Source organism: Rhipicephalus sanguineus, chromosome 2 (assembly GCF_013339695.2).
Source record: "Rhipicephalus sanguineus isolate Rsan-2018 chromosome 2, BIME_Rsan_1.4, whole genome shotgun sequence".
Classification (NCBI taxonomy): domain Eukaryota; kingdom Metazoa; phylum Arthropoda; class Arachnida; order Ixodida; family Ixodidae; genus Rhipicephalus; species Rhipicephalus sanguineus.
Window position 1 is genome coordinate 219,263,449 of NC_051177.1, and position 144,179 is coordinate 219,407,627.

Here is a 144,179-nt window from a genome sequence, read left to right on the forward strand (position 1 = left end):
CCGCCGTGAAGCCGCCGGCGGCCATATTGCTAGAGGAAAAACGGGGCGGGACCGCCATAGACTGCAATGGAGTACGCGCGGCGCGCGTTGGTTTGCAGTCCCACAATAAAAAAAATGAGCTGGAAACCGCTTTAAAGTTACACTCACGAACTGTTACTACTTCTCGTTTATGAAACAAATTATGTCATACACGCATTGTCACCTGCAGAGTCAGAATAATCTGTTGTTGAAGGGGGTGCTTCGTATATCGAGCGCGCTGTAATTACGTATGTGTTACTAGGAACTGGGTTTTTGTGATGTAACGGCGTCAGCGTTCAAGGGGTAACCGCAAGCTAAGGTGAAACGCACTTATTCTCTTTATATAACCACACATCCATCACGCGAATATGTGGCCAGAAGGAGGATGCAAATTTGGGCGAGTTGGTCATCACGTCATTTTTGTCAAGCACAGCGCGAATTTTTAAACGAGGAGAAAACGAAGCGGGAAAACACAAGAGAGCGCTCATCTTGTGTTTTTCCTCTCATTTTTCTCCTCGTTAAAAATGCGTTAGGTGCTTGACAAAATGACATTTGACCAGCACCGCGCGAGCTTTAGTCGTCGTTGACGGGTTTGCGGTATTCAGCCCCGCCCACCCTTCTTCAAGAATTTTTCACTTGTGCATGTGTCGATATATATATATATAAGAGTGGTTGACCACATTTGTCTTCGATGTTTACGTATGTTCGTTCAGATTGGTTATTCTTATACTTTTGATGCGCCGTTTCCAGGGCTACCACAATGCTGTTCATGCTCAGAAAATTCAGGCATTTGGAGATTTCAAAATATTGTACAAAGCTTTATTTATAGTACTCAATTGCGATGTTGTTTACGTGTGCAAAACAATACAAAAATCATACACGACTTAGCATGGTGATCGTCTTTTATTGTTATATCCGGAGGATATGCATGAGGATACGATAAGGTGATACGGCAAGGTTCTGTTAAAGAGGCGTCATACATTTTCTTTGCGGCAAACATTTATAGCACATTTAACTGATATTGCGCGTGCATAGCTGTGCATTTGCGCAAGTAAGCACAACAAGAAACAGATAAACAAAACATATGTTACACACATGAGGCACTGCATTATGCGATACGTACAAACGGCAAGCGTCAGAAATGTGTTGCAACACGACACTTTGAGTTGCTGAGATGTAATGGCCCATTCATTGTTCATTGATTGCTGAAAAGTACAATCCTTGAGAGTTCCTTGGTGATGTGATGTATGCGGATTTTGGTGTAGTATTCGGCAGTCTTTTTTGACAGCTTATATATATGGCTGTCTAGAGGGTCGCAGTCAAGTAGGTGATGGGCAAGCTCTGCAAACCACGACCTATCGAGAACCATAGTTACGATTTCCATAATCAGTGGTGCGTACCTTTTGTGCATTGCCCATACGTCAATGTGCTGTGTCTGCAGTACTCGGAGACCTTCCTCAGCAACCTCGCAAATGTACAGCACATCCTTAGATGGTGCCACCAGTCCACCACGACTTTTCGCTTGAGTAAGTGCTGGGAGTTCCTTTGACTGCAGCGCAGCACTCTTCACAAGTCGTGCTGTCTCCATCTTTGCGCGCCACAAATCCTGCAACATACGGCACAACAGCTTCAATAAATGACGGCAGGCTCCGTGGCAGGTCTACGCGATAGGTGTGCTCGTGGTCATCATTAAACGGCTCAAGGAGAGAACATCTTCTCTGGTGGATGACTGTAGCTGATTCGACTTGACTGACTGCACTTGACACAGCCAGCACCGTTACAACATCCGCAGCACAGTTCCCAGCGTCAGATGACTTGACCTCTGTCTGTATGAGTAGACGCTTGTATGCTGCTGTGAATTGACAGGCAGTTGGATTGTTGTTGAAGCCCCCTTTGCCTCTGGTGCATCCAAAGAAAATTTCCAATTAGTCCTGCGCAACAATTACTTCAGTTTTCCTGTGGCTACACGACGTTCAAAGAGATCTGCAGTGCTGTGCATGCAAATGAGCAGGCCGACCAATCCGGTTTTCTTCAAGCTCGCAATTACAGGGCGCCCATTTGCGTCAGTTAGCTCAGTGCTGTAATTTTCAGCTTCCTGCAGAAAAGCCTTCCGTGAGGCAGCATTCTCATTGCGTAGTGCAGCTTTAAAAGACTTGACAAGAGGATTTCGTGAATTAAGCAAGTCTAAAAGCCTGTCGAAAATGCGTATAAACCTTGCTGTGGCATGTGCGCCTTGGGATTGTGGTAATCTCAAAGTAAATTCACAGAAGTCGAGGGCGTCTGCCACTGAGGAACTGAGTGTTTGCACAGCAAGTTTCACTTTCATTTTTTGTTTTTCCCATTCTACATAGACTTTTGTAAGTTTATTTCCAAGGTTCAACCTTCTTCTCGCTGCATTACTTCTAGTTCTTTGATGTAGGACCACTTGATGCGCGAGCCTTGATCATCAACCAGGTGGTCAACCGATCCGAGGCAGTTACGAACTAACTTGAGCATGTGACAAGGGTCTAGAGTTATCGAGACCTTCTTCGACGAGCTCGTTGGGCAGTCAAAACTTGTCGCGAAATCGGGTGACCGGTAGCTGAGGTCAGCACCAAGACAGCGGACCATTGTGAAGTTGGAAGCAGCCCCGTCAAACGTCAGCGACACAACATCCACTCCTGCTGCTGTTACCCTTGCAATGCACTCTTTCGTTAAGTTTCTCTTTCGGAGCCCGAAAAAGAATCTATCAGAAGCATCCAAGTGGTACTTTAGGCCTCATGTTAACGCTAAAAGCATGAACACACAGGCACTAGTTGCCTTTGGCAAGCTGTCTTCCGATATTTCTGTGCGCAGGTCAACATATCCAACAACTTTGTTTCCGACCAGTTGAACGTGTTCCCTTATGGACATGTCGTCTACTATTAGAGCCGCCACTAGCGGTTCCTCCTTGCTCTGCGCCACATTTTTAAGCAAATCGAATGACTCCGTCGTGAAGCCTGGTTCTCCATTCACGGCCTTCTACCACTCGCGCAGGGTGCCTGCTGATGGCAAAACATTATGAAACTTTGCGCGCACATACTTGTACCCGGCTGAAGAATAAAAATGCAAGGTCAAAGCAAAGCCACGCAACTCGCGAGGATGTCGCTTCCTTTCTTGGTTGCTCTGCTAAGCAGGTGCAAGATGTCCGAGAAGAAGGTGGCTTCCAGAGGCGTAGCCAGAAATTTTTTTCGGGGGGGGGGGGGGGGGGTTCAACCGTACCTTATGTATGTTCGTGCGTGCGTTTGTATGTGCGCAAGCAAAACTGAAAAATTTCGGGAGGGTGGGGGTTGAACCCCCCTCCCCCTGGCTACGCCCCGTTTCAACTCCTTCACAAGTTTCCTGGAGGCATCGAAGCGCTACGAAAGTCTACGCTTGCTTTGTTGCAAAGTCTTCATCTTCTTTTTAAGTTGCTCAATATCCTTTTCGGCATCTCTCACTTTCTGCTGATAGAAAGCTTTAGGAGGAGTCGTTGGCGTAGCATTGCCTTCAATCGACTGCTCTATGTCCATAACGGGCGACATGGGTGAGTCTCTATTCCCCTTTGACGACAGAGGGAAAAGAGAAATTGAATATTCCTATTAAATGCGAAGCATTTCTTAGCGAACCTCAGGCACTTTGGGCGTTTCTATCTACGTATCTATCTATCTATCTAGCCGCCTACGTCTGGGCGCTCTCCTGGCCGTCTCCATAACTTGTAGTATACCGAAGTTGGCACAGCAGGGGATCAGTGTATGACGAATACGTTTCGTGGTCATGACATGAATAACGCAAAATACCTGTCACGTACGTCATGAAACCCTTTCTCTCAGTCACGTGTGGCACATACCGGCATACCAGAGTTCATGTTATGCGGGTATGTGCCACAGGTGATACAAAGTCTCAACCAACACAGTAACCGCGAACAAACACATTCACACGCAAGGAAAGTGATAATAATAATAATTGTTGGGGTTCCCAAAACCACGATATGATTATGAGAGACGCCGTAGCGAGGGGCTGCGGAAGTTTTGACCATCTCGCATTCTTTAACATGCACCGAGATCGCACAGTACAAGGGCACCTAGCATTTTTCCTCCATCGAAATGCGACCGCCGCGACCGGGATAGAACTCGCGACCTTCGGGTTAGCAGCCGAGCACCGTAACCGCTACACCACCGCGGCGGACGCAAGGACAGTGAGGAAGCTGAAGACAGAAGACCCCTGGAAGACGCTCAATTGCCATCCACTCGTCCACGTGGTCCGCAACGTGGACCACGTCGTCTACGCAAAAACCAGGGTCATTGCTTCCTAGAATAAATCTTCCGAGAGAACCAGGCCTCTGAACATTACCGGTGACTTCAAAATTGATTTTTCGAGACCCAACAACGCCTGCTCTTTATACTGCGTGAAAGAAGGCTTGAATATGGACAGGGCATCAAGAAACCTCGCTGTCACGTCCAGGACATTAGGCATAATAGATCATTTCATCGTAAGAGCCCTCCAGGATTTCCACCAGTTGTGCTATACCTCGCACTTCACTACACTTAGACCCCTCGTAACCGCGATCACGAACGGATCCGATTAACAAGTCCGGTCCAGCCGCTGGTGCTCACTGATCACGGTGATGATGACCTCGTTCAAGAACTGTCAGGAACCCCTTCTACACGTACACACAGGTTCGTGAAACGTGCGTGTGTTCTCTGTCATAACGGACAAGTATAAGCATAACAACTGTAACGCAACTGCGACTGTAATGTACGTGCAGTGCGCCTGCGCGTGCCACTCGGCTGTGTGTATATCCATTGAAACTTTCCTGAATGAAGCTTAGTTGTGAGTAACGCCTGTCCTGTGCATATGTGTTTCTTCCTTCCCACGAAACACAAGAAAAGCTAGAAAACTTCTACTAAACATCTAGAAAGGAAACTCCAAAAGTATATTAGAAGTTTAGTTGAGATGTTATTTAGACGTAAGCAGCTTGAAAACTTCCGGTAGCTTTGCTAACGCCACGTTATTAGAAGTCTAGAAAACTGCTTGCAAGAATTCTAAAAAACTTCTTGCTAGATCTTTTTAAGAGCTTTTTTGGACATTTATTTTTCGTGCAAACGAGCTTGTTGAGGAGCTTGCCCTAGTCAAATCGTTCCATCATGCCAGCCTTTTGCAAACACGTTTTAGCTGTTCACTGTCAAGCGTAATAGGTAAAGGGATGCCTGCGTAATATGGCATTAGGTTTATTTCTGGAGCTTCCCTAGCAAGCAGAACTGATAATTCAAAAAAGGCAGAAGTTCAGGGGAAGATGGAAGCTTGAAGAGATAAGAAATTATTGCACACGGGATGTCGCTGGAGCCATTTCGACAAGCGGACTTGTCAATTCACAGCTTTGAAGAAGACAAGTTTGCTTGTCGAAGCGCTGACTCCAGCGACACCCCTTGTCAAAGAATTTCTCATCTCCTTAAGCTTCCACCTTCCCCTGAACTTCTGCCTTTTTTTAATTATCAATTCTGCTCGCTAGAGAAGCTCCAGAAATAAACCTGATGCCATATTACGCAGGCATCCCTTTACCTATTACGCTTGACAGAACAGCTAAAAGTTATTGCAAAACACTGGCATGATACAACGAATTGACTAGCGTGTTGCTGGAGCCAGCATTTTCACACACTAACTCGTCTTCAAGTTCCAGCCTTGAAGAAAAGTCCACTTGTCGAAACGGCTCCAGCGACACCCTGTGTTCAAGAATCTTTTATCTCAGCAAATTTGGTGTTCTTCTGGCCAAAGAATTAGTCCTGTTTATTCAGACATGACATTGCCTTGATTCATTGTGCTCAACACATCTAAGCATTTTGATGTCGGCCAATCTTCATTACTTTTGTTTTATGGAGTGCGTTATACCGCGCTTCCAAAAGTAAATGCGAAATTCCAACAAATGTTGTTGGTCATGCATAACCTTTATTGTAGCAACTCCAAACAATATGTTGGTCACTTGACGTAGGCTGGAGCAATGGAATTGATGACTTTGTTCAAGAACCTGCAGGCAAAAGGCACAGTAAAGTACAACGTGTCCCAATCAATCAGACATGTATCAGCACAACAAAAATCGGAAGGCTGTCTTGGCAAACACACGAGCACAGCAGCAATACTTTGCTAAATCATCGAACATTTGTAAATGCCAGTAGGAGCAGTTCAATGGCTTATTTTGTCTCAATGAAGTAAATTTAGATATGTTAAAGAATCTTGGGTAGGCAATATTTAGAGTTCCTCCACAGTGGTGTGTGTCAATATGATCGTGGTTTTGGGAATACCTGGAATTCTAATTTCATCCTGCACACAAAAGGCACGATGAACCAAGAAAATGTTTCTGTCAAGCATGCACCTACACCAGCATAACAAAGAAACAAATAAACCGGAACGAGGCTAGTTTATTTAAACGACAACGAACGCCGTAGCACAGGGCGACATTGGTTTAGGGAAAAATTTCCCCTAGTTGGTAGCACATGCTAAGAATCTTTTCGCATAACCAACACAAGAACAAAAATGGAGAGACACAACACGTGCACTAACTTTCAGAAGAATGGTTTATTGCACACGAGGCAAACAGTCGCACAATGCCGGTGCACTCACACTGCACCACGAAGCGATGCACCGAGATTTGTCTTTTTCCATTTCATTTTTAGATATACATAACACTCATAAGCTCACAGACTACTGCACATTCCAGAGTCTATTCTTTATCTGACAAGGACAGGGACAAAGTACTAATACGAGTGGTACGGATCTTTGCGATTTTGGCAGCTTATAGTATTATCAGTCTCGTTAGTTAAGCTCTGTTGGTTGATAAAACCTTTGAGTTCTGCAAGAAAGGTTCACACCCACACGCTCTACAGGACAATGCAAGCCACCCATCATTGGCTTTATTTACAAGATTACAATGCTCCCTTAACCTATCATTCATGCAGCTGCTTCTTTACACGACATACTGCTTACTGCAGGAAAGAGGTATCTGATAAGCGACAGTTTCTCCACATTGCACAAACCGCATTCTATGTCGTTTCTGGAAAGCAGTTGTCTTCTTCGGTGCTTGGCTGCTAATTCTGCAAATCGATTTCAGCTTTCGTGGAGCGGAAAAAACTATTTGTACATTAGCAAGTGACATCAACCTTATCATGTTGTGCGAAATTTCGTGCAAGTGTGGCACAACAGCTATTCCTTTTTGAGCAACATCACTGTTGAAACGGCAGACTAGAGCAATGGAGTGGTAGTTCCGAATCAGGCCCTCTGCGACTAACACATTTGTTTGAGTGACGTGTTGTGTATGAATTTTTCCAATGTGCTATGTGTCCCGTTGAGTTGTTGCGCTATTCAACTACAGAATAAAAAGGTTGGCATCACGTGCTAATGTGCAAGTAGTTTTTTTTCAGCTCCATACAAGCTGAAATCGATTTGCAGAATCAGCACTCAAGCACCAAAGACGACAACTGCCTGCAAGAAACAACATAGCACACAGTTTGTGGAATGCAGAGAAGCTGTCATTTATCAGATACCTTTTTCATGCGGTAAGCAGTATGTCGGGAAATGGGGCACTGCAGGAATGATAGGTTAAGAGAGCATTTTTAAAAGAGGCGAGCGAATGTAGGGTGGAGTTAGTGTCTCGACATAGTAAATACCATCGTAAGTAGCGCAACTAGACAGGACAACAGTGTTCGTCTGTTCCTTTTTGTTGTCCTGTCTAGTTGCGCTACATACAATGGCATTTATAAGAGAGCATTGTAATCTTGTAAACAAACGCAACGATGGATGACAGGCGTTACAGTGTAGAGCATGTGAGTGGGAACCTTTCTTTCAGAACACAGAGGTTTTATCAGCTAATAGAGTTGAACTAATGAAGTTGATAATAGAAGCTGCAAAAATTGTAATAGGGGGTACCAATTTTGTTAGCAGTACTCCTCGACTGTCCTTCTCGAATACAGCATTGACTTTCTTGAACATGGAGTAGTTCGCGAGGTGATCAGTGTGCCGTATATTTTGCTAAAATAAAGCGGAAGAAGACATATCTCTCTGCATGGCACCTTCGTTAAGCTTGAGGGCACCACCCCATTGTCTATAAGTGCCTCGTGTACAATAAACCATTTTTTTGAAAGTTAGTGCACACATTGTCCCTCTTTTTTCGGCTTTGTGCTGCTTATGTGCTAAAAATTTTTACCAAGTAGGTTGAGGTCACTTATGAGTACAGAAAATATGATACTTTGGAAAGTTCAACCACAAATAGACACAAGCACAACAGCAAAACCTAGTTAACAGTAGAAAACTTGTAACAGCCAAAGGAAAGTGCAGCTCCACAGTGCGCTTAAATTCAGGCATGTTTCAGAATCCCGGGTAAGCAAAATCAACGAGTTTCTCCACAACGGTGTGCATCACAATCGTGTCGTGGTTTTGGCAATACTTTGAATTTTATTTTCATCCTGCACGCAAATGGCACAGTGAAGTCAGCCAAGCATGTGCGTGCAACAGCTTACCCTGTGTCTTTAAGAAATTGTGACAAATCGGAACATTTTCGAAGCATATGTTTTGACGCCTTCTGCACATCCTTCTACAAGCCTCACAGCAAAGTTACTTGAACACGGGCATGAGCTAGCGCTCTCATGTATAATTCGTTCAGGTGACCTCCCATGTAACACAAAACCTCTAAAAGACGTCACCAAACGGCTACGGACGGCTATAAACGTCGTGGTTTACAAGAAGATCAAGAATAGACATTTTTGCAAAATAAAGCACTTGCCTCTCAAATATGCCTGCGTACTGTTTATTACCGTTTTCAACAGCTACGACATAGCCAGAGTGTATTCTGCCAAAGAAGTCCACAACGTCTACTTTGAGACATTTTTAGACATTCTGCCCATGAAACACAAAACCTCTATAAAACGTCTTTAAAACGTTTAAAACCTCTATAAACCTCTATAAAACGTTTTATGGAGGTTTCGTGTTTCGTGGGTGGGGGAAGCGCGCGCGCAACGACTATCTAAATGATTCTTCAATTGTTTTGTCCACGAGCGCAAAGACGCCAAAACGGCATGTCTAAAGAGCGGTGACTGTCGCTTTAGTGAAAGAAGAGACGCAGAAAACAAAGCCCTCAAAATCATTGGTTTCGCTCCGCAACGCGGGTTTCTATCGGCAGTTTGGTAAGTATATTCTTTTCAAGCCATGGCGGCTAAGGCCGCGCAACGCTCGCGCAACAGCGAACGACAACAGAAGCAAACGCAGGCAAGCAGGGGCGTAGCCAGAAATTTTTTTCCGGGGGGGGGGGGGGGGGTTCAACCTTACTTTATGCGTGCGTTTGTATGTGTGCGTGTATATATACGCAAGCAAAACTGAAAAATTTGGGGGGGGGGGTTGAACCCCCCCAACCCCCCCCCCCCTTGGCTACGCCCCTGCAGGCAAGCCAGGCAAGCATGCTACTGATGCAACGCAGTCGTAGGCTCGAAGCGGGTGTTGTCGAAGCGCGCATGTTTACCCCTGCATTCAAGAACATCTTTTCACTCGGGGCTCCACCTTCACTCAATGTCCATGGCAGATACGCCTATTGGCAGGAATGCTCACTAAATATTGAGCAACAGGCGGGATCATTTTGTGAGAACCGTTGTGTCTTTTCTGTTGAATGGTGACGCTGTGCTCAGCTCGGTCAAGTGAAGGGTGAGGCTTGTTTCAGAATACTTGTTCCTTCCTCCCCCTTTCCCCTCTTCCTCCACTAGTTCGCGCCAGCCGCCAGTTCGCGGCGGCTCGATCGGCAGCAGAGCTAGGCGACGGCCGGCGGTCATTTGCGTTTTGTGTAGCGTTGTCAGCTTTTGCTTGTGAACGGATGAATGGATTACGGGCTTTTTGGCATCGAGTAACGGTGATCATACTGTCTGTCGCATATTTTCCATCAGTGTTTGGTGAAACAAGTTTTACTGTGCTTTTTGCGACAGTACGTTCGTCGGTACGTTCGTTTCAAGAAACGATTGTTCTGTTCACCACCTTCGTTGCAGCCAGACAAACAGCTAAGAACTTGTGCACGTTCGGATAGAGTGCTTTTTTCGGTAAGTGCACCTGACTTTTCGTCGTTTTTACTGAAAGGTTTTAGAATTGTGATTAAAATGTGAACAGTTCTTTGCTAGGTTGAACCGCGTGGTCGAATGCGAAACTATAGTATACGCGCTGTTGCTAATCGTAAGCCAGACTGACTCGCCATATTTTGAGTAATTATGTTTTGCGCGTTACAGCTCGTGGCTCCACGCACGCACGCTAGTGACAGGCCGACATAGTTTAAACAAGCATGCTTACAACTACGCCGGCCTGTCGCTGACAAAGTGCAAAGCTTCTACCGTAGGCGCCTCGCCTGTAGGTGCGGTTATGATTGATTGTCGTTTCTTAATACATGACAGCATTTTATCATATCTGTAATTGTAAATGTTTCTTTAGAGTGACTTGATGATCTGTTATTTGTTGTAAATCCTGCGTAGCTTACTTGCTTTCTCTGTATGCAGCTTTTCTTCACTGCTGTTTGTGCAAGATATTGGGCCTGAGACCACGCCAGCTAATGCGGAAGCCAGTGCAGTTTCTTTGACGAGACTTGGAGTGCATTCATGCAGAATTTTATTTACGTTGCTGCCGTGCCACTCAGCTTCACCTTGTGCGGTCACCTTCCGACGTGTTTTGTGCCACATTTGGTTGTGCTTTATTCAAACCCTGTAATTCCCACTGTATCATATTTGATACAATAAATATAATGCCTCAAAAGAGGTAAAAAACCCGTCAAAGCTTCATAGAAAAGCCGTTATTGGGTGTTTAATGTGTTATAATTAAAGTACACTGAGTTACTCATTTATTCAAATTAATTAATTCATTTTAATTCAGTGTAATTAAGTTATGTACGAAATAAAATTTCATCCTTTTTTTCTTAAAATGAACTCTACACGAAGAGTATATATGGTGAGTGTTTTCTCACAATTTTTCTCAAGGCAGAACGCCTTTTGGGCATTTTAATAAAGCCAATTTGACAACATCATGGGATAATTTATTGTTGCTGAGAAGCGCGATTATTTATTTGCGCGCCATCCGCTAAACGTCATTTATGTAATACAGTATACGTGTTGATCCCCTGCGTACGTGTTCAAATTTATTACAAACCGATGTCTTTTTTATGAAAATTGGATATCTATGGTGTGCTGAAGTAGCCAGTAATTCACGCGGCATATATGAGCGACCGCAACAACTTGATTCGGTCCGCAATAAACGCGAGTAAACTCAGCGTCGAAAATTTATATATGCAACAGTGAGGACGTGCGTGGGTGAACAGGTATGTACGTATGTTAGTGATCTTGCTTGATTGTTTGGTCACTTGCTCGACGACTGACATAGGAAGTGGGAGAAAAACAGGAAAGTGCTCTTGCGGGAGCTCTTTCGGTCCCTTCAATCTCTATCTTCCTATGGTAGCCGTCAGGCTGCCGACCAAATATGCTGCAAAGACAGTTCTATTAGTTTATTTTATATTTCGAAAGTCCAAAATTTCGAAAACGGCGAAAAAACAAGAACGTCTATAAAACGCCCTATCTTGGTCTTTTCATTACGTCTTTTAAAGATGTCAACTAGCGGGACATTAGCACAGCTATCAGACGTCGAAAAGGCGTCTACGGCTACGGGAATGTCTAGACCAAGACGTCTATTAGCCCTTTTTGTAGCCGTTCAAGACGTCTTTTAGACGGCAAATAGCTTCTTTTGTGTTACGTGGGCTGTCGGCGGGTTCAGGTGATGCGCTTTCACATTCATTACTCTCAACACAGATTGTAGCCAGGCAGGCATTATCTACGCTTTCAGTAGTTGAGCTTTGTGTGAAAGGTTACTTTCATTATTTTGCACCGAGGCGGTCTAGCGAAAAAGCGGCTCAACTGCAGCATCAAGTCGGCGATTGCCGACGCGATAGGGAGCCGATAGTTTTTTTTTCTTTCCATGGCAGACCCTTTCGCGCGGAAAGCTAAAAATGACACGTCTGTTGGGTGTCTGGAAGACAATGAGGTCCTGGAGTTTTGACACGAAAAAATAGCAGGACGAACAAGAAGCACATTCCGAAAAGACCGAGAAAGGATGTTCAACTGCGCAGTTATCGTTCGCGGCTTCGTTGAAGAGGGAGCGAGGGCGCCAGAGCGGCGTCACGGGCGGCCAATGAGAGGGCACGACACGGTGACGTAAAATGACGAAGTGTGTGGCGACATGTCGTCTCGACTATAGCCTCCGAGACGGCGGGCGCTCCTGCCATCTCGGAGGCCATGTCTCGACTCTCGACGGCGGGAGTGGCGGGAGGAGGAGGCGAGATTGAGGAGAGGAAAAGACGCTTTTCTTCCGCCCTCGCTGAGCGCGGCTCAGCAAGCATGATCTGCGCGCGAAACAGGAGTGAACAAGGCCCGGCGCGGCTTTGCTCCTCTACCATGATGCCGCTTCGCGGCGGTTCCCGGCGGTTCGAGTCTAGCGGGACCAGCAGAACGAACTAGCTGGAGAAGACGCTCGAAGGGCCTGGGGGCACTCTCGGTCCCCATACATTGTACTGCATTTTATTTCATCAATTAAGCGATGGTCATCGATGTTCGGCGAATGATTTTGTGTCCTTCACGTGCATGGTGGGCTAAAAGATAGGAAAGTTTGGTTTACCGATCTTCACATGTTTAAATGGGGAGAAATATAAGCGCGCTACCCTTTCTTTTTATTGCGCATGCGGTTCAGGCGACCAATATTTGCGATTACGAACGTATACGAGCGACCGAAGTTCATATGTGCGCATTTTAATGGCAAAAGCTCTAAAAAAATGTTTACTAAACGTTTTAAAAAGACTTCTTGTAAGAAACGTTTTTTCAACGTCTTCTAAAAAACTTCTTGTGAAAAACGTTTATTCAACGTCGCATAATATACCTAGATGTCTGCGTACTTTTTTAGTCGTTTCAAGAAGTTTTTTAGAGGTTTTGTGTTTTGTGGGTTGTGCTGTTCGGATTCGCGCTATCCAGTATTGAAGAATATAAGCACTACATGTCAGCTTACCGCGTCTGGTGTTGGTAACACCCATGTTGCTGTTGGCATCGTTACGCAACTGTAAACGACTGGTTATATAATACATATGCGACTCTTCAACATATGAGTGTGCGTATGCCGCTTCCACATTTCTCTAGCGTGAGTCCGTAACGTTTCGCTCAATGTAAAAAATTACACCACAGTCACCATCTCGCGCATGCTTCGCATAACATCGATTCCCACGGTACGTGGGATCTGCCGAATTTTTCTTTGCCCTTTCTTTGGTAACTATTGCGGCACAAAGGCTTTAGTATATACCGGGTGTTTCAAGAAATGTGCCTGAAAATTCTCAATATAAAGGGGAGCGCGACATTTGCTCGCCTCCTTCATAGGTGCTTTTTTTTTCCTTCTGTGGGTCGGTAGATTACCAGAGGCACAAATAACAACATTAATAAAGAAGGATGAAATAATTAACGCTTAAGTTAGAGACGACAGGCAATTAAGTAAATTTAGAAGTCGCCAGTAATTCTCGCGGAGTGATGAAACTCCAACCATTTACGGGTGAAACCAAAAAGCGCCCAAGTCGCGTGCAACTGCCAAACTCCAGGAGACGTGCCCCGAATGAACCGTTTCCAAGAACGATTACAGTGGTGTTAATTCTGCATTCATTAACCTACGTGGGCGACATGTGCTATCACTGCAAGCGCGGCCCGCACAGCCTCGAAACGAGGTAGCTCGACCTCTCATACTGGACGTATAAAAAAGTAGAGCAGCCGCGTCCTTCGGTGTTTCGGTTTCGCCTGCAAGATTGGCCGGATTTCAAAAGAATTGCACCTTTTTGTCGCAATTTCTTCTTTTCGTAACTATTTGTGTTGAAGCTACGTCAAGGAGGTAGAAACTAACTTGCTTTTGTAGATACGCTGGGAAAGCAGGAAAAATTGTAGGTATACACACTGCCAGGCTGCAGTCTGGTCGTCTGCCCCGTTCTCTCGAAGCAGCATTCTTCGAAGAGAATGGAGCAGAGGTGGTCGCCGTCCTCAGCTCTCCAACCACTTCTTCGAACGGCACGTTCCCAGGCAGAACGCTGCGCGCAGTCTTTCGGAAACCTGTAACACGGATAATCACGTCATGGAATGTTGCGTTTGTCAATTCCTTAATAAACATGCATCCAATTCGATATCCCTGCACCAGGTAAATATTCATGCACGCCGTCAGTCTTGAGCTGCAAGAAAACACCACAAAGCTCCGAATTCTAAGGGCGTTCAGACTTACTACTCGTACCAATAATGCTCGATACGTCCAGATAGACTGCACGCGCATTAACAACTATACAGCCCATTAATTGGTACTTCGTGCATACACTTAAAACTCACGTACAACGTCGTGTCAGCGAGCATTTAAAGCGTAAAATTTTCGTCGATACAACTGTACACATGTATTACGTACATACATGCGCACCTTTCAAGTTGTGTCCAGTTTAACAGCGTGCACGGAAAAACAGACGATCGTCAGCGAACGAAGTGAGGACACTTACACATGAAAAGTGGTCCCAGGAGTCTTCATAATGCGATTTGTGCAGCCATAAGCGACGCACGAAGTCACTATGGCCTTGTAAAATGTTTAACTGCTTTACAAAAGCATGCCACCGTCCCCAAATACCACTGTGGCGGCGGGGCAACGAAGCGCACTCTGTCGTCTGCTTCAGAGTCTTTCCTTTAGCAATATGGCGGCGACCGGCGTCACTTACGGGGGCGCCACCTCCACTCCAGAAGAAATGGTTCTAGAACACTTAGTGCGCTCACTGAGCGGCAGAGCGCGATGCACTTCACGTCGCTGCCGAAAGGGGGCGCGGTTAGCAGCATCACCTGAAACTTCCCGGCGGTTGCAGTGCGCGGCTACCGCGCGTTGCTGTTTTGCGCCCATGAAAAGTCGAGTTATGGTGCGCAACACACGCAACTTCTTTTCATGCAACTTTTCTGTGAGTTGTGAAATAAACTGCTGTCGTTGTGACTGATTTTACGGGGGGTGGGCGATGTATTAAGCGGCTATGATGAATATGAATGCTTTTGCGATAGCAATTATATGGACACTCTCGGCTCATTTTTGCCGTCGCCGTCTGTCGACGCCGTCATGTCCCGGATATGAGAGAGAGAGAGACTCTTCACTAGAAAAACAAATTTTTGCCGGCGTCTGTATACCGCTGGCATGCTACTCTGTGTAGGGTAACGGGATTGACAGAATAAAGAAGCGAGGGAAGGAAATAATAATAATAAAAAGAAAGAATATAAAAAATGAAATGCGCAAGTGAACCTGATAGAAATATTTACAACGAGTGCGACAGGTAAGTGAAGCCTTTGCTGTATGAAATAATCATGCAATCATTAAAGCTTTCCGACTAGGCCAATTTTTGACAGGTAATTAAACAGGGACTGTAAAACCCGTCGCTGTTTAGAAGGGCCGGGCACTGGGCCTAATATGTTGAGTAACGTTAAGTGATCGTGACAAATTATGTCCACTTGTCTCTCAAACAATGCTCTCTCATCGTGGTATACGCGAAGCAGTCCAGTAATATGTGCTCCACAGTCTCTATGCTGCCGCAGCTATCACAGCAGGGACTAGTGGTGCACCCTATGCCGTACAAATAACTGTTCGTATATTCCACATTCAGTCGAAGACAATGGTACAGCGTCTCAAGTTGGCGAAGAGTGACGACTGTGACGGCTGGGATTTGGTTTCCGGGTCGTACCCGTACACCCAAGACTCGTCACCAGTGATTATGGTGTTCATGAAATCGGGGTCACTGTTAGTTGAATCCAGCATGTCGTGTGAGACTTCAACACGAAGTTGCTTTTGCTCCACCGTGAGCAGCTTCGGCACGAATTTCGCCGAAAGTCTCTTCATGGCGAAATCTTCGGCCATAATGGAATGTGCAGAAAAAGTGCTGATGCCCACCTCTTCCGCAATTTTTCGGATAGTCACACGATGGTCCCGCATCACCACAGCATTCACTTCGGCAATGATCTGATCATTTCGGCATGTTGATGGCCGACCCGAGCGTGGCTCGCTCTCCACCAATGTGCGGCCGTTTTTAAACCGGTTGTACCACTCCTTAATCTGCGTGCTGGGTGGGCGGCTTTCGTCACCGAAAGACAGCGGGTCTACTGTACACAATGCTGCTCCGTCTTCTTCTTGTTTTCATGCGTCTTCTTTCTAATGACGCTTCGCGAGTGCTCTTTGTATGCGCACTTCTGTATGAGCCTTCACGGCATATATTATAAATAAATAAATAAATATGTTATGCTTGCTCAAATATATTAAATACTGAATTTGTGTGTGTGCGTGTTATTATTGCCCCCTATAAATATCTAGTGTACAGGTCATTTATCTGTGCGCATTGATGATGTGCTGACAGAAGCAATTACACAAATAAAGTGCTCCATGGCAGAATTTGCTGAGGACTGCCACTAGTCGCTTCCCAGTGATCGTGAATGGTTAAAAAAACAAGAAGTGCGTAATGATTTAAGACAGGACAAAAAGGTAACCCGGAAACGCAGAAACAGTAAAGAATAAACAAGATTTAACTGCACACATACATGGGCATCAGACAGCACAGAAGGCGTACTTTAACCACGGAAAGGAATAGAGAAAACAAGAACCCGCAGTGGTTTTCTAGTGGTTATGGTGCTCGATTGATGACCCGAAGGTCACGGGATCGAATCCCGGCCGCAGCGGCCCCGTTTCCATGGAGGAAAAACGCCAGAGGCCCGTATACTTAGATTAAGGTGCACGGTAAAGAACAGATGGTCTAAATTTCCGGAGCCCTCCACTACGGCGTCTCTCATAATCATATCGTGGTTCTAGGACGTAAATCCCACAAATAATTATTATTAGAAAAAAAAAGAAGGATATCATCTACAAACAAACACGCCTAATATATTCCATGAATAAGTTCACATCACAAAAAATAGTGACAGCAAAAATCAAAGGCAGATACAGGATCAACCAAGTGCAGTAAGGAATGTTTACGAAGTAAATGGCAGGATTCATACACACGTGAACCAAAATCTTTTAAGCATACAGCTGATATCAGTGTGTCCATTTCGTACGCAAGGTTTCGCCGGCACAAGTTTTGCTTGCATGTCAGTTGGAAATACTAGCTAGAAGCTTACGCTGCAAATGGATGATGTTCGTCGAATGCCAATTGTCGCGTTTGATTTTTACTGTCCAAAGAAACCTTCTTTTCGGCTCTTTTGGAAAACGATACCGTTACCAGCGTTCCTGGAATGATTGGTGCACTGCGGTATACGCAACATCCGGCCATGGTGACGGTAGCGAGCGCATAAAACTGGAGGGAAACGAGCACCGACCTAACAACAGCACGCGCGCAACGCACAAGTGACCGGGCGGGGGATTCAAAATGGCGGCCACGCTGCCGCCAAGGCCGAGGCTATGTTACTGCAGGGGAAAAAAACGTATAAATTCTCAGCTTAGTTCTCTGCCCTTTACGTCAGAAGGTCCCTATTTTTTTTTCAATATTTATTTTTGTCCTTTCTCTCTAATTTTCTGCCACCAATACTCTAACCGTCTCTTACCTATTTCAATCGCGGGTGTGTTCAGCTTTCCATTGTCTTCTCTAAAACCCAAGGCTTCATGTAGGCTCGTGCCCAAACGTACACCTGGGTGGATAGCTCCATATTCAATCAGAACATGCTCCGCCGTTTCCCTATCTTCCCCGCAGCATGTGCATTGTTCTTCTTCTTCACTGAATCTCGCTTTATAACTCACATATATACCCCATAAAGTGTACGGGAGGATGACTGCCGCCGTAGCTCAGTGGTAGAGCATCAGACGCGTTATTCGAAGGTCGCAGGTTCGGTCCCTGCCGGCGGCAAGTTATCTTTTCTTCCACTTTACTTTCTTCACACTTTATCCTAATTACAACGAATATCCCCTATTCGCCCCGAGATCGGGCTACAGGTGGCAGCACTGTCGCCACGCTAGTGTGGATAGGCGGCCGGCGGCGTGTGTACAAATGTACAGCGGCGCTTCGTTGTGAGCGGCTTGAACTGATTGTCGGCGAATAAAACGCGTTGACTGCAGCCTTCTGGTAATATGCACGTTCTCCATTGCCGAATCGATGCACGAAGCCCACGGATCGTTACTATTACTTGTGAGAGAAGCGCAACCTGTCAATGAACGGGATGCTCCTCGGCGACAGCCTGCGGTTTTGCACTTTGTGAAATTTTTTGCTGTTTTATTTGAACATGTTTAGCTGGTGTCCCGCCTACTACGCAGGGCTGTTGCGCCACTGAACTAATTACGCATTTACTTCTTTCTTACCTGGCTATCCGAATGGCACTCTGCACTGTATGCACGAATACGCACGTACCCGTGTGTTGTTTTTTTTTTCTTATTAAGCTCTCCATGATATGTTGTACAATTGATAAAAAATTTAGTCAGAAAAGCTACGTGGCTGACAGCGCTTTAGCACTATGAAGACCTTTCACACGTAAGCGCTTGATTTTGTTCCAGTAACAGTGTAAAAAGGAAACAGTTCAGCACAGAGCTTTTTTCCGATTCATTACCTGCATGACAATGATGCAACAAAAGAGTGGTTAATTTATGGGACAAAAGTGAGTTGTTTCTTTTTTTTTTTTCTTCAAGCCAATGATGCTCACTGCCTTCATCAATCTATAGCAAGGCCGCACAAACGCTAAAGATGACGTAAAAACAACAGAGATAGGGTTTTGCGTGAAATTAAAACCACATGACTGTAAGGCACACCGTATATATGGATTAATTTTTGACCATCTGCGTTCTGTAACGAGAATCTAAATCAAAGTACTCCAGTGTTTTAGCGCACATTTCGCTCCAAGTTAAAACAGTGCCCGACAACTCAGTTTTATCACTTCGGTGTCGATCCATTTTTTGTTCTTTTTAGGGCATTATTTAGGTACCGAAGAGTTGGACTTCACTTGCGAAAAATATCACTCTGTAGTGGGACCAGGACCGCACATTAGAAGCACATCTTAAGCACAACTAAAGCTCGTCACGTAACTGATAAAAGACCAGTGGCGTAAATCCAATTAAATCATAAGGGGGGACATACATCTTGCCATGGCGGTCATGTTGTTTTTATTTTTATTGCTATAAAAATTAAAATCATATTTGAAATAAAATAAAAGAAACGAGCATGGGCTCCCAGCTCATGTAATTGCATTGTTCTATTGAGCCTTCTCTGAAAGCGGTCAAGCAGCAGTGCGATTTCAATAGTCTCACACAGCTGAAGTGTATTGAACACAGGACTACACACACTACAAAATAAATTCATTAACAAAAAAGTTTATTGCACTATACTTAACTCTCAAGCAATTCAAATATATGGCGTTTGAAAGATAAACCTCAAGGGGGGACAATGCAAGGGGTTTCCCCCCAGCCTGAACACAAGGGGGGTCGAGACCCCCCTGACCCCCCCCCCCCCCCCGTGATTTACCCCAGTGTAAAAGACAGTCACACAATTATACACCCAGCATCAAGTGTGACACGCAAGTGCATATGGCCCAGAGCCTTGTTTTTGTTTACCACCGATTCGCTAAAGCGCTGCATTCACACGATAGCCGATGCTCCTCGTGTTTATGACGACGCCAACTGCACTTTACGATGTGCTTGAAACACAAAGCGGCACCCACATTGAAATGATCCTGGTGAAGGCAGGGTACGGCGACCATAGAGTTTCCTAAAATTAACTAGAAGGGACTCTGGCGCTGCGATCGTTCAGCTACATAGTACACAAATTTGCCTAGTCTTCGTGCTTGCGGCTTCGAACGTACTTGTGGCTTTGTTTATTGCTATGTTTTGGTTTTCTTTCAGATAAAAGAATGGATCGTTGTGAACTTCTTAACCAGATTTGAATCGCTGAGCCTAAAGAAGTTAAAGTGGCGAAGTGAAACTGCTAACTATTGCGGAACTTCGTTTTGCGACAAAGCGGATGCAGGCGACGCGGAGCCAAACGGAGCCGAAAGTACAAAATTTAGACAAATTTGTGTACTACCCGTCATTCCCATGCTGGCTGAAGCGTCATGCGTTGCAGCTCCCATAGAAACTATCGCCAGAGTTCCCTCTAGTAAGTATTGTAGGAAACTCTATGACGGCGACAACGCAGAGCGCTCTCGACAACTGCACTCACTGATGTTTTTACAATGCATATACAGCCTAGAAAGGCCAAATGCTTTTTTACATCGTGGTAGGTACACGTACAAGCATTTAAGAGTGCGCTAACACAACAGACAAACTGCCCTTTGAAGACGTGCATGACGTACGTGCCTATGCAAACACGCCGCGGCTAGCAGACGACGCAGGAAGCCATCCGCACTAGGCGCGCTTCAGGCAGTGGCCGCCAGGCGGCGACTCCGCTCTATCTCGGGGCGAGTACTTATACTTTCTTTGGCATTATTGTCTGTTATTTCTCATTAATAACATAATGCAGCGCTAAAAACACACACACCACAAAGTAAGGAACACAAAGCGACTGTCCCGTCGCTTTGTGTTCCTTACTTTGTGGTGTGTGTGTTTTTAGCGATGCATTATGTCATTCAGCAAGCACCAACTCGCCCAACAACACGTTCTTCTGCAGTATATTTCTCATTAATATTGTGTCTAACTAAGAAACGAACCCTTAAAAGTAATCGTCTTTCCTGCTTTATAACTACGTGTTCTAAGGCAACTCTCGTTTATAACAGTAAAGCGCTTCCCCTTGAATTATCGTAAAATGCTTCCCTCCTCATTTCATTTTTGCCCTTTCGGTAGTCACTCAAAGCCGGTTTTTTCTCCATAGATGCCGTCCAGTAAATCCTCTCCGCCTCTCTGACTTTTCGCTTAACGCTCTTTGTTGAGATACATTGCTTACACTACCAGCCGTACTAGTGAGCCTCCTAGTTCTTCTTCTCCACTGTGTGTCCAGGCAACCATAGAGTTAATATTAACTCTATGCAGGCAACGGAACACCTTCTCTTGCCAAGGCCACCTACTCTCCTTTCTTAGCCTTCCTCCGAACCTTATTTTGCTCGCTTTGCTACGGTCCCTAGAAAAGTTTTGCTCTCCTCGCCTCAAATGGTCGTGCGTGCGAACGGTGCTGCCACCTCGCGCAAGAAAACGTGACACTTCAAAAGTGAGGAGGTCGTGGGCAAGGGAAAGATCAAAGCACCTTATTTCTTAGCTGAAAATTTTTTTGTACATTAAAAGTTTGTTTAAAATCCACATATTATTTTTGCGTTCTGTTTTTGTCATGTAAGCTTTGCGTACGAGAATTTGAAAAATCGAGTGCAAGTGCCGACTGCCTCCTAGCGCGAACCACGTGGGAAGCGTTATTGCAAATGGACGCTATGGCGGAACAAATGGACGTGAGTGGCTCTTTTGTCTCTCTTCGCGTAACTCGCAAGTTCGCTATTATCGCGTAGGAAACAGCGTTCGATGATAGCGCGGATAGCGGGGCACCGTCTTCTTATCCCTTGCCTAGTTTTTGCGGCTTCTAGTCGCGACGGACCGTCGTGAGAGGCTACCGGCGCGAATGAATGATCGCGAATTGTTTCAAAGCGGCATCCGGCCTGCGCTCGAAGGAAGCGTTTCCCCTCGACACAGTGTGTGTGTGCGCGCGCGCGTGTTCTTTGTTTGGCCGATGCCTTGTCGCCGCTTCGCTATGTGCTGTAGCGTCTTTCAATCGGTGTCCGCACCTCGTGGCATTAGGTGCGGTCATGCTGTAACAATAGCGACTGTCATGCATAGGAGGAAAGCGTAGTTGGCGCGCCATTTCTTCGCTCGCCCCGTTTCACAGCCGGCTAACTCGTCGCTAATGTTCTCCTTCCGTCGTGCTGTACAAAGCTAAAAAAAAGAAAGCAGGCGTTTTGGCATGTTGTGGTAGAGTGACGTAACAGGACTGGATAGGTGTAAACGAGCGCACAGCTCACATTCATGGAACTCTTTGCCCATAAACAGGAGATAAAGAAGAAAACTAAGGTGTTCATTAGAAATGCTGTTTTGTGAATTTCGGGACGAGAGGACTAGGAAAGAAAGTCTTAACCCTCATGCTTCAAAATTTCTTATGGTGGATCAGATCATATCAGGGCTACTGTGGCTTTGATCTAAGTCATAGCGTCACGAGCCAACTTTCCGTTGTTTTGTAGGAAACATCTTTTGAAAGCTGTCGGCAATGCGTAATTTGTTGCTTGCGCGCGGATATAATTCCACAAATTCCACAGTAGAGCAGGTGGATGTATGGCTTAAAATGTTTAACTAATTAAGACAGGGACAGAAGTTTAAAGGGGTTGAGACACCAAAATCTAGGGCTATAAAAGGCCTGCTGTAGGCTTCCACTGTACGCAAGGACGCTCAGCACAAAGGGCTGAACTCAGTAAACGTTTACAATATATTTTGTTTTGTTTCCAAAGAGTGCCTAAATGCTCATTCTTGTGATAGAGACCCATTGCTAGTGCAACTCATGTCACTGTTTAGAAAGGGCAACACTAGTTTTAGCGACGTCAAATGAGTGGTGACCCACAGCCCTGCCGCACTGCGCAAGCCAACCAGCCCCGGAAACGAACACTGGCGTCGCTGCAGTTGCAGCGGTATTGAAGCCCTCGAAAAATATCGAAGTAGCCTTTTGGCACGGCCTCCTCTCCTAGCAGCTGCAGCTGCACCTCTAGGGTGGCCACCAGGAAACTACGGATTTTTCTCACCGTAGTGGAAACTGCCTCTTTCTGCTGTCATCTGTTTTTGCTACCACTGGCACTGCATGGGCCTGATTGTTCGGCCCGAGCCCGGCCCGGGCCCGTGGTTCCACGCCCGGCCCGGGCGTACATGACAACCCAGCCCGGGCCTGTGGTTTCAAGCCCGGGCTCGGCCGTTCATTACCAACTTATCCAGGGCGCGCGTGTTTATGACCAGGCCCGGCCCGGGCCCGTAGAGGATATTGGTTGTTGATGATTGTTTATGATGCCTTGCACTTTGTAGCGGGCGATCGGACGGAAAATCCGATGTGTACATGAATCAAAATGTTGCTTTGCGCGCGGTGGTAGCTTAGTGGTTAAGCTGTTCCGCTGTTAAGTCCTAGGACTTAAGGGCGAGACAAACGGTACGATTTTTCATGCGATTCTACGTCCGACACGGCGGAGGGGAAACCGGAATGGTGACCTTTCATAGCATCGTACAGCCACCATTCCCTCTCCCCCACCGCGGCGTCGGCCGTCGGATCGCATGGAAAATCGGACCCGTCTGTCCCCCGCTTTAAAGGGCGAGACAGACGGTACGATTTTTCATGCGATTCGACGTCCGACACGGCGGAGGGGCAACCGGAATGGTGACCTTTCATAGCATCGTACAGCCACCATTCCCTCTCTCCCACCGCGGCGTCGGCCGTCGGATCGCATGGAAAATCGGACCCGTCTGTCCCCCGCCTTAACAGCGGATCTGCGGGAATCGTCCTAGCCGCAGCCACGGTGGCCGCATTTCGATGGGGGTGAAACGCAAGAACAGCCGCGTACTTATCTTTAGGTGCACATTAACTTCAAGTGGTCGGAATTCATCCGATCCCCACTACGGCGTGCCTCGTAATCATATCGTGGTTTCGGCACGTAATACCAGGGAATATAAATGAAGTGTACCGTATGTGTCAACCCCAAATAAAAGACCGAAAGCTTTATTCCTCCCATGGGAACAACCGTAATCTGGCCCATTGTTAGTGCTGTTATTTTTATGCTGGTGCACATGTATTTACTTTGATCGTACGATTTTGTCCTATCAGGTCATCGAGCATATGAATATATATATACACACACGCACGCACACACACACACAGGTGAATTCATGAGCATACAGCATAAAATAAACGAACCAGTCTATACTGGTGAAAAAAAATAGGACAACTGTTTTTCCATTTTATTTGCTAAGCTTTACTAAGAGCCAGCTCTTTGCAAGCGTCACTTCAGCTTGGCACAGAATGCCTTAGACCATGCAATGCATAACGTTCGCGTGTGCTCGAAGGCCCGACTTAGGCCTCTTAATGAGCGAGCCCAGCCCGGGCCTGCTCGAAAATGCTTCGGACGGCCAGGCCTGGGCTTTCGGGCCGGCCCGGGCCCGGGCAGTGCTCTAGGCCAGCATACCGAAGCATGCAGAGCCACCATACAGACAGACTCAAGCGCGGTCTACAACACACTGATCAAGTCAACAACCTAGAAGCGGACAAACAACATGACGCTTGCACAGCTGTCTGAAAAGCTAGTGCGTCACGCTTGAAAAACTAGCGATTTCTTAATGCTGCCAAGTTTGTAGTGGTGCTGCCTTCAGGAGGGAGAGCACTTACCGATTCCGTATATTTTTACACTTAAGGACGCCATGAAAATTGCTGTGTAGATTACATTGTCGTATTGTTATTTTTTTTTTTCACATTAATTTCCCACTGCACCGCTTAGAACCACAGCGCCATCGTGCAGAATTGTGCAAGCCTCGCTTTCCGGCCAAGAGCCACGTTCCGCGAGCTTTTCACCTCGACTAACTTCATTTGCAATCTGCAAAGCGCACGAGAGAGAAAGTGCCCGTACACTGACACGAATGATGCTACTAAGTTATTGTTCAGGGACTTGAGGCGATATGACGTCACTGCAAGGACTTCGACGCTGCGCTGTCGAGGCTTGCCTTTCCACCGTACGTGTTCCCGCTCTTTCGCGATGCAGTCTCGGAAGGTGGAAATTTTCATTACTACCAAAAGGTAACTCAGCCGTAGAAAGTTTGGATAATATAGCTTAGAATGGGCAAACTCCCATCTGAATGGAAGCTTCACTGTGATAAGGGTGATGCAGAACAGAAAGATTGTTTTCATGGTGTACTCCAAGAAACTGGTGCTAAGAAAATATTTATGTTAAATAGATCTAAATTTATTACAGCTTGGCTTAGACACAGCAGTTAGAACGCGTGTACCGAAGTATTACAAATGAAATGAGTATGTTTGCAATTCACTAACTCCTTTTCACTATATTGTGAAAGTTATGTCTGCCTCCACAAAGTAATCTAGGTGATTTCACAGAAATGTGCTTTGTGCTTCAGGTGAGCTTAGATGAATCTGTCTGTCATAAAACATGCTTGGCATATTCCAATAATAAAACAAAATAATAATGCTACTTGCAGTGATTTGGCAAATGTCCAGATGTTGGTATGCTTGGATCATATGTGCACATTTCTTGTAACCCTCCTTTGCGTGAACTGCTGGTCCGATCAACTGCCGCGTAGCGAACGGTAATGTTCACTTCATGCGGATCATTGCACTCATTTGCAAAACAAAAGCCAGAAAGTATGAATGAGCTTTCTGAACTGTTTCAAGCGACATGGTCTGCATAATAATTAAGCATCCTTCACCTCAATGAGGCAACAACTAATTTCACACATCATGTCCACATACAGGTTGATGCTGCTCAGGGGTAATGAACAGCAAGCTAAATTAATTTACAAGCTGGTTATCTAAACTGTTAGTTGTGATTCCGACAGCACCGCTTCTGCGATGCTACATGAAGACGCAGTGTGACAGCAGTAAGAAATTTCGGCAATGAACCTCAACTTGTTTTTGTAGCAAATCGAAGCGCTGAAATTATTGCAAGAGAAACATGGAACTAGACTACAGGGTGAGGGAGGAAAAGTTGAAAATACAGCTATGGCAGTATTCTTGGGCTTTCGGGATATTCTGCGAAACTCTGATGTTTGTGACTGGCTTGGCACACCACCAAGAATGCTGTCTGCAGATACGGGGATGCATCCAATGCAAAATAAAACTTGTGGAGGCCATAATTTCTTACAGAAATTGCCCAAGAACAATGCAACCTAATAATGTAATACAGTGTTTCACGTGGCAGAACGAGGATATGAATATCAGGCGTGCCGTAGATTAATTTCAGTGATGTGATAGCTGTGCCAGTTGCACCAAACTGCCAAGAGGTGAAGCCTGCTAGTTTTGGCAAAAATCTCATGATTGTTTTTATGCACAAAATTTTTCCAGCAGTCTACTTATACGTCTCTATATTTGGGTACAACTTGGGTAGACGGGAGAGGGGACTGAAGGGCGGCAGCCGAGGAAGTGCCATCCGGTTCGGAACGTAGGCGTGGCCATTGCCTTCTAAAGTTTGACAGGACTGTGGTATCATTTGAGCGGTCATTGCAGTGTTCCCTGCTGAAAAGGCTGACTGCACCGCTGTCAAGAAATGCCCGCCCCCGATTGCTACTATATCTCATTCTGTGGCATAGCATTGTGAAACCGAGTAAATATAGTTTCTAACTGTATCGTTAGAGAAAAGTGGTGCAGTTACAAGTTTTTGTAAAATGGCAGCCTTTTATACTAGAGGCAGTGCGCAGAACATTTATGTGCTTGAACAGACCGCTATGTGTGTGTGTGTGTTTTGTTTTTCATAAAAATTGGTAGTACTGTTCGTTCTAATTAACTTCAAGAAGTGGTCATACAGAGCTCTCGTTTTAACATGGCTTTGTGGTCGCGATTTATCAACAATTCCATGCGCGGCAGAGGCCTTTGAAATTTTGCTGAGAAGACACAGAGTTGCAGCATATATATTCTGGTGTCAGGAATATAGGGACGCAAGGGACATAGCATGCTTATTGGCCGATAGCCGACGTAAATAGAGAGCGGCGTTCGGATCAGATGCGCTTCTTGCTGCGGGGTGCCGCCACTTGCCGGCGCCACACTCCTCAGTACACGGTAGCTGCACTCGCGCACGCGAATCACAGCGGGAGAGCGATCACGTTTCATGACACGCGCTGACGTAATTTCGTTCCCCCGTGCCATTCCTCCCTGTCTAGCTTCCAGTACGCTCGTCGGCACGAGAAAAGAGAGAAAGCGCTGGGAGCGTGCGCCAAACCCCCGTAACTCCGCTGATTCTTGACGGATTCGAGAAATTTTTGCGGCAATCGATTCGGGAGGCAGTAAACTCCAATACTGAGGTCATTAGATCATTACTTGGAAAAGTGATTCATGATCCCTTTAAAGAACTTGTCAAACCAGATACAAAGCCTTTCATTACGACAAGTTTCATTGGAGAATATTTTAGGCATAAAGGGCCAGTTAACTATCAAATCCCATATTTTGTTAGCAGCCCACAAAACAGTAGTCCAACTATTCTCTCCATGAAGCATGGCATCCTTTACTTTACTATGTAAGATAGACCTAAGTTGCACTGAAAGCACGAACTTCATCAGAATATTTTTTTTCTGTAAGAAAAAAAAAGATGCGTGGAATATTTACGCAGCTTACACGTCCATGCCGTAACTAAAGCATCTGTCACAACCCCGTTATCGGGATGCAGTCGCCGGGTAGATTCCAAGGGCTCCTGCATCGGCCCCCCGAAAGCACTGACAATTTGAGATTAGGCCCGTTTAGCATGCCAGCAAACGCCGGCTGGGGTCCAGAGACCGAGTCAGAGCCAAGAGTTAACACAAACAAAAAGTATGTTCGCAGTTAAAGCAGTCCAAACATCTCAAGAACAAGCATGCATGGCTAGTTAATTCACTATATAACTCGGATGGTTTAACGGCCATGGGGGAAACAATCAATCAATTGCACTCAAATACAAGCACTCGAGAATATTCGAGAACAATTGAAGTCTTTTCATATTCACCGGCTTTGCAAGTCGTAGACTACAGCACTGACCAGTCGTTTCCTTTCGACATTCGATGGTCTCCTCTCGACAACACTTCAGTGCTAGCACGGCGTCATTTCTCACCACTTCCAAGACCGACTGACAACACTACGCCATAACACAACGCATCTTCTCTGGCTGACCGGACCACACTGCGCCAGTACATCATTTCTTCCTTCACTGACCGACTGACCTCCCGTCGCGGCGCGCTTATATTGGGTTGCACCTGGGTTAGCGATTCATCCACATGACTTATCCGCTCACAGCACAGCGAAGGCTTGGGGAAAGGGCAAGAAAGTTCCCGGGTGTTCGTCTCGTTGCGGCGGACGTATCTGTGAAATCATGCCTCGCTTCTCGATCTTTCCAGGCCTTGCGCGAGCACTTAGTTCAAGCGTGCTGGTGTCAACTGGGGCCTTCGCCGGATGGGGTGAGGGGGTTGCGCTTTGGAGAAGTGACCGTACTTGGCGCCGTGTTTTGGCATGCCTTTTAAGACAGTTCAAGCACTCGTTTGTGACAGCATCGGAGGAAACCTCATTTAATTACAAATATGCGCTGTATTGCGTGCAAATGTGAAGTGACCGATGGTCACTTTACTGAAGAAACTAAGGGTCAGGCACAAGCAAACGAAGAGCAGTAAGTTAGTTTCATCTTCTAGAATTTTATAAATGAACGTGTATTCACGTGTGCATACATCCATTTTATTAAACATGGTACTACTGCTTCATGTCAGAGTCAGATATTTGCATTCAAAATGTGGGACTGCTAACTGCTCCAAAAGCAGTGCCAAAATTGCCTCGATCAGTCGCATCACTGCAAGTTTGACTGCCTGGGGTTCTTTAATGTGCACCTGTATCTAAGCACACGCATATTCTGGCATTTCGCCTCCGTCGGAAGTCTGACCCCTCCTTGTGGTGCTGCTACAAATGGCATTCCATGTTTCCACCATGATCACCTGACACAATGGGCTGCTAGCTGTCCTCAATCTGGCATGTCGATTTCTTTGAAATGTTGTCATACTTGAAATACTGTCGAGTGAAATTTGTTCTGTCGCGCCCAATTTGAGCTAGCTGTAAACTTTGGCAACTAAGAGCTGTACTCACCGAAAACGAAACAATAAGCACTTGTATAGACGCGCAAGCACCTAGTGCAGGTTCTTTACGACAGAGATGAGACGGTAATCTGTGAGGTTTAGTTACATAAGGGCTGGTTCTTGACGTCACTGAAGAAATAAAGAAAAAAAAAAGGAAAATAGAGAGGGGAATAGCGAGAACAGAAGTCGCTGGAGGTGCTTGTCATCTGCAGAAGAAGCAAGGAGCAAGTGTGGTCATTTCACCCGCTGTTGCAAGAACAGTTTTAGATGTGTGTTTAAAAACAAAAAAAAAACAACTAACCCAATGTGAGTAGGAGCATGTAGAACCTGTACTTGGCTGAAGACAAATAAAAGAATGGAAGGCAAATGACTAGTGGTATAGAGTATTACAGGGTTCGTAGCAGTCCTTGAAACCCTTGAAAACCCTGGAATTCTGAAATGGCATTTTTAAGGCCTTGACAACCCTTAAATTTTTTTAGGTCCTTAAAGGGGCCCTGCACCCATATTTTACCCTCCGATTTTTACATCGGAACGCGTTCCTTGTATCGTCCTGAGATGAATGCAAAAAGAATTTTGGAGATAGACGCACGGAAACTGAAGTTATTGAACTTACAAATTCAAAATAAAAGCAGACGACAGAAATTGGCATACCCTTTCGTATTTCACTCGCACAGTGACGTGTCACTGGAGTTTTGTCTGCTTCCAATCAAAACGCGACTTACATTTTGCCGTACCGGAACCCCGCAGCACATGGTGGCCTTCCAGTCGCAAGCGGGCGCCGCTCCTATTGACGGCTTCTGTGCCGCACAAGTTAGCAGATGACTGTATCAATGTATGCTGACACGCAAACACACCTAGACACCTCGAGCATATGGAAAATCTGTGTAAGACAGAAATGCAAAGCACAGTGTATTGATGAAGGCTGCGCCATCTGTGTCGCAGTTTGATAAGTTACAATCGATGCACAAATTGGTGTCCTTTTCGCAGCTGTAACGAGCATTAAACACATTAAAATGAGTAAATTCCACATACTGAGTGTGTCGCAAGCGTGTACTATATATTATTTATTTCCCACCAATCAAAACAAACAGCATAAGTCACGCACGCTACCTCACTTCCTGTAACAGAAATTGTCGTTGTACGACGCTGCAATCGGCGCGGAAGCCCATTTCGGAAGAAAATTAAAATATAAAACGCTTCGTTCTCGCCGCTTTAGTTGGTGCCACAGCAGTCATCAAGACCCATAGAAAGCAAACGGCCGATCAAAACAACGTGCGTAATTGAGGGTGCAGGGCCCCTTTAAATGTCCTTGAATTTTGTCAGTACCGTTTCGTTCAACTTGTTTCTGGCAGTTGCCTTTTGATAGGCCTGTGCAAAATATGCAAGCGCATATTACGTTTGTTGAATTCGCTTTGACATTAACTTAAAATTTGGAAGTATTTGAAATGAACCAATAAATGTCTTGTGCCGCATGTAACCTGCCTAAACGATTGTTTCACTGCTGCATGGTGCTGTTGTGCCATAAAACCATCTTGTCAGGGGAAGTCTGCATTGCTGCGAAGCCACACTTATTCACTTTGGCAGCGATTCCACTCCTGTGCCAAAGTGCACCAAATAAGATCTACTGCGCCATCCTGATAATATCGACGGAAATTGTGCCAAATTGCGCCAGAGTCTCTGGTTTGGGGGCGTCTGTCACCGGCAATATCCACGCCAACGCATCAAAACATGTGCAGCTTGATCTTGGGACCGCGAAAGTCGCAACCACGAACCAAAAAATATTCCACTTAAAGGAGCCCTGACACAAAAATTTTCGCCCCGCGTTTTTTTGCTGCAATGTGTTGCTGGGGGCCTGTTAGTCGTAACACGGCACATCGTTTGCTGCAGCGCGTGACAGATAATTAATTACAAGCTCCTCATTACCGACACAGCCTCAGTTTCAGTTTGACAGAGCTCCAAAAACGACAAGCCGCCGGGTGCACCTATCACCACCTAGCGAGTGAAACACTCGGTCACGTGAGCACACAGAACAGTGACGCATTTCCGCGCGGTCTGTCGTCGTCGGGCTCATTGTCATCTGATGGCGACGATTTTCTTGTGGCGGGGATGGAAGGAATTTTCTATGTGGCGAATCACTTCAGGTTTGACCCGCTGGCGAGGAGCGATTCGTCGGGAAGCGCGTCAAAACAGAAATGGCGGCTACGACGTCATCATAACTTGTACCGGCTGAAAAGTTTATGTAGGGGAAGTAGGGGGGTCACCTCGGGTCACCTCCGAGGGTGTCAATGCACCAGACGCGGCCTATAATGCTGGATCGCGCTCGCGAACTTCAAAATTCATATAAAATACCATCCAAGCTTTATTCGCTGTCGATATTTTGCAGATGGTACACACACGTACACGGGAATCGATCCAGCAGGCTATCTCGGCCGCGAAATTTTGTGTCAGTACCCCTTTAATAGATAGCGCTCACGCGTGTGCCCCGAGTATGCCACCATCCCATGCTCGGTCCCGACGCAGCTTCTGTTGTGCAAGTCGGCTCCATGGCAAAGCACGCTCTCCACAGAGGCTCGTAACATCTAGGCCAATCGGTATAGCATGGAAGTGTGGTGGCGATTCATGGGCGGACGTCGTCTGTTCCAGAAATGCTGCCGATGCTCGTTTCAAACGCTACACAACACGTAATTAAAGCAGTTTTCACTAATTACTGCACGCACTCCACCAGAATATCTGTCACTTCTATTTTTTACATTGTGGAATCAAAATCTGGGAACGTCAAGAGTAATAGATATATGGAACATTATTGAATTTTCCGTGCTTCGCGTCCATGGAAGAGTACGTGAACGGTGGGAAAGCATTGACAGGTTTCCTGAAATATACTTTATCCATGGATCTTCATCCAGAAGAGCTTTTTGTAATTCCTTCCACCAGCACATCCGGGTTTGTAATCACTCTTGCGGTAAATACCCCCAAAAGACCCTGCCCTTTCGAGCTCATGAGTGCTAGGGTGCCAGTTCGAATTTTTCGCTTGCTTTTTTGAAAATGTCATCTCATTTATAATAAAGGCATGCTTCCTGGTTGGAGCATCTGCCATTTGGCTTTAATATGCGCAGCTGTCAGTCGCGGGCCCATCGCTGATGACCCTGGTGTAGGAAGGCCCACTGTGAAGTGGCTACGCCATATTACACGTCCGCCCCTCGCTTTCCAGGGTCAGTAGCAGACAACTTGAAACAAAATCATACTTTCACGTAAGGGCAAAGCAATGAATGCAATGTCAACAAACTGTATTCTTATACAAGGCTGGCAGCTAAGCCTTTTGGATCCAATCTCGTGTAACTCACTGAAATGTTGGTTTAAGGGAATACGGCCGCTCCGAAGACAGAAGCGGTTTTCATGCTGTCAGTTCTCTTAAACGCGAAGTAAGTGTTGAGAGCACAGCAACTTTACGAGCAGTCTCCTGATGCCTCGAGATAGCGCGCGCTCCCTCCCCTCCCCTGGCATCCCTTGATGCTTCTTGCGAAAGTCGGGCAGTGTGTCATCCTCTCCGTTCGATGAGCAATTGATGGCAGGCCTCGCACTGGAGACGACCAGCTCGTTTCATCTTCGCTTCAGCCGCATTTGTCACCAGAGCTCGCGAGCTTTTACTCACGGATAGAACATACGATTCGGGGGGGGGGGGTGTTATCAATATGGACTGTATATGAAAAATGACGGCAACAACAAAAACCCATCGAGAGTGTCCGTATAATTGCCATCGCAATAAAAAAATATTGAGGGGCCTTTCCACTTTGTGAGGTGGATGATCAGCGAAGCTGTCGGCACACGGCACAGAGGTGATATGGTTGAGGCCTGTTTGGTATGTTAGGCCAGGTTGTTAACGGCCAGGCAGTTAACGTTCAAAAGGCACTATTAATACAGAAGTCATTTAAATGCCTCATTGCACAAGAAAATCGGCGGCGTCATTGCGAGTGCCGCGAAAAATCGTCACGGGATGACATAATTGTGTTGTCATAGATCGCCAAAACTTGTGGCGTAATCATGACGTTATGCACCGTGACGTCATCACATGACATCATCGCTTTGCACTGCCTCCGTGATCATTGAGCCGATCAGGGAGGCAGTCAAAACCAGGGGAGGTGCAGAAAACTTGCAATGCCTCCGATCCTGGAGGTGGTGCAAAACCATGTTAGCTGCTTCCAGAGGGTTGCTGGGGAGGATCGATACATTGGTAGAGGATAAAAAGAGCATGGCTTTTGCCTTCGAGTCGTCTTAGGCAAATGCATAAGGGACCCTGTGAGGCGTTTTTTAACAACGAATAAGGCAGCCGTAATTAGTGTGGCCTGTAAGGTATGTGCCACAGAAATTGGTTAAATTGCGCGATGAATACAGGACGAAAACAGGAACACATATACACACACAAGCGCAAGTGTGTGTATATATGTGTTCCTGTTTTTGTCCCATATTCATCGTGCAGTTTAAAACCTCATGAAAACCATGCACCGACTAGCCCAACAACATGCCTTGCTTCACCACTGGTGCATTAAAAGGAAACACTAGGAAACAGGAAAGGCGACGGCGAGAAACTATCATCATCATAAACGGGCATATGCCACAGAAATTGGGTATGTCCCACTAGTCAGCACTGGTCCATTAAAAAGGAAGAAGGCAACAGTTAGTCCAACACTAGAGAATGAGAAAGGCAATGGCAGCTGCGAGAAGACCCCGAATCGACGGAAGGCCTAGGCCAGCGACGACATGTCCGTAGAACTATGAGAGGTGCAAATGCTTGGTTTCAGTGCGAGTTTCTGTCATTGGACATCCATGTCATGTCTGTGGCTGTGTGCGGTTTAACTCGAACCTCTCTGCGCTGTGAATCAACGTAGAAACAACCTAGCAACACCTAGCTAAAGCCTAGCAACAACCTAGAAACAACCCTCATCACCTATCTAAGGCCTAGAAACAACATAGACGCAACCAGATTAGTCTTCAGAATCGTCCAGTTTCGCTGTTTCAAGGCTTTTGCTCACTTAGTGCTTAGTGCAAGCTTCGCCAAATTTTTATCTATTTATTTTCTTTTTTCCACCGCTCTTTAGAAGGCACTTGGGGGTTTTTGGTGTATGCAATTGAATGTCCTAGCTATGTACAGCTTCGCTTAAAAGGAAGACGAAGTTTGTTATATCACGTTGATCGCGCTTTCACGGAAGCTCGATTGAAGCGAATCTCCATCTTTAAAGGGACACTGAAGAGAAACAATTAATTGGTTTAGATTGATAAATTGTACTCTGAGAACTCTAATGTTAATAATTTTGCCATCATAGGTTTATTAATAATGGAGAAAATCAAGTTCAAAGTATATTTTAAAATTTTGCGCCGAAATCTCCCCGCGTGACGTCACGGATTTCAAATTGTATTTATCGTATTTTGGCGCCATTGGCTCAACAAAATTACCCCAAACTTGGTAAAGTCTATGGCCCCCTCAGAGGACAATGTACTTCATTTTTACCGATTAGCAACTACGTAGTCCCTAGCAGGCGCCGTTAAAATATGTGACGTCACGACGAATGGTGCGGAAGCTTCAAGGTGGCGTCGCCACCCACATTTTGTTTTTGCGCATTTTCTCGCTTACTAAGCGTCTTCTCGCAGCAAGCGTGGACTTTTTGGTATCGTGAAAGCGTACTTTACTAATATGAGAAAAATCATTTTGTTCTTTAGTGTCCCTTTAAGACAACCCGGTGCATGCGCAAACGATAGTCTGGAAGCACTGTGAGAGAGGCCTCGGAAAGAGGTAAGAGAGAGGCGGAGGAGGTTGGCTTTGTGAGGCCAGCTAAGTCACGTCATGTTGTGCCCCGCAGTACAATCGATCGAGAAGAAAAAGAACCTTTCATCCGCCTTGGAGTGGCCTCAAGGGGATGTATTGGGGACAGTGTGACTCTTCAGCATTCACGTACTGCTCTACGTCGCGGCATTTGTTTACCACGTCTGCTGATAACCACATAGATGTATTTCGAATGTTCTTTCATAAAGTACAATTTTATTGGTCTAGTATTCTGTTTATTTGCTAATGTCGAAAATAATCGCCGTAGAGGTTATTCCAGAACACTCAACTGCATGACGCCCTTATTTTTGCATTATCGAGTGAAATATGAAGTTCTCCTCGGATGATTTTCTCCATGAGCTTTGCAATGAATCGAAGTATTTCTAGCTCTTCGTAAGAGCCCCGTAATAATTATTCAAGTGCTTGAATGTAACTGCAACTTGCTTCTCCTGTGTACTCCGTGATGTGAAGTTAGCTGCTCCAGAGTGCTCCCAGATGCAAAATTACCTGCTCAAAAGTTCTCCAAGGTGGAAATTTTTACTGCTCCAAAATGAAAATTTTGCAGCTCCAAAAATTGCTCCACATCAGAAGTCCTCGGTAGCATCACCATGTTTCTCTTTCACCAGTGCCAGCCCTTTGCCATGATAAAAAAAACAAACAGTGCCAGTGTTGCAAGTGTAAAACACAGAAGTGTGTACAAAATATGACTGTAGCAGAGGAGCCATAATTACAGCAGTCCATATGTGCTCCTCAGGTATGAAGAATCTAATCGGCAGGCTTGAGATGGCAGTGCCATGAGCACCAGTATTATTAGTGCAAGAGCGTTAAACAGCCAGTGTCACAAAAATTCCACTGTCGGCAGTGTTGGTTGTGAGCAAAAAATCACGATGGACGTAAGCATTAAAAATATCAGTCCGAGCTAGAAACTAACCCAGGTCTTCTACGCAGCTGTCAGGTGTTATACCACGGAGCCATGCCAGTGCTTGGAACCATAGGTCGTCAAAAAATGTGGAGCGCACTTGGACTCGACTATATGTTACCCTTATGACTCACTGGAAGGACTCAGACTTGCCAAAGCTTTCCTCAGCCGAAATACTACTCGCTCAGACTCAATCTCACGGCTTGATCCGAGCCTGAGTGAGTTTGCCAGCCTATGCTTGAAACTGCTTCAGAAAAAGACCCTATACAGACGTCATGTTGGGTGAGGAATCACCTTAACACATGCACTGTCGTGTGCCAGAATCTCACCAGGCATCACACAATGTGAATTGTACAATGAGTGGGTGGTTTAGAGGCCCACCCATCACAAAGGGCATCGTTATCACCATCAGAAACACCATCAACTAAGTATGCAGCTTTGTGGGCCTTACGGACATGTACTGGGTACTTGGCTAAATTCACAATGGTACTTGCCTTCTGGGACAGGGTGGGTGTCCACCAACGAGCAAAGACTGGCTATCGAATGAGAAGATGGTGCAAACTGGGCCTGGTCACACTATTGCATTCTACTTTTATTGCGATAGCAATTATATGGACAGTCTTGACAAGTTTTTGCTGTCATGCCCTTTCGGTATGAAGTCCAAATTGATAAGATCCCCCCCGTGCATTGTATGTTCTACCGCTGGTAAAAGCGCGCAAGCGGAGGCGACCAATGCGGCTGAAGCAGAGTTCAAACAATCGCTCGGAGGGTGCATACGATAACATCACCCTGCTCGGGGGGCCTGCCCTCGAAGCAGATAAGAAATGCCCTGCCCGTCTTTAACAGGCCTTAAAAGACTCAAGAGGGGGGGGAAGTGTCGCGCGAGAAGCAGCTTTGAATCTAAGGGCGCGGTGGCGATCGCCGGCATTCACGCTATCTCGAAAGCCATCACAGCGGGCGGCTGGTATACCCTTCTACGTGCTGCGCGAAGTGACTATGCGGAGAGCATCGTTCCCTGGAGCGGCCGTATTTTCTTACACCATCGTTTTGTAGTTGCGCGAGATCACGTACAAAACAGTTAGCTGCCAGCCTCACTTCGTGTAACACTACAATTTGTTGCTATCGCATTCGTTGCTTCGCCCTTGCGATGAAACTGTGACTTTTTAAAGGCCAAGCTCAGGTGGAAACATTTGAATATGTGGGACAGGGCTTTAGGATTTTGGAGCTCACTGATTCAACAATTGTTGCCAGTTCAAGGTACTTTTGTCAGGTATTTTCCAGTTCCTGAGAATCTCTTAGCAAGGTGTGCTGATTGTGACAAATGAGGAAGGCTTAACGAATCTCCGTGTCCAGTCACTGATGCAGAATAACCGGTAAACGCAAGTGTTTTGTATGGCATAGCTTCACTTTGGTATTGAAGGGGGGTTCCCCACTGCTTTGTTCATGCTTCACTAGCTGGGACGACGCACTTTGACAATATACTGCTTTGAAAGGCGAGGTCCACCTGTCAGTTGCACTAAGGAAACTTGGGCAGATTTCTCGTTATGAAAGCTTTGCTGCTGCTGTTCTAGTTCTTGGTGAATTGTTGCCAGCATCTTACCTCGTAAGCAAAGCATGTTTGTAGGGCTACCAGCTAGATGACGTTGATGTAGAAGGGTTTCTTTTATCAGCACATAATAACCAGTGGTCGACCAAAACGTCTTAAGCAGAGTCTGCTTACTGTCTGTTCCTGTCATCTTGTGTGCATTTTGCTACTGCAGTCATGATGAGGGTTGACCATAGCCTAGGCGCACTTTTTGCTTCCTCTTTCTAGGAGATGCGATTAGGCTCCAGCTCTGTGAACGGCCCCCAGGTGAGCACCTACTCTTGCGCAAACTACCGGTTCCATCACAAGTAAAAATGCCATCTATCAGGCAGCCCTGTTGCCTGATCTGAAGGCCCCATTGTCATGGCTGAAACGTTTTTTTGACCATGAGCTGACATGATATCTTTAACTGTTCAGTTACTGCACTGAATAAAGGTCTGAGAACCCATACAAGTATCATTGAGTCTCAGAGTGCCATACATAATTTTGTGTAACCAGTTTTGGTTTTGTTTCACAGAGGCTATCTATATGTCATGATGCACAAGGTGTTTCATGGCGCACTGTGACCTTTCGCTGATTGCAGTGTGTGGCACTCTGATGCTTGCAAGGACTTCTTCTATGGCTTTAAGGTCCTGCACCTTTATTTACCATAACAAAAGCGTTGCAGATGCTTTGTCTTTGCCAAGCAATAGTGTTGTGCAAAAGCACATTTGAGAGCCATGGGCAGCACCAAACACTGTGGGAATCTCCAGGAACATGCAGTAGATAATACAAACTGGTCTTAAATTTTTGGATATTCCAAAGCCGCTTTATTCAATATTCCCCATCTCACCAAATTTAGCTAATTCAAACTTTTTGCTTGTCCGTTCCTGGAAATACGTATTGCCTTTGTTGCTTCTTGTTCAAAATTCGCATTTTTAGGTAAGTAACAGTCGCAAATAAAGCCAATTGCCTGCCTAACAATGATAATTTCACGATGATAAAAATGGTTAGAAATTCCTAGAAGAAAGGCTTAAAGGGGTACTGATAGGAAAATTATCAGTTCCAATTTTTTTTTCATCAAATGACAGCCAAGCCCTCAAGAGCCTAGGAAATGTACTGCTAAGCATAAGTGCGCCCTGAAAAAATTGCAGTGCGTCTTTAAAAGCTAGTGTAAGTTCCTACTCTACCCTGACGTCACAACACGGTATGAGCTTCTCGTCACATGCTCGCACGACACCGTGACATTTCCATGGCCGCTCCATTCCTGGCTCTGTTGGTGACGTACAAGCAACCATTTTGAATGTTTTCGTGCTTGACGTTGCACTGGTGTCAATGTCTGTAGGTGTGCCATGTGAAAATAAATCATCAGCGTTTACTGAGCTTCAGTCTTGCACAGAGCCATCTCTAAAAAAAAAAAAAAGACTTGAATGGCAGAGTAAAGTCCCCTTAGAAAATGTGTGTCGGTAACCCTTTAAGTCTCACTAGTTTTCATTGTATATTCGTTGTATATTTTCTATTTCTCGGGGACCGGAAATTTGATGGAAGTATATGAAGTTTGAGATTGTCGAAGTTGGTGATCTGCCACGTTAAAATGCTGTGCCAGTGCTTTCGATGATTGCTTTGCCATGTACATGTGATGCCTGTTTAATGTAATAAGGAGCCAACACTTTTGAAGCACCTATTTTTTATTTGTTGGTTGTTTACACTGATGGCTGGGAATAATTTTAGCATAGGTCAATCCACTGATATCATTAAATTTAATATTTTAATCATGCAGTCAAGTCACTCCATTGCTGCTGACCGCAAAAATCCGTAGTGCCGCTCGCCATAACAGTTGCAGGCAGAAATGATGGAGGCGAGCGCAGGCCTCTGATTGCAGTGCCAAACTGCGCCAAGAGGTTAAACCTGCTAAATCCTGCTGCATTTCGGCAGGAATCGTGTAATTTGCGCTGAGCATGCACCAAGATGTCATTTTTGCAGTCTTTCAGAGACAAAAAGAAGATGTTAGGCAATCGAATTACATGCGTAAATTACCGTTGTACCATTTAGTGGTCATTGGAGCTGACTGGCGAGAGCTGTCCAATTTGTTCAGCTCGTGGCGGACGACCTCGCTCAGTAGGTTTGGAATCCTGTGAGGGAGACTTGGGGAGAAACGCATGGCATCAGGTTTCAGCTGGGTGATGTACTCGTCCTTGAGAGTAGCCTAACCCTAAAAGAGCTTGGCGTGTAACGTTGCTTTCGGAATTTGGAGTTCGTCAAGTAATCGAACTACTTGGGGGGCTCCTAGTGCTGGCAGTCGCAGAAGAGGCACGGTAATAGATTCGATCACGTACAGGCACTGAGAGCTTGTTCTCCCCCGCCACCAGAGTCGTGCCAAATGCGACCCTAGCACACGCAGTGGCTGTCCTCCAGCACCGGTGAGCAGCAACGTTGACTTCGTCGAGTGTGGCAGGAAACGCAGGAAAGTCTCTCAAAACGGCACACAGCTCGACAACAGAGTCAACGTTGAACTGTGCAGTGTAATTGCCAACGGTGACGTCAACGAACTTTGCTGTGGCGGGCGACCCAACGATTTCATTATAGCACCTTATGAGCATGCACTTGTCAAAAATTGGCTGACATCTGCAATTTTTACAATAACATACCAAATGGCCGGGTATTGAGCTAGTAAGCATAGTCCCACAGCCGATGATTTGTACATTGGCCCGTTTGGAAGCACCCACTTGTAAACGATATCTTATGCATATTAAAGGGACGCTGAAACGGTTTCGACGATTTTGTATCAATGCATTGAGCCGGTAAAGCAAGTCCTAAGAATCGTTTGAAGACTGCTTTAAAGGGACACTAAAGGCAAATATTAAGTCGACGTTGCTGGTTGAAATAAAAGTCCAGAAACCTCGTAGTGCTACTTTTGTGCCAAGGAAGTGCTGATTTTGAAATAAAATCACGTTTTAGTGGTCCGCATCGCGTTACCGCACTTCAAATCACCCGCCTGAAAGCAGTCTTTCTCACGTCACTGCTGCCGTGCCCAACGTTACCCGCCTTTACTGCGCGGCGGCGTGCGCCATTCGGGCATTCGGCAACATCACATGCATGCGGCATTTTGTCGAACTTTCTATCACAGTGACTTTCACGAGCGCGCAAAACACACACGGCAGTACGCGATTCCGAAACTACCACTGAGACACGACCGCATGAGTGAAGCAGGGTGCCGGGCGAAGCGCAGTTCGGCTAAAATGGAACCTTTGAACCACGCGCTCCGTTCCCCGTGGCAACGCCAAAGAGGTGCTTTTTTCTATGAATCAAACAGAAACGAACAGGCAGCATTTTATTACTTCTCTTGATGCACGGAAGGTTCTTTTTTTATTGCAGCTAGTTTGATTCCGAGTGATTAATTGTAGTCGAACTCTCTCACGTTATCGAGATCATTTCCAAAATGTGCCGCTTGTGGCGCTCATCGTTACATTTAGCTTAATTTCTCGGTAAGTAGAACACTGCTGTTGATAATATTGCCGTTTTAGACGTCATTGAGCTTTCACTCTGACATAAATTGTTATTTGCCTTTAGTGTCCCTTTAAGCTCTCAGGGTCAACTGCGTAATTTATTACAAGACTAAACATGTGAATCGCTACAGGCCGCAGCAGCTCAGCCGAACGAGTTTTCAACTTCTTGCGCCTTTTACACATAGACATGTTCCAATACACGTAGCACCCAGCGACGGATCTGATTGGATATGTCCAGTCCACATCACTGAACCTCCTATGGGGAACGAGCGTCGTCTGCCTGTCTTATGTGCTCCGTGTTAACATGAGCTGAGCGACAGTGTTGATCTCGAGGTTTCTTTTCTTGGACACAATGAATTGCTCTAGCTGTGCTGTGTACCACATATCTAGCAAATGGTGACTTATAAAGCTGCAACATCGTTTAATGTTTGTGAGGCATCTGGCGAGTGGAATTGCTTCAGCTCGTCACTTCAATGAGCGTTGCACTTTCGCTATCCGGTCAACGCCATGATCCACGTGTCTGCGGCTGTAACTTCACCCCTGAAGACACAACCGCATTGCCCGAGCTTACACTTATCGGTGATCATTCTTGAATTCTTTTTGTTTCTCCGCATGCTTTTGCAGGTTGTCGCCGTACAGGAGAATATAAAGTAAGATCGGCTGGTAGTGTGGTGGCACTTGTCGGAGAAGATATCAACCACTCTGCGAGCTTCGTCTGTTGCCGCGCTCTGGCGTGCTGCTGGCCGCACTGGGCCATGGCCTCCGAGATTGCGCGCAGCCTGTTGGCGCGCAGTATCGGAGGCCATGACTGGGCAAAGCTCAAACCGTCAAGTGCGCTCATGAGAGCGCTGCGATCGCCAGCATGTCTCATGAGTTGAGGAGGCAAGGCAGTGGTGAGAAGGAGGGTATAGTTTTACTTGGTCCGTAGCGGCCTTGATACACGGTGCGTCGCTTAATTTGTGGTGCGAATGATTTGATGATGCTCTAGCCTAAACGCTGACGAAACTTGAAAAAACCGTTTCAGGGTCCCGTTAAGTTCTTTGGCCTTCAACTCTGTCTACTTGTGCTCAGAATTTCCCTTGTGACTAGTGTTATGTATGGATCTAGTTCTTGGCATTGTTCTCTATCTGGTGTCCAATTGCTTGGCAGTCACACAGAGTCATTGTTTACGTCTTCTGTGTCTGCCTTATCAAAAAAGAATTCCTTGATGCATAAACGTCTTTGTCTAGCTTATACTCATTCACTGCATTGTTTGTGGGGCAGAATTCTTTGAGCAGACCTATTTTGGACTGGACTTAAACTGCCACCTCCGATACGGTAGATACACAATGAAAATCTCTGAGGCTTAAGCCTTTTTTCTAGGTATTTATACTGTTCTTATCACCATGAAATAATCAATGTTAGGTGGTGCTTACTTTTGACAAGCATTGCTATCTGATCTCGTGTAACCCTGCAAAATGCCTGGCATAAGGGGGTACGGACACTCCAGTGGACGAAGCGGTCTTCGCCTTAGCACAAAGTTAGCGGCGAGGGCACAGCAAGTACAAGAGTAGGAGCTATCTAGCGGGGACAGTTGGGAGAGTTGGTGCAAATTTGTATTTCTAGAAAGCGCGAAAAATCTCTTGATTAAACTTCAGTTGCTAGTAGCGCATCGTCCTGTTCCCTTCATATCTTTGTGTTGTGGTTTTTTTTTCACGCTTTTTACAAATAGGAGCTATCTACTAGTGTCTGTTGAGATGTGCGCATGACCACGCTCTTTTGATCAAAGTTGGCAGTTGCTGCCCAAGCATCGCAGCCCCCTTTCATGCTCCTTTGCCCGACAGAGCCAGCCGGTGCGTTTCATTTCTGCTTGAGCCGCTCCCATCTGCAGCCTTCGCATGTTTTTGCTTTCACAGAGAACATATGACGCGTGGGGCTATGTGATTGATTTGCACTTCATATAGAACGCGATGGCGAAAATGCATCTCGAGTGTCCGTATAATTGCTATCACAATAATAATCTGTGTATATTAATGGGAAATAAATGGTACGTAGTCTAACTAGTCCTCGGTACTCTTAGAACCATAATACTCTCGAATCATGGAAGCCAATTTAAAATAGCCCCCTGCCAGTGGCAGATCCACTGAGTGATAATACCACAGGGAGAAGGGGTCTGTCGGGGCTGTCAGCCTCTTCGCCTCTCAAAAACAAGGACGGAATAGCGTTTTGACATCTGTCACTCGGAAATCGTGGGCGTCATGGGCTCATTGTTACTAATTCTTCACTACCATGCACATCTTGTGTGTTGCAGTGACACGGGCCGTTTCGTGTAAACAGCCTCATTGATGCCTGCTCTCTGACTTTTGGTCTTCTTGTTTACATCTGAGCAACATTTCCTGGTTGCACGTTAATAAGAATATCCACTAAAAAGTGGCAGACTTACTGTTTGAGTAAAGCTTTCGTTTGGGCTAGTTGGTGCAGTCTTGAACACATAATTGGGTTGCGCGAAAAAACACAGACGAAGAGGAGTACACAGGACGGGCGCAAAACTTCAACTGTGAAAGGGAAGGCCAAAGCAGCACAATATGAATAGACATCAGCCTGACACGTGCTCATAAAGCACTACAAAAAATCAACAAAAAAGCAACAAAAGGATACCGTACGTAGAAAAACTACAGTGAATACGCCAAACATACAGTTGATAGTGAAAAGAAATCAAACAATGATCAGCAAAAGCATGCGCACAGACTGGCAGCTGGAATAACGCACTGTCCAACATAACGACTAGGTTGGATTACACAAAACCATCTAAAAATTGCAGCTCCTTAGGAAGTAAAGTCAGCGGAGGCATGCTTACGCATTTGTCACTTCTAGCAATGAAGAAGGCTTCCATTATTTCCCTTTCCATTTTGTCGTTAGACTTGTACAGGATTAGTGTGTCCCTTAAGTTCGGCGAACATCCGGACTGCCTACAGTGCAAATCCAGGTGGCTACCCGTGTGGGTGGGTGTGCAGAACGTTATTTGTTTTTGTTTTTTTACTGTAGTGCGACATCAATTGAAATTGACCCTGGTGCCCTGTCTCACCGGAGGTGTCTTCCCAATGCAGGTGACTCCACACAAGCTTGAGCAGAACCACGTGAATGAGGCACCTCCCGGTGGAGGGCGAGGCGAGGAGGCGGCGGCGGCGGGCCCCTCGGGCGCCATCTACTGTTGGCGATGCCAGAAGGAAATGACTGGCCTCACTACCTTCCTTCCCGAGGAGATGACCTCCAAGGACTACTACTTTGACTCGTACGCCCATTTTGGCATCCACGAGGAGATGCTCAAGGATGAGGTGCGCACAGCCACTTACCGCAACTCCATGTACCACAACAAACACCTCTTCAAGGGAAAGGTGGGTGGCCATACCACAGGCACGTTTTTCTCTGCTCTCCACACTCGTGACCGCAAAAACAGGCTCAACAGTCTGTACCACATTCACATACAGTGGAACCTCGTTAATGCGTACCTGCCGGGAACGCCTCATAACTACGCATTTAAGGGGGGACGCGGCTTTCGTATCGCGAAAAATGGCAAAAAAATCGATTTTTTGAAAATCATATTTTCAGTTTCTGTAGCCCTTTTTATATACGATTCCAAAATATCTTCACCGAAAACCGCGTAGAAGTGCTATAAAAAAATTGTTGCGCCTGCCGAGGTGGCGAAAATTATTGGGGAAATCGCAAAAAAACACTGATCTTCAAAAAATCATAGCTCCGCAACGACGCCACCGGGCGCCGATATCTTGGGCTCATCGGAAAGCGCATTTCTCCGTCTTCAAATTCCCCGCCGCAACTGGCTCCTCCCTTCGAAAACAAGCGCACAAAAAGCAAATGTTCGAAGGTCGTTTCGAGCCCTCCGATTGGCCGCGTCCGCCATGTTGCCCCAGCGCACCTCGCCATTGGTCCGATGCTCGCTCCGGAAGATCGTCGTCTGCAGCTCGTGCGTCTCGAGCTCACGGCTGTCGAAAGTCGCGCTACTTCGTTGCGTGTTCGCAATCGCTGTGTTCACGGCTCGATGATAACTTTGAACAAGAACTACGTTTTAGTTTGGAGCTACTAGCGGAAGCTCGGTGGGATTACAATGGCGCGCCGCACTCGTAGCGAACATCACAAACGCGCGTCTCGGACCGACTCTCTAGCGTTGACTCGTAGGATCCGTGGTTGGAGGTTCTGCTTACGCGCACTTCGGACGTCGTGACGAAGATGATCGCAGGACGACTCTTTGTACTCGCGACCACGCATTACGTACTTTGAAACATCGGGCACCGTGGCCGGCGCGTCTACTGCTCGGAGTCGTCACTAGGCCTAACTCCGCTCACGGCGTCGGCACGCGAGACGAACCTCGAACTTTGCGGGCAAGAGCAACGCATTAGCGGACTCGCGGCAGTGTGCTTCTTCGCGAGGAACGAAGCGCTTCCCCCGCCGGCTTCTCGGTACAGCGGATGGTCATTTTACGCATCGGCAGCGGACCCCACGGCCAAGCTCGTCACGCACGGGGCGCGCGTCGGCGTCCCGCAATGCGAGGCCAAACACGTTGTGCGCCTATTTTTCGTCGCCGCACCTAGGCATATTGCGCATCGTCACCGAATGCCGCCACCCAGTACATCGCGTGCCGACTTCCCGGACTATGCGGCCGAGCACTTAGAGGTGAAATAAAGCACTGATGATGCAATTTAGGCGCGCTTGGGGCCGTGCCTGGTATCGCCGTAAGCGCTCATGAATCATCTGAAAAAATAAAAGCCTCGCAGAAAACCGCGTCCGCGACCGGGTGAATGATGAGGCGCATTGCAGGCGAGGTTTACAGATTAGCTTGACGAGTGAAACAGGGAGATGAATTCATATCTACCCAGTTCGCGTCTTGAATAAACTGCTAAGGAATTCCTATTCCACCAATGTCTTGGCCATAACTGCCTGTTATTTAGGAGGAAGGGATAGGTTGCCATGATGAGAGCCGCTCTTAGTATCCTATGAAAATGATTCAATGATCAATTGCAATCAAGCCTGTTAATTATATTAATGAGAGCATGAATACAAGAAAGCTGGCAAATCATCATAGTACATGACCTACTTGAATTACAATATCATGTTTTTTGTCATGTCTATTACACCACTTCATAACTTCGTTTAAAATTCATGCTACATGTTCTTTGTATATCAGAAAAGGATTTTAAGAAAAAAGAAAGAAAACAAAGGCTCAACAAATGAAAGGCCACATGTGCAGGAGGTCCAACCTGATAAAACACCTTAAAGATCACAATCTTTTTGTGTTTTAGAGAAGCAAGGCACCTCAAACTAAAGACAGGGCAGTCTAGAAAGTGCACATTACGAAGGACTCAAAAGATTACGACCCCAGTGCCTTTTGATGAAGTAATATCGTTGGTACAACTTTAAAAGCCGTTTTCTCAAAACGACTTTTCTTGCTTCCTGCTTCGCTTGTTCCGCTGATTTCTCACTGACCGCTGGGTCTATTTGAGTTCCGTTTTTTGTTTCATATTCCTTGAAGCACAGTTCAGGGCGTGACATTCTTGCTTTTTCAGTATGGCGTTTTGATAATTAGCTATTTGACGAGTTGCACAAAGCCTCGATGCCTGTTGCACAGTCACCTCATGAAAAATGAAAACTAAAAAAAATTTTGTTGCAAATAAAAAAATCTAAGAATGTCATGCCCGCAATCAGACATCTTAGAATGCATAGCACTTTGAACGAGTTTCCTATCGCATTTTTTAAGCGAGTCAGACTCGGAACAAGAGCAGAAGGTGAAATATATTGTAAATCAAAAAGTTGTAAAGATACGTTCATGAAATTTCTACAGTAGCATTAAAAAAACATTTCAAATAAGTGTGCCAATTTTCATCAAAATCCATGAAGAAATAAGAAAGTTGGTACCGAAAGCCACGTCCCCCCTTAACGGTAGTACGCATTAACCACCAAGTAAAAATTTGCATCTCCTTATGTACGCCATCGCCGCCAGCAAAGAAATAAATACAGTGCCACAGCAGATATTGCCTAAAGTACCCACTGCAAAGCCTTTCTTTCTTTATGCCATAGTGGAGAAAAGATTCTGGCACTCTCGTGCGACCGTCCGATAGTGCCGACAGCGCGCCTTCAGGGTGGTGTTACTCTCTATACCTCCCATAGGATGCCTTAATTGATGACGTCAGTGCTGGCAGCGCCAAACGTCCCTTCAGTTATACCCTGGCGGCTGGAATTCAGAAACTCAAACAGCAGAAATGGCGGCACACACGGTATGCGTCGTCATGGCAACACTAACACCAGCCACGCCTCGCACCTCCTCTCCTAGCTCTCGCGCGTGCGCGTCGGTTTTTCTCTTTTTTTTTCTCACATCCTTTTCATAAATCTGGTGCCACCACGGCCTGCACCTGACAAGCGATCGCTTACGGTGATACCTTCGCGAGATTGTCGCTGGTTGCGTCAGTGTCGCCGAGCGATACCATTGTCATAGTGTTGGACTACCGTGGCTTGTAGTAAATGGTCGAACGCCTCGTGAAAGTAGAAGTACCCACGAAAGCGGCTCCACAAACTCCGAAATTTCGTCACTGGTGCACGCATCGGCGCACTCAGCCACGGTCTAGTCGACGGATAGAAACGCGGGGCTGGGGACGGCGTCATCCACAGAAATGTAATCAACATATGTGATTTTTTTTAGGACCAACAGCTGTAGGCATGAAAGAACTAAGCACGCGCAAGCACGACCAGCGTGGCGAGTCCAACAGCGAACCGCGCGCACGACCACGTGAACTCCAGCCAGCTCGAACTCCGACAAATAAACGCCAACGCGATGGCAGAAGTAAATGCCAATCTTGAAGGCCTTGCTTTCGCGAGCACTTACGTCATAAACGCTATCTTTGCAATACGGATCTCGAAGGCTATGCTTTTGTTTGTGTCAACCGAAAGTATCTGTCGCTTGCGCCTCTCATGCAGCTAATGTTACGGTCAAACCAGGCCAAGCTGCGTGAAAAGTCACCATGGCCGCTCTCTTAGGTACTTACTCAGTCGGCTCGGAGCGCACTTCGCGACGTACCGTATTTATTCGAATCTGGGCCGATAGTTTTTTCGGAATTTCTTTGTATCAAAGTCCAGGGTCGGCTTAGATTCGAGGATTTTGAAAAACGCGCCATTTTTCATAGAGAAAAGTGTTGCAAAACTAGCGCCACCTAGACAGTATTGTAGCCGTTTGTAGCCGAGCCAACACCTGGCTGAAGTACGCACGCGAGGCCGCCATTTTTATCTTTGTGGCGAGTGTTGAGGCGAGCCGTTCGTCAGTTCGAGTCTCGCTTCGAGTGGGTTGTGTGTGGCGTAGCTCAATGGCGCCAGACGAGCGTAGTCATTATAGTGCGGCGTATAAAAGGAAAGTTGTGCTAGCCGCGGAGTCGTCTCTTAGGTACTTACTCCAACGTTCAAGCCGGGCGGGACTTTGGAGTGGACGAAAAGAATGTTCGTCGCTGGAGGGGCCAACGGGAGAAGCTCTTTGCGTGCGCCGCAACGAGGTTAAGCACCGAGGACCACCAGCTGACACCGACGGGCCGCATCAAGCGGGCATCACTGTCTCAGTTGGCAGGCTGGGTGGCTGCAGCGTGGGACGACATCCCAGGAACTTTGATCGTGCGCTCTTTCAAGAAGTGCAGCATATCAAATGCGCTTGATGGCACCGAGGATTGCGCACTGTTTGAGGACAGCGACAAAGGGATCAGTGACAACGACTCGGAATGAGCGCAGCATCTTGATGATGAACCAACTGCTCCGTTTCACCTTCATACAGTAATACCTCGTTAACTCGAACTCGCATATCTCGAAAAATCGGCTAAGTCGAAGTTTTCCGCGGTACCGAACAATTTCCCATAGGTGCAATGTATTTATTGCCCTTTATCTCGAAGTATTTCCGTGCCCACTTTCGGTTATCTCGAAATCTCGACTGAGAATGGAACCAAAGCTTCGCCGCCGAACCGTTTCACAAAATACTAGTGGCAAAATGTCATACGTTTCACAAGGTTCGCGCGAGGCTGCCGCGTTTACGACGAAGTGGACACTGTTCCCGAAAGTAAAGTCGGAACCTAGCGGCATACCAACTTTGTCGAGCAACCCTGTGTCACGTCATGTGACGCTATAGACGTGCACATAAGCAGGCCCTGCAAAATAGCTCGGGTCATACACGTTTTGTTTACCGTCAGAGAAGCGATTTCAGCATTTTATTTACGCAAGGCATGTCGCGCGGATTTTTTCGTCGGCCGTGCGATGTGGTGAGGATAACGCCACCAAAGCAAAGCAAGTCACTGATGCTGCAAAGAAAGGTAGCCCTAATCAAAGAAACGGATTCGAGGCTCGAAGTTTCCGGACGTCAAAACGGCGCTGAATGTGTGGCATCGTGCGAGAGGAGCCCCTTCCAGTCACGTCGACAGATAAGGCCGATTCTCTGGACTTAGCGGTGGGCTAAACTGACCTAGCCTGCAACATCGGCTGGTTTGACCATTTTCTTAAGCCAAACAATGTGGCGTCACGCACAGTGATCGCGGCAGCGTCGACGCAGCTACTCGAGGGGTGACGACATCCGCCGAAACAAGAAACATGCTTCGCTTGGTGCGAAATAAATTTGAGTGCAGCGGCGCGGATGATCGGCACATGCGATGTGTTAAGCAACTCGAGAAAGATTTGCTAGGTGCAAGTGTTACTGAGAGGCAGACCAGCCTTAGTCGGTCTCTCTGCACTAAATAAAAAGGCAGTGCTGAAAAACACAGCTGGTTAATAGCGCTGGTATGTCATTATTTTTCTTCAAAACCTTTACAAAGAGCCAGTTTGGCGCTCCTGTTAAGAAACTGGTCAGTAGGGATAACGTTTCTAGAGAGAACTGAACTTCTCAATGGAATTTGCCCAACTTTGCTTATCTCGAAATTTTTTCTGGTTTTTACTACTTCAAGTTAACAAGGTATTACTGTATTTTCAATAAATGTTTTCTCTTTGTGAATTTTACCCGGCCTACATTCGAGGCAATTTTTTTTTTTTTTCTTTCTTTCTTTTTCGGGCTTCGTACTTTAGGGGGTCGGCTTAGAATCGGGGTCGGCCTAGATTCGAGTAATTACGGTATCATACGGGAACAGTCCCACAGTTGCGACGTAACGGCAGGGTTCCCAATACATTGTACCCTATGGGAGGGACCGGCGGAAAACGACGTAACAGCCGGGAAAACGCATCAGAAAGGAACGTAACAGCGGGGTTCTACTGTACGCAGTTTGCAATCATGCATTCTGCAAACACTGCAGTCGTGCAGCATGTGCCAGAAAGCAAAAGAATGAATTGCACTCACAACACAAAATATCTTTGGTCTCGTTTTATTGTCCTCGTTTCCGAAAATCAACATTTTCATCATATGTGCTGCGATACAGGCTCAGGAGGTTAAAAGAAGTGATTAAGCGATTAACAGGAGGTTAGCATACACGTGTTCATGATCACGAAACAATACGAAAGTTCCCAGAAAATAGTGCTACAGAAAATACTTTTTTTTTTCTTTTTTTTAAGCCGTTTGAAGATTTTGACTGCGAGCGTCGCCGCCTGCCTTTGGGTCGCTGTGTGGTTGACAGAGCGATCGAGCAATTCGGAGAAGACACTGAGGGGACGATCGAGCAATGCAGAAAAGACACGGAGGGGACAATTGAGCAAAGCATAAAAAGCGCGGAGGGGGCAGCAGCTGTCTGCCACTTCACTCTGCCCTTTTTGCACACCTGAATGGGAGTTTCTGAGTACAAAACGTATCATATGACCGCAGTTTTCCGCGGTGCTGAACGTTGCTGCCGAATAATCGTATTTTATGGGAATGTATTAACCGGAACGTATTACACACAGCCGTATTTGGTTATTTTTAATTTTCACGATTTCGAGCGTAGGAGCCGGGAAATCGTACCAAGCGGGAACATATCATCGAGGTTCTACTGTATTAAAAACACAATTTTTATACTGACAAAAGTGCAGAAGAGGTTCTGATATGTGCGCACAATATTGCACAAAAGTATCATAACTAACAAAATTGAACATTCACTGCAATGCAAAAACAATGAAAGCAGTTAAAATACCTAAAAATAGAATAATAATGCAAAGATCATTTTAAAAATCTCAAAATGAATTCCACATATAACGCAACTAATATTGGCCGCACTTTATTTACATTTCCAAAAACGTTGATTTTCGCATAACTAGTGATGATAAACACGGAAAAAAATGAACAGATGATATCAGAGAATTCATGGCATCTCTTCTTGAAATGCGCCGATTCTTCAATTCAGCTCTTCTCTGGGCGCACCGATCAGCTGTACGGCCTTCCGGAATACTTTAAAAACGCTTCCATCCTGAAGAAAAGTGACAAGTTCCAATCAGATAAAGAGCACCATCGACTCATGCAACAGTGAGCTTGTTTGTTCGTCTCAGAGCAGTACAAGTTTTCATACATCTACCTAGAGCCTCAGAAACGCGGTTATAGGCGATGGCGAGCAATCAACCGGAGACAAATGCAAAGCACACATTCAAACACACGGTTCTGTGAGAGTTGTAAACCTGTAACTACAGTTACGTCGCATGTGCTTCATGTCCGCTGCTTGTTCGTATAACGATGTAAACGCAGCATCGTGCCTTTTTCAAATCAGTCATTTTTGAAAACATTAACTGTAGCCCCACTGCAGAGAGCAGCTAATGCGTATGGATGTGAATTCAAATTGACACAATGAAAACCGCGACTCAAAGGGCACGCTCACCTGTCGTTCTTTTAGGGGCCGGCACCATATTCCAGGACATGTTCTGGAAGTATTCGAGCAACAGAGCATAATGCACGAACAACGCAAGTCGTAAAACATCGCGGCGCACAAGCACACAGCGAGCGAGCACCAAGAAACGGACAAACAACGACTGCTAACGCAGACCTTACCAAAGCCAGACACGAAACTTTCTAACGGATTTCAAAGTCTGCGGCGCCAGCAAGGCGGCGGAAAGTGCACCTCCCGGAGGAGAGGGAGTTGATACCGCCAGAGAGGGGGTTGAAGAGAGTTGGGAGAAAAGAGACGGAATGCAGATTTTAACTCTGATCCCAGTCCATGGATGGCACCTCAATTTGTCATACCGGTCACGCGGGTTTCTTTCACTGGCTTGATGCGGTGGCGATGCCAAGGAGCATGTCTGAACTATTACAGGGTCCGGTATGTGCAGTGACCGACATAGCAACAGAACGGACAGTGTCGGCTTTCCGCGATATATGCGTGGGCGTCTGTACCGCAATCTGCTACTAAACGAAAACTGACAGTTCCAGTGAAACGCGGTACGGCTGCGTGGATCTGATCGTCTCCTGGCTAGTTGCGTGCAGTGCGTCGCCTTCTTGCTGCAGCGCGGGCCGCGTGCTGTACCGCAAGCGCGCATTTGTCGTGGGAGTGTTCTTCGTACGCACTTCGTTCCAGACCGTGCACAGATGTGGCGAGTAGCTTGTTCGGTTAACGTGGCAATGACGAACTTCCTGCAAGCAATGCGCACTCTGCGACGCTCTAGCGGTCCTGGCAGCGGATGGAAGCACGTTTGGGTGGTTGCCCAATAAAAGCGTGCAGCATGGTTACAACAGCACTACGCTTGCTGTACCGTGTGCATGCGTTTAGCGCGATAGCGTCAATGCAAAGAGGTTTCTCGTCGTCCGTGACCAGCAACGCTCAACTCCGCAACAGCGAGCTGCTTTCGTTTCTACAATTCTGCGCGCGCTTGAACACGGCCCCGCACCACGAGGTGGCAGGGATCGGCGGCCCAGCGCGTACGGGTTGTCGCCTGTCAAAAGCGTGCAGTAGGCTTCAAGTAGTGCTGCACCGCACGCGTGCCCAAGCAGTTATCTGAAGATACTTATTGTGATAAGGTTGTCGGCGATAAGTCATGCTGGCGCGTTCTTCAGTGGCCGCTGCCTCACCTTCGTTCTTTCCCGATGCTTACCCGCAGAGGCGTCGCTGCAGTCGCGCGGAAGTCTGAATGGGTGATCGACCGATCTATGCACTTCTCGAAAAGACTGAGAATCTTTGGCGGCACATTGTGGCGTCGGGAAGTTCAGCGGCGCAGTAAAATTTTATGGCACATAAAGTTATCGCTGTATGCATGGTACGCACTAACCAGTAGGCGTAGGACGAAGCACTACGGCTTAAGCTATCAGCGAAGGCATTAGGCTTTATGCGACTCGGTAGGGGATTCGTCGCAACTACATTTTAACCGTTAGTATGCTTAAAGCGGGTACATATTAACGAGGTTCGACTGTACTACCACATGGCTACGAAACCGCCATGGTTGGTTGTCCCTGCTCCCAGAGGAACACCATGCCTGCTTTCATTATTTGATGGTTTATTATGCAACAGATGGAACTGATCGTTTCCTTGCAACTTTCTTGCTCTGCCTGCTAGCATCACTGTATTCATTCTGCCTGTCTTTGCATATCGGCAGCTTGCCATAGCTTCATGTGACTGTCTGTCTGCCTCGCCTCGACGTGGGAGGCTTCATGTCTAGGCTGGCCTCACTGATTTTTCATAGATGCAGGAGTGTGTTAGTGGCTAATGAAATGCTGTAGTAGCATTCATGTATCGCTGTGTTACAATTTTAGATTTGGACACCATTTTAGATTTAGGTGAGAGCTACTGCAGGAACTGCTGCGGTCGCTATCGTCGCAGTCATTGATAGCAACTAAGCTCAGAAGGTACATGGCCAACACAGTGCAAGAGCTAGTGTTAGCGTATTAGTGCAACTGTGCAGTTCGTGTAGCGCACCCGTGGCTCTGTTTCATTCGTTAGCGGAAGCCGTTGTTTCTGCGTTCTTTTCAACGTGGCGTCGCTATGTATATATGGGAATAGCATCGTGATGCTGCTGGGGACGCAAAGGAAGCAGCAGACACTTTTTGAATTTCGGAAATAAAAGTTTCTCTGTTCTACTAGCTCAGGTCAGCCATATTTTTTTCGATTTCACTACGACGAAATGTTCGCTTGAATGAACATTTTTCCAAGCGCCGTCAATTTCGTTGTAGTGGGGTTTGACTGTACTGTAACTGAAATCTGTTTTGAGCTATCTGTTGTAGTTTTTGAGTTACAACACTTGCCATCCAAAAATTAATGAATGAATTAGACGTAAGTTCATCAAAATTTTTGCATAAGGATATGAACTAGAGTCCACTCTGTGTCGTAAAGCTATTGGTTTATTTTTTAATATTCAAACAAGCGTGCAAAAAATTTTTTGAAATTGCTTGTACTTATTGTCTTACTAACAACTGTTACGAAAGGCCAATTTTAAAAATCTGTGTGATGTGCAGACAAATATGGACAGCTTTATGGCACTTATCAATGTTTCAAGGTCTAAGTGCAAAATACAGAATGGTTATATCTTTATTTGTTGTTAAATGGCACAAGGATGGCTGACCGCAACTGCACATATATTAAAGCAGAGAAAACGGAGCTCAAAGCTGAGAGAACGGAACTCGGAAGGGTGCTGGTTTTATTTTTCATTGGAGGAATGCAACATTATGGCTACCTCCACATCTGGTCTCTCCTCTTTACGATGATGCCAAGATGGCAGCACTGCGCCAGATTAAAGCTGCAGGACTTGCATTTTCTAAAGCCCAGTTTTTTCATAATTTTTGACAGTAGCACACTAGTAAAGTGCTTTTTTCTCAACTTCTACTTCTTTCAGGGTGCGCACAGGTCCTTGAAACCCTTGAATACCCTTGAAAATCGAAAGTGTGTTTTCAAGGCCCTTAAAAACCTTGAATTTCGGACCAGTCCTTGAAAAACCTTGAATTTGTTGAATGCTAAATTTGAATTGGTATTTGTCATCATGAAAATGGTTTTCGTTGCTCAACTTTTGTCTTTTGTTTGAGTTCTAAAATGCGGCAGCAAACCGTACCAATTTTTATACCTATTTAGCCGAATCTCGTTAGGCCGCTTGCAACATTGGACTTGGTGCGAGTTTCGGAGGCAGCGTTCAATGTAGACTTCGTGTCAGTGGCTTAAAACGTCACTATCGGCGCTAGCGGAAGTAGTAACGGCTGCGAGCGCAGTCGCCCCATCGCTATCGCATGTCCATTGTCTCCGTCCAACTAGTCCAACGCGGCGTCCGCGTTTGTGCGCGGGCTTTAACCTAGTCGTGTCCTTGTGCTACCAGCGCTTTTTGGAATGAGCGTGCCTTCTACGTGTTAGTACAAGGGGTGCAAGTGATGTGTTGATATGTTAAACAATGCCTGGAAAAAGCAAATTTCAGACTACGTGGCTCCACCATGACGACTACAAGCACTGGATTGCACCTGACACGACGAATCCGCATCGGGCTAAGTGCAAGCTTTGCGGCAAAACTTTTGATGTGACTGCCATGGGTGAATCCGCTTTAAAAAGTCACATGAAAAGTGCCAAGCATATTGGTGCAATCAAGATGGGGCAAGGGAGTGCGTTGAAAAGCTACCTGACGCCTGTTCCGACAGAGCAGTCCACTACAGCGTCTCCGTTGCAGTCGCCAAGCTTAAATGATGCTTCTAAAACGCACGAGCTTGTCACTGACGCAGAAATTCTTTGGACTTTGAAAGTCGTCACATCCCACTTCTCGTACCGGTCGTCATCCCAAGCAGGGGAGTTATTTCGACGCATGTTTCCGGACAGTGAAGTGGCGAAGGCGTTTTCTTGTGGTGAAAAGAAATGCGCATATGTGACATGTCATGGACTCAGGCCTTTCTTTCTTTCGGCCTTGCAGCGAGAGATAGAACAGTGTGAATTCTTCGTCGTACTTTTCGATGAGTCGGCAAATGACTGTCTGCACAGTAAGCAAATGGATGTGCACGTGACGTGTTGGGACTCCGCCCAGAAGGTGACGACAAGATATTATACCTCCGTTTTTCTGGGACATTCTACAGCGAATGACATTCAGGAAAAGTTGCTAAGCTCGCTTGAGCCATTGCCCCTGGCAAAGATTCTTCAGATATCCATGGACGGTCCCAATGTCAATCTGAAGTTCTTTAAGGGCCTCCAAGAGCACTTGCAAGAACATTACCAAGTTTAGTGTGTGGACTTAGGCACTTGTGGACTTCACACAGTGCACAACGCGTATAGAGCAGGAGTTTCAGCTACTAAATGGGGACTTGATTGCCTGCTGTCTAGTCTAAGCACACTTTTTGAAGATGCCCCAGCACGGAGAGAAGACTTTTCGTCAGTTACAGGCCAGTGCACTTTTCCTCTCAAGTTTGTTGCCCACAGGTGGTTGGAGAATGTCCCTATCATTGAGAGAGCATTGGTGGTGTGGTCTGACATCAAAAAGTACATTGAGGCTGCTAGAAAGAAAGAAGTTAATCTGCCGAAGTGTGCCTCATTCAACAACTTGTTTGAGTTCAGCTGTGATGCTTTGCTGCCAGAAAAGTTGAATTTTGCGTTGTGTGTGGCAATGGCACTCAAGCCTTTTCTGGTAGAGTACCAAACAGACAAGCCAATGGCTTTTTTTCTTGCAAAGGATTTAGAAACTGTTCTCAGGAAGCTGCTGATGAAGTTTTTGAAATGTTCGATCCTCTCTGCCAAAGGAATCGTTGGCCTGCTGAAGGTCGATGTTGATAATGTTGAGAATCATATTCCACTTGAAAAGGTGGATATAGGCTACAAAGCCGAGCAAATTATCAAGAATTCTCGGGTAAGCTCAAGGGATGTGTTTCAGTTCCGGATGGAATGTAAACAGTTTTTGATCAGTGCCACAAAGAAAGTCCTAGAGCGAAGCCCCTTGAAGTTTGTATTTGTTAGGGGCCTTTCTTCACTGGACCCGCGACAGATGTGTTCAAAGCCCGACGAATGCCTTACAGGTTTTAGAAAAGTGTTGGATACCCTCATCGCTGCGGGTAGAATAGCTGAACACTTTCGAGACACTGTGCTGGCCGAGTACACGGAGCTTCTGCACGAGCAGAAACATAAGCTTAGACAATATGACAAGAGTGTTGATAGGCTGGATGAGTTCTACCCTGACCTCTTGAAATTTAGTTCAAGCTACTCTGAGTTATGGACCATCGTAAAACTTTTGCTTGTCCTCAGTCACGGCCAGGCCACAGTTGAACGTGGATTCAGTGTGAACCGACAGGTGTGCGTGGAGAATCTCAAGGACCTTTCCTATGTTTCACAGCGGGTTGTGTGTGATGCGGTTGAGAAGGCAGGTGGTGTTCTGCAGGTTCCAATCACCAGCGAACTGAGGATGGCAGTGTCAGCTGCTAGACACAAGTATGGAGCATACTTAGAAGCCGAGAAGAAGCAAAACCTTGAAGCTTCAAAGCAGAGGAAAAAACAATGCATAGAGGAAGAGCTCGATGGAATGAAAAGAAAGAAAAAAAGGCTAGAATTGACAATTGATGACCTCATGGCTTCTGCAGATGCCTATGCGGAAAAAGCAGAGGCAGCAAACGATGTGGCACACATTGTCAAGTCAAATAGCTTGAGGAAGACGGCAAAGGAGAAGACTGGTGAGCTACACTCGCTCAACGTCCAAATTCAGCAAAAGCTTCTGGAGCTCGCCTGAAGTGGGCAGCCGCTAGGTGCTTTGTGCATTTGAAGCAATTCGCATTGTGATATTTGATGAAGCTATCTTTATTTATTTCTATTGCGTGCAATACAAGCAGAATTGCATTGTGATATGTATAAGTGGGCAGCTATAAGGAGCTGCTTCCTGAAGATTTTTGTGCATTTGAAGCAATTTATGTTGTGATATTTGGTAAACATATCTTTATTTTTTATTGTGTGCAATACAAGCAGATTTGTATTGTGACATGTATTTTTCTTTGTGCAATAAATGTCAGACATTTTGAGAGCACTGTTTCAAGATCTTCGACATGGGAAAAAAAATTACCTCTCGAAGAGGGCCTTGAAAATCCTCCTATAGGGCCTTGAAAGTCCTTGAATATCCTTGAATTTTCTCCTTTGAAACCTGTACGAACCCTGTTCTTTCATAATGGTGTTGAGCACCAACACAAGACAAAAGATGAGCGAGAGGACAAAGACCCAATGCATTCTTCCAACTAAAATTTATTTGAAAAGTGGGGAGAAGCAGATTTTGCAGTCTCTTCGCGTTGAGAGTGCAGCATGTATAGTACGAGCCGTCCGCTGATGCCTGCCAAGATGGCAACGATCTGTGCCAGTGATTGTGACTGTGCCTTTATAGTCAAAGTTGTCAGTTGCTGCTCAAGAGCCACACTTCTCTTTCATGCTCCTTCAAGATGGGCGGGGCGTTTCCTGTCTGCTTGAGTAGCATTCGACGGCAGGCTTTGCACGCGGGGGGATGTTATCGCGTGTACCCTCCGAGATGAGCCGGCTCTACTTTAGCCACATTTGTCGTCCCCGCTTGTGTGTTTTTACCCACTGGTAGAACATACGATGCATGGGAAGGCGTCATCGATGTGGGCTTTATACGGAACATGACACAGACTGCAAAAACCCGTCGAGTGTCCATATAATTGCTATCGCAATAAAAAGAGAGTGGGCCATTTCTTGGTGTACAAAGAACATTTGAGCAAACATACAAAATAGTTCCAGCCCCCAAGCGCATTTCGTCACTGTGCCAGGTTTTCCACCAGCAAAGAACTTGTGCGAGTCCTTGTAAACTTTTGCAACACAAAAACTAATTGAGATGTCTTCACGCAAACTTAAGTTTCTCATCACTTAAATATGATTTGTAATGTGTGTGTGCCAAGCTTCAGTACAGTCAACTGCCGATTTTTCGGACGCCCGATTTTCCGGACGTGCTCGAAAATTCGGACGCTTTTGCGGCACCGTCACCAGCCCCATAGACGCCAATGTATTAGAACGTCCAAAATTTCGGACACTGAAACTATTCCACGTCCGATTTTTCGGACTTTCTGCCGAAATTGCAAGTCCGAAAGGCATTATTTGAAGCCTCCACCTCTGCCGCGTCCACCATCTCGTAGGTTCGAACCAGCGCTTTCGCGAGTCTATCTGTTTGCGACAGTAGCAGAGTCCGAAAGTCAGTTTTGCCGCAATGCTGAAGCGTTATGGGGTGAAACAGACCAGAAATTCAAAGGGGCCGCTCTCGCGGCGCCGTGCGGCGATGTTATGGATAAGCAGCGGATTTCCGCTGGCAGCTGGTAAACGCACCAGTACGGCTTAATCGCTGACGACCCTTACGATAAGCATCTTCAGTTAACTGCTCGGTAGTTCATGTGGCCTAGCGCAGTTGCATGCGTACCGCATGCATTTAATAGGCGAGAACCCAAATGCGCCGCGCCGCCATTCCTGCTGCCTCTTTGCGCGAGACCGCTACTTGCGCCGCAACGGACGCGTTGCCTTCACGGACGAAACCAGCTTCGCCATTGCATAGCCCGTGTGCGGTCAGGAACAAATTGCGCATCACGAACCCTGCCTTTCGGTGACGGGCTCGCAGACGCACACGTGTAAGAGTCTTACCTTTCTGTCTAGCCTCGCACGTCACCGGAGGGCTCACATTGACGTGCAAATAAAAATTATTATAAATGCGTGCGTACGATACGGCAACAGTACAGTGACGGCGTCAGCTTAGTTGGCGATGTGCTGCACACAACTAGAAAAGATCGCCTTGACATGGCAGCAAATGCTGCGTATCGGCAGAGATTCGGCGATGTGTGTGCGCATCATTTACATGCGCACACGCATCGGGGAATGCCGGACGAGTCGTCCGCTCTTCTGCCACAGACTGTGTTCCGCGTCATCGTTTTCAAACGCTTCATGCGAGAGAGCCGTAATCTATTCCGCGCTTTGCTGTTAACCAAAATGCCTGATAATTGTACTGGGAGGCATTAAAGCTATTTCGGACGTGGCTGTTGCGATTTGACTGCTTGAGCGGAATAAAAAAGCATGAATTTGTTTTTTCGGACTGCCCGATTTTTCGGACGATTTCGCGGTCCCTAGGGAGTCCGAAAAATCGGTCGTTGACTGTACTGCGTGCCCAGAAACAAGAAAGATCTTAATGGATCCCCCTTTAAAATATGTCGGCTTGTGACGTGACAGCACTTGCAGAAACAGTGAAACGTCAAAGGGTGCCTGCGCAGCCTTTATTAAATGTGTCATGTTGATGTTGCAAGGTGCTATCGATTTGGATGAGTACTCGTGCTTGTTTTTAAAGGCTACGTACACGGGAGGTCCAACCACCCGAACCTGAACTCTACAGTATCTTTTTGTCCTTGATGCAGAATGTCGTATGTGTGCTGTAGCCACCTGCAAACTTTCCACAGGTGGTGCTGGACGTGGGCTGTGGCACAGGCATCCTCAGCATGTTTGCCGCCAAGGCAGGTGCCGCAAAGGTCATCGGGGTGAGTTTTGAGCAGTGGTGATGTGGCCACCCTAGACCTGCACTACAGTAGACTCCCACTAAAACCATTTCAAGGGTCATTTGTTTGCCTTATCAGGAGTTCTCTTTATCAGAGGTGACCCCATATGCCAAGTGAGAAATAATTTTATTTAACAACTACAACTGAAGCACTTTGGTTGGAGTTGTTAATTAAAATATTTCTCTGTTTACCTTCCCAACAGGACACTTCTGTCAAACTTCAGATTCAAATGCCAAGTGTAGTGAAGCACATTTAAAGGGACACTAAAGGCAAATATTAAGTCGACGTTGATTGTTGAAATAACGATCCAGAAACCTCGTAGTGCTACTTTTGTGCCAAGGAAGTGCTTATTTTGGAATAAAATCACGTTTTAGTGGTCCGCATCGCGTTAGTGCACTTCAAATCACACGCCTGAAAGCAGTGTTTCTCACGTCACTGTTGCCGTGCCCAATGTTGCCTGCCTTTACTGCACGGCAGCGCGCACCATTCGGGCATCCGGCAACATCACGTGCATGCGGCATTTTGTCGTACTTCCTTTCAGAGCGACTTTCATGGGTGCGCAAAACACACCCGGCATTACGCGATACCGAAACTACCACTGATACTCGACCGCATGAGCGAAGCAGGGCGCCAGGTGAAGTGCAGTTCGGCAAAAATGGAACTTTTGAACCACGCACGCCGTTCCCTATGGCAATGCAAAAGAGGTTCTTTTTTCCATGAATCAAACAGAAATGAACGAGCAGCATTTTATTACGTCTCTTGATGCACGGGAGGTTCTTTTTTTTTTGTTGTTGCAGCTAGTTTCATTACTAGTGATTAATTGTAGTCTGACTTTCTCAGGTCATCGGGATCACTTCCAAAATGTCCCACTTGTGGCGCTCATCGTGTGATACATTTAGCTTAATTTCTCTGTAAGTAGGGCACTGCTGTTGCTAATATTGTTGTTTAAACGTTGTCATACATTGAGCTCTTTGACTCTGACATAAATTGTTGTTTGCCTTTAGTGTCCCTTTAACAGTGCATGAAATATGACATGACAAATCATTTATTTAGCTCAACCTGATAGAAACTATGCCTTCTAGTAGCGTACTTACACGAAGCACACCTGATTTTGTGGGTTCATAACAAAAAATGCACTGGAATGTACCGTATAAACGCGTGTAAGGGCCGCACTTTTTTTTCAAGAAATGAGGGCCAATTTTCAGGGTGCGGCCCATACACGCGACATTTTTTTTTTTTTTTAAGTAAAAACGCACCAGTTAGCGAACGAAGAGCGTTTATTGCAGTATACGACATTTCTTGCAACATACGTGCTCAATCGTCGTCACTCGGCGAGTCCTCAGACTTGGAGTCCGAGATGAGATGGTGTGTTGCGAAGCGCCGTCACCCCACAAGCAGTCATCTTGCGTGCCATCAAAGCTGTTAGATATCCCGGCGACTTAAAACTTCGGGACAAAATGTCCTTCGACACCGAGCTTCACGCAGATAGGATCCACCCAAGTACAGTCGCCAAGGCCAGTCCCTTCACACGCAGCATGTCCGTTGTAAGTGCAAGACCATCATTCCGCACTTCAGTCACATAGCGGAGCAAGTCTTCTTCCAAATCGGGAAACTTGCACTGCTCTCCTCGGAAAGCGCGCTTAGTGCTGTTGGTGTTTCGCAAGGCTTCTTTTTGAGCACACCAACGTCGAATTTTCTGCCGGCGGCAGGTTTCCCATGCTCGAGAGCATACTCGATCACCTTCAACTTATAGCCAGCAGTGTACCTATTCAGGTACTTGCCCATCTTGCCAAAACGTGAACGCCGTGAAGAAAACAAGATAGCACGAAGGTCATCGAACAGTGCAGAAAACTATACAGCAAATGGCTGGCTGAACTGCACAAACCGAACAACGCGAACGCCATGCTATGGTGGCGCGCGCGCACCATAGCCATGCCAAAGTTGGTGATGCTAATGCCGATATGGATAGCGCCGATAGCGCGTTTGTATAGAGATGTGAGAAGCTAAAGATAAAATCCTGCTTTAACCTTTAGTTGGCTGGTCTATGAATACTAATACAAAAGTTAAATTTTTTAGCCCACTTCACGAACATCTTAACACGAATAAAGTCCAAAAATATATATATTACTCTGGTGACGATGATGATGGTTGCGTTTCCTTGCGCCATCTATCGACTACGCCTAGAAGCTTACGCGCGCGCGCATTTTGAATACGTATTGGTTGAGGAAAGTGTGGGTGCGGCCCTTACGCGGATTTTTTTTTTTTTTAGAATATGCACTTCAAAAAAACGGGGTGCGGCCCTTACACGGGTGCGGCCCTTACACGCGTTTATACGGTATTGCTGCCAGATTTTAACTGGTGCAGTACTGTGACATGATCCTATGTTAATGATTAGAAGAAAAAGGAAGACGCCTTCAGAGAGGGGAAAGTTTATCCTCCCGGCATTTAATTTTTCTTCTGTGGTCCTCTTTTCCTGGTTCTAAGAACACTTCTGGACACGCCTCTCTCACATGCTGTTACCTTGACATAGTCGGTATACACTGAATTGCTTAAGAAAGTCTGCAAGGTTGTCTGTGAGGTACAGATATTTTACCGTTTTTGGCCCGTTGTAACTTTTCCTGGTTGATGTCCAGCTGAAGATCTCCCTTCGCGCTACTCACAATTACGAGAAAGACACCATGCAGCTATGGTTCCGAAACGTCAGGTTCTTACGAGTTTACGCAACTTTGGTTGGAGGTGAAATAATAGTTTTCTCAGCTATATTTATTATGTAAGATAACTTGCCTTTGTCATGCGCTTTCAAAATGAAAGCAGAGCATCACAATTTGCACTCTACTGGGAATGGTTAGGGTTGTCCGTTCTGTCTCTTCCTTTTTTTTTTCTTTAATTTGGGGAGGGGGTGTACAAAATTGGGTGCCATTTTTTCAAGCTGGTAATCGGGAATAAATCTTTCTTTTTCTTTTTTCGTGTGTGTGTGTGTCTCCCTGATGCTACAGACATCACAGAGGCAGGCCGTGCAAAATAGCACGGTGCTTTTTTACTGTCGGAGGTGCGATTTCAGTATTGTTTATTTACGCAAGGCACATCGCACGGATTTTTTTGTCGGCCGTGCGATGTAGTGAGGATACCGCTGCCAAAGCAAAGCAAGTCACTGATGCTGCAAAGAAAGGTAGCCGTAATCAAAGAAGCGGATTCGAGGCTCGATGTTTCCGGATGTCAAAACGTCGCTGATTGGATGGCTGCATTGTGCGAGAGGAGCCAGCCTTCCAGTCACAACATTGACGGAGAAGGCTGATGCTCCTGACTTAAGCGGTGGGCTACACTGATCTCACCTGCAACATCGGCTGGTTTGACCATTTTCTTAAAGGGCCCCTCACCAGGTGACCTAACGAATTTTAGTTAGACATTGGAAGTTGTTGCGAGCCCAATAAGGAGCATTATGGCACAAGAATTTTTCTAATCGGTCCGTTAAAAGCCGAGAAAAAGAATAATTTATAGCGGCGCGAAACCATGATGAGAGGAGGCGAGCTGCAAACCCTTGCCGCTCGCCCCGTGTAGCCTTCGCAAGCCGAATCCCTTCCCTGCCCTCTTCGGCACGCGAGCAGGAGGATCACATAACACCTACGCATGAACACGTCATGCGCACACAATGTCACGAGCGCATGACGTGCCCGAACCAGCCCAAGCCCCCGAGATGCGAGCAGTGTTGTGGCGGTGTTCTTTGCGCTTCATCTCTGCAAGTTTGCCGAATACGCCCTCGCCGATCACTTGGCTTTCAACCTATTGCTGAGCACGAAAGCTGCGACATTTGTACGGACGCGAGACTAGCAGTGTGCCGCATGAACACATAGTTAGACGCGGGAGGATAAATGAGCCTAATGAGCGCTGGAATGCGGTAGAAAATTAGTTTCCTTGTAAAGGGTGGCGTCTGCACAATGCGCAAAGCGCGAGAACACGAACGTGTGCGAAACGGAGGTAGACTAGTCTTTAATCTCGCTGCGATTCGCAGTAAAAATTAAAAACGAAAACACACACATTCCATTTGTGTGTTTTATTATTACTCTCAAGTTTTATTCATCTATTCAAGCAACAAATTACACAAACTACACGTCGTGTCAAATATTTATCGCAGTGTCATGTGCTACTGTTGGCGACGTCAGAGCACAGTCGTCTACAAAGAGGACCGACGTCACGGCACTACCATCTACGTAGGGCCATTCTCTCATGTACGTCATCCCCTCATTCTCTGGGCGCGCGGCCGCGAGAAGAAGGGCAAGCAGCATTCAGCTTGAAATTTGACACATTTCTGGGGCGCGTAGCGTTGCAAATTTTGGCAGACGTGATCGTGAACGCCCAGTGTATACATTGCGCTCGTCAGCTCGAAATTGTCAAACCTGGTGAGGGGCCCTTTAAGCGAAACAACGTGGCGTCACACACGGTGATCGCGGCACTGTCGATGCAGCTACTCAAAGGGTGACAACATCAGCCAAAACAAGAAACATGCTTCGCTTGATGTGAAATAAAGCAGCGGGGACATTCGGCACTTGCAATGTGTTAAGCAACTCGAGAAAGCATTGCTAGGTGCAAGTGTTACTGAGAAGCAGACCAGCGTTACTCAGTCTTTCTGCACTAAATAAAAAGGCAGTGCCGGAAAACACAGCTCGTTGATAGCTCTGGTGTGTCATTATTTTTCTTTGAAACCTTTACAAAGAGCCAGTTAGGCACTCCTGTTAAGAAACTTTTCAGTAGAGATAACATTTTTAGGTAGAACTGCACGTCTCAATGGAACTTGCGCAAGTTTGCTTATCTCGGAATTTTTTCTGGTTTTTACTACTTCAAGTTAACGAGATATTACTGTATTATTAAAGTTAACTTCCTGGACATGCATTATTCTTTAATATTAAACATTACGAAAGCAAAAGCTGTCCAGCTTAGGCCTAGAAATCAGCCTTCCCTTTTGCACCTCGGAACTTCAGATAGTACCACATGTTAAATGTCTCGGGTGTAATTTTTGATGAACGTATGTCATTGAATGCACGCATAGAAGAGCTGTCTTTGAGTGTATCCAGTATAACCGGAATTTTGTCTAGGGTACATTTCTTGCTTTCTGAAAAAGTTAAACTTCTCATCTACAAATCCTTGTTTTTATCGTACATAAACTACAGTCGAACCTGTTTACAGTATAACCTCATTACAATAGACCTTCATAGTGAAGAGGATTTTGGTCTGTTGTAAAGGGAGTACGTAAAATCCCAGTACTGTTACAATTATGTAAACGCTGAAGAGGTCTGTTATAACCGGAGAGAATTACAAGTCACAAACGTGGTCGAATAACGGATTTATTCTTAATGGGGGGCGCAGCTTTCTTGCAGTGGAAACAAAAATCGATTTTCTGAAAGTCACATTTTCTGTTCCTGTAGCCCTTTTTCTATTTGATTGCAAAATATCTTCACTGAAAACTACACAGAAGTGTTGTAAAAAAATTGCTGCGCCTGCCGAGGTGGCAAAAGTTAATGTGGAAATCGAAAAAAAAAAAGTGTTTTAAAAAAAATTACCGTATAAACGCGTGTAAGGGCCGCACTTTTTTTTCAAGAAATGAGGGCCAATTTTCAGGGTGCGGCCCATACACGCGACATTATTTTTTTTTTAAGTAAAAACGCACCAGTTAGCGAACGAAGAGCGTTTTTGCAGTATACATTTCTTGCGACATACGTGCTCAATCGTCGTCACTCGGCGAGTCCTCAGGCTTGGAGTCCGAGATGAGATGGTGTGCTGCGAAGCGCCGTCACCCCACAAGCAGTCATCTTCCGTGCCATCCAAGCTGTTAGATATCCCGGCGACTTTAAAACTTCGGGACACAATGTCCGTCGACACCGAGCTCCACGCAGATAGATCCACCGAAGTACAGTCGCCAAGGCTAGTCCCTTCACACGCAGCACGTCCGTTGTGAGTGCAAGACCATCATTCCGCACTTCAGTCACATAGCGGAGCAAGTCTTCTTCCAAATTGGGAAACTTGCACTGCTCTGCTCGGAAAGCGCGCTTAGTGCTGTTGGTGTTTCGCAAGGCTTCTTTTTGAGCACACCAACGTTGAACACACTTCTCGTTAACGTCGAATTTTCTGCCGGCGGCACGTTTCCCATGCTCGAGAGCATACTCGATCACCTTCAACTTATAGCCAGCAGTGTAGCTATTCAGGTACTTGCCCATCTTGCCAAAACGTGAACGCCGTGTAGAAAACAAGCTAGCACGAAGGTCATCGGACAGTGCAGAAAACTACAGCAAATGGCTGGCTGAACTGCACAAACCGAACAACGCGAACGCCATGCCAAAGTTGGTGATGCTAATGCCGATATGGATAGCACCGATAACGCGTTTGTATAGAGATGTGAGAAGCTAAAGATAAAATCCTGCTTTAACCTTTAGTTGGCGGGTCTATGAATACTAATAAAAAAGTTAAAATTTTTAGCCCACTTCATGAACATCTTAACACGAATAAAATAAAAAAGTATGATGGTTGCGTTTCCTTGCGCCATCTATCGACTACGCCTAGAAGCTTACGCGCGCGCGCATTTTAAATACGTATTGGTTGAGGAAAGTGTGGGTGCGGCCCTTACGCGGATTTTTTTTTTTTTTTTTTTAGAATATGCACTTCAAAAAAACGGGGTGCGGCCCTTACACGCGTTTATACGGTATTGCTCTGCAAGGGCACAACCGGGCGCTGCTATTCTGGGCTCGTTGGAAAGAGCATTTCTCCTTATTCAAATTCCCCGCTTCAGCTAGCTCCTCCATTCAGAAACAAGCATGTTTCTTCTGTGCACCTTTCTAATGAAGTTACTCACCTGGACTGTTGTCAATATGCGTGACCGCGCAAAAGTGTGCTGCCTTGCCCCGAGCGCCCCGCTTCTACTCACTGGGCTGTGTGTTCCGGCGCTTAACTACCGAGTGGCATTCATAGCGACGTTGACTCTCAGCTTCTTTGTTGTGCGTAGCGTGTTCCTCCGGTCGCTGCAGTTTTCGTCTCAACGCTGCTGCGTGTGGTCACCTATGCGCGCGTTTGCCGTCGGTGAGCACCTTGTGGCGTCAACTATACTCGGCGACAACTTATCTTGGCATTGGAGCGAAGGCTACGGAGGCGGGGCATCCGCACATTTGTGTTACTACGCAAGTAGTTCAGCATCTTGCAGCCGATTTCAGTTCCAGTTTCGGTTTCGCTTGCTCGCATCGCTAGAGCGTTTAGCACCACGTCTACATGCAGAATGGGAACATCAGTGTGCGTAGATGCGTCTACCTACTGTACTGTTTATTGTCACATGGTTGTTACGTTGACGAAGGCAGCAGTGTGTCGAAGATGAAACTCTTTATTTGGCCAAACTTGTGGGCGGGAAACGAGTCAGAGCGTCGTCCGTCAATAATTCTGACAAGTCGTAAAGCGTGTCGGCTTTTATACATGTTCTATCGAATGTTCCAGTGTTATCGCTGGTGGCCACGTAATCTCTAAGACTATTCGCGTACCGCGCGCAATCTTAACAGAAAGATCTAAAACAATCGTGCCGCTTCTGGAACATCGCATCGCGGTCGGGCCCGCAGAGCTTCAGCCTTGATACGCTTAACTGTTCGCTCACTCACTCCGGTGAGCTCGGCGACTGTCCGGCACACTGCATTTGCAGACAAGTCACGCTGACGACGCCTCACTCCAGCGATGACAATGCAGAGAACTTGCGTGGTCTGGTTTAGCCACTTTCTGTCACATTTAGAGTACAGCTTCTTCGGAGAACGAAACGGCGAGTTTGCAGCCGCACACGGTTCAGGCCAACGAACAGGCGGTATCGCTGACGCCATGTTTACTGAGACTCTGAGAGAGCTGGCGTGAGGAAAATGTGGTGCAGGCGTGAAGAAAACGTGGTGCTGTCCAAGAAATAAAGACCGAAACAAACTTGAAGGTTACAATAACATTTTTTCACGAATGGCTTCCCATACGCGTTCTCTTTTTATAATGAAGAAATCTTTATTTATTCGAGCTAGGTAACTTTTCGAATTAGAAAATAAATATAGGTACTATTTCTTGGCGCGCGTGCATGCAGGCACTTTGGCTCTGTAGCTTCCACAGTGGTGCCAAGAAAAGTTGTCGCGGAGTATAGCTTCCTGCATGCGACGGACGCGTCTCTGCGATTCTCTAGCGCATGGGTCCTCAAACTGGGTTCCACGAGCGGCCAGAACGAATGCAACCCGCTCCCGTTTTATCCTCATTAGCAACTAATTTATTTATTCAGACAAGTAAATTTGCATTACAATTAAAGTTAATACATTGTTAGCCAGTTTCGCTCTGTTTCACTTGTATTGCTTTCTTTATGTGTGTACGTATGTGTATATGCATATATTTATGTATGCATATATGCAGTTTTGTTAGCTCTAATTTTTGAGATATTGTGTTCTGTCTGATCTGTGTTATATCGTTACTAATGTTTTTTTTTTTTTTTTAATTTATTGGGCTATATTACTGTTATGTTCGGTTCACTTTGAACTAGACTTGTTTTCCACTCTGTACATTGTTTTATTGCCCTGTACACATGCCTATCCCTGCCATTTTTGACGGGGTCGTGGTCCTGGGGAAGATTGTGAAGAGCCTTTCTGACCCTAGCCCTCAGCATCGCAAATGATAGAATGTTGGAATCAATAAAGTTTCAGAGTTTCTGCCGCAACTGCTGCAGACAGAACATTGGTAACCAGCACCTCCCATTATGAACCGTGGGGGCAAAAAATAAAATCTGCATATTGCCGTGAAGTATCCTTCCTTCATAATCATGAAGAGATACCATGAAGGCAACTTGCTTACTGAAATTTGGGCATAATCTGCGCTCGGACTTTAGCTTTGAATTTTCTATGTAATTTGTGCATGTTATAGGCAAGAAAATATGTTCACTCTGTGTGTGGCCAAGTATGTCCGAGTCGGTGAGAGTTCGATGCAAGAAAAAAATAATAATGCATACGCTTGCCAGGATGAGTCATGGTCGTCAGATCTTCCTTACATTTATGGTCTGTAAATGAAATTTTGCAACGCTACACAGACGTTGGTGCATCCCATCAATTCTGTACAGCGGGATTTGAATGTAGAGAAAACAATTCCTGTTTGAGATGCTTTTCTGCATCCTTGAAAAAACCATTGACAGGGGTTTGAAAGTTCCTCAAAACCCTTGAATGTGAAACCTTTATGAACCCTGTATAATTCATTTGAAAAAAAAGGACTCGCCCCACTTTTCTCTCAGTATTGAAAAAAAAAAAAATGTCCTTTGTAATGCTGTGCTTTGCAGATTGAGTGCTCGGGTGTGGTGGAGCATGCCGAGCGCATAGTGCACGAGAACGGCATGGCCAACGTGGTCACCATTGTCAAAGGCAAGGTGGAGGAGGTGACGTTGCCTGTTGACAAGGTGGACATCATCATCTCCGAGTGGATGGGCTACTGCCTCTTCTACGAGTCCATGCTGGACACCGTGCTCTACGCCCGTGACAAGTGGCTCGTAAGTATTTTCAATTACTGCTAGTGTCAGAATTGAAGCGCACTTTGACAGAGATAGCTGTTCCCACCATCCTAGAAAGGTAACAGTCTATGGGAAAACTGGTTCATTTGTACCTGAACGGTTAGCATGCATGAAATCGATAGTTGGTCGGAAACCCGTCTGGTCAGGAACAGACATGAAGACAATTAAAACAACACTCTGACCACAATTACAAGCAAATAAAAGCACGATGCAAATAAAGCTTGACGAAGCATGCATATTGAAAGGGTTTGCAGCGCAAGCACGGTAGTCCTGAAGGAAAGGTTTAAAAGCGAGGAGCAGAAAACAAAGAGGGACGACACGAGTGTTAGCATGCGCCCCAGTGGTCACCTTGTGTGCCGAGTTGGAGCTTAGGGTACACTAAATAAATCTGAGCATGGCAGAGACTGCCATTAGACAGTAGCTTGGTACGAGTGAATCATGGTCTTATTATTAACCCTTGCAGTGATGCACTCGAACTTTGGGATATCAAAGTTGATGGGACTTCACAAATTCGCAATGATAGGTCTAGAAACGGTAGTTGTTTTTCTTTTGCTATCTCATGTATGAATTTCACCTAACCACATGTGCTGGATGTACAGCCCTAGATCAGAAAAACCCTTACTCCTCTACAAGTCGGGGCATTCAAAAATCGTTAAAAACGGAATAGCAGTGTCGTGTCTTGAAGGGGCCATGTGAAGTCCTGCTTTCACTTAATAAAAGAAAGTTTTTCTGAACAAGTAAGTAGACTCTCAGTAAACGAAAATCTGTTAAACGGAACTGCTGCTTAAACGGAACTGCTGCTTAAACGGAACAACTGCATCTAATATAATTGGTTTCATACTTGGATTCTGCACTCCTGTTCATCTCTCAGTAAACAGAACCCCTGTTAAATGGAACAAATTTTCTTGGTCCCTTCAGGTTCCGTTTAACGAGAGTCTACTGTAGCTAGGTTAACTTCAGCAGGTTTCCCAGAACTGTTTATCACCAGAGCGGTTGATAAACTTATACGAATAGTAAAGGGTTTGCATTCATCTTCAAGGAACAGCCAAAAAGCGCTGTGCAGTTGTGCCTTATGTTCATCATTTTTCTAATGCTTTGAAGAATGTTGGCAGCAGGTATGACATTGATGTTGTTTTCAGCACTCTGATAAAAGTGCAACAGTTGTGCCAGGCTGTTGCCAAAAAGTTTAAAGGAGCACTGACATCAAATTTCAAGATCGAGATGTGCCCATCATTCGATCGCTTGGTATGCATAGGTCTTCTTGGCCAAATTTGAACAGCATCCGTCGCATGGAAGTTATTTTAATTCGATGTCAAACAGCGTAGGAGAAAAAACAAAAAATCGGCTGCCCTGCAACATCGACACTAGTGCTACGTGTTCGGTGTGATACATTGCACAAAAATCACCCTGAGTGACGATACGCTAGTAACAATGACGTCGACGATCTCTGAGTGTGTTTGGAGCCGACTGCCAGCCATGCTTTCACTCTCTTTGCTGTGTCGAAGCGTGCGGCGTGAAGCGTTGTCGGGCTGCTCTCGAGGTAGTTTTCGTGAGGGGTCACGCGCTTAACAGGTTTAACCCATACCGAGGCACCCACATACTTTCAATCTCTACCGCGCGCGGGGCCCCGATTTGAAAACCGCGCTTTCTACGTCACCACAGCTTGAGTGCAGGTGGTCTTTGACGCTCCCCGCATGGGTCGCTAGTTTCTTGTGGTTTTTAGGCGGGCGTTTTGAAGTGACGCTAAAATGGTCACAATTAACTACGCTAGAATTAGTTATACGATACGCTAGAGCATTTACGATTTAACTTAGGGATTACCAGACCCAAAGCTACAAATTACAATAAAAAAGTCACCAACAAAAATTTTGCTGTCAGGGGTCCTTTAACTTAAAGAGAGAGAAAATGTAGTTGTGGGCTGAAAGAAGGATCGAAGTTCATAAGGTGCAGAGAAGGGGGGTTGTTTATCGGATATTGCTAACTTGTGGAAATATGTATATTGGACAAACGGGTCACTGCATCAACACACGTCTAAGAGAACATAAGAAATTCTTTGGGGAAAGAAACCTTTTCGCACTTGTCCAATCATTGCAAATCATGTCAATGTAATCTTGTTTTCAGTGACACAAACATTTTGTTTGCTCACAGTGATAAACATACACGTGAACTCACGGAAGTGTTCCATATAAGTGGGTGCGGGAAAAAGTGTACCAGTCAACCATCGGTGGCGCTTACTCATAAAGAAATGTCCTTTTTGAATTGTGTTTCACTTGTTGTATTCTGCCCATATGCCTCTTGACTAGCTCCGTGCATGCTTTGTGATTTTTATTTGTGCCTATATGTTTAGTCCCTTTCAAAAATTAATCAGTTGTCAGTAAGCGCTCGTTTTTACCTTCTTTCTGTGGGTCCCTGTCTTTTGTGCGCGCTAAAAAAACTTTTAAACATGAATTCATACCAACTCGCCCAGCTATCAGTTTTACTGCAACTGTACTGAGTGATGGGAATGGCCATACCGTATTTGCACGTACCGTATTTACTCGATTCTACCGCGCCCTCGATTGTAACGCGCACCCGTTTTCCGCGACGAAAAAAAAAAAAAAGTAATACATCGATTGTAACGCGCACCCATTTTTAGTGAGAGAAAAGAACAAAAAAAGTCCGTAGGAGTCAAACTTCGCACATTCAGAAGAACAAGCATTTGGGTTTTAAAGAACTAAAGTTTCAAAAAAGTAAAACACAAAGTCAAAAAGCAGGCCTTGCCGCTAAAACTGTCACCACTACGGCGGCGATACGAGTCGCGTAATGGATCAGTCCTCGTCGCTGTCGGACAACTCCTTGTCGCTGTCAACGCTCTTCGATTTCGGGAAACCGGCCCTGCTTTGGTCCACTGAAACCTTTTCGTGAAGCTTTGCTGTAAAAAATCTGCTTCTGTTTGCGCCAGTCTCGCACGCACGTTTCGGGAACTCCGAACTATATCCGAACGACTGCGATGCGGCCCGATTTCCGTCCGTCTCTCTGCACATGTAATAACTATTCTTTTAAATGCGGCATCGTGGTACACTCGTCGAGTATTTGGAGTCGGCACTTCCATGCCGTCGATGCGAACGCAGAACGGGATGACATCTCAGCACACGTACGAACTTACGAACTGAAAAAATGGCAGAAATCGTAGGAGGCGGCCATTTTGAAATGTCGATGGCAATACGATAACCGAGTTTTTTTTTTTTTTCGGTACTCGATTCTAACGCGCATGTGATTTTTGGACTCGTTTTTCCGGAAAAAAGGTGCGCGTTAGATTCGAGTAAATACGGTAAATAACGCGACCGCGAATATAACGCGAGGGGGGTACTATCAGCCTGGACGAAAAAAAAAAGAAAGTTTATTACGATTATAACGCGAAGTGATGCAACTGTAAACAGCAGTCAAAAAGTGGTCGCGCGCAGGGCTTTATTTACATTTACATCCGTCGGAAATGCTAGAACCACTAGCTCGCCTGATTACTCTTCCTCGCTGCTCGAGTCTTTGTCGCTGTCGGCAAAAACCGCGTCGTCGTCCGTGCCGTCCAGGCTGTTCGAGAGGCAGCACTTCAGGAATGCCCGTGACACTATTGCCGACGGCAGGGCCTCCCAAGCATTATGAATCCATCGAGCGACCTTGCTCACTGACGCTCGCTTCATGCGACCCGATGGAGTCAGTTGGCGATTGCTAGCCTCCAGCCACTGCTCGTATTCCCATCGTACGAGATCCTTGAAGGGCTTGTTTATGCAGACATCCAGTGGCTGGAGCTGCGAAGTCATTCCTCCGGGAATGACAACAAGGTCGGTGTTAAACTTGCGGAGCGCTTCTTTGACCTCATCGGTCAAGTGGCCTCTAAATGCGTCTAGCGCAAGCATAGCTGGAGTGTTGAGGAGCGCACCCGGACGTCTTCCCCACACAACACGGATCCACTCTTTCATCATGGTACTGTCCATCCAGCCCTTCTCGTTGCACCTGACGTACATCCGGGGCGGGAATGTCTCGTTCTTTGGGAGAGTCTTTCTTTTAAATATGAGAAAAGGCGGCAGCTTGCGGCCGTCCGCCGTGCACGCCAGCATCACCGTCACCCGAGTCTTCTCGCTGCCCGTTGTGCGGACGCGTACCTCCTTGGTGCCGAGTTCGTCGATCACGTAGCCAGCCGGAATGTCCAAAAAGATTGGCGTCTCATCCGCGTTTCCGATCTGGCCTACGGGGTACTGCTTCTCCCTCCTCATCTTAATTACATACCGCTGAAACTCAATTAGCTTCTCTTCGTACTCCGCCGGAAGCTTCTGGCAAATCGAAGTCCTTCGGCGAAGCGAGAATCCCGCACGACGCATGAACTTCTGCACCCACGAGCGACTGGCCTTAAAGGTGTCACGGGGCACGCCCGCCTCACGTGCAAGCTCCCTTGCCTTGATCTGCACAAGTTCGGCATTGACAGGCAGAAAATGGCCGCGACGTTGGCGCACGAATTCTGCTAGGTCCTCTTCAATTTTCAGGAAACGGCCGGTCTTGGGCCCACGGAACGCCTTGCGAGTCGGTGCAGCTTGGAAGATGCGGTCACGGCACTTCCTCCAACCTCGAACGGTTGACTCCGTCACTCCGAGATGCCGCGCCGCACTCGAATTTCCCCTCTCTTCGGCCAGCAGGATCGCCTGTTTTTTAAACGCGGCAGTATATTGAGTCCGCTTGTTCATTATGACAGGCAATGCGGAAGAAAGTGCGTTCCGAACACAGCGACGAGCGAGCGCGAGGCGTAAGGAGGCGAAGTTATTCCGAAATGATTGTTATCCACGTGTTGCCACTGTGGCTCCCATAGCGCTAGCGGCACAATGCGATCGCCGCAGCATACCGTAGTGGCGCCTGCGTCGACTGCGATACGCACGAGGTTTCCGTATTGAGCGGCGGTGTTCCGAGACGCCAGGCAGGCGTCGGCGACACGGTGCCTTCCCGCGCGCGGTCACCGGAGGTGCAAGTAGGAATAAAATGTGCTATATGGTGTGACGAACCCGCCAAGTCCCTGGAACGTGCGGCGCACGCTACAGGGACGAAGATTTTTAAACAAAAAAAAAAGCTCGAAAAAATTTCGCGCTATATTTGTGTTATTTTTGTCACGAACCCGAATATAACGCGAGGCGCCTATCTAACTCGCAAATTTTTGGAAAAAAACTCGCGTTATATTCGTGTAAATACGGTACTTATTGTTAAATATTATTTCAGAAGAGCAGCCACATGCCATTTTTTAGTTTTTTTACCCAGCGTCAAATAATCTACTTAGGCTCCGCTTCCTGGTTTTCAGTGCCTATCATGCACTCGATGAGCAAGAGATTTATGGGGACAAAGAGGATTGCGTTAATCACGTGCACATGGCTGTGGCATTGTGCAATTTTATTTCAAAGAGCAGAGCTTCTGGCCTTCAGAGCATTGGTGCAAAAGGACCAACTCACCTTATTACGCAACTGAAAGCACTCACGGGAGATTTGGGTGGCATGCACAAGGCAGTGACGGAAACCCACCAGCACATCACCTCCGGTGACACTGTTGTGAACCATTCATTTTGCCCAACGGATCCGAACTCGTGATGCCATGAAAATGCTGCAGAGGCTAGGGGTGGGCCAGCACCGAAACACCCTCGCAACCTGCCTCCTTGAGTTTGCCAGGCCTTGCTCCCTATACAGTATAGACCGCTTATAACGTAAGTCGCCGGAGTCGCGAATATCCGCACTATAAGCGGTACCGCACTATAACCAAAACAACCTTCTTCAAAGTCTGCACTTGCGCAAAACATGTTGAGCATGTAGCCTCGCGTGTCCGATAATCGACATATGCGATTTGGGGCGCTTACAACCACTTAAATCTCCGAATGTTCAAAAATTAACCACCAAAGACAGGGCGTGCAAACAAGGACACAAGAAAGAAGTCAGGACACCACAAACGCCGACTAACAACTGCTAGTCCTTGGAGGAGCTGCCTTAGATGATAGTCACTGCAAAACCCTAGCCTTAGGTCCTAAATACTGTTTTAAGCCGAACCTGAAACCAATAGACGTTTTAAGTTTGCCGCGTACAATCACTAGACTTGTTCCTGAAGAAGAGCGCTCCCACTGCATTTCAGACTTCGTTGCTAGTACCAAGGGTTCTAATGAGCATCTCACGTGCTGTGATCGTATCCGGCCTTTGGTTAATTACTGTGTCGAAAAGAAACTCAGGCCAGTAATTTCAGATAAGGAAGGGTATTTTGTAATTATGCCGGACAGTTTGTTCTCAGAAAAAGCATTAACAGCCATAGAAAAGAATTTTAGGACGGTAAAACTTAAGCCATCGGTAGTCGGGCAACGTGCTATCGACCTTTTGTTAAGACATAACCTTGAGAGAATAGCGTGTAATGTCAAGAAGGCTAAATCACTTACTTTAGAATTGTTTTTTTCAGCCAAAACACATAAGAACGAGATCCCATTTCGAGCAATCGTTTCAGAGCAAGGCACCTGGCAAGTCGCTGTATCTAGTTATTTGCAGAACTGCTTAACCTCTTTGAGTTTTTCAGGCCCTTTTCGTATGCGTAATTCTCAGGCGCCAGTTCAGTTTCTCTCGGAGGAGAACCCCGGCTGTTGTAAAGCTTTTAGTATGGATATTGAAGACCTGTATTATTCTTTGCCACATGAGGAGTTGTTAAATTGTGTTAACGAATGCATTAACGAACAAGCGCACCAGACGGTTTTCACCGATAAATGTGTTTCTACCGGGGCATTTCTAGAAATCCTTTCCATGTATTTAAAGTCGACGCTTGTAGGTTGGAAGGAAGGCGTTTATTTGCAGAAATCAGGGATATGTATTGGTTCTAAGGTTGCTCCGGTCCTTAGTGATTTATACCTTAGCAAGATTGACAATCTTTTGGAAGGCGCCTTAGGTAATTCGGTTATTAAGGTTTTTCGTTATGTGGACGATTACTTGATCTTTTGTAGTGGTGAGGACTTTGAAAAGGTGGTAACTTCCGTGAGCGAAAAATTTGAAATTAATGGAGGTGGGCTGAGCTTTACTAAAGAGGTGCCTCAGAATAATGGAATACAATTTCTAGACATTTCCTTAACGTTCCAGAAGAACCACGTGTGCTGGCAGTATTCTCCTAGATCTTCCAAACCGCTGTTACATTTTTCGTCGAAGCACTCGAAGGTTGTAAAAAACGGCATCGCCATGTCTTGCCTTAAGTCAGCCCTCACCAAGTCGCGTGACGCCAAACCTACACGCGAAGAAAAGGTGTTCAACCAGTCTCAAGTCAAGCCAAGTCGATAATTGATGTCCATGGCGATGCTGCGTTTGAGCTTCACTTTTGTTCCGAATTGTTCTTTTTTCGTTTTCGAGCCTCGCCAGCGGCCCATAAGTCGCCGAATTATCCGATTTGCGGTCAAATCTCTCCGAAATAACGATCGCCCCAGTCTCATAGACTGATGCATATATTTACAGGGACCAGATGACGTGTCCGAATTAACCGATTTTCCGAATTAACGAGCTTTTACTGTATTCTTAGATTGATCCAGCTGTTTACGCTTTGCTTTTTTTTCTCAAAGTGAGCCTTTTACTCGCCCTGCTTATTTGGTGCCACGATATTGTCACGTGGTTGTGACGGTGAAGAATACTAACTCAAGCTGGTAAAGAAAGAACTCTTTATTGGTTGAACCTGTACCTAGAAAAAGAAGTAGCACCGACAGCGCAACAATTGCAGTGAGCACGGTTGTCGAAAATCTGATCGTTGGTTGAACACGTCGTCTTTTGTATGCAAGTGATTAGTGTCAATACTGCAGCTGAACTCCATCACACATGTTGTGCTGTCAAGAATGTTCGGCAACATTCAGTCGAGGCCTGAATGCAGTGGGCCTAGCGATAGTGCATGTCAGCTTTAACAGTGACAGCTGTTCAAAACATGGGTCAACATCTAAATCTCTTAGGACAGCTACAGCTGTAATTCTTTTTTGCTAAGTGATGCTAAAATGCATAAAGCTTATAGTGCTGCGAGCAGACTTTTTCTTTTTTCCCTTATGAATTTTTTATCTGCTTTTGTTCATGCTTATTGGTAGCTGTGGTACTATAAACATTGAACTCTGATGAGTGCCTGCATTGCTAATTGTTGGATTTAAAAACTGTCTGCAGTACTTCAATCCTTATACATTGTGCTTTGCACTTACGCATTAAATATAAATTTCTGCCCCCTTTATTATTTATCTCGATAATTATTTGTCACCAAAAAACTGTTTGCACTTTTAAAATCAGCACACGAAGATACATGTACCTGTGATTTTTAAATTGAATTTGGTTCACAAATACAGGGATTCCACTCCTGTGTCAAAACGTGTGCAGCTAGATCTTGGGGCCACCAAAGTCACAGCCACGGACCAAGGATTATTCTGCAGATGAAGCCCTGATCTGTTTAAGCGCTGGCATGATGCATGGTGCCAATGTAGCTACTCTTATGCATGTAGGCTTGATGGCAAAATGCGTTCTCCGCAGAGGCTCGTGACTTCTAGGCCAATCGGTGGCGATGAAGTGTGGTGGCAATTCATCGGCCGATTTCATTTGTTCCAGAAACATCGCTGGTAGCTCGTTTAAAGGGGCCCTGCAACACTTTTTCAGCGTGGTCAGAAAATGCTGCCGATCTGCAGTTGAGGCTCCTGAAAACACACAAGCCAAACATTATAGCGCAGTACGCGGCCTGGGATTCACAATTAATTCTCAAAGTCAGCTTGAAATCATTCCCTCTTCCTTCTGCAAATGATGCCATATACCCAAATTCACGGCCATTGGCTGATTTGAGCATCGTGGGCCGCATACAGTAGAAAGCCGCTGTTACGTTCCCGGGCGCTTCGTTTTCCTGACTGTTCCATCGTTTTCGACCAGCCCCAGCACAGCTCCCATAGGATCGAATACATTTGGATCCCCGCTGTTACGTCGCAAGTGTGGGACCATTCCCGCATTGTACGTTGCGTACCGGCCCTCCGAGACGGCCACATTGGCTTTTCACTTTACTTGGCTTGGTCCGCTTGGTGGCTTGACGATCGAATTAGCCGCCAGAAGCAGTGACAGCTGTGATGCATTGTTAAGTTCTGCCACCAGAAACGCAACCTCAAAGACCTGTATTTTTAATCTAAACATGGCATCTATGAGGTGCATGGGTGCTAAAAATTCGTTTTGATGCATTTAACAAAAGTACGGACTTCGAGACTAGTTTTTGTTGGCCGGAGTCATCCTGTTTGCGCAGCCAGCGCCTGCTAGGCATTGGCGGAGCCAACAACTTCATCGGCCGTAACAGTGCTGAATTTATTGCGGAGATTAGCGCGCAGGGACGACGCCAAAAGCCACATGGCACTGCAGGTGTTGAGAAACACCTTGCACTGATCGGGCATGAGAAAATGTTCCAGGTGACTCTACACTATTTCTTATAACAATACCTGGGATTTAACATCCCAAAACCATGATTAGATATGAGAGATGCCGTAGTGGAGGGCTCCGGAAATTTCGACCACCTGGGGTTCTAACGTGCACCTAAATCTAAGTGCAAAGGCCTCAAACATTTTCGTCTCCATCAAAAATGCAGCCGCTGTAGCCGGGATTTAATCCCGTGACCTCTGGGTCAGCAGTCGAGCGCCATAACCACTAGACTACCGTGGCGTGGCGCTGCATGATTTCTTCAAGCGAAAGGTTTGAAATAAAATTATGTGCTTCACATCACTACTCTAATTTCTCATTTTTTTCTGTTTCTTGGCTTTTACGTTTTATTTTTGCAGTCCCGTGAAAAACCTATCGGCTGGGTTCTGCTGTAGATACTGCAGCCGCCATGTGCCCGTGCGCTCACTCACGATCACACTGAAAGCAAGCCACGCATTCGAAGAAAGAATAGAAAGAGTGCTCAAGGTCATAATGTGCACATGACTTTTTTCCCTCCCTGTTTACCTTCCAGCGCGTTCGTCTGGACAAGAGGAGAGAGAAAGCCATTACAGCATGTGACAGATCTCTTCCTGAGGCTATAAACTTCTTTAGTGAAGCCATTCGATGGTTACTTGGAAAAGAGTTGCAGGGCCCTTTAAGGCAATATTCTGTATTAACAACACACTTGCCACTTATGTTTCTGGACATTTCAGAATGAAATCTGGGAAAGCTAGCAAGAGATATATAGAACATTAATAAATTTTATCGAAATTTTAGTGAAATAATGAGAGCTCCAGAGAGCATTTTCTTTGTGAGATTTACAACAAATTGAGATATTGATCTAGCTCTTCCTAAGAGCCCCATTCACATTCAGGTGTCTGAATGTAGATGGAACTCGCTTCTCAAATGTACTCTAGAATGTGAAATTAGCTGCTCCAACTCTGAAGTACTTGTAGGTAGCATCACTGCAAATACAATAAGACAGCTCCAGGTTTACGAGTCATTGGGTTTGGTGGAAGAAGTGGCCTTTGTTGGACATGCTTACTGAAGAGCTAAGTAGTGTGATACTATTTGCAGAAGCCTGGCGGCCTGATGTTTCCTGATCGGGCCACACTCTTCCTATGTGCCATTGAGGACCGCCAGTACAAGGATGAGAAGATAAACTGTGAGTATCTTCTTGTGGGGTGCATAGTCTTGAGTGAACGACTGTGCTACATCACCTTGCCTCACCCATTTGCTTATCACCTACCAACTCTGGCCATAAGCCCATGTGAAGATTCGTTGTCAATGATGGATTTATTTTTACTCGCCACATTGTCAAAAAAAATTTAGTACAGTCGAATCCCGCTATAACGAAGTTTGCTACAACGAAATTTTCGCCCCAATGAATAATTTTCGATTCCCCGTCAGCCACTCATAGAAAACAATGCGACTGTAGCGAAGCGTTCCTACTCAGTAATGGGTCGTCCTCTCGAGCGCCTTCCAGTGGGTCGTTCTCTTCTCTGAGACGACAAACGTCTCGTCACAGCCAATATTTTTCCTGGATACTTCTGCTTCAGCGAAGTTTTCACGAGTGCTACCACATAAGGAAAAGGAGCTCGCCTGAGATTGCAGCGAAATTCTGCTAGCATCGCAACAATTTCCCATTGGCTCAGTCTCATTGGCTTGTGACTTCCAGAGTCGCGTGGCCGCATTGCAACACCCGTGTCTTCATCGAAGACACGCTTTCTGTCACCACACGCACATCCCGGTAAATTTTTCACCATTTAGATGCTCGGTGACAGATCGCCCATCCACCATGATGCTGCCGGTGGGTTTGATGCACGTGCGGGCCGTGGTAGAATCATTCTTCAAGAACTCAACGCAATGTTTTTGATGTAGCGCTCAAAACAAAACTACCGCTCTTTGTCACTAGCTCTGTGATCCTGAATAATAACCACAGCGTTATGAAGGCACGCGCGCGGCCAGCGTGCACCTAGTCCAAGTGTAACTACATTCTGCTGCAACCGCTACGAACACGAATGCGGTCGTGTCGACACGATCATGGGCGAGCACGGAAGTATACATACAATGTGCACAGACTTAAAGCAGCACTGCTTCCCGCAACGCTGAGGACAAAATTGTGGTAGATGCAATCACAAAGAGCAACGATGCAGTTCTGAAGGCACGTGCAGGGCCAGCTCACCCAGATTGAAAACGGAACTACTGTTTGCTGCAATCGCTGCACTGGAAACCGTGGTTGCTATCATCAATAGCGAACACGCTCCGAAGGTACACAGCTAACAGAACGGAGGATTAAACGCACTAAAGTCGTAAAACGGCACGAAGCCTTACGGCTTTCCTGTCGTTCACTTATGGCTATGGCAGTGCCGAGTTTCAGCACTTAGTTTACTCTTTGGCCTCCAGCGAAGCTTTGGTACGCTCGTTTGCGGTGCTGCAGTCTGAGTATCATATTTTCTCGTGCATAACCGGCCCCTCATATAACCGGCACCCCCGACTACAAACCGCGGAAGAAAAAAAGATACCTGCGTATTGACGCAAGGCCGCCTTCCTTGCATTACGGTGAAGGCGTGCCGTGAAGCCAACTTGCGCACCAAAATTTGCATATAACCCACGCCCCGAGTTTAGCTCCAAATTTTCTGTATAATCTTGTACGTGTTACACACAAAAAAATATGTTCACTCAATGTACGGCCAAGTATGTCTGAGTTAGCGAAAGTTCAATGCATGCACTTGCTGATAAAGAAATGGGACGAGTCATAATCATCAGATCTTGCTGAATTTTGTGGTCTATAGATGAAATTTCATGGACAGCAAACTTTTTCCCCTGTCCTGTCAATTTCCTTCTAGCAGGATTTGACTGTAGTCGAAAAAAAAATAACTGAATTGCTGCTTGTTTACTTTCCTCGGGGACTAATCTCCACAGCCATGTCCAAGATACAGTTAAACCTGGATATAACGAAATTGACAAATTCCTGAAAAACTACGTTATAAAGGGGATTTCGTTATATGGAGGTTCGGCACGAAAATTCGAAAAAGCAACACTTAAGAAAAGAAGTAACAGACGGCAGAACTCACCCAAAACATTTATTTCACGGTAAAAAGCTGCGTGATTTTGCTTTGTTGTTTGTTCATGATGGACGGCAGCACTGACCGTTTGTACGACGTCAATGAACACAGTGCTGCTCCATCATCATCCAGCGAGCCTGTAATGCGGCGCAAAAGGTCGATGGCACCTCCTTCACTCAGGGCAAAGCACATGCCGAGTCATCCTAAGGTCCGTTGTCATCTCTGCGGTCTCGGACAGTTTCTGCCAGAGCCTCATCAGTCATATCCTCAGGTGTGACAGCGCAGTTGTCCGCATATAAAAAATCACAAATCTGCACATCGTCCGGGGCTCCTCCATTCGTGCGCAGCGAAATCTGAGCTTCAGCGAGATCAGGCGGGCATGAAGGCTCCTCCTCTCCGGCGTCGATTTCCTCAGCCTGAACCTCTGTTGAGATATGGGCCTTGCGGAAGCAGTTCGCAACAACTTGAGCACTTGTTCCTCGCCAGGACGCTTCAAGCATCTCAATTGCTTGCACAATGTCTACCTTCGTATCTCGCTCGAATGTTCAGGAGCAGTTTTTGGATTAGTCACCGACGGTATGAGCACTTGACACTGTTAATAATTCCTTTTCAAGGGGCTGAGCAAGCGATGTGCAGTTCGCAGATAAAAACTGCAGTTCAGTGTTGGAGAGCTCGAGCCACTCTACGTGGTATGCAGTGAAATTGTCTATGTACAGACAAATCTTGCGTCCTTGCCTCTTGACGTCATTGTTGAAATCTGTCAGCCACTCACTAAATATGTCGCACGTCATCCAGGCTTTCGTGTTCACCACATATTTTACGGGAATCCTGCGGGTTCCTTTGAAGCACCTAGGTCGGGCACTTTTGCCGATGACCAGCGGTACTCACTTGTCGCTTCCGTCTGAATTTGTGCACAGTAGAACAGTCAAACGACATTTGCTCTGTTTACCGCCGTGACAGGCGTCCCCTTTAAGCGTAAGGGTATGGTTCGGAAGCAACTCGTAGAAAAGCGCCGTTTTGTCAGCGTTGTACACATCCAACGCTTTGTAGCGCTCCAAAATACCCGGTACAGTAAAAGCTCGTTAATTCGGATTTCTAGGGACCGGAAAAAATGTCCGAATTAACCGAATGTCCGAATTATCGAATGGTCGAAATAAACACAATAAATGCAAGAGTTTTTTCAACATACCTTTACTTTACAAGGTAATCGTGGATGCGTCTCTGTTTTCGAGCAGAAATTTGCGCGGACACAATTTTTCTGAGCCCTTCAAGGTGCTCAGCAGCTCGCATGCTGTTTGCAGTGCCAAAACAAAATTCTTTAAGGATGACGAGGGCCTCCGCGGCTTTCTTCACAGTACGAGGGGGCCTGTGTGGCTCATAGTGTGGCTGCTCCTCTTCAGGCTCTTCGTTCTCGGATTCGTCGTCATACATCACTTCCTTGACGATTTGCTCATCAGTCAGAGAGCCGGCAGTGGCAACGCCATCAATGCCGATATAATCGTCGAGTGTCACTGCATCAGGCATAACACTTCCGAAATCCTGCCCGTCGTAGGCACCGTCGTTCGGCGACACTTCGGCCACTGCGGCATCGCTGGAGTCGGGTACAACATAGCCACTGTGCCTGAAACAGTTGGCATTGGCGTGCACAGGCGTGCTCTGCCACACATACGCGAAGAATGCTAACAGCGCTCAGGAGACTCACGTCGTATTATTTGCCGACGTCATTTCACAGGAGCTACTTCTTGTCGGGAAAGCCCATTTTTCGTGGCACGCAAAATTTCTACTTTGGTAGTGAAGTCCTTGGCCTCGTACTTGGGCCGCTTCGCCGGCGTTGCCATCGGCGGAGAGTGCGTTCACACGAGAAGTCAGCACAAAAGCACCAGCAACGATCAAGCTAAAGGAGCCGTACTGAATCGTTCCTCAATAAAACGGCGTTCAACGATGCTGCACACCAACTGGAACAAAGCAAAAGGCGTTCAACCAGTCTCAAGTCAAGCCAAGCCGATAATTGATATCCATGGCGATGCAGCGTTTGAGCATCACTTTTGTTCCCAATGGTTCTTTTTTCGTTTTCGAGCCTTGCCAGCAGCCCGAAAGTCGCCGAATTATCCGATTTGCGGTCAAATCTGTCCGAAATAACGAGCGCCCAGTCTCATAGAGTGATGCATATAGTTACAGGGACCTGATGACGTGTCCGAATTAACCGATTTTCCGAATTAACGAGAGTCGAATTAACGAGCTTTTACTGTAGTTTGCATTGGATCCACGAGTCGGCCTCATCTCTATTCGCAGAGGAAGACTCGCCACTGATCGCTTTGCCGACGATCCCATACCTGTGTTTAAAGCCTTCGAGCCACCCGTTATTGCCTTTTAAATCATTGCAGCCCAGGATGCAAGCATAATCCCTTGCCTTTTGCTGCAAAACAGCGCCGCTGATGGGTACGTTTCGTGCTCGCATGTCCATAAACCATGTGAACACAGCTTTGTTCACATGGTTCACACGACTTCAACTTCTTTTTGCTGTCCGTGCCACGCTCCACAGCGCTGTGAATCTAATCTGTGGCGTTTAAAATCGTCGACAAAGAGCTAGCTGGGATGCCAAATTTTGCAGCAACATCCTTCTTTTTTTCGCCTCTAGAAACGGCGTCCAAGATGACCATTTTGTCCCCAAGGGTCAGTATCTTGCATTTCTTCGTCGAAGCACTCATCTTAGATGGTCACAACAGGTACTGGGTGCGTGGTCCCGTGTCAGTTCATACAAGCACAAGGCGTCGGGAAACGAAGAGCAAGCGGCTTGACGGCGTCGTACCGAAGAAAACCAACAAAGAAAGACACAAAGAATGCGGAAAGCCATAGCGCTGCTGCGACTCCCTCTTTTTCCTTCTTTTTCCTTTTTAAGTAGCGTCACCTAGTGTCACGTTAGCGAAGTGAAACGCAGAGACTTGCATTGTGACCAAAAAGTGGCGCTGCCAGCATGTTGAAAAAAAAACTTTTTTTTTTTTTTTTTTCTCTCTCTCTCCGAGAAAAAGGAGTGGGCTAGGCCAGCTGCAGCAAGCAGCGGGATCAGGTTTGAGGGAACGGTTCGGAAAGGTCACGTCCGTGGCGGCAAGATCACCAGGTCGAGGGATGCATGCCCGCCTCGCAGTCGCCGTGCCTTCGAGCGCAAAGTGCGCCACCGCCGCTTCGCATTCCGTCGCAGCGGAGAAGGTGCTTCGGGTTGCTGCTCACGCAAAAATGACAAAATTTGGGCCAACACCTTTAGGCCGTCAGTGGGGAAAATTTGTTATTTCGAGGGGGAGATCTCTCGTTGCCACTCCGTTACGTAGAGGTCTCAAATACATGTGCTTCTATATACATGTGCGGGAGGGGGATAGAAAAACTTCGTTGTATCCAGGAATTCATTATATGGAGGTTTGTTATAAGCAGGTTTAACTTAGCTCTGAAATCCCCTTTCTTTTTGGGGTGAAGGTCTGTGCTTGCGTAACGACCATCACAGGATGCGTTTATTGTAGCTTTGGCTCTCCCTTCCACTTTGTTTTATAAGGAAGCTTGAGTGTACTTAGGTGTACTGAGTATTGCAACGCATGCACATAGTGATCAACCTCTGACAATGGTAAGTTCATTATCAGTAAGAAATACAGAGGAGCTACTGATGCACTCTGGGGCTTAGGCTCGGGCACGGAGGAAGAAGTATTTGAGGAGTTCGGCTGCCGCATCGCGCGAGGGCGGCGCAATAGCGTAACAGAGGAAATGTGGTTTTCGTCGCAGCACGACAGATGACGCTTCCGGCTTGTTGCCATCGTTTGCATGCTCTTCTATGGACGCAATGCATAAAAATCGTGATACCGCCTCATGCATTGTAAATTTTCTCAGATTTCTGTCTGTGACATCAATTGATAGATGCGACAGATATCTTAGCTGCAGTTAATAATAGATACTGCCCGAATTATAGGTCGTACAGCGCTTGAAGCGAGCTGCTAGTGGCGGCCTCTGAGCACACGACATCTACCGCATGCATAGACACCTCGCATGTTGGGCACCTGCTTGCGTAGATGACCTTGGGAGGGAAAGTTCCTAAGTCGCGTGGGCAAGCTGTGTCACGCATTCCTTTGCGATTTGCGGGCTTTCTGTCTCTTGAGCATGCTCCCACGTTTTGCCGGCGGCGCTGAATTATCAAATTTCGCGCCGCAACAAAGGCACGTAAAAAGAAGTATTGCTCCGTGAAGAAGTATTGCTTCTTTAGGATGGGGCGGAAATGTGTGGTGCCGAACTGCAATAGTGGGTACGCATCCTGCAAGGAGTGGGTACGCAACCTTCAAAGTTCCTAGCGACCCGGTGAGGTTGGAAGTGTGGGCTCATGCCATATCGAGGAAAGATCGAGAGCTCACGCCTCGCGACTACGTTTGTGAGACGCACTTTTCGGAGAGTAAGTCCCATCATTCGTTAAAAGAACTCGGAGGGTCCCTTATGCATTAGACTAAGACGACTCAAAAGGTCTATTCGATTCAGAAAAAGTGCACGGCACCGCATACAAAAAGGTGCAGCCGGTGCCGACACCTGGTGCAGCAGTGTTGCAGGTTTCTCGGCACCCGTTTCGGAGTGCAAATGCAATGCATCAGCAGCGCCACCGCTAAAACGTCAATCGAATGTTGAGGTGCAAGTGCAAGCCTTCCGTCTGCTACGGGGCTAGTGAGGTTTAGCACGCCGCAACGCACCGGCAAGCGGTCGTCAGTTGTGTGTCCGACGATTTGCACGTGGTTTGTTAACATGGAGGAACTCCACATCGCCATGGAACTGGTTGAATCTGACAGTGAAGACGAGGAACTCGACGCAGTGTTGTGTCAAATTGGTGCCCAATTGGTCCGCAGCGATCGTAACCGCACACCTAGATACTACGAGGAAGTTGTGACCCGTTATTTTGACTACGAATTCAAGCGCCTGTTTCGGCTGTCAAGAGAGACGTTCGAAACACTCGTGGGGCGCTTCAAGTCGTCGCCCTTTTTTCCTAGGCCGCGGGGAGGACGCCCCCAAATCCCAGCGGAGAAAACTTGCCTGATTTCTCTCAGCTACTTGGGTACGCAGAATAGTATGTATAGAATCGCCGATACGTTTGATGTCTCCGAGTCATCCGTGTCTTTGTGCTTGAAAAGGGTTCTTGACTTTCTATTTAGCATCAGTGATGAAGTGATTGCTTGGCCCAGCGATCAAGAGCGGGCGAATATCAAAGCAGGCTTTGCTGCTAGGAGCGACGGTAAAGGTCCGAGGAACACTATTGGGTGTATTGATGGTTGCCACATAGAGATTCCGCACCAGAATGAATCACCAGCATCCTACTACAATAGGAAAAAATTTCCTTCCATCATTCTTCAAGGAATCTGCGATGCAAACAGCCGTTTCACTGACATTTTTGTTGGTTACCCTGGCAGCGTACACGACGCACGTGTGCTGAGTGAGAGCCCCTTCTACGGCACTGCAGAATCTAAGTGCGCCGGCGATTATTTACTAGGGGACGCAGCGTACCCGCTCCTTCCATGGCTAATGCCACCATACAAGAACAACAGGGCCACATTTGAGCGCTACAAGCGAAAGTTTAATAAGAGGCTCAGCCAGCAACGCGTAGCTATAGAACATGCCTTTGGCATTTTGAAGCAGCGCTTCAGACGGTTGTATCTTGTGGATGCAGACACCATTGATCAGTGTTGCCTCATTGTCACAGCAGCATGTGTGCTACACAACCTATGTAGCAGAAGTCGCGACACATTGAGCAACTTCGAGGATTTACCGAGGGAAGACAACATTGAAAATGACAATGATGGAGCCATTACAAGCACTGCAGCTGTTAGAGAGATGTGTAAACGCCGACGCAAGAACATCGCCGAAACGCAGTGCTGAGACTTTTAAATGTTTTGCATACTTGTGTGAACTGCTTTTGCCGACACGCAGTGCTGAGACTTCAGATTAAGTGTTTTACATGCTTGTGTGAACTACTTTGCAAGAGCATTGCTGACACACAGTGCTGAGACTTTTAAATGTTTTGCATACTTGTGTGAACTGCTTTTCCCGACACGCAGTGCTGAGACTTCAGATTAAGTGTTTTACATGCTTGTGTGAACTACTTTGCAAGAACGTTGCTGACACACAGTGCTGAGACTTTTAAATGTTTTGCACACTTGTGTGAACTGCTACGCGAGAACATTGCCGGCACACAGAGTCAGGACTTGAAATCGTGTGTTTCGCACGCTTTGCTCCTCCGATTTTCACCTTCCTATGTGATTTGTACAAATGCCATAAAACGAGACTTCATGAGAACAAGAAGTTTATTTTTTTGCTTCATATGCTGTCACAAAACGTTCCAGCAGCGCCATTTTCTCTGTGTGTCGAGCAGCCCTGTTTTTTTCAATCTCTTCGAGCTTCTGCAGAAGCTGCACCAAAGGCGGATCTTTCGCCTTACGCTTTTGCACTTCTGCTGTTTCCTCAGCACTAGACTCCTGGCTGGCTGGGGCTGCAGCTTGCACTTGAGCCTCTGGTTCTCTGTGAAAAATATATTGTATAGTAGTGGCGCTTTTGCCTCTCTTTGGTGACCAAACTTGCGTTTCCTTGTCCTCTCGGACCATTTTGCGCCCCTGTGTGTAGGTCACGATTGGGTTAACATGGTGTTGCTTGTCCATGATGTCTGCCATCTCTCTGAAAATTGAATGCAATTGGCATCAAAGCATTAGTATGTACATGGTAACGTGCCTTCCGTCACCACTTCCACTCACACTATAAAGAAGTTTAGGAGAAGATAGAGGCTTGCAATGATGTGATCTGTTGAACAGGAAATGTCGCTTGAGCCAAAGTTATCACAAGAGGAAAGACAAGCCCTCTTAAACTCTAGCTTCAACATAATTCTCTTTCAATTATTTTTTATGTTAAAGCAGGAGAAAGACAATGGGAAATCAACCAGTTCGGTTCACTGTTGCATCCATAACCGGCAAATAGTGCAACAGAGGATCTCTGGGCTGACGTATGCGAATAAAGTACTGCTACTAGTGCATAATGGAATACAAACAAATTATGGCCGGACCACACGACTTGTAGGAACCATAAGTGCACCCTACAGCGGTGCAATCGCCTGTCTACAGTTCCCATAACAAGGATGACAAAAATAGCTGAAGCTCCAGACTTGCTAGATGTGTACACTCAGACTTTCCTCATGCTTTAGCGTAATGTGACTTTGGGCGACTGGTTGCATGTAGTGCAAAGACATGAGAGAAAGAGATGCATGATTGCTAACTAAATTTAATTTGCACAAGCCCTGCCACTTTAAGGACAAAAAATTGGGGTTTTAAAAAACATTTTTGAAACTCCTAACAGCTTTTTTGTAGTAGCGTGTAGGTTGTTTTGCATGATAACTTTTTGGGGGCACATTGGGGTTTACTGTAGGGCATATTTGTTGTGAAGAAAAAAAATTCAGTAAGAGAGAAGGCTGCTTCAATGAGCTGGTTAGAGTGAAAAGAAAATCCACTTAAGGGGAGACACGGCTCTTGGGAGCCGAAAATTTGCCCAAAAATCGAATTTTCAGAATTGTCATTTTCGTATTCTTACTACCATCGCGCACCTGTGTGCAAGTTTTCATTAAAAAATTCCACGTATTTGCGGCGTAACAGCGATTCAAAAATGCGCTGGCACGCCCCCAGCCCTTTAAATTGTGGACAAATCGCGCTTTATTTCGGCTGCCTGTAACTCGTAAACGGCTCGCTCGAACGCGGCCATTTTGGTATCGTTGAAAAGCTCCCATGCTTGGCTTTTTTTATTGCTCGGTCAAGCAACCCTGAGCCCGCCGCCTGCACAATAAAAAAGGAAAAGAAAAAGTGGGCATAAAACGTGGTCATTGGCCAGTTCAGATCACGTGACTAAAATAGCGTCGTCTGATTGGCTTAGGGCGCTGCATCTGAAAACCATGTGAAAAGCTGGCTAGTTGAGGCGCCATTTTGCTTTGGTTACGACCGCACGACGAACATGCCTGGCGGAGCGAAAAAGTTCCACTCAGTCTATCAGTTCGGCCGAAGGCGAGCAAAAAATAAAAAACGTGCTAAGGGCACGACATCGTGGGTTCCTGCCACCGAGCTGCAAGCGACTGTCACTGCTTCGACGGCCGACAACGGTGACGGCGGTGTTTGCGGTCCGCTCGACGAAGGCACGGGATTGCGCCGCTCGGCACCCGATGAGCAAGCGACTCGCGGTGCCGGGGCATCCAACAACGTCGACGCAGGTGATAGCGGTCCGCTAGATAAGGGCATGCCATCGCGCGGCTCTACGACCGATCAGCAAGCGACCCACGACGATGCAGTTGGCAGCGATCCGCTCGAGAACGACGGCATTCTTCGCGCCGACTCCAGCCGTGTGAGAGTTGACGCTAGAACTGTCACGAGCAGCGACATAGCGCAAGTAAGTGCCCGTGAGCAGGTCACGCTTGATCGACTTGAGTCGACACCGGCAACAGCGCGAAAGACTGCGGTTTTCACCGACGCGTCATCGGCCTCAGCTGCGGACACTGCAGCTTCGTACTTGATTGTCGACTTAGACATCCTGAACGTGCTGCTCGCTGCTTCCCTACGGTGCAAGGTATGTGGCGGGTGTGCGAAACTAGTCACGGGCGACCGTGACTACGGCCTCGCCAAGAAAGTGATCGTGTTGTGCGACAACTGTGGTGAAGCTGCGGTGAAATGGAACTCGCGCAGAGTCGACGGTGCAAAGACGTGCAATCCGTTTGAAATAAACATTTTGGCCACGCGTGCAATGCTCTGCAGTGGGAATGGCCAAACAGCCATGAACGATATTTTCGCGTCGATGGGACTGTCGCGGCGGGGGCTCCACAACAAAACGTTTCAACGGCACCTGAAGAAAACACTGGAACCGGCTGCCACCCGAGCTGCCGCGACCGTTATGACTCGGTGCGCGAAAGAAGCCAAAGAACTGTACGAGGACATGTGTTTTGGGCACAAAAAGAACATTGCCATGTGCTATGACGGCTCTTGGTTGACGAGGGGGCATTCCTCACACATTGGTGTTGGAACTGTTATCGAACTGTTTACTGGATACGTGCTCGACTACCATGTGATGTCCAACTTTTGTTTGGGTTGTGAAAATGGCCCTAAGCCAGACAGTGAGGGCTATGACCTCTGGAAGGCAAGCCACCAGTGCCAAAAGAATACAAGCTGCAAGTCTGGCCAAATGGAGGTAGAAGCTGGGAAAATTTTGTTCGAGCGGTCACTTCAGCGGCATGACCTCCGTTACACGACCATGTTGTGCGACGGTGACAGCCGCGCGTACAACGCCATCAAAGAAGCAAAGGTTTATGGCTACTTTGAAGTACAAAAAGAGGATTGCATAAACCACGTCAAGAAACGTATGGGTTCCGCACTGCGCAATTTAGTGCAGCAACACAAGGGGGAAGGCAAACGAAGCCTCGGGGGAAAGGGGAGGTTGACAGCTGAACTGATTGACAGGTTGGCTGTCTATTATGGCCGAGCTCTGAAATCGCATGTGGGTGATGTCGAAGCCATGAGCCGGGCAGTAATGGCAACTTTTCATCATGTCACCTCTACCGACAGTTGCCCGAACCACCAACTGTGCCCAACTGGTGAGCAATCTTGGTGCCGCCATAACGCAGCAAAGGCTAAAGGGGAGCCAGAGCCCAAGCACAAATATAATTTGCCGACTGACGTGGCTGCAGCTCTTTTGCCCGTGTACCAGCGATTGTCCGAAAGGAGCCTGCTGCAGAGATGCCTGAGGGGAAAGACACAGAACTCGAATGAGTCTTTCCACTCGGTAATCTGGAGCTTGCTGGCAAAAGAGCAGCACTGGTCACTGTTTGCAGCACAGGCAGCTGTCGCAGAGGCTGTGCTGCGTTTTAATGCAGGCAATGAGCATGCAGCTACAGCCGTGCTAGCAGAGCTCGACGTTGATATCACATCCACTGGGTCCAACAGGGCAAAAGAGAAGGACTTGCGGCGTAGCACGAGTTCTGCTAAAAAAAGGGCAGCGTCACTCGGCCTTGCTAAGGCAGTGAAGAAAAAGCACCATGACAAGATGCATCCCGATTACTCTCCTGGATCATTTTGAGATGCTTTTTTTTTTGGAGGGAGAGTCTGTAAATAAACAAAATTTTTGACCACTTTCCCCAAAGCACCATTTCTGATAGTGTTTTATTGGAGCAACAATATCTCTGGTTCTACTCGTCCAATCTTAATACAGTAAAACTCTCACTTGTACGAACGTCGGTTTAACGAATATTTCAGAATAACGAACTTTTAGAAAATCCCCGGCGATTTTCTTATGCATTCTATGCAAAAATCTTTCAGTTAAACGAATTTCAGAATAGTGAATTTTTCAGTTGAACGAACTTGATCCGTGGACCCAAGCTCATTTTTTTAAATCAATTCAACAAAGTTTTGTGCACTGCAGCACTGGCATAGCCGATGCGAGCCGCCACTAAATCGCCCATCCATCGGCGGCGGCGCGACACAGCTGGACGTTGACAGTGGTGCTTCATTTGAGGACTATGTCCAGTGTGACAGTGATCTTGTCACTTGTGCAGAACTATCTCATTTGGAAATTGTTTCGAGTGTTCGTCCGGAACCAGAAGAAGAAGAGTGCGACGAGGAAGTCGTAACGGCTGAGGCAGGTTCAAATCCTGTAACTCTAGCCGAGGCGGTAGAGTATGTTAGAAAGTTGCGAGACTTCGTGTCTCAGCAACAAGCTGTGCCAGAGGCAGTGCACAGAAACTTCTTTTTTGTCAGAAAGGTAGTGAATTGATAAGTGCAGTAGGAGTAAAATATAATTGCATATTGTTAGAGAACATTCATAAAAATAATTTTTCTTGGAAGTTACTATTTGCTTTTACATGTAAATTTTGACATGCTCTAATTTTATACGAAATTGGTGTAAAACATTCATTCTTGCCTGATTGAACCCGTGTGTCATCCTCAATCACTTTAGCGTTCAAGTGCTTGTCATAATTACCTCAAACATGTCGTGAAATGTTTTTTCTCGTTTTCTCAAAACTGTGTTTTTGATCAAGGTGTAGTTTGGGAGTGACGATATCTCTGGTTGTACTTGTCCTATCGCAATAATTCTTTTTTTGTTAGAAAGGTGGACAAATGAGGAGTGCAGTAGGCCCTAAATATGAACAAATAACATGAGACATGTTTTCAAAAAGTAATAATTTCTCCAGGGTGTTACTAAAGCCCTTTGCTTACAAAAGTTTAACATGTTGTAACTTTGGCCCAAATCAGTCTAGAACATTCATTCTTGTAGCACTGCAAGCTCTAGCCATACAACATCATTTTCATATGCCAGTCTCCTTCATCACAACCAGCATTTAAGAGAAAACCTACCTCCAAATTAGTCTATGCAAAAAACATGAATTTCTTAATATTTTGAAAAGTACTTGTTGCACTGAAAAACCAATTGCATATTTGAAATCAGCATGTCAAACTACATAAGTGATGAAAGTTTGATCAAAATGTACCCATAAATAAAAAAAATTTTAAAAAGTGGGGTGTCCCCCCTTAAGGGAAGTGCGTGCCACTGTGCAAGTTTTTTGTTTTCTTTTTCTACGCATGAAATAGAAGTTGGTCATGAACAGAATTATGCACTCAGAAGGAAGATATAATAAGCACTGAAAACTTACTCTTCAAACCTACACTCCACAGTTCCGCTGCCGGACTTCCGATTGTTTTCTCGTGCTCTTTTGTAAGCCCTTTCAAGTGACTTCCACTTATTTGTCACTTGGAGCACACTCAAAGAGCACTCGAACTCCTCATTCAGGGCATCCGTCAAGTATAGGAACAGCTGCTTTTTGTTCCTGTGAGCAAAAAAAAAGTAAACAAAGTAATGCACACGTGCTTATCACCAACGTGCTCATCACTGCCTCACCTCAGTCCTCCCTTTTTGCCAATGTTTCTGAAATTCTCCTTATATTTTTCAATCAAAAATCGGGTCCTCCGACCGCTCCATAGAGCTTCTTCCGAGTCGTCGCGACGCGCACGACCCGGAGAAAGCGCAGCAGCTGCAGCAGCGGACGCCTGCGTCGTCGGCTCAGCATGGTTTGGCGGTGTTGGCTGCGTTGTAGGCATAGCCTGCATGGCATGCTCGTTTGTCGGGTCAGCATTGGCAAGACGACCCGACGCACAAACTACCCGCAGTTGTCTCCCATCTGAAAAAGGCAAAACAACCACAAAAAAACAAAACAAAGGGTAATGAAGAAATGTCCCCGTCGTGCCAGTGAGCGGACAAAGGGTCCAGCATGCTTTTCCAAAATTACCTGCGGTAGTGTAGAGTTCGGCTTCGCCGTCAAAGACGATGACTCCAAACTCGTCCACGATGGGAAAAATTTCGGTCTGTACACCGTCGATGTCCGCGACCACCGGCATATCGTCTGCTGGTCGCGTTGTCGTCTGCTGTCTGCAAAGCATGTGCGGGGAGCGGGTTGCGTGGCTGCACCCAAAATGCTGCACCCTCGCGCTGGGAGGTTCAAGGGTTCGCGGCACCGTGGCAGCACCTTACCTGCACCCGCCACAATCGAGGACGGTGGTGCAGGGGGCGCCGCTGTACCTTCGGGAATCGAGGACCGAGGTGCAGCGCACCGTGAAAAAGTGCAGAAGGTGCAGAGAACCTAGGCTGAATCGAATAGACCTAAAGGTGAAAGCCATCTTTTTCTTCGGTCGATGTGTCTACCTGCCCCATTCCTGTGCGAAAGCTTTCTGCACCTCACCTGGTTCTGCACTGCCTCCAAGGTCAGACCACCAATAACGAAGGCAGTGCAAAGCGATGATGTCACAAATTTTGGTGATCTGTGCCGTCATGATGACATCACCACGATTATGATTTTTTGCATCACGCATGTTGACGCCACCGACGTGGGACGCCGATGGTCAATTTTGGAATTTGATGAGGCATCTAAGGTTCTCGCCTTAAAAATTACACTAACCTGTTGAGTTCACATTATAAAAAATTATAGATTTCGTGTCCTGCAAGATATATCACTCAAGTAATTTTTCTGTATGTAACACCTCTTTTTTTTTTTAATTTACCAAATAATATGGAGCCGGCGAAGTGTCGCTGAATGGCCTTGAACCAGCAAACTTCACCAGAGAGGGCGACACACGCTTTTTCTTCTCCGCTGCGGACTGTCATGACAGAGGGCGTGTCAGTGCTTTTCCAGATTCCGTGACTTTATTAGGATGCCTGAGCGAGTGCAGCTTAGCTTCCTCAAGAATTCACAACAGCTGCGTAGCTATGTCTTTTTCAGAGGCGTAGCCAGAAATTTTTTTCGGGGGGGGGGGGGGTTCAACCATACTTCCTGTATGTTCGTGTGTGTGTATATATACGCAAGCAAAACTGAAAAATTTCTGTTTCCCCCCCCCCCCTGGCTACGCCCCTGGTCTTTTTGTATGACTCTGTGCTAGTAATAAGAGTAGCTGCTCCAACCTTGGTAACTCAGCATTAGATAAAGTTAAGTTCCTCACATAGTGCTCACTCTGGGCTTCGCATTATGCCCTTGTGATGTGAAGAGAGGTGCCTAATTACTCTGCATTGCATAACCAGAGTGACTGCTGACACTCTTTGTCCATTCCGTGTTCTGGAAGGTGCCTGCGGGGCAAGAGCAATAACCATCTGTTGGCATAATGCTTTGTACTATGTGCAGGGTGGGACAGCGTGTATGGCTTCAACATGAGCTGCATCCGCAAGGTGGCCATCTCTGAGCCCCTGGTGGATGTGGTGGACCCCAAGCAGGTGGTGACCAATGCCTGCCTGCTCAAAGAGGTCGACCTGTACACTGTGCGCGTTGAGGACCTCTCCTTCACTTCCCCGTTTCACCTGCAAGTGCGCCGGGATGACTACATCCAGGCCTTTGTCACCTTCTTCAACGTTGAGTTCACCAAGTGCCACAAGCGCACAGGATTCTCCACAGGTATCCGGTTCACACCGCAAGAGTGCTGCAAATACAGTCCAGTCTCATTACAACAACATTCATTCATACATTTTTTTATTTTTAAGGCGTACGCGGCCTTTTAAAAAACTGTGAAATTGTGAAAAACTCGGATTTTTTAAAAACTGCATATTTGGGCTGTACATATAATAAACTACCTTCCCTGTAATTATGAATTCCTAATACATTATAAGAGTATATCAAATCAAGTAGATAACGAGCAGTGGCAGCTGCTCAAACAAGCGCCGAAACAAGCCCAGCCTCGAGCTATTTCTACACTCCAGTAGAACCTCGTTGATACATGTCCGAAAGAAATGCGAAAAATTAACTTACCATCTGAATCCAGTATAAATTGAGTCTTACAACCCATATTGAGGTGCAAGGCCCAAAAACATTTATTTCTCAAGAAACATAGTGGGACTCTTCCATTTTCAAACTTCTGGCAGCCAGAGGTCAGCCAGCTAGATCTGGTCCCGACTGGAAACCTCATGGTCACGTCTGTTGAAATCCCGAGACAACCCGAAGATTGCAAGATCGAATGATGGGACAGCCAGCATAAATGTAAAGAAATGCTACCGCCGTAGCTGCAAACTAAACATTGCGCCGAGTGAATGTCGGTTCTTTCCGCATTGCTGCTTGGAAATGTGGGGCTAGGTTTGTCGAAGAGCAGAAGTGATATACCCCTCAGGCACGAATTACGATGCACTGTCCGCAAATGCGTCAGATTCACGTGGCATGACTCCAAGGCACTCGGTACTGTAGAACCTCGTTGATACGTTCCCCCTTAGTACGATTTTCCGGCTCCTATGCTCGAAATTGCGAAAATGAAAAATGACTCAATACAGCTGTGTGTAATACGTTCCCGGAAAATACGATTACAGTAGACTCCCGTTAAGGCGAACTTGAAGGGACCGCGGTCATCTGTTCGTCTTATCAGGAGTTCGGCTTATCAGAAGTGCCCCCAAAAAGAGACATGCTAACATGTCAAGTGCATCCAAATATGTTACTTCACAACACTGACTGGAGTAGACTTACAATGGGGGCAAAAAGACGAGAAAAAGCATTTACAGTAGAACCTCGATACGTTTCCGAAAAAACGCGGGAAATAAACGTATGATCTGGGAAAACGTACGAACCAAATGCAGTAAAAGTTGAGGCTGACAAGCCCATATGGAGGTGCATGGGCAAAAAACATTTATTTCTCAAAAAACATGGAGGGACTCTTCGATTTTGAAACACCTGCCATCTCGCTGGCAGCCAGAGGTCAGCCAGCTAATTCCGGTCCTGACTGGAAATAACGTCGTGGTCACGTGTGTTGAAATCCCGAAACAAACCAAATATTGCAAGATCGAACTCTGGGACAAGCAGCGTAAACGTATACAAACGCTACCGCCGTGTCAGCAGACGAAACTTTGCGCCGCATGAGCGTCGGTTCTTTCTGCATTGCCGCTTGGAAATATGAGGCTAGGTTTGCCGAAGAGCGGGAGTTATAATCTCGAGCATACGCATTTGGCATACGATCACGTACGTTGGCAAGATCCCACGTGACTCGCCCCGTCCGTGAAGAAAAGTGCCGCCCCGCTAAAGGCTTAAGGGGGGAGGTGGCATTGAAAAAAAACTTTTTTGTTTGTTGACCTAGAGCAATGAAATTTGGCATGCATACTAATAAGTGTCTCGTATAGGGAAATATGCAGTTTCATCATGATACCTTGAGTAGTTCTCAAGTTACATCATGCTACATGGTCCAATTATATGGTCTGCTCGTGGAAAGCCTAACGCTGTAACAAAACATGCCAGGAAGCTGCAAATGGTGTTGATCTTTACTCAAAAGAAGACTACAAGGTATGACACTCTCAGAATTGTTTAGTAAATTCTCTTTTTTTTTTTTAGAGATCATCATGGCTGCTGACACACATTGTCAGAAACAGTGTCATGGACAAATCATCATCTAGAAAAAAAACTGGGCCATAAACAAGAAATTGAAGAATGTCATACCCACAAGCAGTGTTCAGGGATTCAGGAAAAAGAAACAGAATCAAAATCGGTCCAGTCATTCCCGTGCTACTCTTTCCACGAGCAATGCACAATGTCCAAAACACACTTGTGAGAAAAAGCCTATCAAAGTTTTCGAAGTTGTTTGCATTTGTTAGAACGCACCAGCAGTGTAGTCCTTGGTGTTCTTGTGTAGAGGCAACCTTTTGCATCTCTGCCCCTTCACTTTATGCATGTGCAATGACTTCCTTGCTCGCTGAGCGTCTTTTTAGCAGCCCTGTGGAGGGTAAGGGCCCCAGGTTGCACACCCATTGCAGCACAAATCTTGGTGTAAGCTTGAAAGTTGCCTGCATTGTACCTCGCAACTGCCGCATGGACTGCTACTTCCACAACGAAGAGGGAGGCATGCTGCTGCTTAGAAATTAGTAACCAAATCACCAAGTGAAGGCTTTCAGCGGCATTTTGTGTCTTGTTGCCACTGCAACGAGCCTGCAGTTGAGGGTCAGACAGGCGTTGGTACACTGGCCACAATGCTTCAACAACTTTGTTGGGCAGGTTATACGTGTGTGGAGGTTGTGGCTTCCCCTCTGCCTCTGCTGCACGGTGTCTGCACCAGCTGCGGGCACTGGAAGGACAGAGCTCTTGATGAGGTTCTGCATCTGTCGATGAAAGATTATGAAAGGTGGCCATCACTGCTTTCTTCATGTCTTCGACGTCCGTGTTGCTTCGCAGTGCTAGGCCATAATAGCTGGTGAGCCTTTTGATCAAGTCCTGCGTCAGGCCAATGTTGTCACGGATAGCCATGCCATAACAACTAGTTAGTCTTTTAATCAGGCTGCCCCATCCTCCTAGTCGATCCTTCTTGACACGTGTTGGAGAGCTGTACCCATCCTCTCTTTGACATGATTTATACAGTCTTCTTTAGCCAGTGGAATAAATCTGTACGTTACTTTCTTCAGAAAGAGTCAGGAGAGTATCACTGTCTCCATCACAAACAATGGACGTGTACCGGAGGTCATTCTTTCCAGTGACCTTCTGAATAAAATTAAGGTGGGGGACGTGGCATTCAGTACCAACTTTCTTATTCCTTCGTAGGTTTTGATGAAAATTGGCACAGTTATTGCAAACATTTCTGGGATCAAATATCTGAGCAGTTTATTCAATAACGCGAGTTGGTCAGATATAAATTCAACTCCCTGCTTCACACACGCCACGCTCATTTGCAAACCTCGCCTGTGATGCGTTTCATCATCCACTCGGTCGCGGAAACGATAATTTGCGAGGCATTCGTTATCTTAGAAGATTCATCAGAGCTAGCGGCGATACCAAGCACGAATCCAAGCGTGCCTAAATTGCGTCACCAGCGCTTTCTTTCAAGCCGATGTACTCGGCCGCGGGGTCCGGGAAGTCGGCGCACGATATGCTGGCTGGCGGCATTCGGTGACAATGCACAATGCTCCTAGCCGCGGCGACGAAACATCGGCGCGCATAACGTGCTTGGTCTCGCATTTTGCGGCGCCGACGCGCGAAATTGCTAGCCGCTGTTCCGAGCGGTCAATGCGCGACGAGCTTGGCCGGGACGTCCGCTGCCGATTCGTAAAATGCCCATCCGCACTTTCGAGGAGCCAGCGGACGATGCGATTTGTTGCTTGTGACGAAGCACAGTGCGGCTGGTCCGCTAGCGCGATGTCCTTGCCCGCAAAGTTCGGATTCGTCTCGTAAACCAGCGCCGTGAGCGGAGTTAGGCCTAGCCACGACTCCGAGCAGTAAGCTCGGTCGCGGTGTGCGTGGCCGCGGTGCCCGATGTTTCAAAGCAAGTCATGTTCGATCGCGAGTACAAAGAGTAGTCCCGCGAAGTTATTCGTCACGGAGTACGAAGTGCTGACAAGCTGAACCCGAGACGCGCATCTGCGATGTTCGCGACGAGCGCGGCACGCTATCGTCTATCGTACACTGATGACTGCGCTTCCGCTTGCAGCTGTCAAACTACAGGGTAATCATATTCTAAATTATCGTCGACCCGTGCACACAGAACGAGTGAACGCGTCACTAAATAGCGCGATTTTCGACAGTCGTAACATCAGGTAACATCGCGACGCGTAAGCAGCAGACGGCTGTCCTCTCGGAGCGAGCATCGGACCAATGACGAGGCGTGCTGGAGCAACATGGCGGACGCGGCCAATCGGAGGCCTCGAAACGACCTTCAGAGATTTGCTTTTTGTGCGCTTGTTTTCAAAGGGAGGAGCCAGCTGAGGCGGGGAATTTGAAAACGAAGAAATGCTCTTTACGGCGAGCTCGAAATGGCGGCGCCCGGTTGTACCGTTGCGGAGCAAGACTTTTTTGAAAACCACCATTTTTTTGCGATCTCCACAATAATTTTCGCCACCTCAGCACGTGCAACAAATTTTTTAAAGCACTTCTAGGTGGTTTTCAGTGAAGATATTTTGGAATCAGATAGGAAAAGGGCTACAGAAACTGAAAATGTGATTTTCAAAAAATCGATTTTTTTGCCATTTTGCGCGATACGAAAGCCGCGTCCCCCCTTAACAAGCTCAACTCTGCACAGTGCACGTAACAATCGCGGAACAACATGATATACGAAATCTCGCGAAAGTGATAAGCATACCGAAAGCGACAGCTGCTTGCGGCTATTGCATACTGCGTCGCACACTCGCACTGATCAGTTTGCATTCTGTCTTAACTTGAGACATGCGCTGGTATATTCGCCGCCACTCGTAATCGCACCATCTCGCACGGGGGAACAGGCTTTAAAAGATAACGCCCTGCGTAATGGCAACCGAAGGTGAAGTCCCCAAGCGCCCGCATTGTGATCCGTCGAGTCCTCACAAAGATGGCGGTGAGCGCGCATCGTCTCGCCTGATCACCATAAACCTCCCAGATATCTTCCAGAACAAAGTTTTTCTGGCAGCTTCTGACGACCTGCTGGTGGGCAGAATTGTCCAGCCAGAGAAAAACGAACGCCATATGGAATTGCAGAGCGCGAACGGCGGAGCGACCCGAAAACGAACACGCTCCGGGAGAAAAGTGCGGGTTAAATTGTCAGCCATATTCATTGGACACAATGGCGGCGTTGCTATGGTTACGTGTCGCGGCGGTGATGCCGCGACGGCATGTGCGTTTCCGTAGGTCTTGTACCGAATCGTGGCGGCCTGGACGAGCGACAGCCTCCACTCTTTGGGCCGCATTGTTAGTTCCCCCGGCTGTTGTTGTAGCCATAGGGTCTGAACAAAAGTGTGTGGAACGAGTGTGCATCTATGTACCGTGCTATGGATGAAGGACTTGCAATGCTCAGCAAAATCGTGCCATGTGCTACAAAATATATTTTTTTTTTTTTTTGAAAGCCGTTTGAAGATTTTGACGGCCAGCGTCACTGCTTGCCTTGGGGTCGGAGTGTGGTTGACAGAGCGGTGATCGAGCAATTCGGAGAAGAAGACACAGAGGGGACGATGGAGCAATTCGGGAGAGACGTGGAGGGGACAATTGAGCAAAGCAGAGAAAGCACGGAAGGGGGAAAGGCACTGCGGAGAAGCCGCCGTTGCCGCGCGGCGGCTGTCTGCCACTTCACACTTCTCAAGTACACGAGAGGGCCGTTTTTGCGCGCCTGAATGGGAGTTTCTGAGTGCAAAGCATATCATACGACGGCAGTTTTCCGCGGTAAATACCTATCTAATTTCCACGGTAAATATCTAATTATTGTGCCATCAGTCAGCTTCATTCCTTGCATAAAATGAATAGACCCAAAATGCATGCACAGTTTGTTGTTTTGGTTGTATTCGTTTGGAGCAAAGAAAACATATACAGTCGATCCCGGATATATCGAACTCGAAGGGGACCGCGAAATAGTTCGATGTATCGATAATTCGAAATACGGAATATGCGTATGTAAGGCTTTAATTAAAGCACTGCAGGCCTCGACACAGTTTTCTGAAATTGTAAAAAGTGCAAACATGACGATTCGCTCACATATGCTAAAGAACAAGGCGAGAACTTCTTTTGCAAGTTAGCGCACTTTATTTCGCATGAAAAAAGTCCGTCAACTTGTCTTGCTTCTTGCGTGCCGTGAATTCATCAAGTCATCGTCGACATTATTGAAGCTTTCCAAATAAGTAAATTCAGCACCTTCCGCCACAACAGCGGTGACCGACGCTGAACGCTGATGCGAGCTCTGTAGCGCAGTAAAGGGCTTAGCGGTGGCAACGGCGGCTGGCATCTTCAAACCGCACGGGTCCATTTCCGCAGCACCGGCAACGTCAGCTATGATCTCGGCATCGATGCAGTAAGAAACAGCTACGTCGTTATCTGCACCGATGAAGTCACTCGCTGTTTTCCCGTCTGATACAGCGCCCGGAAACAATGTCGCAAATTTCACTGACGCACCGTAAGCCGTAGTCGGCGGTCATGACGCGCCCGAAGGCGTCACCTGGCACCAAGGCCCATAAGGAAACGGTGCACGATGGTGCTTTACTTGACGTCGTTTCAAGCTCCAGTCGTCATTTTTATCGCTACGAGCGGGACAATGGTTAGTTCGACTCCCGAATGACGATTTATCAAGAACAAAGCGCGAAGTACACATTCTGCAAGAGACAACGCTGCACGAAGAAACATTTCTCCACTGTCGACATGTTGGCGATATTGATGGCACTTGTGGCTTTACAGAAGGCAGCCGCTACTTTGGCGAGAAATGCGAAAAAAAGCGTAGCCTCTCAGATTAGCATTTTAAAACCGAAAACACTAAAAATACTCATGAGGTTGCGGATCTCGAAGCCCATGCTTTGCGGGCCCGCATGCCATCGTGCGCGAAGAGACAAGGAAGGGAATGCAAACGTTACAACAAGTCACTTCGAATTCTCATTTTGGTGCCCTCGGCAATCAGCCTCTTTGAAAAACACTAGCCCATGCGTTAAAACCTGCTGACCGGGCGTCAAATATACCGGTGAACTGACAAGCGCTGCGCAACGAACTAGAGCAACGCAATTTCGTCACCTGCGCGCGACGAGGGATTGGAACTTATAAGAACGTGGCCGAAAAATGATCAATAGTTGTTAGGAAAAATGCACTTTCTGGGCTTCAGCGCGGGGCAGCGTTCGATATAGCGGATGTTTCGCTATGCGGGAGTTCGATATACGTGCACACCAACCCCATACTTTTGCATGGGAAATTCAAGGGGATTTCTCAACTGTTCGATATAGACAATAATTTGATATATCCGAGTTCGATATATCCGGGATCGACTGTACTCTTGACTTGGTCTTGGATTGCGGCACGTCGAACGATCATTGAACATCGTAGTGTCTCCAGCAAAGTTATCCTCTGCAGCAATACGCAGCTAGTTGTCCACTCAGGAAGCATGCACGAATGTGCACATTGCGTTTCAAGCCATTTGAGCAAACATGTGGTGCGTGACGCGCCTACGAAGTTGATACAGTGCAGTCCACTTATAACGATATCGAGAAAAACGAAAAATATGATTGTTATAACCGGTGATCGCTATATCTGGACTGCCGAAAAAAAAAAAAAAAAAACACCGCGGGACGTATCTTCGTAGCTCCGATCCCGAATTTACCACATGCACTAAAGAATAGATGTTCTAGAAAGCAGGTTTTAAAAACAAAGTTTTATTTTAAGCTCCAACGAGAGCGTCAAGCTTTAGGCGCACCTAAATATCTCAACAGTCTTGAAGTATCCGTGCGCCATTGCATGATGTATGAATGGTGCGTGCCGTTAACCACCACGGCGGCAAGAGCGCACACGCAAACACCACAAAAACTGCACAGGCCGGCCAAAGTTCGCTTCATGTAACGGAACATCACGAAACTTCATACGAAGGCCGGCGACTAGGACGGGCTCCTGTATGGCGGCGGTGGAGCACGGCTGACATAACGACCACTCCGATAAGTCTCAAGAGCGAACAATGACCCGCCAACCACAACGGGAGACTTGCAGGTGTCCGCCAAGCATAGCCTGCCTGCACGGCCAACCTGGTGCCTGCGCTCAACACTCGCTTCGTGCTACAACGGAACTTCCGAGGAATTCAAAACTAGCGTCGCGGCGCGCGCGCGGCCTCCGCGGCCGGCGCGGGGCGCACAGCTTTGTCGGCACGGAGGTGGGCCGACAAGATGGTGTCGGTGACGTAATCATGACGTAATTCTTTGGGACGCCGCAGCGGCGCGCCAACTTGCTTTCCACCTCTTTTTTTCTTTTCTTCTCCCTCTCCTTTCGGTGCGATTGTGGGCCACGTGCGAGTGGCGAGGCACAACATGTGCGGCTAGCGCCATCTTGTGGCGCACTGCGCAAGCTCGCGATGGCACTCGGCGCGTGGGCTGCGCAGGCGGGCGGCGCACGCAGCGCGGAAATGGCGGCAGATACGAACTCGCGTAGGTAAGCGTTTCGTCCCGTCTCGGCATCGTTCGTTTCAGGGGAGCTTGGAAACGCAAATGTAACGATTATTATACACAGAAAATGCCGCCCAGATGGCAAATTTTGATCGTTATATCCGATATGCGGCCGATAACATATCGTTATATATGGTTTTTTCCCTCATAGACTTAATGCATAAAATGACACACATAACTCGACCCATCGTTATAACCGATATATCGTTATATGTGGTATCGTTATAAGTGGACTGCACTGTATGTGAATATGGCGATCGAGCAGTTTGGAGAAGACACGGAGGGGACAATTGAGCAAAACAGAGAAGGTGCGGAGGGGGGCAAATTTGGCACTGCGAGGCAGCCGCCATCACCGCGTGGCAGCAGTCTGCCACTTTGCGCTTCACAAGTACACGAGAGGGCCCTTTTTGCACACCAGAATGAGAGTTGTTGGCAGTTGTCCCGGGGTGCCGAATGTTGGTGCCAAATAATCGTATTTTCCGGGAACGTTTAACTGGAACGTAATACACGCAGCTCTAATGGGTTATTTGAAGTTTTCGCGATTGCGAGTGTAGGAGCCGGGAAATCGTACTGAGCGGGAATGTATCAAGGCGGTTCTGCTGTAATCAACCGACCAGCGCCATTCTTTTTTGTTCATAAATTCCTGCACATTTTCTTACTGCGCTCAGCCGTAGTGTTGGTGGCACCAGAAAAAAGAAGTTTCTGGAGTTGCATTGGGGGCTATACAGTAGAACCTCGTTGATACGTTTCTGAAAAAAAAAAAAACTCGAAAAATAAATGTGCGATCCAAATCCAGTAAAAATGGAGGCTTGCAAGCCCACATTGAGGTGCAAGGGCAAGAAACATTCATTTCTCAATAAACATAGCAGTGGGGCCCTTCGATTTTCGGACATCTGGCAGCTCACTGGCAGCCAGAAGTCAGCCAGCTAGTTTCAGTCCTGACAGGGAACAACGTTGGGTCACATGTGTTGAAATCCCGAGACACCCCGAAAGTGCCGAAAGATTGTAATATCAAATGTTGGGACAGCCAGCATAAATGTAAAGAAAGGCTACCACCCTGGCAGCTAACGAAACCTTGTGTCGCGCGAGCGTTGTTTCTTTGTGCAGTTGTGGTTTGGAAATTGGGACTAGGTTTGCCAAACAGCTGAGTGATAATCTCGAGTGCACGCATTTGGGATACGATCGCATATGTTCACAAGATCATGCACTACTCGCCCTGTCCGTGAACGAAACTGCTGCGCCGCTAACGGCTTCACAAGCTCAACTCTACTCAGCGCATGTAGTAATCGTGGTACAGCGCGATGCGAAAACTCACAAAATTGATAGTGTCCCCGAAAGCAACAACTCAAGGATGCTTGCAGCCATTGCGTCCTGCGTCACACACTTGCGTGAACCAGTTTGCGTTCCGTTTACCCTGGAGACCCAACTTCTTTATATTTTAGGATATCTGCATGAAACTTTTGGGGCATATTCAAAACACCAAAACCAGATGAACTGCGAAGTTTCGTGGAGCTGTGTTTATTTGTTCGAAAGCTATTGAGGTCTAACTGAGTAGTTGTTCACATGTGTGCCTGAGGAAGAGCCTGGAGAAATCCCAGGACATACTGTATTTACTTGAATCTAGGCCGCCCTCGATTGCATGCCGACTCTCAAAACTCGCAAGGCGAACAAAAAAAACTTGCCTCGAATGCAGGTGGAATGAGAAAAAGAAAAAAAAAACGCCGTTTCATAGGTAGAAAACCCATCATTTTTATTGCGTAAGCGCGCACTCCGTAGGCACGTACATATAAAGTTTATTTGTCATCATCATCGTCTGCAACATCGCTGACCTCTTTGTTGCCGAGTTCATCTCAGAGGGCATCATTCTCGCTTATGCCGAACTATATGGGTCGATTTGTTTGGTTTCCCATAGACCAAATGCAAAAAAAGCTCACTTAAGATGAACCGCCTAACTGTACTCTTCCCTTAATGTCCGCCGTTTTTAGCACTGCTTTTTATGGGAATGTCTAGCCCGCGTTTCAGAGGAAGAATGGAAAGGGGGAGGGGAGAGGGAAAGTGGAGAGGAGATGGGGAGGGGGAAAGTGGAGAGGGTATGCACATGCGCAGTATGGGTGGTCGCGCCGCACACCACCACCACCAAACTTTCGCGGTGACCAACAATGCTGGCGATTCTGCGAAACGAACATTGCAGTCTTGATGGGGCATTCAGGCGACCGAGAAAACGCAAAAAAAGGAAAAAAAGAAAGTGCATCCTTTAGCAAAGATGAAGCAAATAGCGACAAGGGGGGCGCCAGATAAATGGAAAAGAAAGGTTAGCGGATAAAGCCAGTATTCCCCTCACCTCCAGCCTGGGAGGTGTGGGCTCTTTATCAGCAAAGAAAGCAACAAAAAGAGTAAGGGGATTTACAACTGGGACCATATTGTGTCCTTTTATATATCCCCCCCCCCCCCCTCCCTGTTCTTCGGTTTCTTAGCTGGAGTACAAAAGAGAACAGAAGAACACGAGCTTGGGGCCCCTCCCCCCGTTGTCAGAGGGGCAAACGAAAGGAGAGTGGGGGAAAAAAAATAAAAAACGAAAGCGATAACGGGACAATGCATTAGAAGCGAGTACGAAACCGAAACCACACACTCCGGTCTGATGGGTCAGGTGCATTGTCATCTCCATCACACAATGGCGGCCGAGCTCATTTTGTGGTCGGTTTGCATAGGACCTGTGCACATGGTATCTGTTCCCAGCAAAGTGCAAATTGTGATGAACCATTTTGATATGGAAGTGCACGACAAAAGATGGCTATTTTCGCACACTGAATATGGCTTTGTCGTGCCTTTTTCGTGCACGCGAGGCTTGTGACCATGAGTAGAGCGATGGGATAGCTTCACATGATCAGGAAAAGTTACTATGGGCCGAAGAAATATCCGGACCTCGAAGAAAACCTTGCAGACTTTCTTAAGCAACTCAGACTTCGTCAAGGCAACAGCACACGACCAAGGCTTATCCAGAAGTGATCTTAGAGCCAGCAAAAGAGACTCACAGAAGAAAAGGAACTGCCAGGACATTAAATTCACATTCTTTGAAGGAAAATTGTGCTTGTCTCTCTTCCTCTCTTTTTTTGTAATCGTCAACATAGGAACATGCTACAATTTTATCATTAAAATGTGGTAGCAATATCTTCATGAAAATTTTTATTTTTGAACCCGCGAAATCAGGTGCTCAAAAGGTTCGTGTAAATACACTAGATGAAAGCATAGTTTTTATCAAGTTGAGCCAAACAAATGCTTTTTATTGTAGTTGCACCTCCATTGGAAGTTACTTCATTTAGTGTTTTCAAGTAACATATTTGGATGCACTTGGCATGTTAGCGTGTCTTTTTGGGAGCACTTCTGATAAGCCGAACTCCTGATAAGACGAAGAGATGACTGCAGTCCCTTCGAGTTTGTCTTAACGGGAGTCTACTGTACAACACTTTTTGAAAGCAATAATAATTTTTTCATCTGGTCGTTCCACGCCGCGCCGATCCAGTTCGCCAGCTCATTTGTGCCATCGTCGCACATTCTTTTTGCGCTTGCCGAACTCATGCTGCACTTACAGGTTTGGAGTTTTCTCCTCGTACAAAACGACCGTTCGCTTAAAGGTTAGTGCCACTTTAGTGGCACCGCTTGGTTAGTGCAATCGCGCAGGTGGTGCGGACATTTTGCGAGCACGTGGTTAAGGCGCGACACTTCCAAAACTCTACCAACACGACTGCACTGAACAATCGCTGCCAGAAAACTGCAAACTCCACACCGCACCACGTGAAGAAGGGAGGAGGGGGGGTCAAAGTGCATGACAATCGCCGGTGCCACAATCATGTGACACGATCCACCCTTGCCCGGCATGAAAGCTCGCTGGCTCGACGACCCTTGCTGCATGAACGTCGGAGTGCGAGATTTCGGAACAATGGACAGTGCGAAGCAGACCATGCAGTTCGCCTGTGTAGCCGTGGGGACCACTACTCTGCCACTGAGACTGAGTGACCACGTCACTGTGCAGCTACGTAGAATGTAACTGCCTGCACACGGCAGCCTGAGATCGATGCATGGGGTGCTGTCATGCCGCTAGCGTGGCTGGGCCTCGGCGTTTGTGGCGGCTGCGGTCAAACCATGGAACCTTAATCTAAGCCGAACCCTCCCCCACTTTTGCACATTGTTTTTTTTTTTTTCGTAAAAAAGCATCGGCCTAGATTCGAGTAAATAAGGTACATAGTACGAAGCTGATATTCATTGTGATGACCTCTTAATAAGACATCCCAGCGGACTACAAAGCCCTTTTTTCTAATTTCCTCTCCAAAAAATTTTAGCACGACTGAATTTAATGTAGCCAGTTGTGACAAGATCCATGAAAAAGTAATTGCTTATTATAAATAAACTGCACCATTCTTTAAAAAAAGCAGCTTGTTACACCCTGGCAATGTCATTCAGCAGCTGAATAAAAGAAATGCCCACAAATCTGAAGAGTGGTACTTGAGATATCACCTTCCCCAGCACCACAACTAGCAAAAAACTCCATTCTGAAAAAATGGGCCTTGAAAGTTGCCAGTCCATATTTGAGCCTAAAATGACCCTGCAGTGTGATTAAATGGGTATTCACTTCTATCCTTTGCCGCCTCGCCCAGTTTTGTTTTCTGGCTTTGTGCATGTTGGGGTTGCGATTTCCTAAGTAGATTCGAGACACCAGGTGCAATTTAAACCATTCTACTACGCACTCACGTACCGATCGTGCAGAAAATACAAACGCTGGCAGTGTAGATGCAATCGTCTAGTACCAATAGAATATAAGCTACACTCAAACCTCATTATAACAGTCACATCTGCCATGAAAATAACTTCGTTATATCCGAAAATTCGTTATGAACATTTATTTTTAACACTATCTATGACAAGACTATTCTTCATATACTTCGTTATAACCGATAATTCGTTATATCGATGTTTGAGTGTACTTCACTGAGACATGGAACTTTGTAATCTCTGTTGGCAATGCGCTTTGCCACACATTCACGTGTGGCAAAAAAATGCACAGGACTTCACTAACAAAACAAAACCAAGATAGCGCCGCTCGGTTGATCCGCACACAAATGGTGCTCTCAAGAAGTCGGGCTTGTTTTGGCACTTGCTTGGCTGGTGCAGCAGCTGCCGCTGCTTGTTATTACACAATTTGAAGTACTTTTATGATATGTTAGGCGTTCATAATTACAGGAGAGGTAGCTTACTGTACGTAGAACCTAAATATACTGTTTTTCAAAAAACGCATCTTCCGCAATTTTTCTATTTTTAAAAAGCGCGTCCCTTCTTAAGGCCACTTCTGAATACACCTCGATTGTGTGCCAAGCTCAGTTCACATGGCATTGCTAATAAGGTCTGCAAGCTGGTGTTTGAGGAGAGGGCGTTTCTTGTTGGTGACCTTTGGAGTCTTTTCCTGGTCAACAGGCCTTTGCCAAAGATCTCGATTCTAAGTTAGGGACACTCACAGTCACAGGTATCAGGCTTGGGATTTTACGGTAGAAAAGACACTGGCTCTTCTTTGGCTGCTGCTCACAGTCATTTGGTGTGAGATTTGACAAACGCCTTCTTAAAAGCAGCTGGTACCAGGAGCAGTTATATTTTATTGCTTCGGTTTTTCTTTGTGGTCACCTTGAAACATGATTATATTGAATTATGTGGATAAGCACTTTGCCAGTTGTGTGAAAAATTAGGCTTGTGTGAATATTTGATCACTTCGAATTTAAATTATTAGAAATTTTGAAGTATTTGAAATGAACAAATAGGTGTACAGTCAATTGCCGATTTTTTGGACGCCCGATTTTCCGGACGTGCTCGAAAATTTGGACGCTTTCGCGATACCGTCCCCAGTCCCATAGACGTCAGTGTATAATGAACGTCCGAAATTTCGGACGCGGAAACTCTTCGGCGTCTGATTTTTCCGACTTTCTGCCCAAATTGCGGGTCCGAAAGCCATTAATTGAAGACCCCACCTCTGCCGCATCTATCATCTCATAGGTTCGAACCAGTGCTTTCACACGTCGACCTGTTTGCAACAGTAGCAGAGTCCGAAAGTCAGCTTTGCCGCAATGCCAAAGTGTTATGGGGTGAAGCAGACCAGAATTTCAAAGGGGCCACTATCACGGCGATGTCTTTACGGATAAGCAGCGAAGGGCGCGCACCAAAATGCCTGATAAGTGTATTGGGAGGCATTAAAGCTATTCCGGACATGGCTGTGGCGATTTCACCGCTTGAGTGGAATAAAAAAAGCACGAATTAGATTTTTGGGATGATTTTGCAGTCCTCAGGTGATCTGTCCTCATGTAACCCCCCTGTAAAGGTGGTTTCACTGCAGTGGAGGGGTGCTGTACCATGAATGCACCTTTCCAGGGGAAATCTGCACTGTCGTGAAAGCCCACTTCAATGTTAAATGAACATAAACATCGATTCACCATTTTTTAAGTTTAAAAGCTTGTTATACTGGCTTATATGCTCTAAGTATAGTAAATCTTAAAATGTACCAGCATTCTACTGAAAGTCAAATCCTGCTACTATTCAAAGTTTCTTCCACTTCCTTTGAACCAAGAAGAATGACATTTGCACATGCCTTGTTTGAATTAAAAAAAAATATATTGTGCAGGTTAGTTGGATCATGAGAAATATGCTTATTTTTCTGGCTGATATGTGATATATACTATTCGAATTTGATTCGAAATTATTCAACCATATCACTATTCGCTTTAAACCTAAAATTTACTATTTGCACAAGCATATTGAAAATGCTTGGTGTTTTGTGAACATGAAGTTCAAAGTTTAGCTGTAGCTTTATTGTGGAGGCCTGCCATAAGTGTGGGTTGGGACTTGAAGGCCACATGTGGTGAGACAGAAGCCATCGGGGTTGTTACAGCCCTGTGAGCACAAGGCGTATAGCAACACGGGGTTGGTGAGAGGTTGCACCAGCACAACAAACATTTAAAGAGCGTGTTTTTCTGTCACACGCTGTTAGCCATGTGGTTGTGCTTGGTCAAAACCAAGTAAAACCCATTAGGCTCTTCAGTTAAAGAGAAATCATGAATAATTTTGCCTATTCTTTTCTTCTGGGAAATGGGTTCTGCTGAAAGGTGCTTAAGAGGGCAACCGTGGGTTTGTAGTACAAATACTAGATGCCTTGTGAGCCCTTCACATGGTGACAGTGCCGCTTTTGTGCAGCTCCTGAGGCCGCCTACACCCACTGGAAGCAAACAGTGTTCTACTTTGACGATTACATGACTGTCAAGAAGGGTGAAGAGATCTGTGGTGTATTCAGCATGAAGCCCAACCCTAAGAACAAGGTAGGCTCACTTGAGATGTCGCGATTAAATCCAACCCATTGTAGGTTTGCACCAGAAAGCATCTGTTTAACATGTGTTCAGACCGCCGCTGCAGTGGTGCACTGGTTACATTGCTCGGCTGCTGAACCGAGAGGCATGGGTTTGATCCCAACCGTGGCAGTCGCATTTTCTATGGAGGCGAAAATGCTAGAGGCTTATGTACTTGTGTGCATGTTAAAGAACCCCAGATGGCTGAAATTTCCAGAGCCCTCCTCTGTGGTGTGCCTGATAATCGTGTACAGTTATAACCTCATTAACTTGAAGTAGTAAAAACCATAAAAAATTGAGATAACCATAGTGGCACAAATTCCATTGAGAAGTCCAGTTTATGCACGATAAAATCAAGGATTTCTTGATGAGAAGTTTAACTCTTTCAGGAATCAAGAAACGCACCCTAGACAAAATTCCGGATACCTTGGATACACTCGAAGACAGTTATTGAGTGTGTGCATTCCATGACATATGTTCATCAAAAATTACACCTGAGACATTTAACATGTGGTACTGTCTGAAGTTCTGAGGTGCAAGGGGGAAGGCTGATTTCTAGGCCTAAGCTGGACAGCTTTTGTTTTTGAGGTGTTTAATATTAAAGAATCATGCACGTCCAGGAAGTTAACTTTAATAATACAGTAATACCTCGTTAACTGGAAGTAGTAAAATCCAGAAAAAATTTCGAGATAAACAGATTTTTGAGACAAGTGAAGTTGCGCAAGTTCCACTGAGGAGTCCAGTTCTATCTAAAAATGTTGTCACTACTGACCTGTTTCTTAACAGGAGCGCCTAACTGGCTTTTGACATTTTGCTGCTACTATTTTGTTCCACTCTCGGTAAAGATTTCGAGATAACTGAAAGTGTGCACGGAAATACTTCATGATAAAGGGCAATAAATACATTGTACTTATGGGAAATTGTTCAGTACCATGGAAAATTTTGACTTAGCCGATTTTTCAAGATATGCGAGTTTGAGTTAACGAGGTATTACAGTATTGGTTTGAGCACATACAACCCCAGATTTTTTCGCTGCGACATAAGTTGAAGTCGTCCTTGCACATCTTGTACAGTACTTCCACTGAACAGCTGGTCACGGACCATGGAATTTTCGAACATGCCAAAGTTGCATTTGCTTGCCATCATCTGTGATGCCGAGACAAAGTCAGTGATTGACTCCCCCGGTAGCTGCTTCTGCATTTGGAATTAGTGACACTCGAGTGCTTCTTTACTTGGTGCCTTAAATTGGTTCTCTAGCAACGCAAGTGTTGCGACAAAAAAAATATTTACTTGCATTCAAGTTTCGCCATCAACCAGTCGCATTTTCACTGTTCTCTTGCGTTGGGCTGCAGTTACTATTTGTCGAAATTCAGGCTCACTGTTACAGAGTTTGCAGAAGAAAACTGGAACCGTGCCACTGCCAAGCACTTAAGTATGAATGTGATCACGTTCAGTACTGGATAAAGCAGAAGAGTTCGCTTTTTAGTACAAGACTGGGAAAGACAGTGTTCCGCAGACGAAGCATGGAAGGTTTCCTCTGTTGAAGAATACCTTTTCAAATATGTGTGAGAGCTTAGGTGCACCGGTGTCGCCCTGCCGTGGCACCTCATTTCTCCCAGCATTGTCGAGAAGAGCTGCAAGAAGACAGCGATGTCGAACGTACTCAACGGAACATTGGGAAGGGCGGTGACAGCAGCTGTGGCGATGATTCTCAGTCGGACTTCTCGACCAGTGATTCTGACTAGACCGTGCATGACCGGATCTGGCTGGTTAAAGTATGCACTAATTCTGTTAAATAAACAGGCACTCTTCATTTGCACCATAATTTATTTTCTTTTTTTAATGTATTACGCGCTAGGGCCATATATTGTGCATTATTTCAAATGTGTTCACAAAATCTCCATGTAATTTGTGCATCCCCTCTTCGGAGCTCCAAAATCGTGTGATTAGTGTTGCGGGGGCATAGACACGCAGATACGGACCGACAAGTACAAGCCGCTTGCTCAGGCGAAAAGTACCCATGCTCTTTATTTTGCCCGAACATATATAGGCACACACACACAAGTTACAGGGGGTGCCACACTCTGGTGACAGCCCAACTAAAGGGCTGAACTGTGGCAGCCTCTACAATAAACATCGAGGTGTGTTGCATGTGAAATGTGAAGCACCGTGGTCACATATATGGCAGCTGTATTGGCAGCACATGCTGTTGGGACCTGTGGGGTGTGGCCGTTGGCACAAACAGCCGTGCAGTATGTCGCACCCGAAATCACACCAGGTGTCTCGTGTTGACCGCTTTTGGGCTGGATTCACCGCATTGCTCAGCGCATGTTCTTTTGAGAAAACAGCATTTGCAGCAGGAACATGCAGCTGCTGCACTTGCACGTTGCAGTGAAGATGATAAACATACCACAAAAACCACAGTTGCTAAGTCATGTACAAAAAAAATAACTGAATGGTTGGAAAAGCTGAACAATTGTTTGATAGTTTATAGTTGCTCTGGAGCCATGCACACTAGTCCACCGAGCACTGATGATATACTATTTGTGGGCTGTGTGATGCAGTCGCCTTTTTTTCTTCCTGGTTTCTTATTTAAAATATGGACGGCACCGTTAGTCTGGCAACATCCCCACCTGTATTTTTCTATGCCCACTATTTCATAAAGTGAAAGCATTGATGTCGAAATAATATATTCATGCAAGGTTTTCTTTTCTTCTCCAGAATATCAAAATTTATTTTTAAAAATTTTGAGTCCCTCTGTTCCTCACTTTGTTCACTACTACTTTTTCCAACTTGCTACTTTACCATGTGAATAACTCGCATGTGGAACATTTCGCCTGGCTGTGATAAAATAGTTTCTTAGAATAGCGCCTTGTTTCTGCCCTATTTTATGGTCTTGCTTTTTTTAATAGTTGTCCCAAAAGCAATATGAGCTGCCCCACCCCTGTGTGTGACTTGATCGCTTGTTCTTTGTTCCAGAGGGACCTGGACTTCAGCATAGACATTGACTTCAAGGGAGAGCTGTCCGAGCTTTGCGAGAGCTTTTCCTACCGGATGCGCTGAGAGGGCTGCCAATCATGAGGAGGGGGAAAGATAAAGACACGTCCTGTCTTCTTGGTCTCCCTTCCTTGAGTTACAAAGGCTGGGCATGTGGTGCTCGCCAATTTGCCTAACTGCACCATTTGCCTGGCTGTTGTGCCTACAGTTGTGAAGTCAAGCCAACAGTACTTGGAGCAAATTACTGCTATGCCAGATGCTTGTAGCCTGACGAAATAGACCCTTAGTAGGAGAGCAGCATTCTGTTTTCGTCCTGCCGTTGTGTTAGAGCAGTTTCAGGGGTGAGACGGCTGCGCATATTGCGCATTTTTTTATACAATTCCGTTTTCCTGCGCCAAGCTGCTCCAAAAGCATGAAAATCACAAAAATTGCGCCAAACTGCTCCAAAACGGCCTCGAAAGCCAGAATTTCGATGCCCACGTCAGCTTCGTTGGGAAAAGAGGCTGAGTTGACATCATTTTCCAAGTTGCGCCTATAACAGCGCCTGGGATACCAAGAAAATGAGACGTACGCAAAACGCGTAGACGCGCCCAACCGTGTTTTCTTTGCATCTTTCTAATGAGGGCGCATGATGCCACCGTAACCTCTTCTGAGTTGTTGTAAATATGCGTGGCGCCCCAAAAGTGTTCTGCCGTGCCCCGAGCGTGCTGCTGCTTCTCGCTAGGCTGTGTCTTCTGGCGCTATCAAGTGGCACGTGTAGCGGTTCTTCGCAGGTTCTTTGTTGTGCGTAACGTGTTCCTCCTGTCGCAATGGTTTTCGCGTCGACGCTGCTGCGTGTCGTCACCTACGCGTGCATTTGCTGTGGGAGTGTTTGTACCATTACGACCCATACCATGCACGGGAGAGGCATCATCCTTGTCGCATCAACGCGGCGACAACTAGCTTCCTGCTTGCGGCGAGGCTACGCGATGCTCTGGCGGTTTTTCACGCTGAAGCCGGCAGCGGACTGATGCAAAGCACCTTTGTGTCGTTCCCCAATAAAAGCGTGCAGTACGCTTACAACGGCGCTTTGCTCACAGTGCGGTACCATACGCGATAGTCAGATTTATGAGATAGTCAATACGGTGAGGTATCTTGGCGCCCACACCGCGCTCTCGAAGGCGGTCCCGCACAAGGGGGCAGCAAACAGCGGTAGCGCGTCTTTGGTCTCGCTTGTTCAAAGCGTGCAGTAGGTTTGACGCTGCGCCAACCGCACGGCCGAGCTGCAGGCGCTTATTGCGATGTCCTCCTTACAAACACTGACCTACAGGAAGCTCTGGAGAAGCTTGAAAAGCTAAATAAGCAGATCTACAAAAGTCAACTGTCACCGCAGGTGAAGCTATGAATGCGATAGCATCAAATTGTAATAATATACGAAGTAAGGCTGGCAGCTAACTAACACTTATGGATCCGATCTCGCGTAACTACAAAATGCTGGTGTAAGAAAATACGGCTGCTCAAAGGAGAGAATTAAGCATCGAGATCGCAGCACTTAGAAGGGTATACGAGCTGTCTGTGATGAAAGCAGAGATAGCACGCGCGCCAGCAATCGCGACCGCGCCCTTAAAGGGATACTGACGCAATATTTCGCGGCGTCAGTATCCATAAATACCAACAGGACGTTATTTTAAAGGAATTTTGAAGTTTGCGCGAGTGATCGACATCCTCACGCTACTGACACCCTCAAAGGGGACCCTTGGGGACCCCCACTGCCCTCACGTGACCACACTGCAACAAGTTATGACGACGTCCTAGCCGCCATGTTTTACAGCGAAAGCTGTTATGAGATCATTTCAGTGGCCGTTTTTGGCGCCGTAGTTGTCCGCCGGTGTCCGTAACCACTATTGCTCGAAATAAGGGGAAAAAACAAAATAAAGAAATTCCAGGATGGAACGAGGTTATCCTGGGCCCTCTGCGTGGGTGCCCAGTATTGAGCCTCTGAGCCATGCCGGTGCTTGAAAACGCTTTGCAAAAAGACCCTGTACAGGCTTCATGTCGGGAAGGAACCACATCAACATATGCAATATAGCGTGGTAGAAGAGTAAAATAAGTACCAAGTGTCGCACAACACGAATTCTGTAACCAGGCGTCGCACAATGCGAATTGCGCAACGAGCAGGTTGTTGAATGCTTCCAACGCATTACAAAGGGCTGCGCCATAATTCTTCATCGTCATCAGGCACAGGATGAACAAAGTGCGCATAATGCCTTATATGCGTTCAGCAGGTACCACGGCTCTCCATAGAATGACGAAAAATGGTGCAGTGCCTGCTGCCCTACTTCTCAAAAATTACGATGATTTATAGCGTAGTGGGTTCCTCGCAAGTGCACTTGTATTGGTTGCCAAGGAAGCCCATAAGCGCATGATCCATTTGATCGGGCTCTCAATAAAGTCCTTCGGCCACCCCCCACCCTCTCTCCCACGTCAACATATGTTATACAGCATGGCGGGAGAGGGAAATAGCGACCAGACGTCACCCAATGCAAATTACATAACTGGTGGGCCGTTCAAAGCTTCCAATCCATTACAAAGGGCTGAGCCATAATTCTTCATCGTCATCAGTCGTCGCTTCAAAAAAGTGCACATAATGTCTTACAGACGTGTAGCTGGTGCCTCGCTTCTCTGCAGAATGACGAATATTGGCTTAGTAGGTGCTTCCCAAATTCACAAAAATTGGGATTTATGGTGTAGTGGGTACCATCCTAGTGTACTTGTATTAGTAGCCCCAAGAGAGCATACAACGGGCTCTAGAAACGCCGCTCTTCCAGCTTTCGCTGTGACTGTGCTGCGGTTTCAGCGCAGGCCTGGCGTTTTTTGCCACGTTTGCTCCAGCAGCCTACTTCTCGGCGGCTGCTCGCGAACCGTGCGGAAGTCATCACAGTTCTCTGTGCTGCACCCACTAGGTGGTGATAGTTGCACCCGAAGGCTAGAGTCACTGTATATGCTGCCTTTAGGTAGCAGAGTAGCGCATAGGTCCGGCTAGCAACCACATCTATGCGGTGAAGTCGCACTCCATTTTTGCAGGCGACATGCCTACCGCGTCGCCGATAAACATGTCTGGCGTGTCGAAGGCCGGCGATAAACATTGGCTGTCGATAACTAGTGTTAATTGAGTGAGCTGCAGCGGCGGCGTCGAGAAATACAAAAATTGGCCCGAGCGTCAGCTTCTCCGCAATGCATGATTGCTAGCGGCGTTGGAAAACAGATGCGCAACTCTGCTACCTAAAGGTAGCATATACAGTGACTCTACCGAAGGCTTGTCGTTTTTGAAATTGAAACTGACACTGGTCGGTAATGAGAAGCCTGTAATTAATTATCTGTCGCGTGCTGCAGCAAACGATGTGCTGTGTTATGACTAACAGGTCCCCAGCAACACATTGCAGCAAAAATACGTGGGGCCAAAATTTTTGTGTCAGTACCCCTTTAATCTGCCGGACAAACAATAAAGTTCTTCCATCCATACCCCTTTAAAGTCAGTCCACAGTTGCTGCTCGAGCGACCCCCCTCCCCCTACCTCGCTTACCTTCGTGCTCCTTCAAGATGGGCGGCACGTTTCCTCCCTGCATGAGTAGCAATCAACGGCAGGCCTGGCATGTGATATTGTTGTTGCATGCGCCATCCGTGCAACGGGGATCGGTCGGCTCTTTTCATCTCTGCCTCAGCCGCGTTCGTCGCTCGCGCTCTCTTACCGAAGGGTAAAACATGTGATGCACGGGGGATGTTATCGATTTGGACGTTATACGGAACTTGACTACGATGCCGACGGCAAAAACCTGTTCAGAATGTCCATATAATTTCTACCGCAATAAAAGCCAAAGCAGTAATCTGCTAAAATATATCACTGATCTTAAAAAGGCCTACTGCTATGTTGCTGCAATTCTTGTGCAATCATATTCTTTTTCTTGTTTTTTGTTCATATGTTTATGAAGTGAACCTAGTTTGCAGAATGAATGAATGAAAACAACTTTTATTAATGAATGAAAACAGCTTTAGAACTTTTTTTTTTTCAATTATTCCATGTGCTTCTTACTCGGGCTAGATAGTTCGCATAGTATTTAAAGAGGTAGTATAGTTCATACCTGGCAATACTTTCTGCAAAGGCTGCTTCAGTGTTACGTCTATCCTAGGCCAATTTAATTATGTACTTGTCCCGCCAAGTTGCTACAATCTGTTTTTCAAGCTCCTGAGATGACATAAAAAATTCCGCGAACTGCTCCAAATCAGGGTTCTGCTCCAAAATCGAAATTTGGCTGCTCCAAAAACTGCTCCCAAATCAATTTCAGCTGTCTCACCCCTGCAGTTTGTTTATATGCCTCCTAAACACTGGTATCTGCCTTGCCAGCTGGGTGCTCGGGGTTGCTGGCAGGAAGTGTGTCGCTACTTTACGAGATTAAGGGGCTTTTTCTATGGCCGTTGCCCTGAGGACGGCCGTCGAAAAGCCCCATAATCTCGTAAAGTAGTGATACACTCCCTGCCAGGGTTCTTCCCGCCGTGTGTACCCACTGCTTCGCTTCGCCGCTCCAAGTGACCCGTTTGAAGTGCGCACCTGAGGGACAAATAAATAGCAACTGTGCACACACAACACCACCGAGCGGTGCCTTCTGCCTCCTGGTCATGTGAAAAGGAGTCTGAACAGGTAGCTTTATGGTTTAAAAGATAGCCAACTCCAATGCCAGCACACTAGAACACGAGCACCTTCCGTTTTCTGTATGCGTCATCTAAGGGCTATTTTTCCCAAGGTCCAGTTTGTCGCAAAATAAAAACCAGTTGCTTTATTTAGAACATTCAGGTACACATACCAGCTACTTGTCTGTATAGTCGCCCGCCGTTTTGATTGAGACATCTGTTATAGCGTGGCACGAACTTTCCTATACCTTCCTTGTTGAAGGCCTGTGCTGTCAACCAGTTCTGTACGGCGGTCTGCAGCTCGCTGTTTGAGTCAAACTCCTGCCCTCGTAGCCAGCGTTTCATGTGAGCAAAGTGTTCGTAATTAGAGGGAGCTAGCTCGGGCTGCAAGATGGGTGATCGAGAACGCCTCGCCGAAAACATTACAGGAACTTTTTTTTTAAGCTGCACAGTGCAGTTGCGCATTGTCACGAAGAAGGACAGTGCCTGATGACAATATTCCTCTTGTTCTAAATTAGTACAGTGATTCCACTCATGCGCCAAATTGTATTTACTGCGCCATCCTGATAATATCGACGAAATTTGCGCCAAACTGCGCCAAAGTCTCGGGCTTGGGGGCGTCTATCACCGGCAATCGCACCGCCGGCGCGTCAGAACATGTGCAGCTCGATCTTGGGGCTGCCAATAAAGTTGCAAGCTGAATAAATAGCGCTCGCGCGTGCGTTCGAGTAAGCCACGATGCCATGCACGGTGCCGACGCAGCTTCTGTTCTGCAAGTCGGCTCGACAGCAAAACGCGCTCTCCGTAGAGGCTCGTGACGTCTAGGCCTATCGGTAGCGAGAAAGTGCGACGGCGATTCATCGGCGGACGTCGTCTGTTCCAGAAACGCTGCTGATAGCTCGTTTCAAGCGTCGCACGGCACGTAAGGAAAGCAATGTTCAGTAATAACTACATGAGTGCCGCTAAAATGTCTGTCACTTCTGTTTCCGGACATCGCGGAATGAAATCTGGGATCGCTCGCAGTAGATATATGGGACAATATCGAATTTTCCTTGCTTCGCGTTCATGGAAGAACACGCGAACGGTGGAAACGCGTTGACACTTTTCCTCGGATATACTTTATCCGTTGATCTTCATCACCCAGAACAGCTTTTTCGTAATTCCTTCCGCCAGCACGTCCGAGTTTGTAATCTCTCTGCGGTAAATACCCCCTAAAAGGACCTGCCCTTTCGAGCTCACGTGCTAGGGTTCCAATTCGAATTTTTTTCTTGCTTTTTTAAAAATGTCATCTCATTAGTAAAATCATATCTCCTGGTCGGAGCAGCCGCAAGTGCGCAGCTGTCAGTAGCGGGCCCGTCGCTGACGGCCCACAGTGAAGCGGCTACGCCATGTTACACGTCCGCCCCTCGCTTTTGGGGGTCAATAGCTGACGGTTAAAAAAACTCAGTTTCGCTTAAGAGCGAAGCAATGAATGCGATACCAAAAAATTGTATTGTGAAACGAAGTAAGACTAGCAGCTAACTCTTTTGGATCCGATCTCGCGTAACTCAACAAAACGCTGGTTTAAAGGGACCGACAACTGCCCAGAACATGAAATGAGATGACTGCACTGATGGAAAGATTGTCCGTCGCATTGACTCAAACCAACCCTGTTTATCTCGTGAGAGGTGGATTTATATTTTTATTTCTTCATTGAAAGTCGCGAAAAATGACCTTTGGCGCCTCTGGCGGCAAAATCATAGACGGTCCGATGAAAGCGGTCACGTGACCATTGGTTGGTGTATGCGTTCGATCACTTTTCTGTTAGTACTGAAATATTGTTCATTTCTTTATATTAAACGATATTACTCCATAAAAATGTACATATAGGCCTGCGTTAGTTCTATGCAACAAAGTGGCGCTGCCTTCGCTTGGCGCAAGGATCCCATGCCGGCACAAGCCATCCATGTCACAGGCACAGGCAACCTTGGGCGCAGGCGCACACAACGCTGTACAAATACCGAGAAGGTGTATAAAGCCACATCACCTCATTGTAACAGCTTTCTATTTTCAAAAATGGTTTGCAAGCTCAAAATAAAGGATGGTTAAGCATAGCTACAGTAACTCCTGCGAAAGCAGAACGACAGCTTTCACAAGGGCTAGCGGCATCTGTCAATTCTCAGCGTTGCTGGAGCAAGCCTTCATGCGTGTTTGTAGCCTTTCAGATCGAAAAATGCTGCTTATAAGATAACTACGAGCTTCTAGGATAAACCACTGCAGCTACAAACGCTACGAAGGGTAAGCTTCCTGTCGCGCCGTAAAAAACTGGGTCGAGAAAAATCGGTTGTCGGTCCCTTTAAGGCAATATGGCCCCTCCAGGAACCGAAGCGTTTTCTTGCTCTGAGTTCTTTAAACGCGAAGTAAACGTTGAGAGTACAGCACGTTTACGAGCTGTCTCCTGATGCCTCGAGATAGCGCGCGCGCAAGCGACCGCGCCCTTCGAACGATGCCCCCCCCCCTTCCGCTCCCCTGGCGTCCCTTCATGCTCCTTAAAGGGACACTAAAGGCAAATATTAAGTCGACGTTGATTGTCGAAATAGCGGTCCAGAAACCTCGTAGCGCTGCTTTTGTGCCAAGGAAGTGCTTATTTTGAAATAAAATCACGTTTTTAGTGGTCCGCATCGCGTTAGCGCGCTTCAAATCTCCCGCCTGAAAATACGACTCTAATACGTCACTGCTGCCGTGCCCAACGTTGCCCGCTTTTACTGCGCGGCCGCCGACACTAGTAGCAGCCGAGCGGAAGTAGCGGGACCCACAGTAGCAACAACGGCGCTGCGGCAAAGACTTGCTCGGATGGGCACATTCAAAGCCGTCACCAAGTTGCGGTTGGTCTCGTAATCCTCAGTACGAAAGTGCAGCGAGCACACACGCAGATGTTTTGTCTGTTTAGCACACTGGCGCAATGGCATGACACTAAGCCACTTCGAGCGTAAGGGTTCATTCCGCGGCACCCAGTGAAAAGACACACCGGTTTCCTTGCTGCAGCACTGGCGTTGTGCACCATTCGGGCATCCGGCAATATCACACGCATGCGGCATTTTGTCGAACTTTCTGTCAGAGCGACTTTCACGAGCGCGCAAAACACGCACGGTAGTACGCGATCCCGAAACTACCACTGAGACGGGCGAGGCACAGTTCGGCGAAAACGGAACCTTTGAACCGCGCGCGCCGTTCCCCATGGCAACGCCACAGAGGTTTTGCTTTCCATGAATCAAGCGGAAACGAACAAACAGCATTTTATTACGTCTTTTGATGCTCGGAATGTTCTTTTTTTACTGCTGCTAGTTTGATTACTAGTGATTTATTGTAGGCCGACTTCCCTACGTCATCGGGATCACTTCGAAAATGTCCCACTCGTGGCGCTCATCATGTGATACATTTAGCTTAATTTCTCGGTAAGTAGGGCACTGCTGTTGATAATATTGCCGTTTTAGAAGTTGTCATACATTGGGCTTTCACTCTGACATAAATTGTTATTTGCCTTTAGTGTCCCTTTAAGAAAGACGGGCGGGGTGTTTCCCTTCTGTTTGATGAGCAATCGACGGCAGGCCCGCACGCGGGGAGATGTTATCTCATGCGATGTCCGTGCGGCGGAGACAGACGGCCGGCTAGTTCAATCTCCGCTTCAGCCGCGTTCGTCGCCAGCGCTCGCGAGCTTTTACCCGCGGCTAGAATGCGCGTGGTGATGTTATTAATTTGGACTTTATACGGAAAATTACGGCAACGGCGACGGCAAAAATCCGCCGAGAGTGTCCATATAATTGCTATCGCAAGGGTCAATGTACGGGGCAGATTTCGCGCCCCCCCTCTTAGGTGATTAAGGGAGGGGGCGGCCGCCCCCCCCCCCCCTGTGTGCACGCCTATGCTCCTGAGATGATTTTTTCCATGAGATTTGCAATGAATCGAAATATTTCTAGCCTTCATAAGAGCCCCATAACAATACTCAAGTGCTTGAATGTTAATGCAATATGCTTCTGTATTGCACTCCAGGATGTAAAATTCGCTGCTCCAAAGTGCTCCCAGATGCAAAATTATCTGCTCCAAAGTGCTCCAAGATGAAAATTTTGCTGCTCCAAAGTGCTCCAAAACGGAAATTTTGCTGCTCCAAAAATTGCTCCAAATCAGAAGTCCTCGGTAGCATCACTGAAATTACCCTTCATAGACGTTCAAGGGTCGTGTTGTACGAAGCTCCAGTGATGGTTTTTCCAGGTTCTCTGAATTCCACCAAAAAACACCATTTCTATTCCAGAACACTGTAGCCATACACTTCTTGCTGGAGAAGGTTCACTTGAACTTCTTTACATTGCGCTTTGGCTTCTTCAGTTTCGAAATGAAACCATGTCTTGTCCACTGTGACTGGTCTTAAGGTATGAGGCCAAGTGTCAGAAAAAAAAATGTTTGAAAAAACGATAATCGCTGGAGATTTTTAGCCTACATTAAAAGGACACCTTTTTAGGCGCATGGGAGCATTATAAAGGAAGTCTTATTTTTTTGTTCCTTTTTCATAATTATAAATTTCATTAAACGTGGGCCTTACAAGAACACTCACAACTCAAATTCCACTCAATAAAAAAACTATTTTTGCAGAGACAGAAGACTCTGGCCAGTGCAATGAACCAAAACAAATGAGCGATGAATATTAAAAATATAGTGATTAAATAACAAAAAGAATATGTGAACTAACAGAAAATAATGCCAAAGAAAAGATAGGCGTTATTTGTAGCAATTAGGATATAAATGTGAAGAAAGTAAAGTGCACGAAAAGATAACTTGCCGCCGGCAGGGACCGTACCTTCGAATAACGCGTCCGATGCTCTAACACTGAGCTACGGCGGCGGTCATCCTCTCATGCGCATTTTAACCGAGGAGTTGGTCAGCGCCGATCGCAGCCATGGCGGCGAGTGTGGAACGCTTTTTCTGCCTATTGGCGTCACGTAGCACGTGATCTTTTTTTTACGAGCCGGCAGCTGACCAAAAAAAATTTGCAGTGGCTTAGCTCGGCTATGCCAGGATATACGTAGCGTTAGCAAAGGTTCAGCTGATTATTCTTAGCTTTCCAGATTGTCTAGGATTATTAGCGTTCTGTTCATTCTTCGTACGTTGAACTGCTAATTGCCAGGCAACTACTTCGGTATCCGATGAGATAAGCTTCTCGGCTCTTCTGCGCCGTTGAGCAGCACTTGCGCTTTCCTTCTCCATGGCGTTACCCACCTGCAAACGCCAGTCAGAGGCGCTATCAAGCGGCCCCAGCGCAGTGTCAGACGGCGACTGCACAGCGAAGGCGAATAGCTGCGCGCGCGCCGGCGCCACTATGTCTATGGATACGACGTCACTTTCGAATGCGGCGCAGACCAGCAGCGGCGAGCCGCGCGTGGCGGTGGCGGAGTCTGCGCGCGCGCCTGCGCCAGCGTGTCTGCCGCGCCTACGACGCCACTCCTCCCGAACGCGCAGACCAGCAGCGGTGTCGGAGAGCGCGTGAGATGCCAGCTCCGGTGACCCAGCTGTGTGACATCACTGATCCTCGCGCATGCGCAGCACGGCTCATGACCCTCCACGCAAAATCGGCTCCGGCTAGGCAAGTGTAGCTAACGTTACAATCATGGAGGAAGGAATACTAAGGAGAGGCCCTGACGTCACATTCGTGAAGCCTCCACATCGCAAACACCCGCATCGCCTCCTAGCGAAGGCGCAGCGAAACATTTCGCGATTTCCGTCGCGACGTTTGCAAGCGCATGCGCGCATCGCGAAACTTTGCAGCCTTTTTTGTTTGTTTGTTTTTCGCCGTGCAAGCGGCGTAGTCGGTTCACGCTTGCTGTTCTTTGTGTGTGTTCTTTTGGAAAGCTACGCAATGCCCACGCGTGCACTGCCGACAGTACCGGGTGTCACTTTTCATGTGTACGTATACGTTCGCTTCATTACTGATCACTAAGGCATGGTATTTGCGTGCGAAGCTCTCGGATGTGCGCTCTGTTGCTTGTTACTCATTCTGTGAACCCGGAACACACGTGAAATTTTGTTTTTGGCGTCTGACGCGCCGTACATACCATGCGCTGAAGGCATCGAACGTTTTAGAGGCTGCGTCGTTCAAACAAAAGGGCAACAAACTTTTGTTGTTGTTATCGGACTACGTGATGTATATATTGTGCGGTGTGCGCTCGCTGCGTGCTTGTGTTGTGTGCGCACTGGAATTACAAACTTTACATGCACCGTCGCGTATACAATACACCGCGGTGTCCTCTTTTCGACGTCAAGTTACGTCAACTGTAGGTTGGCGCTGCGCCGAATAGCTACTACGCTTACTCCATATACACGTGCAAAGAACCGCTAATCGGGCAATGAATCTGGAAATCGGGCTACGAGAAAGTAAAAGAAAGGCCTAACGTCCAGCAGAACGCGTAAGTCACTGCTAGGTGAGTCCGAATACGATAAGGCAGGGGCTGAATGTTTTTGATTACGGCACGTACCGGTACTTTCTGTACTGTTGCACAAAAACGCTCCACGAAGAATTTCAGCACGCAGCGCTCGGGCCTGCCACGCATGAACAGCCTGGTAAACATCTACTTGCAACATTTTACTGCGTGCGAACCACACAATACGCGCTAAGTTTACGCCGGGACTACAGATTCGAACAGAAGCGAACCACCGCGGAGAGCACGCCGCGGGGCGTCTGCTGTTTTGTTTGCCCCATACCGGTTTGTTTGCCCCATAAATCTGACGTCACTTCCGCCACACTTTTCGCAATGCATTGGGATACGATAGGGCCTCTCCTTAGTTTTTCCTTCCTCCATGGTTACAATAATCCCTCGCATACTACCTGAAGGCGATACACGTCGTCACTCTCATCAAAACGTACTATGCTGAACAGCTTTCTTGCGCCCAAAATTTAAACCACACAAAAGCACTTGCTCTACCAACAGAACTATCAGAAATATCACTGCTGTTCGCCAAGTCACCATGATAGTCAAGTAATGGGGGATGATTATTCAATACCGACAGAGGTGCCACTAAGAACGAACCGCTTTCATCATGAGGGTAGCACAGAAATTGGAGATGCTCAATTAGGCTCGTTGCTCGATTCACCGCCTAAATGGCAACTTCACTTCGTACTGAAGCATTAATCTCCTCTGCTTCTGACGGTAGCTCACGCTACCGAGAGGGCACTTCACACCCTCTTCATCATGCAAAGGTGCACGGCAAAATCACACAAAGGATTCATAAAAACATATAGGAAATAATGCGAGTGCACTCGCCGCTATTTACTCGCCGCCGGTGATGTTCGCCCTCTATCGGACGCGCCTCGATTGCGTGGGTAGGATACCGCCGGCGCGCTCCCCATAGGTTTTGCTGTCGGCGCTCTACAAAAACACCTCGCGGAAGCCCTCCAGGGCATTTCTGTAAGTACTTTCGAAAGGAACTGTGTTCTTTACTGTCAAAATAATCATTGTCGACGAATTGAAAGCACAAGATAGTCTACAGTCGCTGTCTCTTTGCAGAAAACTGAGCACCCGCTTCACGTGGTCACCGCGTTGAAGACCCCTGAACCGGCCTCTTGCGTGAAAGGTAGTCAATCGCTGAGTGCAAACTGTGTGAAATATCTCGTTAGAGTAGACTGCCTGTATAACCAAACGGAGCATAACAGAAAGAAGCCTCAAGCCAGCGATTGCACGGGTTCGTGACGACTGACGGTGCCTCTGCATTTATGAGCGTCTGCATGTATGTTCGTACTGATGGTTTCGCTTTTGCTACGAGCGCGTTTTGGCACCACGCTGTGAACTTTAGGCCGCAAAATATGAGAATTTATGAGTACACAAACAACTACTGTTCCGCGGACGCTATCAGAGCAGTCCAAAAACAATTTCGTTACAACTACGGCTTCGGTGCGCATGGCAACTTTGTGATGTGACGTCCCGACGATTCAGTGTTTTTTTTTTTTTTTCGGTCTAAATTCGTTTACGTTTCAATGCCATCTGACAAGTTGTCTCGCACTGCGTACTGATCGGTGTTCTCAGCGGGCAAATGCCACTGCTTCTGTTTCTTTATTCAGTGCATTCGTTTCGTTTGGTGCTCACACAGAACGTGAGCAAATGCGACTCCTTTTTTTAATGCTCCCTAATTATCGATCCCTTTGCATTCCAGTGAACTTGCCGCTCTCTGTCATCAACAAATTCATAGACCAAAGCTTCACCACTTCGAGATTGCTGGTGGAAGGAGAAGCAGTCTACGAGACCGAGCATGTATAGTAGCATGCAATTCCAAGGAAAAGAAAGAAAATACAGTAACCTGTAACAAAACGGAAACTTGGGCCAGTTGGTTGTACTTCATATTTACCGGTAGCGAAACCACACACACGGACAGAGAAAAGAAGCGAAACGGAAACACAGCGCTGTGTTTCCGTTTCGCTTCTTTTCTTTGTCCGTGTGTGTGGTTGCGCTGCCGGTAAATATGAAATACAGTAACGTTTGCCGGACTTGTTCTGCAAACGTCGGCTGTGAACTAGGACCCACATAAACTTGAAATAGCGGTCAATAAAATAGAAGTTATTGCAGCAACCAGCAGCCGCAATACAGGATAGTAAATATTTGGCAAGTACCCCAGCAATTTTGGCAGCAGTGTCGTGTCTAACGCCAACAAGGTGGCATCTTGCCCACGTAAATAAATGAGGCTCCAAGAAAATAGATGGGGTTGGAGAGGCCCAACGTGGGTTTGAGAGTGGCAAAAATAAATTTGGGCTTTTTAGCATATTGTGTTTGCGGCAGGGGAACGCAAGCTCGACTGAAAAAATGTTATTGCCAACATAAATGCAGTACAGAGCCGCAGCATTTGACTCTCGCTAGTCCACCAGCAAACATCGCGTAGCTTATGAAGGCGAAATCCTTAGATGCCTCTTCAAACGGGAAGACTGACCGTCGGCGGCGTCAAGACGAGTGACGCAAAGAATAATCGTCACGTGATGACGTCACCATATGACGTCACAGATCTAAATTTGTAACTTCATTATGACATCACCATGACGTGACATAATGTGATGTCACATGATGACGCATTCACATGACATGGTCCCTTTGCATTGCCTCCGTGATCGGTGGGCCGATCACGGAGGCAATGCAAAACGTCGTGTAGCTTATGAAGGCAAAAGCCCTAGATGCCTCATAAAACTGGAAGATTGCCCGTCGGCGGCGTCAACACGAGTGAAGCAAAATATAATCGTCCCGTGCTGGCGTCACCATATGACGTCACAGATCGCCAAAATATCTAGCGTCATTATGACGTCACGTAACGTGACGTCACATGATGCATTCACATCTCATGGGCGCTTTGCATTGCCTCCGTGATCGGTGACGGAGGCCGTGCAAAACCGCGTTAGGTGCAGATCGCTTTTGGAGGGGGGCGCGGGAGAATCAATACATCGATTGACAAGAAGAAGGTGGCTTTCGCCTTCTAGTCATCTTTAGCGAATGCATTAGTGACCCTGTGCGTTTTTTTAATTAAACGTATCTAAACAATGACTTGCGCATCTGCAGCCGATTTTGTGGACTCTGAGCACGGGGCCGACTATCAAGAGGTCGCACGGGAGGATTCTGAGATGGTATCGCACGTGGTAAAAGGTAGCGCCTTTTCCATCCTGTGGGAGATAAGCATCATTTCCCGGCGGGAAGCGCACGCGAGCCATCGTCTCAGTGCGCGCTGTCTGCTGCTCACCCAACATCGCAGGCCCGACGCAGTAACGAAACTCTTCGTCGCGGAAGTGCTTGTTGCACAAGACTCGTAGTCGATGGCTACTTGCCGTTTCTTAGCTTTACAACCCATGCCTCACGCAGTTTCTTGACCTGCGGTTACCGGTGCAGTCTGACACTGGGCTCCGTTGCGTAAGCGCGGCACTGCGGCACCGAGCGGTAGAGCCCCATGTTCGTCGCCTACGGAGGCAGCCACTCTATTACAATAGTTTCAGTTGAGTAGAAAATGAGAGAAAACTTCCGAATTTGAACAGACCGCAGCGCATGTGGTACTTGAAACTCGTTTTCAAAGCACGCGGCAGTGCTCCACAAGCAGCCGACGCGGCCGCTGGGACCACGTGATCCTGCCAAGCACGCCACGCCGACGGTGGCGCCGGCTTTTCCAGTGGTGGGCCTCGAGGCCAATACTGGATAGTCATGGCCGGGCTAGACTGCACGCGCGCGCTCGCTTCTTCTTACGGCCTTCGCGTCGGGTGTAGTACATGCCTCTCGCCGCTGCTTTGAGGGGGGCGCTGCGACCCTGACCCTGACCCTCCTCCGCCGCTCCGTGCAGCGCGCGCAACGCCGGCACATGAGTTCGGGTGCGCTTCACTCACCGCGCGTTGAAAAACAAGTTGCCTAATCGTTGAAGACGCACAAATGGTTTATTTGACTTCTTATATGCGCAATGTGCATCGAGCTTAAGCTTATCGAAAAACGTATATATGCAAGAGCCGGGAGTACAGCTCTCCGCCATCAAACGTGTAGACATTCTGAGGTCTGGAAATAAATATTTATTGCTCGTAAACACTCGCAAATAGTTGAACACTTTCAAGTGAAAACTTTGCCGGACTTCACCAATGTCTCGTTCACAACCTAAAATGCTTCCTAGTCGGCTTATGTGCGTAGGTGGAAGGCTTGTCGTTTGCGTCAGTCAGTTGGTTTAAGACGAGGAGAATTCTTAGGAATTTTTCGGCTATGAGATCTGCGGATCGTCGGGAGTGGCTGTCGTCAACGCCTTCAGGGCAGCTTAAGATGGGAGCGCCTTGCAACTAGGGCTGGACTGCTGTTTGCAAAACTTCTAGCACATTCCTGCATGGCAGGTGTTCAGAGGCCTTATCGAAAAAGACCACTATCTTGTCCAAAAGAGCTAGAAGCTCAGGCCTCGGGTAGTGTAGTTCGTTCCTGTGTTGTGCTCGCAGTAGCTTGTACAGCTGATGCTGCCTGTTGTTGGTCGTCAGCAGCGCAGCGCAAGAGTCACATCCGAGGTCTGTAATAATAATAAGCGACGACGTGAGTCTGAAAAGTGCGAACGATTTGAGCGTTTGTGCGTTTGAGCGGTGCGATTAGAGCGGTTGTGCGTTGTTAGCAGTGCGATTTGAGCGAATATGCGCATGCGACATTGTGTTATGAGTTTTGCGTTGTAACCAAGTTGTTGATAATTAAATGTAAACATTATCTCCTCTTTTAACTGTGTGGCGTTGCGTTTTCTATTGTGTCTTATTTTACGGCGTAGCCATCCTGACGCTAACAAAAGGAACGCAAGAGAGCTCGTGGTCCCCGGAATTAATGTTTCCAGGTGGTGTTAACACCTTGACAATGCACACCACCACTCTCAGGGCGTGCCATCCGAAGGGGTTATTCAACAGCAAGAGTCGTCTCTTGTTTTTTTACTTTCTTTCTCCCTATACGCAGTTATTTTTCAACCATTAGAGATAAAACTCACGTACGTGTTTCAAAAAGCTGTCAAGCTGCAGACCGCAGCTTTTAGCCCTGAAAACCACTCCATATGTATTTGGAAAAATAAAGAAATAGAAAATAGCTAGCAAAGGGAAGGCGTGCTCGTCATTACTGCAAGCAATCTCTCTTAATTGCGGACTCATTGTCCAACGAGACCAAGGGCCAAAGGTATCTGGTGCTCTCTGCTTGCAGAACACGTGCAGCGTTGTTTATCTCTCCCTCTGATCGACGCCAGTGCTTTATGCCTCCTGCATTATGCCTCATGACGGTTAGCGCAAACGCAACACGGACAAAAAGAAGAAAAAACGACGACACAAGCGCTATCTAACAGCTGAATGTTTATTGGAAAAATCACAAATATATATGTCTAAGAAAGAGAACTGCGTGAGCTGCCCTTCTATCGCTTTGATTGATGAGGAAATGTCTTTCCTGAAAAGGGCGCAGTTTTGTTAGCATACACGTTTTTATCTGTCAATTATCTTTGGCGCATGTGCGGATTTGTTGTTTTTTCTCTTTCTTATACATATATATTTGTGATTTTCAAATAAACATTCAGTTATTGCTTTCGCGACGGGTGAGAAGGCCGTAAGGAAAGAAGCGCGCGTGCGGTCTAGCCCGGCCGTGGGCTAGTGTGCTGAGCGGAGGGGGTCAGGGCCGGTGATGCCTTCCAACTTTAGCCGGCAGGCGGCGACGCTTGTCGCAAAGGTGTAGCCCGCGCGCCGGCTTGGCCGGCGTGTCTTTTATAACTGCTCCGTGCCTCGTGTCCGAATTTGTCTTTTTTAGGGGCGAAGCTCCTTATAGCGGCACCCGTTCGTCCCCGTCGTAGTAGTGTATAGCCAGTCTTAAAAACAGAGGGGGCGTGCACATATGAAGGCTCCCTAAAGACAATGCGCTGCGACAGTACGTGATATGTATCGCCCTCTCCTCTCCTAGCTCTAGGCGCTCTCGAGCGTTTGAACTTCTTCTTCGGGAGGCAAACAACCTCCTCCGGCAAGATGACGCCAAAAAATCGCTGTCACCTCGCCGCCGTCCTCGCAAGGTTCGCAAGAGTCTTGCTCAGCCACGCAGGTACAAACGACCCGCCACTGTTGTGCCAGGCTCCACGAACCAGGCGCCCGAACCGCCATCCAGCCCCGGCCCCTTCAACTCCACGGGCGCCGTTCCCTCCACAGTCGAGAAAGACGCTGCTGCCATCTTGGCTCGTCCTCCCTCCCAAGTCGGCCATTTTAACGCCGAGGCAGATTCCAGCGAGCAAGTCACGGTGGATCAGGAGGGTAACGACCGCATTGACATTCCAGAGGGGAACCAGGAGGGACAATGCCCCTTGTCAAACAAGAACCCTTCCCCTCCCATCGCAGCCACCAGGCCCCTTTCCTCCTTTGCTGACGTCACGGAGGAAGCACAGCTGACTCCAGGGAACCCAGCTCCCGCTCACACGTGCACAGCAAGGTCAGGCGAGCCATTGCCCATTCTTGAGGGAAAGGAGCCCCTGAATGGCGTGCCCTCCTCCCCACTCCCTCGCGCCAGCCGCGTGCTGGGACAGCTGACGGCTGAAGAGTTCCCCGCCCTCTCCCCCACTGGGGCCCCGAGCGCTACAGAGCTTTGCGCACCAAGTGTTCCCATCAACACCGGGCGTCGGTCTCAGCGTGCTGAGAAGCCCGCTGCCAGCGACCCACGCCCCCGGCCCCCACGGCACACAAGCCCCGGCACCCAGCTGGAGACGGTACTTTACAGACCGGCTGTGAGGAGAGAAACTTTCCGAACAGCCACACAGGAAGCCATCTCCTCCTGTTTGGCTCCTCTGGAGGGCGTCAGTCGCGTCCGCGTAAATTTCGGTCGCAACGTCGTCGCGGTCGACGTCACCGCCGGAACTCCACTCGACCCCCTGCTCGCTGTGGCTGACATCTGCGGCATTGCTGTGCGCGCGAAGCAGGCGTCGACGAACACCTGCAGCGGCGTCATCTATAACGTCGACCCCGCGCTAGACGAGGATTCGATCCGCGCCAACATCTCGTCACGGTTACCTGTCCTTCAGTGCTCTCGCTCTGGTCGCCACGTTATTGTGCGCTTCGCCGGCAACAAGGCTCCCCCTGATGTGGAACTTTTCAAACAGCGCCGGCCCGTGCGTGCTCGCCGTCCACGACCAACCCAGTGTGAGCTCTGCGGACGCTATGGGCACACGGACGTAACGTGCACGTCTGAGCGGCGATGTGTGCGTTGTGGCGGACCGCACTCCCTCGGTGAGTGCACCGCGAAGAAGGCGAGGTGCTTCTATTGTGGCGCAGCTCACCCCGCTACCGAGCCCCGCTGCCCTCGTTGGCAGGAAGAGCGGCGCTTGTTGGAAGTGCGCGCCGAATCGTCGCTCCCAATCTCGCGCCGTGAGGCGCTCGCTATCGCGCGTGGACAGAATACAGGAGACCCAGTAACACCCGGCTCTACCACCATGTCCCGTGCCCACCCCCTGGTTCGCGAGAACTTTTCGTACGCGGCGGCCGCTGGTCCTCCGTCTGCAAAAAACTCACAAACCGCCACAGACAAGAGAAACTCTGTGATCGCTGTGCTCTCGGCAGCGCTGACAGCCGCTATGGATTTTCTCCCTCTCGGCTGCCCCGTTCGCCCGCTCTGTGCTGCAGCGCTGGCCACCCACCTTGCGTTAACAAATGATGGCGAGTGATCGACACGAGTCTAGGCCACGCATACTGCAGTGGAACTGCCGTTCACTGCGTCGCCGACAAGCAGAGCTCGCAGCGATCCTTCCCCTGCGCGACTACGACGTCCTTGCTTTGCAGGAGACGTATGTTCGCGTGGAGGATGTTTCGCTGCCCGGCTACATCGGCTACAGCAGTTCCACGCAGTGTGTGCTGGCTGAGTGCAATAATGCGCCGTGCTGTGACACCGCCCACCCGCCCGGGAAGCCACGCGCCGGTTTGTACATTCGTGACACACTCGCTCATGCGCTTGTCCCCACAGATCATTTATGCTGTGCGACGAGTGAGTGCGTTGCTGTCACGGTCCGTGTGGACGGCGTGGACACTTCTGTCGCGAGTGTTTATGTGCGCCCAGTCGTCGCGGCCAGCTGCGCGTTTGTGCCACGCCTTGTCGCCGCGCTCGCGCGTGACCACGTACTGTGTGGAGACTTCAACGCGCACCACGTCAGCTGGGGTTGCCGTACCACGGATGCGCGCGGTAGGGACCTATGCGACGCGATCAGTTCGGTGGGACTCCTCGTACTAAACTCCGGGGAACCCACCTTCATCCGTCGCAGTGCGGCCTCGACAGTGATTGACCTGGCGCTGGTGTCAGAACGCTGCTCCTACGAGTGGAAACGCCACTCTGACACTGCCGGTTCTGATCACTACCCGATCACACTCCTCCCGTGCCACCCCAGCCGTGGTGCTGTTCGTGAATACAGTGTTGTACGGTGGCCACTTTTCCGTGACCTGTGCGCGAGCGTGCAGAGCAGTGATGATTTCTTTTCGCGCATCGCGGACTGTGCTGAGCGTGCCACAACGCGCTGTGTTGTTCCCGCCGGCACGCCCTGCCCTGACATCAAGCTGCTCAACCTCCGCGCAGTGCGCCAACGAGCACAGCGGCGGGCGCTGCGCTCCTCGGTCCCCGGCGCATGGACAGAGTACAACCGACTCGACGCTGTGTGCCGGCGGCACGCCCAGCGGCTACGCGACCGCAGCTGAACGGGCGTCTGTTCCTCTCTGAGTAATCCACGAGGACGTCGCCGCGGCTGGCACATCATGCGCGTCCTGATAAACCCGAAAGTGTCGCGCTACCCAGTGCTCGCCATAGCCGTTGCGCAGGGCATCACTGAAAGGGAGCTTGCTGAACTGCTTGCCGCCTCTTTCGCGCCTCCTTCCCCTCCTAGAGCGGGGAGCGCTGGCGGTGTCACGACAAACGCCGCACACCCGCTCACTCCCGTGGATCCCATCACCTCAGCTGACATTCGCTCTCTCTGCAAAGAGGACTTCTCCCTCTACGAACTGGAACGGGTTCTCCTCAGAAAGCGCAAGCGCAGCGCCCCTGGAGCGGACAAAATCACTCATCAGCTGTTGAGAAACCTGGATGCCTCCCAGCGCCCACTCTTGTTGGATGCATTCAACAGAGTTTTCTCCAGTGCTGTCCTCCCGGAAGAATGGCGTTCCGCGACTGTGATCCCTGTCCTCAAACAAGGCAAACCGGCGCGATCGGTGACGTCATACAGGCCCATCTCTCTCACTTCTGTGGCGGGCAAAACTATGGAGGAGATGGCTCTTTACCGGCTACAGTGGATCGCGGAGGTGCGCAACGCTTTCCCACCAGAGCAGTGTGGATTCCGGCCACATCGCGCGACCATCGACTGCATTGCTGCAGTCGTGAGCACCCTCGAGCAGGCCCTTCACGATGGAGAAATGGCCATCCTACTCCTCCTTGACATAAAGTCGGCGTTCGACTCGCTCCCCCACTCGTCTATCCTCAGTGCTGTGCGCGCGCTAGGTGTTGAGGGCAAACTCTTGAACTACGTTCAGGCCTTCCTCACTGACCGAACGTTTACTGTGCGCGTGGGCGGGGCGACAAGTGCGCCGCGATCTGTCAGCTGTGGCGTCCCACAGGGCAGCGTCCTCAGCCCGTTTTTGTTTAATCTGGTACTCGCGCCGCTCGTCAAGTGCCTACCAGAAACGGCTGTGTTACCTGTTCGCGCAGTGGTGTACGCTGATGACGTCGCATTGTATGTGCGTGGACCGACCCGAAAGTGCTCGGTGGTGCGCGCTTGCATGCAAGAGGCCCTCCAATGTGTGGCCGCCTTCGTGAGAAACATCGGCCTCACGATCTCGGCGCCGAAAACCGAGGCCCTCGTCGTCCACCCTCGTGCTGAAGCCCGACGACGTCTTCCGTGCCTTCAGCTGGATGGTGCACCAATAGTTTGGAGTAGCAACGTCCGCTACCTCGGCCTGACGATAGACAATCGCCTCCGATGGTTCCCGGCGGTGCGACGTGTACGACAGACGACGCGTCGCGTGGAATCGGCCGTGCGCCAACTACTCGCAGGCGGCAACGGCTGCCCCGCTGCCTTCGCCTGCACCATCTACGAGGCGATGGCTCTGTCTGCCATCCACTACGCACTGCCGATCTGCAAACTCCAGGCGCCACAGTGGCGACTGATCGACCAGGACCACCGCCGAGTCATCCGCATGTGTCACGGAATGCCTCGTGGCTCTCGTGTGGCCGAGACCCTCGCGGAGGCTCGTGCGTGGCCTGCGTCGCTCACGGCGGACCTGCGCGCATTGTGCCACTTGCAGCGTCTCCACCGAGCGCCTGATGCAGGTCCTCTCCTCTCACGGTTACGTGCTGTGCCAAACTCACGTGTCGGCCAACTTATCGACGTGTACGACGGTGTTGTGGCTGACGACCCCGCACGCCTTTCGCGCTGGCCACCCCCTCACCGTCGAGTGCCCCTTCGAGTGAACTTGCACCTGCCGGGCATTCGATCCAAACGCCACACCCCCATCAGTGCCATTGCTCAAGAGGCCGCGGCGCGGATGTATGAGGACCTGGCCGGGAGGACGCAAGTGTTCACCGATGGGTCCGTCCTGCAGGATCGCTCAGCCGCGGCCGCCTGCATAGCCCCTCAGCTCAGCTCGGAACGACAGTGCCGCTTGCGATACTGTGCATCCTCAACAACAGCTGAGCTAGTCGGACTCCAGCTGGCTGCAGACCTCCTGCGCAATTCGCCGGCCGTCACGAGCGCAGCAATCTTCTGCGACTCGAAACCTGCCCTCCGCCAGCTCGCGAGGGAGGAACGAGGCCCCCTTCTTGCTCAGCGTGCCGCTCTCAGCCTGCTGGCCCTCCAGGAACGAGGCTGTGATGTGGTCCTTCAGTGGCTCCCTTCACACGTCGGCATCGCGGGCAACGAGGCTGCAGACGAACTCGCAAGACGAGCACACTCCGCCGAGACTTTGCTGACGGATTACGCCAGCTCGTTCGACTCGGCACGCAACAACCTTCGCCGGGAGCTAGTGCGCGAGCATCCTGACGCACGGGTCGCCTCCGGACACCCCCCTCCTCCCATCCCAGCCACTGGTTTCACTCGCCGCGAGCGCGCGCTTCTTCTTACCCTGAGGACCGGTTCTGTGTGGCCCGCGGAACGCAGGCATCGTCTTCGCGGCGCCGCTGCACCGAACTGCACCGATTGCGGCGCGATCGAAACCCTGTGCCACCTATTGTTTGACTGTCCTTCTCTCAACACTGCGCGGAAGCGGCTCGTCATGAAGTACCGCCTCGTCGGACTGCCGTGTGCGACCCTACAGGACTTGCTCCATCCCACCGGCCACGTGCACCGTCGCCGATCAGCTCTTGCGGCCCTACTCGCTTTTCTCGAGGATGCCGGCCTAGTCGAACGAATTTTCTAGCCGCTCACCACGGTGACTCGGACGCCCGTTCTCCTGCCCCCCCCCCCCCCACCCCCTCACTGTTTTTTTTTTCCACTCATACCTTTCTTTTTCTTCTTTTACCATACTCTTTTTCACTCCCACTGTCCCTTTAATCCCTAATCCCCCGTGAGTGTATCGGTTGAGGTGTCCTCACTTGAGAGACAGTTATCGTGCACTCCACACCCAATTTCCATTTTCATTTCCTTCTTCCTTTTAAGAATCACCTCCCCCCCCCCCCCTATCGTGTTTGCGCTGTTCTTTGTGTACGCACGTGTAAATGAGAACTGCAAAGAGTATTGATGCAGCGGGTGAAGCATCAGGGCAGGCAGAAAACATGCTTCGTGCCGCTGTGTCGGAGTGGCTAATCGCATTTTCTGTTGATGTGCAGATAATGTTTTTCACTAATCTTTTTTGTATTAAGCAGTTGTGTGAATATTTTCCTGCCCGTTAAACATTTTCCACTGTCTTTTGCTCATTTAAGAAATTGTGTTATGACTAATTGTATTGTGTCTCTTCTGTCGAGTGTTTTTTTTCACATTTATGTGTGTGTTTTGAACATTACTTATGTTTCATAAGTTGATGGTTGATTTGTGGAAAAGAGGGATTTCTCATAGTGAAGCTCGGATTATATTCCCAGTTATTAAGGTGTGGTCAAACTTTGAAAGTGAGTTTCGAAGTTGGACTGTACAGCAGGTAATGAAAGCTATGACTAAAATTTGCGAGGTATTTTAAGGTAGACGCAGGTTACATTAAAACTCAAATATAGTTTGAAATTGTTTAATATTTTAAATGCGAAGCATTTCTTAGCGAACTTCTGCGACTTTGAGCGTATCTATCTATCTATCTATATCTATCTATCTATCTATCTATCTATCTATCTATCTATCTATCTATCTATCTATCTATCTATCTATCTATCTATCTATCTATCTATCTATCTATCTATCTATCTATCTATCTATCTATCTATCTATCTAGCCGCCTACGACTTGGTGCTCTCCTGGTCGCTTGGTTAATCGAATGTACACCAAAATTGGTGTGGCGTAACATGACTGTATGACGAACATCAATGACAAGTCATAACATGAAAATCATGACACGCATGTCATGTACAGCGTGTTTTACATGCCACGCTCATGGTGCGCTGGTGGCGGTTTCGCTAGCTTGATCTACCCCGAAATTGGTATTGCGTGACGTGACTGTGTGACGAACATAAATAACACACGTGTTAACATGAAAATCATGACACGCATGTCATGTACAGCATGACTTACGTGCCACGCTCATGGTGCGCTGGCGGCCGTTTCGCTAGCTTTATATACACCAAAATTGGTATCTTGCGACGTGACTGTGTGACGAATATAAATAACAGGAGTTAACATGAAAATTATGACACGCATGTCATGTACAGCATGACATGCGTTTCATGCTGACATGCGTGTCACTTACGTGCATGACATGCATTACGTGCATGACATGCATGACATGCGTGTCACGTGCCACGCTCATGGTGCGCTGGCGGCAGTTTCGCTAGATTGATATACACCAAAATTGGTATCTTGGGACGTGCTTGTGTGACGAACATAAATAACACGAGTTAACACGAAAATCATGACACGCATGTCATGTACAGCATGACTTACGTGCCACGCTCATGGGGCGCTGGCGGCCGTTTCGCTAGCTTGATCTACCCCGAAATTGGTATTGCGCGACGTGACTCTGTGACGAACATAAATAACACGAGTTAACAAGAAAGTCATGACACACATGTCATGCACAACATGACTTACGTGCCACGCTCATGGTGCGCTGGCGGCCGTTTCGCTAGCTTGATCTACCCCGAAGTTGGTATTGCGCGACATTACTGTGTGTCGAACATAAATAATAGGAGTTAACATGAAAACCATGACACGCATTTTCCTCAGTGACATACAAGACGATGTATGCAGCTCTTTGCTGGCTGCTTCGCATTACATCGATTCCCACAATGTGTGGGATCTGCCGGCTTTTTTTATTTGTGTTTGTTTTTCTACTGACGTACTCTTTAAATAAGATCTGCCATCTGCAGAGCATTGCAATTTTGTATAAAGGTTTTACAGAAGTGGAAGTAAAATTGTGACCGTACAACAAAAACTAGATTTGTTGTTTTTTACGTTTGTTGATTTATGAAAATTGCCACTTATGACTGACTTTTTAATACTAAAAAATACCAATGCGCATAGGCTACTGGTTCTAGTGCCAGTTATGTAAATGTCATTAGTTAACACGTGGAAACTTTTGTTTTCTAAGCCCACTAGTTCTCGAGAACAAGGTACAGAAATTACAAAAATGTTCTTTTGAAAAAAAAAAAAACGCAGAAATAACGTAGGGGTACGCGCGCATTACCTGTCAATGTGTCAAAGAAAGAGAACCAAAAATTCTTTTGGAACGCTAGTGCCGAAATGTGATATATTTTCTGAAAGGTAAATAAATGCTATATCATGCAGGTAATTTTGAAATCCCAAAATTGATTTTTTTTACCAAAAACCCACCTTAAACTGTTCATTGCATGCTGTTAAAAACAAGAGCCCATATTCACAAAGGTGCCTTGCACTTGATTTTTTCAGGCAATATTTCAGAGAATCACAACGCTACAATAATGAAATTATCTAATTGAGATGTCGATCTTGACTAATGACCCCTGTTCGGTTTCTTTGAACTTACCTCTCCTTCTGTTAAAATGAAATTCAAGCTCCAGACACATTCGTAATGTTTTTGTGAAGTGAGCAGTGCCGTTCAAATAAAATGCATGAGTAGTGAATCCTATATTCAGACTGGCTTGTGTTCACCGCATGTGGTCTAGAAAATACGGGTGCCAGGCTGGAAAACGCAGAACAGTAAAAGTGACCCAACCCCACCCTACATTTGCGTATAAACGATGCTCTACAGACTTACTCGCGTAGTACAACAATGCAGTAGGCACAGCTGAACTGCAGAAACATCGAAACAACCGATCCGAAAGTATGGGGCGCATACGCTGATATCTGCAGCACTGGATGAGCAAAATGCATCCTGTTTGTGGAAGCGAACAAAGTGCAAAAGCTAGTGTCATAATGTCTGCAATAAATATTTGTGTAAAACCAGCGTGTGTAATATTTGTATTTGTGTAATACCAGCGTTACACGGGAATTTGCGATTACTGTCGACCCGCTCCGGATCAAATATCTGCTCGCGAGAATTATCGTAGCCACCGATCTGACGGCGCATGATACACTCTGCAAGTCCATGATGGTGCATCATACCGAGTGACATGCGCCGCTAATATAATAAAATATGACCGCGACCGAGAGGCGCGAATTTCAGTTGACTGGATCGACTTCAAGTAGAATCGCTGCGTTGAAAACAGCGCGAACACGGGATGAAGGCTAAGGAACACAAGCGCTTCCTTAGCCTTCGTCCCGTCTTCGCGCTGTTTTCAACGGAATAAGATGTACCATCTGGCCCTTCAAAGCACCCTGCTGCGAGTAAAATCGCCAGCGAATGTTCACGAGTAGCAGAGAAGAATCCAAGTCGGACTTGAATGCGATCGAAATTGCCGTGAGCCATCCTTACGACACGATGCGTCTAACGTGTCAAACTTAGCTGATTGTTTTCTCTGGCAAGTTTGGTGTGTCGTAGTATATTAATTGCGACTTTTCTACTTCGCTTTGGTGGTGAAGCACATAGTCGCGAAAACTAGCAGACGACGTGAGGTACGTGTGAAACGCTTCGTCGTTTTCTAGTGCCCAACCAGTTCAGGATTCTCTGGCGGGCAATAATTTGGCAATAATATTTACTTCTTCTGATCGAGTGTTTTGACGACTGTGTTAAAAAGAACGAACACTGTATTCGCAGCACAAAACGCCGTGCTACGCAGCTGCAAGCGCAGGAGCCGCCGACGCGCGGTGGATGGATGGATGGGTGCTATGAGCGTCCCCTTTATAACGGGGCGGTGACAAGTGTGCCACCAGGCTCGACAAAAAAAAAAAAAAAAACATTTACTCTTCTTTTTCTTAGCGTTGGCCTAGTGTCTTTACTTCAATTAGAACTATTTTACTCCAGAAAAAAAAAACTTAAGTTTTCAGCCCCGCTCTCTGCCCTTTACGGCAGAATGTCCTTATTTTTTTTTCTCCCAATATTTGTTTTTGTCCTTTCTCTCTAGTTTTCTGCCACCAATGCTCTAACCGTCTCTTACTTATTTCAATCGCGGGTGTGTTCAGCTTTCCATTGTCTATAAAACCCAAGGCGTCATGTTGGCTCGTGCCCAAACGTACACATGGGCGAATGTCTCCACATTCAATCAGAACATGCTCCGCCGTTTCCTTATCTTCCCCGCAGCACGTGCATTGTTCTTCTTATTTACTGAATCTCGCTTTATAACTACTCGTTCTAAGGCAACCCGATCTCGCTTCAAACAGTAAAGCGCTTCCCATTGAATTATCGTAAAATGCCTCCCTCCATATTTCATTTTTGCCCTTTCGGTAGTTACTCAAAGCCGGTTTTTTCTCCATAGCTGCTGTCCAGTAAATCCTCTCCGCCTCTCTGACTTTTCGCTTAACGTTCTTTGTTGACATACTGCTTACACTACCAGCCGTATATTTGCTAGTGAGCCTCATAGTTCTTTTTCTCCACTGTGTGTCCACGCTCTTCCTATACAAGTAACGGAGCACCTTCTCTGGCCATCTACTCTCCTTCATATTCCTTAGCCTTTCTTCGAACCTTATTTTGCTCTGAGCCTCCCTCGCCTCAAAACCTGCACATCCCATATCGCCCTTTACAGCCTCATTTGTCGTCTTCCCGTGAGCGCCCAACGCGAGGCGGCCCACCGTCCTTTGATATACATCCATTCCTGATTGCACTTCTGACTTCATGCACACCACTGCGTTCCCAAATGTAAGCCCCGGGACCATCACACCCTTCCACAGTCCTCGAAGCGCCTCGTACCTATTGTATCCCCATAAATCTCTGTGCTTCATAATTGCAGCATTCCTCTTTCCCTTTGCTACCGACGCTTTCTCTTGTACCTCCATATATCTACCCCCCTCATTTACCCATACTCCGAGGTACTTGTACTCTCTTACCCTCGGTATTTTTTGGCCCTGTATTAAGACCGCATGGTCTTCGTGATCATTGAATACCATCAATCCACATTTTTTTTTCCACTAAATCCTAGTCCTAGAGCCTCACATTCCCATCCGCATATATCTGCCAGTCGCTGTATATCATCTTGACTGTCCGCCCCAGCATAAAACCCCAGCATAAAATAGACCTGGAAGCTTCTCCTCAACCAATGTGCCGACCTGTTTGTGTGACAAATTAAATCCAATGTTGCTACCTTCTAGCGCTTTTCCTATCCTTACCATGTACAGCATGAATAACAGCGGGGACAAAGGACATCCCTGTCTCAGCTCCTTGCTGATTTCAACGCTGCCCTTGCTACTTATTCCTTCCCATTCCATACAAACTGTATTTTCTCGGTATATTTCCCTCAAAAGCTGTATACAGTCGTCACCTATGCCCACTTCTTTCAATATATCCCACAAAATTTCCTGATTAACGTTGTCATACGCCTCGGTGATATCTAGATATATATAAGCCAATGTATAAGGGCCTGTTTTCTATTTTCGATATTTCTAAACACTGGGTAAGAACAAACAGATTATCGTCTAACCGACTGTCGATTCGAAATCCATTCTGAAGTTCTCCCAAAATATCATTTTATTCTACCCACGCTTCTATTTTTAATTTTACTCCCTGCATCGCCAACCTGTATAGCACCGATGGAATGGTTAGCGGTCTATACGAGCGAATGTTATCCTTTTCTCCCCTGCCTTTATAGATTAAGTTCATTCTACTTTTTCGCCAACTGTCTGGTATTTCCCTCTCCTGTAAGCACTTTTCTACGGCTTTCAGCAGTGCTTCTTTTGTGTTATGTCCGAGTTCGTTAATGAGGCTGACGGGAACCCCATCTAAGCTCGGAATAGTGCGCTTAGGAATTTTTCCTTCGGCCAATTTAAATTCTCTAGCACTACATCTTCGTCGGTTGCACTCCTTTGCGTACGTTTACTCACCGCGGGAATCCCCTGGGCGACCTTTTTAAACGAATCGGCTGTTATCTTTCGGATGTAACCTAGCGCTTCATACCCTTCCAATTGATTTCCTCCTTCATCTACCATATGTTGTTGCATTGTGACAGACTTCCTACCCAGCGCTTTTAGGTGGCTCCAAAATATCCTAGGCGTGGCCTTCTTCTTTTCGCGAATCTCTGTCATCCAGCGTTCGCTTTTACCTTTAATTTTTGCCTCGACTAATTTCTGCACAATGGATTTTTGCTCTAAATATATTTCCCATATTTGGTTGACTTCTTCATGTGGCCGCTTCTCCTTTTTTGCCTGTCTGTGCTCCCGTGACGCCTCACGTCGCTTCTCGATCACCTCCCGGATTTCTTTGTTCCACCAACTTTTTGGCTTTCTCTTTCCTTTCCAACAAATAGTTTTCTTCTCTTTTTCCAGTTCTTTCGTGATTACATGTAGCAGCTCACTATACATCCAGTCTTTCCTGGTAGTTCGTCTACTTTTTCATCGACTCTTGCGGCTATATTTGTTATTTGTTTGTCATTTAGATACAAGCTGCCAAACTTTGATTCTATGTTCTTATTTTCAGTTTTATATCCCATTTGTAATATTATGCGTTTATGATCACTACCCAAGCTGTTAATGCCTTCCACGTCTATTCTCATCTCTCTAAGTTTGTCATATATTCCTTCTGTCATGAGACAATAATCAATGCTCGATTGCCTGTTTCCGACTT

General features: G+C 47.1%; 3 protein-coding genes across 4 annotated transcripts; 2 read left to right on the plus strand and 1 right to left on the minus strand.

Annotated features, from left to right (window-relative positions):
* Window positions 1-21,361: 21,361 nt before the first annotated feature.
* Window positions 21,362-114,892, plus strand: LOC119384093 (protein arginine N-methyltransferase 1). Of its 2 annotated transcripts, XM_037652384.2 has the most exons (9): window positions 21,398-21,443; window positions 37,366-37,404; window positions 43,709-43,996; window positions 59,884-59,961; window positions 69,290-69,496; window positions 80,029-80,116; window positions 95,713-95,979; window positions 111,630-111,751; window positions 114,758-114,892. In XM_037652384.2, the coding sequence occupies exons 1-9, from the start codon at window positions 21,417-21,419 to the stop codon at window positions 114,839-114,841; spliced, it is 1,200 nt and encodes a 399-aa protein (XP_037508312.1). In that variant the 5' UTR covers window positions 21,398-21,416; the 3' UTR covers window positions 114,842-114,892. The 2 variants fall into 2 exon arrangements, with proteins under 2 accessions (XP_037508314.1, XP_037508312.1); XM_037652386.2 differs by lacking the exon at window positions 37,366-37,404 and having other exon boundaries at window positions 21,362-21,443.
* LOC119384094 (uncharacterized) lies at window positions 86,746-88,334 on the plus strand. The gene has a single exon (XM_037652387.2). It carries the CDS (start codon window positions 86,787-86,789, stop codon window positions 87,909-87,911), a length of 1,125 nt encoding a protein of 374 aa, XP_037508315.1. The 5' UTR covers window positions 86,746-86,786; the 3' UTR covers window positions 87,912-88,334.
* On the minus strand, window positions 88,319-94,698 carry LOC125757309 (uncharacterized). The gene is made up of 4 exons (XM_049412768.1): window positions 94,330-94,698; window positions 93,942-94,221; window positions 93,697-93,870; window positions 88,319-88,703 (listed from the first exon to the last, which is right to left on the minus strand). The coding sequence occupies exons 1-4, from the start codon at window positions 94,478-94,480 to the stop codon at window positions 88,337-88,339; spliced, it is 972 nt and encodes a 323-aa protein (XP_049268725.1). The 5' UTR covers window positions 94,481-94,698; the 3' UTR covers window positions 88,319-88,336.
* Window positions 114,893-144,179: the final 29,287 nt, after the last annotated feature.

Bases quoted from the DNA above. Each gene is read 5' to 3' on its own strand.
- LOC119384093 (XM_037652384.2), top strand. From the start codon at position 21,417: ATGGACGCTATGGCGGAACAAATGGAC. The intron at 59,962-69,289 runs GTGAGTTTTGAG...TGTGCTTTGCAG, and splicing joins GTGCCGCAAAGGTCATCGGG to ATTGAGTGCTCGGGTGTGGT. The intron at 80,117-95,712 runs GTGAGTATCTTC...TACTATGTGCAG, and splicing joins CAAGGATGAGAAGATAAACT to GGTGGGACAGCGTGTATGGC.
- LOC125757309 (XM_049412768.1), bottom strand. From the start codon at position 94,480: ATGCTTTGCAGACAGCAGACGACAACGCGACCAGCAGACGATATGCCG. The intron at 94,222-94,329 runs GTAATTTTGGAA...TGCCTTTTTCAG, and splicing joins CGAACTCTACACTACCGCAG to ATGGGAGACAACTGCGGGTA. The intron at 93,871-93,941 runs GTGAGGCAGTGA...TTTTGCTCACAG, and splicing joins GGCAAAAAGGGAGGACTGAG to GAACAAAAAGCAGCTGTTCC.
- LOC119384094 (XM_037652387.2), top strand. From the start codon at position 86,787: ATGGAGGAACTCCACATCGCCATGGAACTGGTTGAATCTGACAGTGAA.